Below are 144,179 nucleotides of genomic sequence, written 5' to 3' on the forward strand. Positions count from 1 at the left end.
ATGTGTCCATGAAAAGAAAGAGAGTGAAAATGTGAGAGCTAAAAGATTCAGGGTCAGATAGATTTTCTTTTATTGTTTGGATTAGAGAGACACAATAATGCCTATATGTTAAGGAGAAATTTAGAAGTATTTAGGAAGTTGACAATAAAGAATAGAAAATGAGCTATGGAATAAAATTCTAGAAGGACTGGGCTTCAGCACTGTACCAGAGGAAGGAAAACCTTTCAGACCAAAGGGAGAGAGTCAAATATGGTTGCTACTAGTATGAAAATATTTGTAGAGAGCACTGAGTATGTTATAGGGGGATCTTGCTAAATGGCTCTTCTTGGTGAAACAGAAGCTATGCTGATGTTAAAGATGATTTTAAAGGTCATAAATTCATAATGATATAACTATGCACTATAGTGTAACTTTGACCAGCATTGCTTAGTAACCATTTCAATGGAATCAGAGAATTTTTCTGTATGATTGTGGATTAAGGGTAAAAGGACAGAAGAGTTTAGCGGTAAAAAAAAAAATTACTTAATAGACAGACCATGAAGTATAATTTTGATTGGTAAGTTCAAGTAAAGATTAAATGAGGGAGTTGAATAGATTGGGAGAAATCTGTAAGGTTTAAGAATTGTAATGGTAAGATACAAGAAAATTACAAAGCTAAAGTCATAGAAAAGGACTCTGAAAACAAATGATAATGTGACCATATAGTATGCCTGGAACAATCCCAGTGTAATTCCCAACAGACCCCCTTCCTTTTTATTCTCAAAAGTGTTTGGTTTAGACAGTAAACTATGTGATCACTCATCATCTTAGATTTTAAGATTTGAGGGGACTGGGTATTTCTGGGTATGTCAGCAATGAGAATTTTCCTATTGAGTTTCATTTTATAATAGAACATACAATTGATCAAAGGCCTCAGCTTCTGCTTTGCCCCATCTAAACTTTGTGCCAAGGCCATGCCTCCAATACATGCTCCACACCAATGACTGAATGATACTGAGGTAAGTTCCTGGGAAACAAAGGACCACTTGATTGGTCTACTTTGGTTCAAGGGCTTGCAGATAGATTTGCCCACAGTCTAGATCTCATCCACCAACCATCTCTCCTTTTCTTCATCTCAGGCTGTTGATTTAATACCTCTCCCAGCCTCCCGAGCTCCATCATATTTCTTTTCACAGGCATTTCCCTGGCTAAAATCCTAGTACATTTAATCTTCTCTTAGTATCTGCTTTTTGGAGTACCTTGGCTAAAATAAATGGTATCCAGAATGGTCCAAAAGCAGTAGTAAGATAGGGATTTCTAACTGATTCATACACTGTTCCTTCTCCACCCCTTCCCAGCACACACTAGAGGACAAAATTGTAATTGGTACCATAGGTAGTCCTTGGCTTAGAAAAGTTATTCCGTTGTAACCTTGGAAATAACTCAGTAGAGGGAAATGCTGTAGTAGGTGCAGTGAAGCAGGCATCTGACTACATGACGAGAAGGGGGCCTACAAAGACAATAGAGTTGGCTGGGTAATGTTAAGTTGTGTTGACACACTGCATACAGATAATGAAAGACTTAGAGCTGTTAACAAGCAGTTAATAACCAAATGCAAGAAACAGAGAGCCTTAGTGGTAGCACATAAAAAGACCCTTATCACCTGAGCAGAAGGCCAGACACAATCAAACAGCAGTCTGAAGAACTAATTGCGAGAGTTGTAGAGCTCCAGAGACATCAAAGCAGGTCTGCTATGTGAAGGTCAGGGCCCTGGTAAAGAAAACCAAGTATCCTAAAAACTTGAAAGGACCCATCTGCATGGCCATCCTGAGTGTATAGCCCTCACACACTCCACACACACAGACATACTAAGCTGGTATGGGTGACCCGTCCTTCCCACGTAAGAGATATCACTTCTTCCATAATTCAAGAAGCTGCAGAAGCCTCTCTCCCTCAGTGAAATTGATGCCCTTTTAGGAGTTTCTCCCATTGGCTCACCTGGCCACCAGGCTTATACCTAGTTTCAAATTTCAGCATCATATGGCTGTGGAGCAGCTTGGCTGAGAAGGGAAATAAGATATTTAAAAATGAAAAGAGTTATCCAGCACATAGCAACAGGAACCAGGGAAGGACTCAGGGATTGGTTTCTGGAGGTTCCTCATGGGGTCAGAAGTAAGGCTGGGTAAGGAGGAATTTACTGACTTGGGTATATTTTCTTGGGGAATGTGATGTAACATCATAGCAAGGACTCCATGGAATAGGGCAAACTTGCTGTAAGGATGGGTCTTAGAAGCCTTGAAAAAATGATGGCCAGTGTTCAACAGAGGAGATGTGCATACATTTCCATGAAAGATGGCAAAAGAGGCTTAGGGAAGTAGACATCCTGAAATGTATATATTAAGGCCAAACCCCCACAACTGGTTTATATTCTATGGGAGGAGTCAGAGTATGCACAATTCACCAAGGTCATCAAGACTGTGGTAGTGGCAGGGGTACAAACATCAGTAAGTGTCTCAGTGGTGGCTTTTGTCATTAAGTTGGGGGTAATATTAAGAAAGGCACTTACAGAGCTAGACTCATTAATGGCCATGGTGATGATGGGACCATGATATAATAGAGGCTCAGTGACAATGCTTAAATACCAGAAGTCAAAAGGTCACATTTAGCACAATGATTAGCAAGATATGAGAAGTATCTGAAAGATATCAGTACAGATATCTGTAGAGATTGTAAATTGAGCATGGTGCAACTAGGACAAACTAGAGGGTGAACAACAACAGTGCTGCATAATATCTATAACCCCTGCCCCCCAACAAATAAAATGAGTAAGAATGAAGAAGCAGGAGGCTGAGAGAAGTAACCCTAATAAAAAAAATCACAATCTCTATGTCAGTTCCCAGATCTGAGAGAATTATCAGTTCTACAATACATTGACTGAAGAGATTTTTGAATCTCTAGGGGGAAGGACTCTGTAACACCACAGCAAATATATTCCATGAAATCTCCCTAGTCCTTGCCCCAAGGGATCTATGGCCATTTACTCAAGTGACTGATAAAATGAGAATGACCAGACATTTCAAGAACTATTAGACACAGGATGTAAGTCGATATTAATACCCAAGAGGCCCAAAGAATCATTGTAGCTCCTCTGTGTGGTAGGGCCTCAGAGAGACCAAGTAATAGGGTTCTGGCTAAAATCTGGGTCACAGTGGGCCCAGTGGTTGTTTACCCAGATGCTAAGAGTATAATTAGGATGGATATGCCTGGAATTTCAAGTAAACCCTACATTGGGTTCCTGGCTTGGGTAACAGAGTACGGAAGGCCAAGTAGGAACCACTTAAAATGTTCACCATCCACATCAGACAAGAAATTAAATTTTAATAGATATACACACACACAGTATTGGTGGTAGAGAGATTATAGCAATTATTAAGGCATAAAATATATTGAAGTAGTAATTCATATAATATATACACTTAATTCACTTAGTAGGTTCCTGTGGAAAATTAACAGATATTGCAGCATAACTGTAGATTACCAAAACCCTGAGGAAGTATAAGCTCTGATTATAGCTGCTGTGTCATTTATAGCATCTCTGTTAGAATATATTAATGATGTCTGAGATATAGTCATAAGTTTGGAGGCCTGGAAGAAGAAAGACAGCTATATAAGGCAAGGAGTTTAGTGGTGGAGGCATGTGGATGGGCATTTGTGAATGAGGACAAAATGTGAAGATATTTGTGTCACAATTTAACACCCACCAGAAATCATCTGACTTGGAAGAAGCACTGTACAACCAAGTGGACAAAATAACTCAGCCAGTTGATCTTAGTCAGACTTCATGATTGGACATTCACACATAGGCACAATTTGTACAGGGACAGAGTATCCATAGTGGCTGAAATGAAGGTACCTCTGTGCTCAGCAGGGTAGACTTAAACTTAAGGGGGGATACTGCTAGTTACTGCTGCTTCTCAATATCAAGATTGTTTGCAACAGAAACCAATACTGAGCCTTCAGTATAGCAGTATTCCTTGAGGATAGCTACTAGACAAGTTGATTACATTGAGGCCTCCCATCCTAGGAGGGCCAGAAGTTCATCCTCACAGGGATAGGCAGTTATCCAGGCAAGAGTCTGTCTTTCCTGCTTGCAAAGCCTCCGCCAGCACCACTCTCTGTGGGCTTATGGCATTCCTGGTCCACAGGCCTGATATCTCTCACAGCCCAGCATTGACCAGACTACCCCTCAGAGCAAAGGAGGTCAGAGTAGGCCAATGCCAGGGGGTCCACTGGTCATAGGACAGACCAAACCAGACAGGCCGCTGATCCCAAAGAAAACTGGGAAGGCTCTCAGAGAAACACGACAGAAGAGTCAGCTCTGGAGAAACACGCTGAACAGAGAGCAGACCTTGACGCTCCAGCGTGTTTGTTAAATCGCAGGCCTCTATCTACATGGTGTCACACCCCAACATTAAGGACACATGAGCCTGGGGACCACGGGCTAGAAGCAGGAGTGGCATACAAATACTTTGAGTTCGAATGACCTACCAGGGGACATACACTCTCTGTCGCCTCACCTCAGAGCTCTGCAAGGTTGGAGGTCCTGTTTCACAAAGGAGGGCACACTCTTTCCAGGGAACACCGCAAGGGTCCCAATGAACTACCAGTCAAGTTGATGCCAGGGCACTTTAGATTCCTTGTGCCCAGGGGCCGGAATGTGAGAGGTGTCGCTGTCCTGGGAAGGGTCGGGTATCCGTGTTCTGGAGGAGGAGGGGTAGGGGGGGGCCTTTTGACAAAAGTGGGTGGGGGTAGGACGGTGTGTGGCTCGCAGGTGAGCCACGTGGGGACTTCCTGGTGCTCCCTTCCTCCACTGTCATCGTGCCAGGAGAAAGGTGGCCATCCCAAACAGGTCTCCCAGCGCTGAGGAAGGAAGGCCGGGGCACATCGGCAGGGAAGGACCGAGGCCTTCTGAGGGGACAGCGGAGGGTGGGGCCAATCCCGAATGCAAGTCGGGGAGGCCGAGGCGAGCCGGGAGTGGCCCCAAGACCAACCGCCGTGGCTGGGGCTGGAGCCCCTCCCGTGCACCACTTTCTTCTGGGCTTTGCCTCAGAAGGAGATGTCCCTGGCAACTACACAGGGCCTCCCTGCAAACCCTGTGGAAAAGTGCATCTGCGTGGCCCAAGGGGTAGGTGGTGGCAACCATAAGAATGCATCATGGAGTTCCCATCCTGGCTCAGTGGACACAAATCCAACAAGGAACCATGAGGTTGCCTGTTTGATCCCTGGCCTCACTCAGTAGGTTAAGGATCCCGCATTGCTGTGAGCTGTGGTGTAGGTCACAGACACAGCTTGAATCTGATGTTGCTGTAGCTATGGTGTAGGCCAGCAGCTGTAGCTCTGATTGGACCCCTAGCATCGGAACCTCCATATGCCATGGGTATGGCCCTAAAAAGAAAACAAAACAAACAAAAAAAAATGAACCTTTCAGACCTCCCACCACTGCTGCACTCTGAATCCATCCTTGTGTGTGTGTATCAAGGCCCACTCCCAGTGGACTTCTCCAAGGGTTTGAATACTAAGGAAGATACTAAGGCAGGCATTTTCCTAGAAGATATGGGGCTTTTTCATTAGCTAATTTTTGTGCAAGGACCCCATGGCTCTGCCAAACCTTAGAATGCACTGTAGTCTAAGTCACTTTCACCCAACCTCATTTCTATCTATCCTTTAACTGAGGTCCAACTTGGCATAAAATTTGACAGCTTTCTTAAATTCCCCATCCCTTCCATATTTACTTTCATACAGGCATGTGCCCTAATAAAACTCTTGCACATTTATTCCATATTAGCATCTGCCTTTTTGATAATCTGGACCAACACAGTGGGTGACTAAAAAGAAATAAAGGTACATTATAAACTTGGGAGTGGTTGGCTGAAATGAAATGAGGTCATTGGAATTTAGGACATGAAGGAATGAAGTACTAGGTGTGGGTCATCCAATTTTGATATTAACAACTTTGTAAATGATGGAACTACAGAGAGTTGTAAAGTAAGTAATAAAGGTTTCAATGAATATAAAAAGGCTGTCCTAGAGAGTATCTGCAAATAGCTAAATCATAGAGGCTAAAGTGTAGTATAGTAGAGAAAATGAACTCCAATGAAAATGTTTTACACAAAGAGAATATTTGGACTGAAATTAGTAATGAGAAGTGAAAATATCGCTGACTCTTATAGCTGCAGGACCTTGTAAAATGGGTAACCTCTGAAGAACAGCAGGGAATTTTCAATCCCCAAGGGAGAGCCAAATGTCTGTTATGATAGAGAGGTGAAAGAAGCAATCTGTGTGTACGTGTATATGTGTACACATATACAAATCTACATACAGAATGTATATATTATATATGATATATGATATACATATTTACTCAAAATATATAATCATATACAAAATAAATATTTACAGAAATATATACAGAATATATTATATATACATATTGTTATATAAATACAGATTATAAATTACATGCATACAGAATATATAGAGAGAAGTTATATATTATAGAGAGATAGTATATATGAAGAATATTATAGAATATATACAGATGTATATATATAGAATATATTTATACATTTTGCATGTATATCTAATTCTATTCTATATATATATATCCACACACAAATATATATAGAATATATTTACTGGTATACACACACACACACACACACACACACACACACACTAGTATAGTTCAGTATAGTGTAAGGTATAGGGTAATTTGCCTACCACGGAACATGTATTCTAGTGATCCAGTTAGAAAAGTTTGACAGTGGTGTTAGCAGTGAGTATAAAATTTAGGAATAATGAAATGCAAAGCAATATATGGAGAAACTATGGAAAAATTAGGTGAGCAGAGATAGGTAAGTGATTTATGTAGCTTTATGGTTCTAAAGAAATTATAGTATTGTTCCTGGGTTAACAAAATTGATATTTTAGAATTGGTCCATGTTTCTGTTTGCTGCCTAGTTAGACATCCTTGACCTTTGCTTGGGGGTTTAAATTGAAAACTGTATTTTGCACTATGAAATATCCATGATGTTTTTATTTCTGTTAAAATTAATTCAGTTCTCCTAATTTCTTTGTATTTCTTCACACTCAACATAGCTTTATAGCTTTATGTTCTAACTCACAGGCCACAAACTTATCACATCAATCGTGCCTTACATCTTTACAGTGCTTTGTATAACAGTCACATTTGGTATCTCTTTCATGTTCACAAACAAGTAATTAATTGAAAGTATTATTTTTCCCATTCTAAGGAAGAGGGAACTAAGAGAGTTAGAACATACTCTGAATTCTGACTTGAAGTCCTGTGGTCATTTTCACTGAATTCATTTTCTTACACAAGCAAGTTAAGGTGTAAAGAAAAAAAGGTAGGAAATATTTTACAAATTAAATGATTTTGAATGATTTGGGAGATGATTCTTTGAAAATAAGGATTAATTCATGAATATATGCATGAAATAAGTCATTTAAAGCCTCAAGTTTCTGCTTCTGGCAGAAGTGCTTTTATCACACTAATCAGCAAAGAGTCAGTAATTATGAATAGTATAAAATATTGTTTAAAATATTAGGAATATATTTTTCTTATACTTTTAGAGATCAGGGTTGGGTTCCTTTCTGGAGGCTCTAGGAAAAATTTCCATTTCCTTGCCTATTTCAGCTTCTAGAGGCTGCCCAAATTCCATGGCTCATGATTTTCTTGCATTTTCAAAGCCAGCAGTGTTTGGGTGAATGTTTCTAAAGATGCTATCTCTCTGACTATGGTTCCTTTGCTTTCTTCTTCCACTTAAAGGGACCCTTGTGGATACACTAAGCCCACCAGGATAATCTCATCTCAAGGTCAGCTGACTAACAACCTTAAATCCATGTGTATCCTTAATTTTCCTTTCCTATGTTCCAGGTTCCAGTTATTAGAACATGGACATTTGGTAGGATTATTATGCCAAACACAAGGCCCATGAAAGCAAAAAGAGCAGGAAGAAAATGGAGAGGGTTCAGCCTTTGAATGGGAGGAACTAAAGGGAGGGAGGCTCATTCACATGGTTTTTAGTCTAAAGGCAAACCTCAGTCCATGCTACATAGGAAGGCGATATGATAAGCAGAGAGCTGTAGTTATATTGGTGTGACTGAACTGAGGTTAGAGGTTGGGGCTGCTGAGATGGCTGCAGATTTAGTGGGGAAATCACAGGGGAGGGAGCCACCGAGTGGAGAGTCCCAAAATCTTCATATAAACTTCATTCACATCTCTTTAATAGCTGAACTGCATTTGAGTGAGAGAGACTACAAAATAACAACTGCAAGTCTGAAATAACTAATCAGAGATTTTAGGTACTTTCCAATATAGGGGAGAGGTGGGAGAATTTCAACTTTACTATCTCCTAGAAGAAGCATCAGTATTCCTCAAATACAGAGGACAGAATCAACATTTTCTAAAATATATAATATATCAGCAACAATACCTAGTTATTAACTATATAAATTTGGAGTTCACGTTGTGGTGCAGTGGAAATGAATTTGACTATGAACCATGAGGTTGCAGGTTCGATCCCTAGCCTTGCTCAATGGGTTAAGGACCTGGCGTTGCCATGAGCTGTGGTTTAGATCACAAATGCGTCTCCAATCCTGCATTGCTATGGCTGTGGTATAGGCCAGCAGCTGTAGCTCCGACTGACCCCTAGCCTGAGAACTTCCATATGCCATGGGTGCAACCCTAAAAAGCAAAATACATAAAGAAATCCTCCACGTGTGAAGAAATGGTAAAGTAGCAAAGAAAAAGGCAGTTAAAACTAGTATCAAGATGACTGAAATGACAGCATAGAAGGGCTTTAAATTAAACTACTATGGATATATCCAGGGTGTTAAAATACTGCCATACTGAGTGAAGAGAAAATAAATACTAACTACAAAATTAAAACTATAAAAATAAGGAAAATACCTGAAAAAAATCATCAAATTTAGAAATTTACTGAATGAGCTTAATAGAAAACTGGTCACAGGAAAACAGAGGGTCAATTACTTGAGGTAAAAGAGTAGAACCTATACAATTTCCAGAATAGAGAGAAATTCATGTCTGAAAAGAAATAAACAGAGCTGTAGTGACCTGGGGGAAAATGTCAAATCAGGAACACATGTAATTGGAGTCCCAGGAGGAAAGAAAGGAGAGTGAGGTTAAAAAATTATTGAAATAAATAACAGTTTCCTAATTTGTTTAAAAATATCAACTTATAGACTCGAGAAACTAGGCAAACATTCAGCAGGATGAATTTTACAAAGTTATAAGAACGAAATAACTAAACTGACATCCAACTTCTCAAAATATTTTCAAAAATCTCAATGAAAGAAAGCGTGACCAAGGATTTTATGTTCATTCAAGCTGTCCTTCAATTATCAGAGTTTTAGAAAATCAGCTTTACACATGTGAGACCATGAGGGTATTCTTTAACCATATGTACTTCTTGAGAATAATCACTGGGAAAGCTTCAGGAAAAAAGACTGACGCTATGACTCAAAACAAAAGAGTGTAGAATACAAATGTATACATCTTATGTGCTATGATAAAGTAGCAGTCATAGATTGGCTGAACACAGGCTCTACCCCAGAAAATGGGAGAAGGATTATTAGATCCTGCAGCCTTCATGGAGTGCCTAAAGATCCCCAATGCTACTTGTTATCTGGGGGTTAGGGTGCCTGACTCTAAGATTGGTCCATCAAAGTGAAGAGGATCAGGATATACCTTCAGGAGTTCACCTGGTTATGGCCTCCTGTCTCTGGTTCATTCTTTGTATTGTAAGTTCTATGGGTTTAAAAGAGTGTATAATGACATGTGTCTATCATCATGGTATCATATGAATTAGTTTCATTGCCTAATAATTCCCTGTTCTCCATCTATTCATCCCTGCTTCTCCCTAAACCCCTGGACCTTTTTATCGTCTGTATAGTTTTGCCTTTTCCAGAATGTCAAATATGGAATCATGCAGTTTGTAGCCTTTTCACATTGTTATCTTTTATTCAGTAATATGCATTTAAATTTCCTCCATGTCTTTTAATGGATTTCTTTTTAACACTGAATAGTATTCCATTGTATGTATTTACCATTATCTATCCATTCACTTATTGAAGGATGTCTTGTTTGCCTCCAAATTTGAGCAATTATGAATGAAAAACTGCTACAATCATTGTGTGCAGTTTTTTTTGTGTAGGCATAAGTGTTCAACTCTTTGGGTAAATACCAGTGAGTGTGATGGCTGTATCATATGATAAGAGTATGTTTATTTTGTAAGAAACTACCAAACTTTTTTCCAAAGAGGCTGCACTGTTTTCCATTCCTGCTAGCAGTTAATGATAATTCTTTTGCTACACATCCCTGTCAACAATTGGTATTGTTACTGTTTTGGATTTTGACCATTCTAATAGATATTCAGGAGCATTTCATTGTTGTTTTAATTTGCATTTCCCTAAGACATATGTTGTGAAACATCTTTTCTTATGCCTATTTGCTATCTGCATTTCTTTGTGAGGTGTATGTTCAGATTCTTCAACACTATTTAACATTATACTAAAGGTATTAGTCAATGAAACTAGACAAAGGAGAAAAATCAATTTGAGGTGTAATAATGGGTAAAGAAGTAAAACTATTTTTATTTTAAAAAGCTATAATAGCATATCTAAAAATCTCTAAAGGATCAATGATAAAACTAATTGAAACAATAAAAGTATTCAGCAAGATAGCAGGATATAAAATTAATATACAGAAATTATTAGCTTTCATATATAAAAACAATCACTGGTTAGGGGAAATAATAGTAGAGAAAATACCATTTATAATAGCATCAGAGAAAATTACTTTTTTTAGGAATAAAATGAATATGAAAAGTATGAAACTTCTATGAAGAAAATGGTAAAACACTCTTGACAGACACACAAGTAGATCTGGGCACATTGAAAGATATGCCCTATTCTAGGATAAGAGGGAATAAACATCACAAGGATGTCTATTATCTCTGCTAATTTATAAATGTAATGTGATTCTAATAAAAATACTTATTTACATTTAAATGGAGCTTAGTAAGTTGATAATAAAGACAAGCCATAATCGAATTTATATAGGAAACAATCATGCAAGTAGAACTAGGATAACATTCAAAAAGGAAAACTACAAGAGGGGACTAAACCTATTAGACATTAAGACATACTGTAAAGTCTAATTAAATAAAACAGGATGGTACTGACATATAAAAGATGCAGTGTGATAGAATAGAGATGCCAGAGGTTGACATAAATACATATGAAAATTTAATATGTGATTAATGTGGCATCTGAAAACACTGGGCCAAAGATGAACATTAAAAAACATGGTGTTGGCAAACTGTGAACCAATCCATGCCAAGTACACGCACCAGCCCAAGTTGCTCTAGCACTACTCCATTCTGGGGCAAGAATCCTGGTGCTCAAAGGGCATAGAGATATATTTAAAGAGAATAGAGCTAGCTTAGAACTAAACTCATGGATTCTGCTTCAGCAATGTGAGATGTTGGCCACTGAGCAAATGGGAAGCACTGGCTCACACCTGAATCTGGCCCGACCCCTCCATATCCAGCCGAACCTTCTACCAAGTTGATGGCTGCTGGCAAACCCTGAGAAAAAACATGACTTGCGTTCACATCAAATTCAGCTCTCCCACCAAAACCACTGGGTACATGCAGACTGCATAGGGATGCTCCCACATAAGGGCACTGCTTATGATACAATAGGTAACTGTTTCACCCAATTTCACAGAGTAAAAGAAAGTTGAGAAAAATGAAAAGATAGAGGAATTAGTCTTAATTGAAAGAGTAAGAGAAAAGCCCTGGATAAAAAGACAAGTAATAAAACAGAAATAGATAATTTACTAGATAACAAATCAAAGCATTAGTAAAAACAATGCTAATTGAATTAAGGAAAAGACTAGATGAACACAGTGAAAATTTTAGCAATGAACTAGGAAATATAAGAAGAACCAGTCAGAACCAAAGAATATGATATCTGAAATGAAAACACACTAGAAGGAATTAATAACAGACTGGGTGATACAGAACACATACGTATCTGGAAGATAGAATAATGAAAATCACCCAATAAAAAGAGCAAAAAGAAAAAAGTGAAAATAGGAATTTCTGTCATGGCTCAGTGGTTAATGAACCTGACTAGTATCCATGAGGACACAGGTTTGATCCTTGGCCTTGCTCAGTGGGTTAAGGATCTGGCATTGCTGTGAGCTGTGGTATAGGTCACAGACGCAACTCAGATCTGATGTGGCTGTGGCATAGGCTGGTAACTACAGCTCCAATTTAACCCCTAGCCTGGGAATCCCCATATGCCACAGGTCTGGCCCTAAAAAGCCAAAAACAAACAAACAAACAAACAAAAAAAACACAAAACCCAAAAAACAAACAAACAAAAAAACAGTTTAAGGACTTTAGAGACATCAAGCATACCAAAATGGGCATTATAAGGAGCCAAGAGGGAGAAGCAAGAAAGAGGTTAAAAATGTATTTGATAAAATTATAGCTAAAAACTTCCCAAACCTGAAGAAAGAAACAGATATCCAAATAAATGAAGCACAGAGGGTCACAAACAAGATTAACCCAAACAGACCCACACTGATACATATCATAATTAAGATGACAAAAGGTAAAGAAAGAATTCTAAAGACAGCAATAGAAAAAGAGTCATAAACAAGGGAACCCCCATAAAGCTATCAGCTGTTTTTTCTGCAGAAACTTTGCAGGCCAGAAGGGTGTGGCATGATAAATTTAAAGTACTAAAAGGGAAACACCTGCCACCGAGGATAATCTACCAGCAAGACTGTCATATAGAATTGAGAGAAAATCAAATTCTCAGATATGCAAAAACTAAGAGTTCAACAATAATAAACTGACCCTAAAAGAAATGTTAAAAGGTTTTCCTGAAGTGGAAAAGAAAAGGCTATAACAAAAAGTAAGAATCTATAGGGGAAAAAAAATTCCACTATTATATGCAAATGTCTAGTAAAGGCTGAAGATCAACCACTTAAGCTAATACAAAGGTTAAAAGACAAAAAATTGTGAAATCAACTATAAATAAAATAATCAGTAAAGGGATAAACATGAAGATATAAAATAATGACATCAGAAACATGAAATGTTAGGGAAATGAGTAAAAAATGTAGATCTTTTATTCTGTGTTTGAACTTAAAGTCCTACTTGTTTAAAACAAGTAGATATAGTTATAGGTCAACATATATTAATTTCATGGTAACCACAAATCAAAAACCTATAATAGATATACAAAAACTAGAGACAAAGGAACAAAAGCATACCACTAAAGAAAACCATCGAATCACAAAGGAAAGTACAAAAAGAAGAAAAGTAGAGAGACCTACCAAAAAAAGGAAAGCAAGTCATAAAATGGCAATAAATACATACCTATCAATAATTATTTTAAATGTCAATGGACTAAATGTTTCAATCAAAATGCATAGGGTAGCTGAATGGATACAAAAACATACCCTGCATAAATGTTGCTTACAAGAGATTCACTTCAAAGATAAGACACACAGAGACAAAGTGAGGGAATGGGAAATGATATTTCATGCAGATGAAAATGACAAGAATACAGGGGTAACAATATTCAAATCATAGTTTCTAACAAAAGACAAAAACAGGCAAAGATCAATACAAGAAGAGGACATTAAACACATTACTATACACACACTAATATAGGAACACCCAAATATATAAAGCAAATATTTAGAGACATAAAGGAAGAAATTGAAAATAATACAGTAATAGTAAGGGATTTTAACACCCACTTACATCAATGGACAGACCATACAGACAGAAAATAAGAGAAAAGTGGTCTTAAAGGACACAATAGACCAGTTGGACCAGATAGATATCTACAGAATATTCTATACAAAAACATCAGAATTCATGTTCATTTCAAGTGCACATGGGATATTCTCCAGAATAAATGATATGCTAGGACACAAAAAAAGTCTCAACCAATTTAAGAGCATATAAATTATATTAAGCTTTTTTTCCAAGCACAATGGTATGAAATAGAAAACAATTATAGGAAGAAAAATGGAAAAATCACAAACATGGAGACTAAACAATATGCTACTAAAAAAACAATGGGTCAATGAAGAAATCAGGAAGAAAATCAGACAACAATTTGAGACAAAAATGGAAATACAACTTTCCAAAATCTATGGATGGCAGCAAAAGTAATTCTAAGAAGCAAGTTTATAGTGATACAGGCCTATCTCAACAAACAAGAAAAATTTCAAATAAAAACCTAATGTACCATCTGAAGGGGTTAGAAAAAAGAAGGAAAAACAAAGCCCAAAGTCAGCAGAAGGAAGGAAATAGTAAATATCAGAGAAATAGACAAATTTCTATACACATACATTTCAAGACTGAATCAGGAAGAAAGAGACAATCTTAGCAGACTGATTGTTGTTAGTGAAATTGAATTTGTAGTAGAAATACTCCCAGCAAAAAAAAGATCAGGACAGGATGGCTTCAGAGGGAAATTCTACCAAAGATATAAAGGAGAGCCAAGACATAGCCTTTTCAAGCTATTTCAAAAAATTGAAGAGGATGGAACACCCCCAAATTAACTCTGTGAGGCCACAATTGTGCTGATACCAAAACAAGACAAAGACACCAAAAAAAAAAAAAAGAGAGAGAAAATTACAGGTTGATATCTCTGATGAATATAGACGTAACAATTCTCAACAAAATATTAGCAATCCTAGTTCAAGAATATATAAGTAGGATCATACATCATGATCAAGTGGGATTTATTCCAGAGATGCAAGGGAGTTTCGGTATTCACAAATCAATCAGTGTGATACATCACATTAACACAAGGAAGGATTAAAAATCACATGATAATCTCAATAGATGCATAAAAAGCATTTGAAAAAATTCATCACCCATTCATGATAAAAACTCTTGTCAAAGTTGCTATAGAGGGAACATATCTCAACATAACAAAGGTCATTTTTGACAAACCCATAGATAACATTATGCGCAATGGTGAAAACCTGAAAGATATTCCTCTAAAGTTAGGAACAGGACAGGATGCCCACAGAATGAAATTAGGACATTTTCTCCCACCATACACAAAATAAACTCAAAATGGATTGAAGACCTTAATGTAAGACCTGAAACAATAAAACTCGTAGAAGAGAACATAGGCAGAAAACTCTCTGACATAAATCATAACAATGTTTTGTTGGATCTGTCTCCTAAAGCAAAGGAAACAAGAGCAAAAATAAATAAATGGGACCTAATTAAACCTAAAATCTTTTGCACAGTAAACTGTTGAGAAAACAAAAAGACAACCTACTGAATGGGAGATAATATTTGCAAATAAAATGACTGATAAGGGGTTAATATCCAAAATATATAAACAACTCATCAACTCATTATCAAAACAACAAAAACAACAACGGGGGCCATCCAGTTCCCCATGTCTTTACCAGCATCCTCTCCCCCAGGCTCTGCCTTGGGCCTCACTGTGTCCTCACTTTTTTGAGGATCTTCAGGAAGTAGATGCAGATCTTCATGATTGGCTTGGTTACAGCTGGCAAGACCAAATCCAGGGAAAAATTAGTTTAAAAAATGGGCAGGAGTTCCCGTTGTGGCCCAGTGGTTAACGAGCCTGACTAGGATCCATGAGGATATGGGTTTGATCCCTGGACTTGCTCAGTGGGTTAAGAATCCGGCATTGTTGTGAGCTGTGGTGTAGGTCGAAGACATGGCTCAGATCCCGAGTTGCTGTATCTGTGGAGTAGGCCGGCAGCTGCAGCTCTGATTCAACCCCTAGCCTGGGAGCTTCCATATGCCACAAGTGCGGCACTAAAAAGCCAAAAAAAAGAAAAAAAAAAGCCAAAAAGTATGGGCAGAAGACCTGAATAGACATTTTTCCAAAGAAGACAGACAGATGGCCAACAGACACATGAAAAGATGTTCAGCATCACTTATCATCATGAAAACGCAAATCAAAACCAAATAACACCTCACATCTGTTAGAATGTCCATTATCAAAAATAACACAAGTAACAAATATTGGCAAAAATGGAGAGAAAAGGGAACTCTCTTACACTGCTGGTGGGAATATAAATTGGTGTAGCCACCGTGGAAAATAGTATGGAGATTTCTCAAAAAACTTCCATATGATCCAGCAATTCCACTCCTGGGTATATATCTGAAAGAAAGAAAAATACTAATTAGAAAAGATATATGCACCCTGATCTTCATAGCAGTATTATTTACAATAGGCAGGATCTGGAAGCAACCTAAGTGTCCATCAACAGATGAATGGATAAAGACGTGACATACACATTCTGAAATGTTACTTAACCGTAAAAATGAATAAATGAATGAAATTCTGCCATTTGCAGCATGGATGGACCTAGAACTATGCTTGGAGAAATAAGTCAGAAAAAGACAAAAACACTCTATTTTATCACTTGCATGTGAAATCTAAAAAATAAGACAAAACAAATGAATGTATATTAATAAAACAGAAAATGTCTCATAGATATAGAGAACAAAATAATGGTTACCAGTGGGGAGGGGGAAGGGGTGAGTACAAGATAGAGGTAGGGGATTAAGAGGTAAAAACTACTATGTATAAAGTAAACAAATTAAAAGAATATACTGTATAGAACAAAGAAATGTAACATTATCTTATAATAACTTTAAATGGAGTACAAGCTATAAAAATTTATAATCACTGTGTTGTACACCTGAAACTAATATTAAAAATCATCTATATGTCAATAAAAATTAAAGAACAAAACAAGGAAAAATTACACAGCTACAGAGATTAGAGTAATGGTTACCATAGGGGAAGGAGTAGAGGGAGGACCAGCCAACTATATATGAAAGATAGAAACTAAACTTTTGCTAGTGACCACACTGTTGTGTATATAGAAATTGAAATACAATGTTGTACAAATGAAACATAATTAATTTTGTAAACCAATGCTACCTCAAAAAATTGATAGCCCTTAGCAATATTAGGGAATAAAAAGAGAGAAAACAAGAATTTTCCAAAATCCAGATTGAATGAGGGGATATCACCACATATCTTGCATATATTAAAAGTATGATAAAGAATATTATAAACAAGTTTATGTCAATTATTTTTACAATTTGGATGAAATACAGTTTTCTCATTAAATGTTCACAACGTTATAAAGTATTATTATCTCTATTTTATCTGAGGAATGTGAGAATCAGGGAAGTTCAATGACTTAAGATCAAGCAGCTATTATATCCATATTGTTTCAATCACACCACATTGCCTTGGTGTTGCCACTTCTTTCACCTCAATTCCTTCACCTACAAAATGATGAAAGCAACAATCTCATGTAAGTAGTATTGTACTGATTATCAAATGAAAAGGCAATGATTTAATGTGAAAATTGAATATATCTAGAATGTTACTGATCTGATCTTCTGCCTTATGTCTTCCCTCAGTCTAAGTGGATATGATAAATAAGTATGTTTTAGTAGAAAAGTATTTCCTTTTCCCAAATTTTGTTTTAAAATATTTGCTCTTATTATTACATGAAGTTTTTAAAAATTCTGTAATTGGTCAACAATTGTAGATTTTTCGTTCAGTTTGTCCAAGTGGGTGAAAAATGTAGTTTCTCTATGAAAGGACTACTCTGTACAATTTATCAATCTCAGTTTTTCTTTGGAAGAATGGATCATTAAGTGCCCATTCTATGAAACACCAACATGTAAGCCATTATGGAAACAATTCACAGTGTAAAATTGAACAAACATTTCAACTCAAGTTGGAAAATGAATGAGGTTCCAAAATCTATTTTAAATGAGAAATTAAAGTCAACATAGTAGCAAATGAGATTTGGAATGTTTCTCTCAAAATCAATAGAGATGTTCTACAGATAAGTATGCATTTAATATGATGGGACTAAAATAGGAATATTGGATTTAAGTGAAGAATTGTACTACAAGTATGTTGTAGTTCATATGTATTCTGTCCACCCTTCTATTGATATGTTGTGATAATACAGAGTAAAATATGAAGTTTACATTTGGCAGATAATATTTTCTTCCCATTCATTCCATGTCCATCTTCTGCCCTCTTCCCATAACAAAGTGATGACAGATGGACTAATTCTTTTTTTTTTTTTTGGTTAGTTAATTGGTTTATTTATTTTTTCCCCTTTTACATATTTTACTTTATTTTCAGAGCAGTTTAAATTCATAGCAAATTTGAGAAGAAAGTGCAGAGTTAACCATATACTCCCTGTCTCCCTTACAAAGAGCTTCTACTATTAACATCTCCCAATAGAGTGGTACATTTGTTATAATTGATCAATTGATGAGCCTATATTGACACATCATTATCACCCAAGTCCATAGATTACATTGTTTCACTCTTGGTATTGCACATTCTACAGGTTTTGAAAAATGTATAATGATATGTATCCACCATTATAGCAATATAGAGAGTGGTACTGTCCTAAACCTTTGTGCTTCACCTATTCATCCCTCCCCGCCCCCAACCCCTGACAACCACTGATGTTTTTACAGAGTCCAACATTTTACCCTCTTTACAATGTGGTATAGTTGGAATCATATAGCATATAGCCTTTTCAGATTGGCTTCTTCTACTTAATAATATGCATTTTAGGTCTTTTCATGGTTTGATAATTCATTTTTTTATGCCGAGTAATATTCCAGTGTCTGGACATACCACTATTTATTTATTCACCTGAACGACATTTTGGTTGATTACAAGTTTTGACAGTTCTGAATAAAGCTGCTATAGATATCCACAAGCAGGTTATTGTATGGACATGTTTTCAACTCCTCTGGATAAATACCAACAAGTGTGTTTGCTGGATCATATGGTAAAAGTATGCATAGTTTTGTAAGAAAGTACCAAACTATCTTAAAAAGTGGCTGCACCATCTTGCATTCTCACCAGCTATGAATGAGATCTCCTGTTGCTCCACATTCATATGTATGACTGATTCAATTTGTTGTACACCTGTGACTAACATTGTATATCACCTATAATCAAATAAAATTAAATGGTCTATATTCTTTAAGTACAAAAACTTTTGGTAAGCTATAGCATACATAACAAAAATTACACAATCATAATTATACAGATTGATAAAATTTTACCAAATGACCACACCTACACAGCCCCTGCCCATATTTAGAAACAGAACATTTCTTGGAGTTCCTGTTGTGGCTCAGCTGGTTAAGAATCTGATTAGTATCCATGAGAATGTGCATTCGATCCCTGGCCTTGCTCAGTGGATTAAAGGATTCGGCATTGCCATGAGCTGTGGTATAGGTCCCAGACATGGCTCTGATTCCTCGTTGCTGTGGCTATGGCATAGGCCAGCAGCTGTATCTCCAATTTGACCCCTAGCCTGGGCTTCCATGCTGTGGGTGTGGCCCTAAAAAGCGGGGGAAAAAAAGCCAAAAAAAAAAAAAAAAAACCCAGAACATTTCCAGAATCCCAAATGTCTCCTCTGTGCCCTCTTCCAGTCACTACACACTCCCATCCCTCCTCAAGGCAAAATAACATCCTGATCCCTAACATTATAAGTTTGCTTTGTATGTCTTTGATAAATAGTAGTATGTGCTATTATGTTGAGCTTCTCTTATTCATGTTTGTGAGGTCCACTCATACTGTTGTATATAATTATAGGTGGTACTCTCATTGTTGTGTAACATTCCATTGTGTGGTCACATCAAAATATAAAATATATAATATCCTTTCTACTCTTGATTTCATGTTGGGGAAATCTTGCAAATGGTGATGCTGTGAACATTCTTTCACATGCTTTTTGGTAATTATCAGGACATTTATTTTTGGACATATTCCTAGAAATGCAATTTTTGAGTTATAGAGTATACAACTATTTGGCTTTATTAGATACTTGTAAATAGTGTTTTCAAAAGTATTTCTACCAGTGTACATCACCATCAACTGTATATGAGAACTCTGGCTGCTCTACATTCTTACCAATACTCAATACTGTCTTTCTTCTTCTTTTAGACAATTTTCTGGATATGTAGTGGTGTGTACTTCATCTCACTGGAGTGCATGTTGTTATATCCACTTAGTCTGCATGTTATTTCATGCTCCTATGACTTAGAGAGAGATAAGCTGATTAAATCTAGGTAAAATTTGATCTTGAGTAATTCACTTAGACCAACTGAAACTCACCATCTTTGTGAAAACAAAATATTACCAGTTTGCCTATCTTTTCAGTTTCCTGTGTGAATTAAGTAAGATAAAGTATAGGAAATGATGAAGAGGCAAAGGAGTACTATGATTACTAGCATTTAGTACAGTGATTCTACTTGTTTCTTTGTAACAATCATCATATAAAGCTAGCTCATAACCTCTGAGTCAGAATTTCTACAGAAGCTGTTTGGGAATATTGTTTTTGGACCAGTATATTCAGGTGATTTCAAAAATCAGACATAGTTCAAAACCATTGATCTAGACAAATTTTTATGTTGCATCAAATGACTTAACTGTCCAAGTGTCATTATTTTCTATTATTTAGCCATGGCTATTATCTTCATATATTTCTGCATGGTTAATGATATATAATACATTAGTCTGAAGTCCACTATCAGTGCCCTCTGAAGAAGCCATTTAACAAAGACCATAAGCATTGAATTTATAGCAACACTAAACACATTCAATAATCTATGCTCTGAGTATAAATTCACCACTTCTAGGAAGTATAGCAATATTTTCATTGATTTGACATTAAATAACATAAACATTTGAATGAATATGATGGAACTTGTTCTCATTTCTTCTATATTGATATTAAACTTTTGTTAATGCAAATATAAATTGTTTCAAATTTCCTAGGAGTTACTTTGCAATATGTATCAAATACCTTAAATTTTTTTGTATATATTTACCCTTCCAATTCTACTTTTTGGAAATTTTCTTAAAATAATAACCCTGAAGGAGGACAATGCTTTCTACAGAAAAATATTTCCACTGCACCTTTATTTGTAATAGGATAAAATGGAAGCAGTCCAAACATCTAATAGTGCCAACTAGTTGTATAGTACTTGTATTAATAATAATATTATAAATCTACCATAACTTGGTGGTTTCCTCATATTTTAATCAGTATTAAGCATAACATACATGATTACATTTTATCCTCCAGTGCATATTTAAGAACTACAGATACAGATAATTTTAATTATTTTGGTTTTTTGCTATTGACTTGTTTGAGTTCCTTATATATTTTGGATATTAGTTCCTTGTCAAATATGTAGTTTGCAAATATTTTCTCCCATGTTTGTAGGTTGCATTTTCATGTTGATCTTCCCTTTGCTGTGTAGAAGCTTTTACTTTATTGTAGTTCTATTTGCTTATTTTTTTCTTCTTGCATGTGTTTTGATGTTATATCCAAAATATTGCCAAGACAATGTTAAGGAAATTTTCCCCTTGTTTTTTTCTAGGAGTTTCACAGTTTTAGTTAAGTTTATCTGTTTAATCAATTTTGAGTTAACTTTTGTGTATGGTATATGATGTGTCCAATTTAATTTTTTACTTCTCAATATCCTAGATTACTCAGCATCATTTGTTGAAGAAATTATTCTTCTTCATTTTTTATTCTTGGCACAGATTTATTTCTGGGCTCTCAATTCTGTACCATTAGTCTATATGTCTGTTTTAATGCCAGTTATCATAGTGTTTTGATTAACATAGCTTTGTAATATAGTTTTAAATCAAGCAATGTGGTGCCTTAGCTTCATTCTTTCTCAAAATTACTTTGACTTTATGGAGTCTGTGTTTCCTTATGAATATTAAGATTGTTTTTTCTATTTCTGTGAAAAATGCCTTTGCATTTTGATAAGTATTACATGGATTCTGTAGATCTCTTTAGGCACTCTGGAGATTTTGATAATATTAACTCTTACAATCCATAAAGACTGGGTATCTTTCCATTTATTTGTGTCTTCAATTTCTTTCAGCAATGCCATATAGTTTTTAATGTACAGATTTTTCACCTACTTGATAAAAGATTTTAGTTCCAGGATTTCAGTGTTTTTTTTTTAATGAAGTTTCTATTTATTTATTAAGTTCCTCATTTTGTTCAAGTACTGCTTTCTTAATTTAGTTATCTATTTGTGTTCTCTTGTATCTCACTGAGCTTCTTTAAGATAGTTATTTTAATTTATTTCCCAAGAAATATATTTCCCAAGAAATGTGTAGATATACATTTCTTTGGGGTTAGTTACTAGAGCAATATTACTTTTTTTTTCAAGGTATCACCTTTGCCTGACTCTTTATGATTCATGTAGCCTTGAGTGGGTATCTGCCTATTTTCAGGAGTAAACTTCTTTCAGTCGTTATGGACTAGTTTCAACAGGTGACATTTTGGGTCCCCAGTCTGATGGTATTAGCTCTGGTCTCAGTCATGTAGTTTAGAGTCATGTTACATGTTTGGTGCCAGGTACACAGTTGGGGTTACACTTGGTATGTCTTTTACCAGTGGCTCAGGTGTGCATGTATTCTGAGTGGTCATTAGGCAGACAGTACTGGCTCTAGGACCTTGGTCAGTGGGGCTCTGTCTGAGACAATGGTCCACCTTCAGGGACCATAGTTAAGTCTGCAGACAGCAGGCCTCTTTCCAAGTTTGTGAACAGCCATGGCTCCTGTTGGGCATCTGAGAGGGTTTCTGTCAGGTCACTGAGAGCCGGATACAAGATGAGTTCTTAAAAATCATATATATAAATATAGTTATATTTCTATAAATTAGCAATAAAAATTAGAAAGTTAACTTTTTTTTTGGTCATGTCCATGGCATGAAGAAGTTCCTAGGCCAGGGATCGAACATGAGCCACCAGGGAACTCCAGAAAATGAACACTTAAAATAACTATTTTTATTAGCAACAAATATGAAATACATAAAGGTTCATTTAACAAAATACATAAACACTTTTGCATTGTAAGCCACAAAATATTTCTGAGAAAAGTTAAAGCCATACTCATATAGAAAGCTGTATCAAATTGATGGATTGGACTCATAATTGTTAAAATGTGAGTTCTTCATATTTATCTATAGATTAAATAGAATTCCAACTGAGATAGTAAAAGGTTCATTTTTAGAATTTCAAACTCTAAAATTTATATCAAAATATAAGGAACTAGAATAGACAAAACAATTCTGAAAAGATCAAATCTCGTGGGCTATTACTGTGTTATTTCAAGATTAACTAAAAGCAATAAAAATAATGTGGTATAAGATTAAAGTCTAGATAAATAAAGCAGATAAAAGTCTAGAAATAGATCCACGCATGTATTGCCAATTTTTTTTTTTTTTTTTTTTGCTATTTTAGGGTTGCACCCATGGCATATGGAGGTTCCTAGGCTAGGGGTTGAATTGGAGCTGTAGCTGCTGGCCTACGCCATAGCCACAGCAATGTGGGATCTGATCCTCGTCTGCGACCTACACCACAGCTCACAGCAATGCAGGATTAAGAATTGAGGGTTTGATCGAGTCCAGGGATCAAACCCACATCCTCATGGATCCTAGTCGGGTTCGTTAACTGCTGAGCCACAAAGGGAACTCCTTGATAATTTTTTTTACAAAGGTAACAAAGTCATTCAGTGGGGAAAGGATAATCTTTTCAATAACTGATGCTAGAACAAATGAATATCCAAAAGGAAAAAGTAAATATCAATACTTCTTTAACCATTAACATAAGTTAACTTTAAATAGATCATACACTTAAAAATATCGAAGATAATACGATAAAATTTGTAGAAAAAAAACAGGAATTTTTTTTTAAATGACCACACCTTGGCATATGAAAGTTCCTGGGCCAGGGATAGAATCTGAGCTGCAGCTACAGCAATGCCAGATCCTTAACCCATTGCACCATAGCAGGAACTCCTGAGGAAATTCTTATGAACATAGTTTAGGCCAAATTTCTCAAGATCAAGAAACACTAACTTTTAAAATAAACAAACAAAAAATTTGGGAGGTTCCTGCTGTGGTGTAGCAGCTTAAGGATCTGGTGTTGTTCTACTGTAGCACAGGTTTGGTCCCGTGCCCTGTGCATTGGGTTAAGGATCCAGCCGTTGTTTCAGCTGTGGTATAAATCATAGCTGTGGCTCAGATTCAATCCCTGGCCCTGGACTTTTTATATGCCACAGATGCAACCAAAAAAAATGTAGTTGGGATTCATCAGATTTAAAATTTCTCTTGAAAATATACAGTTAAGTAAATGAAGAGGCAAGCCATAGAGTGGGAAAACATATTAGCAGTACTTAATATCTGACAAAGAATGTACATCTAAAATATAAAATAACTCTTAGATATCAATAATGAGAAAAACAGCCTCAAAATATTGGAAAGATTTGAACAGAATCTTTACCAAAAGAAACACATAACTGGTAAAAAAAATATCCATAGCTACTGATCAGGAAAATGTAGATTAAAATTATAATGATTTGCACTTACACACCTGCTAGAATCACTAAAATTAAAAAGAGGGAAAATAGGAGTTCCCATCATGGCTCAGCAATAATGAACCCGACTAGTATCCATGAGGATATGGGTTGGATCCCTGGCCTCGCTCAGTGGGTTAAGGATCCGGCATTGCCATGAGCTGCCTTATAGGTCACAGATGCAGCTCAGATCCTGCATTGCTGTGTCTGTGGCATAAGTCAGCTCTGATCTGACCCCTAGCCTGGAACTTGCATATGCATAAAAAGCAAAAAAAAAAAAAAAAAAAAAAAAAAGAAAGAAAGAGGTAAGAAAGGAAATATACCTCCATAAAATGTTTGTAAATATTTGTTTATAGCAGTTTTGTTCATATTAGCTGGTCCAATGTCTAAAAGCAAGTCCAATGTCTCCTAACAGATGAATACAGACAAAATACCGATATGCATAACTGCATGAGTGAATCTAAAACATGCTGTGTGAAGGAAGCCAGACACAAAAGAAGACATACTGTATGATCATATTTGTATGAAATTCTAGAGGACACAAAACCAATCTATAGTACCGTAAAGCAGATTCATGGTTGCCTACGGCTGAGGATCATGGAGATTGAATTCAATGGGGCATGAGGGAACTTTCTGGGGTGAAGGGAATTTTCTATATATTTGATAATGATGTGGTTTTATCACTGTATACAGTTGACTAAACATTGGAATATACAATTTAAGTGGGATCATTTTATTGTAAGTAAATGATTTTATAAAAATTAAGAGGGATACATAAGAGGCATGAAAATTAGTCTTTTGATGTCACTGTGCTCATATTACCTGAAAGAAGTTTACAGCTTCACCTTCTCCTCATCTATCTTTTCTGACAGCTGGTTTATTTAAAAAAAAAAAAAAAAAAAAAAAACCTCAAAGCAAAGCAAACAAACAAAAAAACCAATGGAAACAGCCATGCCCTTAGAGAATTTTTTTTTTTAATGTGCGGATGGATGCTCTGTTATAATATCAAATTAGATTGCATTGAAAAAACAAAGAACTGCAGTCATGTGTAACTCAAAGGCGATTTCCTAACACCAAAGGCTATTTCCTAACACCAGAGGCAGTTTTCAATGGTCTGCATGGTGAATTAGTTCCATAGCCCCTTTTCATAATAGGAGTTTTCCTTCTATTCTACAGCTGATGAAGCTGAAAATAGGCCTTGTGCTTTGGGGGTTAGTTTCTCATTTGGACTTCATAGAAGAAAGCTTATTTCACCATTTTTAAATTAAAAAATTAATTAAAGACACAAAGATATTCCAAGTTCTTGCTCAGTGGAATGCTCAGAACACGCCACTTTTATTTGAAACTGTCTCAGCAGACTCTTTGATTGTTTAAAAATATATGCTCGGAGAGACTCCTAGAAATCCTTTCGTAAGAGAGGCACAGTACTTATAAAGCACCATACTTCTCTCTTCAGTCTTACTAATAATCTTTTTTTTTTTCTTACTGAGTATAAATATTCCAGCAAGCAAATTACAGGGAGCGTGTTTGCTTTTGTTACCAGGATTCTAGCTATAAAATTATTTTCATTCTATCTAGTTTTCATTTCTCTCGATGCCGATGCCGGAAGAATGACAATGAATGTCAATCAACTTCATTCGTTGTTTTCTACATGTGCCCTCCTGGTTCAGATATTCAGAAATCTTACCGAAGGAAATAAAATAAGTGTTGCAGTCCTAGTAACTATACCAGAAAAAAATGATGACAATGTCTCTTATGAATTACCTTTACAAGGTAACCCTGTGTATTTGCTACCTTTTCCATTCGAAGCCTCAGATTTTCCTCTAAGACTACCAGAAATCTGTTATCATAAAGCAAAGACATGCTTATCAGGATATAGTACTTTTTCTGCTTGCTATAAAGTTTTCATACTGGTTATAGAGTCTGGCCTTCTGTCAATATGTGCACTGTGTGTGTGAAACCATGTACAAGCTCCTGAGTCCTTGTGTTGTGAAGTAAAAGGCTTTTCCTTTGGCCTCCCAGGCTTCCCCTTAGTCTCAAAAGGCTGACTCAGGGTAATGATTAGGAAATATTGTTACAGCTAAAAACTAGTTAAAAGAGTCTCCGAGATGCTATGTCCTGCCTTGGCCATCTAACTTATTAGTGTTGGTTACTTTCTAGTTAGGCTTATATTGCACATGGGTTTTTCTTTTCCTATGACTCACTCCCTAACACCCCCTTCCTTTTGTGAGCTATCTTCACTGCAGAGAGAAGGTCAAGGTGCAATAACCCCAAAAACCACCAGAAACCATCACCAGATCACCTGACTCTGGCCTTGATGACTTTGAAATGATCTATGGAGGGAGAAGAATGCAGGCACCCTAATCCTTATCAACAGCTCTGTTTTGTCAAGCTAAACCTATAAAGTCCCTTGCTATCCCCTCTCAAGGGAGGACACAATTTTGAGGGCATTAGCCTACTGCAGCCTCCTTTGCTTGGTCAAACAATAAAGCTGTTCTTTCTGCTTCACCCAAAACTCTGTCTCTGAGACTGAAGTGGTGCCAGTGTATAGAGCCTGCGGTATGGCTACATGTGTGTACACCCAGACATGTGCTGGCATGTGCTGTCCCAGTGTGTATTGGAGAAATAACATTCAATCTGAGTTTGCTGTTTTAGAATTTTTATTCAGTAGTGTTCTTTGGGTTTCTGTAGTTAGAGATGATTGCAAATAAGGAGTTTTAGTCAATTTTTGTTGAAATAATGTACTTTGGTGGAACCAACTCCTTCTGGATCAGCTTAAGCTCCCCTAAATGCACTAAATTTGCTCTTTAAAGAGTTAAAATAATGCTATGGTAGAATAGGTGGTCTAAAAATTTAATAGCCCTTTATTGGGCATCTGTTACTGTCAAGTAAAGATAAATGAGACATAATACCTGCTTTCAAAGGGCTAATCAATGAAAGATTTGTTTGGGAATATATGGGATTCAGGGTTTCCTAAAATATATATAATAGTAATAGTAATAATAATTTTTTTAGTTTGTCAGATTAAATGGGGGTCTTACTGAATATGTAGGGTGCTGTTCTGCAATGGCCCCCAGGACTATTTGTTTATACAGACACTTCTTTTTTTGTTGTTGTTGTTGACAATTTATTGACTATGAAATACAATTTTGAGAAAAATGATATACAACTTTATTTTTAAAATTAAAAAAATAAGACCATATTTTAAAAAACCACATTTTACAGAAAAGTTTATTGGCATAGTTTTAGAAAGAGATACAACTAAGAAACTGATTAAAATATGTGAGTAAATGCCAAGACTAATTTCACACAGGCACATCTCAAATACTTGTAGTGACTGAAAACTTGCTAAGTCTTAAAATAGCTCTTTCCATCATTGGCCAGCTACTGTTAGAAAGAATTTTTCTTATATTAAATAAAAATCTATTGCTCATGACTTCTGCACACTAGTCTTAGTTATTCCCTCAGGAGCCAGAGGAAATAAATGTAAGTAAACTTTTTCTTTAAAAATACCATTCCTTTTAAGCTTTCACTCATTGAAATGATAAGAGGCTAAAACAACCTTTATTCATATAGTCACTATCACTGAGAGAAATCTTCATTTTTATGCTGAAAAAGTATGTCATTTTCTTTCTAGATACTATGAAAGAGCCCATGTTTTGAACATTTAAAATGTCAAATATTGAGCAAACTTAGTACCTTAAGTATGTGAATGTGACTTTTATAAAAGGAAGGGAAAGAAGTCAAGGAAAATAGCATTTATTGACTGTCTCTTGGGCACTGAGAACTATGCTAACTACTTACACATATGTTAGTACTGACAAACACAGTTGGCAGGAGATCTTTTATTTCCAGTTTTTTCCCTTTTTTGTACTTTCTTATTTTTAAATTTTCCTTTTTTTTTTTTTTTTTTTTTTGTCTTTTTGCCATTTCTTGGGCCACTCCCCTGGCATATGGAGGTTCCCAGGCTAGGGGTCGAATTGGAGCCTTAGCCACCAGCCTACGCCAGAGCCACAGCAATGCAGGATCAGAGCCGCGTCTGCAACCTACACCTCAGCTCATGGCAACGCCGGATCGTTAACCCACTGAGCAAGGGCAGGGACCGAACCCGCAACCTCATGGTTCCTAGTCGGATTCGTTAACCACTGTGCCACGATGGGAACTCCATATTTTTAAATTTCCTAAGAAAATATGTATTATTTTAGAGAGAAGACACAAGATTAAACATTTTAGATTTATGAAGGTCTGGAGAAATCAAATTCCCGAATGGTAAAATGTAAGTTTTACAAGCTCAAAAACAATTTTGGGATGGAGTTTAAGTCAAAATTGGCCTGGGAATTTGCTCTTTGAAATAACTCCCCAACAGTCTGTTTCATTAGCTGTTTTTGTTTTGTTTGTTTTTTTACTCAATTAAATATCTTTTGCTCTAAGTGTTAGTTGATGTGAAGAGAAGAATGTATGATTTTTATAAAGTTCTCATTAGTATTTTCTAATTTCAGCAAACTATTTCTCTTGTGGTTTTTTGCCGTATAACCATATACTGTTTTATCCTTATCAACTGCCTGCAAATGAAATCTATTGCTTTCAAGACAGTGTTCCTTTTAAATGCTTTTAGTCTTAATTGCAATATTATCCATGTTGAATCTGCTTAAGCCACATATTTTGTATTCAAGCAGATGTTTATAAAATAAATATTCATATTGAGTTCATGTAGCTCATAATTCCATGCATTCCAGGTTGTTTCAGATTGACTCTGCAGACCTCATTTTCTTCTCACTTAAAAAAATGCACTCAGAATATTTAAATTACATTTACACATCTAATAAAGATATACAGTCATTTTAATACCTCTGCACTGTCAATCATTGATAGGAAAATATAACCTGACACACTCTGGATTTATCTACAGTGGGCAATGCATTTGAAAGTGCAATAAGTCTTGGTTACCACAGTCTTTTCCTGGGATGTCATCTGCCATCGATGTGCCTTTTTGTTGTTTGTCTCTTTGAGAGACTCTCCTTGACAGGTAAAAACACAGTTCAAATATGTACGTCTTTTCCTCATAGCAGTCTGGTGGATGCCACCATTAGGACTGGTAGTTTTATATCCAAATTAAATTATATGATAGTTTGAAAACTTCTGTTATGAGTATTATATAAATTTACAAGATTAAAATATAATATAGACCAAGGAATGTATTGCTTCTATGGCCTGAAATACAGCCTTCTCTGGGGCTGGCACATTCAGTTTTTAAAGACTATTTTTAGAGTAGTTTTATATTGAATTGAGAGGACGATATGAAGATTTCCATAGACCTCCTGCCTCCACACATGTATACCTTCTCTCATTAGCAACATCCCCCTGGAGTGGTACAATCGACCAGCCTACCTCACAACCATCAATGTCCACAGTGTATATCATGGTTCACTCTTAGTGTTTTTCATTCTGTGGGTTTGGATAAATGTATGATGACATGTATCCTTCCTTGCAGTATTGTTACAGAGTATTTTCACTATTTTAAAATTCCTGTGTGCTATGCCTACTTAATTATCCCTTCCTTCCCTATAAACTTTGGCAACCACTGATCCTTTTCCTGTCTTCATAGTTTTAGCTGGAATCCTAAACTATCTAGACTTTTTCAGATTGCTTCCTTCTTTACTTTTTTAATTAAAAATTATTGTTGGAAAATGGTCATCAACAACCCATGCCTTTAGCGAGTTGCAATCTTTTTGCAATAGCAACATCAAAGACCACTGATCATCATAGCAAATATGTCATAATGAAAAAGCTTGAAATACTGTGAGAATCACTGAAACATGACACACAGGAAGTTAGCAAATGCTGTTGGAAAATGGCACCCATGGACTTGCTTGATGCCAGTTTGCCACAAACATTCAATGATTAAAAAATGTAGTATCTGGAGTTCCTGTTGTGGTTAGTGGTCAATGAATCTGACTAGCATCCATGAGGATGCAGGTTCCATCCCTGGCCTTGCTCAGTGGGTTAAGGATCTTGTGTTGCCTTGAGCTGTGGTGTAGGTCACAGACTTAGCTCTGATCCCAGGCATTGCTGTGGCTGTGGTATAGGCCGGTAGCTATAGCTCTGATTCAACCCCTAGCCTGGGAACCTCCCTATGCATTGGGTGCGGCTCTAAAAAGACAAAAACAAAAAACATAGTATCACTGAAGCACCATAAAGCAAAGAGCAAGAAAACAAGGTGTGCCTGTAATTAAAGCTCCTACATGTTTGGGGGGTTTGTGCCTCACACTTGTGTTCATATTTAAAGCAAATATCTTTCTAAGTGTTTTTGTCAAACAGATCCCATTAGACCATCATGTTTGTTTTTCTCAAGTTTATTTTTCCCCTCTGAGAAGATCTTTTCACAAGCACAGGCACAAAACAGCACTTCTCTTCAGTGAGTTTCTTAAAAATACATCATCGAAGAATTTTCAAATCCATATTGTAAGTTGGGTCACCTCTTGGCTCTCATGACGTCTCTCACTATCAGCATCCAAACATTATCATCCTACATGTGGCTGGATGATTCCTCAACTCTGATAAAACTCTCTCACGGAATATCATTGTCCAGCTCTGTTGATCACTGAGGATGTTTCATGAATTATAGTTTTACACGATCCCCACTGGATCTTCCTGTAAACAGGCTTTAGTCTTCACTACCTCTTTAAAAGCGCCCTTATCAAGCCAGCTTATATTGAGTGTCCTTTGCCACACCTGGCCTTGTCTCTCCGCCAAGCTTTCAATAGACTCTACTGCAGTGAGCATGCATTGGAATCACCTGGAGGCTTGTAGGAACACGGGCTGCAGAGTGTCACCACCACAGTGTCTGGTTGGTAGGTCTTGAGCTGGGCGGAGAATTTACATTTTCTAACAGGTTCTCCGGTGATGCTGATACTGCTGATCTGGGACTTTCAGGCTCTACCAAGTTCCTCATGCCTTTACTGTTTGCCAATTTTCGCAGGTGAAGCTGCTTAATTCACAAGTGATTCTGCCCCAAGCAGGTAGGAGGAATACAGGCTTTTCATTGGTTCAGTGTGACTACGTCACTTTACGTCCGATTTGGCGTGGATAGCTTAGCTGAACCTTTGGTGAGTTCCAGCTTCCTTATTCATCCCTTTTGGATTCCTTGCTGGAGACGCTGTTTCCTCTGGGACCAGGACATTTGGATTTGCCTTGCTCAGTTCTTTCTGCAGGCTGAAGATGAGCAGGTAAGTTCACTTCCCACATCTGGGAGTCCACCTGGGTGCCTTCTAGACATTGTGAGCCTGTGCTCACTCTTCTTTTTTTCGGGTTTGCTTACTGATTTCTTTCGGTTGCTTATTGTAAGACTTTGAGGTTTGCCTTTTCTGTTCTAGTGAGCCTAATGTTCTGGGTCTGGCATTTCCGGGCCTGACTTCAAATACTGGGCTACCTTCTCTGCTTTTCAAACATGGATTGTTTATTCAGTCAAACAACTTTGCTGCTATTTCTATGCTTCCCATTCTCCTCCCCGCCCCCTTCATTTGCATTTGTGTTTCCAGATCCCTTAATCCCAGGCTCCATCTCCCTCACACTCTGAGTCTCAGTGCTGGCTTGGTCTTTTTTTCTCTGTAAATGATTACTTTTCTGGTAAGATCATGCACCTTGGCTGAAAGGTTCTAATGCCACCTACGTGTATAACTTAGATCCAGTAAGTCAACTGTATTTTTTTTTCCATTTTAAACCTATGTCAAGGAGGTCTATGGGCTTGCTCAGCAAAGTGTAGTGGCTTTCAGCATGTCAGGGCAGCTTGTTAGAAATGCAGAGAGCCTGGGGCTCCACTTCAGATGTGATGAGTTAGAATCTATGGGTAACAAGAGCCCCAGGTGACTTTCATGCACATTGTAAAGAATCAATGTTCGGTATAGAGCCTCTAGGATGGACTGCTCCCACCGGAGACTAATTGTGACTCTCACCCTAACTTTTCAAGTTTCTTATCACCACTGATGCGATTTTACAAACCTGTATTAGGTGAGTTTCCTGCCCACACTGTGAACTTTGACCAGCAACCTGTGATTCTGCAGGAACCCAGAGTCTCTCTGCGTACATCTCTCACACAAGATCTTTTCAACTGTGTCAATTTACCAAAAGGTCTATTGCTCTGGGGGCTCCTCTTGGCTTTGGAGCCTGCTCTAGGGCTCAGAACGCCTCTTCAGGAGAACTTTTATATAATTGTTCTCCACTTTGTGGGTTGCCCACTTGGGTGGTACGGGATTTGATTATATCACAAGTGCACCTTTTCTAGCCTCTCATTGTGGCTTATCCTTTGCCTTTGGATGTAAAACATCTTTTTTTTTTTTTTTTTGCTGGGCTCCAGTCTCTCTCTCTCTCTCTTTTTTTTAAATAAATGGTTGTTCAGCAGTTTTTTTGGTGTGCTCATGAGATAAGATGTACTCATGAGAGAAGATGTGCTTCTCCTCTGCCATCTTGTCCCTCCCAGATCTTAATTTCCATTTTTTTGATGATGAAAGTAAAGTTTAAATGAATGAAAATATTTTTCGACCTGAGTTTCTCTTCAGAAGTCTGCCTGAGATTTATTTGGTGCCACACTCGCCTCCATTAAATGCTTTTCTTCTTCTAGTCATGAAGCCTGGCCTACAACTTTAGCTCCACCAGTTTGCACAGGTCCTTGCCCTTTTTTAGAGTCACTAGATCCTTGAAACCCCAACAACAAGGGGTGTCTGAAATTATTTGTATTTTCATTGACCTGGCCAATATTCCCACCACGCTGCTGCTTTTTCTGTGATGACCTTAATTATGTTGGAAAAGTTGGGCTCCTCCCTAGAATCCTATTCTGAAATTTACACTGCTTTGCTGGAGGCCTAGATGGCTCTTATCGATCTCTTTTCCCTGGATAGCAGGCCTAATTCTCAGTATTGCCTGTTGCTTTCTAGGGGTCCTGCTCCAAATAGGTTGATCATCCAAAATCACAAAAGCCATTACGTATTTGAATATATTCATTTAATCATTAATTAAACATGTGACTGAATATCTACTATACCAGGATTAGGGATATATATATATATATGTTATGTTATAATTATATATAATTAACCATACATACACACACATATATATATGATAATCTATTGAGGTGAGAAAAGTAGCACCCATATTTTCTGTTTGCTGCAAAATAACAGAAGCAAGACAATTCACCAGCTAGCTGGGAGTTGTGTCAGGGGTGTTTTCCCAGAGTAGGTGACATTTACAACTAAGTCTAAAGATGAAATTTAGCTTATTTAGATGAAGAGGGTGTGAATGACATGTGAGATGAGGAGAACTGTACATGAACAGCCTCCAAGCAGGAAATTTGGAGAATGCTTGGAACATACAGTGTTGGGAGAAGAAATGTAATGAATGGGGAAGTAGGCAGGTGCCAAGTTACAAAGGACCTTGTGCCTATGCTCAAGAGTTTGAACTTGGCACATTAGCAAGACATGGAAACACTCTTGCACCTTATTATTGGCCTAGGAAGCCCTTGGACTTCAAATCTAGAATTCAAAGTCTTCCACAGGAGTGTTCTTTTCAGCCCTACTTCTCACTTTTATTCTCACTTTTATTTTGGAGTCCTAGCTCTTTTTTTCTTTATTCATCACTATTGCTGAACTACTGACATACCATTCAACAGATCAGGGTTGCCTTACACAGAAGATAACTTAGATTTGTCTTTGTTCTTATGATTGCTGTATGTATTCCACAATATTCACAGGGATGGAAAAGTTTAATTTTTAAGAGATTCACATGTTCCAAAAAATAATTTAAAAAAATAGCTTGACTTGCAGATGTCATTATGGTTTTCATTTTGAAGAAAACAAATCCCTTGAGCTCAGAGCAACAGCACAGGATAAAAGCTTTGTGTGTGTTTTAATTTTCTTGGACATGAAGGGGAAAAATCTGTATTTTATGGGTGAGAGCACAAAAAAGCTAGCAACCCTGCTAATTCTGCTTGGCTAGGTGAGTGGCATGATGAGAAGCTGGAATTCTATATATTTCAGTGAGAGCTCCATGTTACAGTGTATCCGTGGGACTTCACTGCATTATTACTGTGGGCTGAGTCCTACTCATAACTGCATTTAGGAAATAAGTAAGCCCGTACAAACTTCCCAAGCCATCCATTCAAAGGAGTGGTGGTGAGATAGATGTGAGTCATTTAAAATAATTTGAAATATTTTATAACATTTTATTCAGTTATCAAGTGATGGTTCCTCAGCATTCTGTAGAAGTAGGCACTGCTGAAAGCCATGCATTTGAGGAGTAATCTGTGACTCTGTTGGGATATGTATAGCCACACCACTTTTAAACCTGCTTTCTGCAACTCTTATTTACTGCATATTATGGCATTCACCAATCAAAGGAAAATATAGCACACTTGCAAAGCAGCTCCCATACACCACACCTGGTGGGCTGCCTCAGCTGGTAATATTGCCCCTCAAATGTGGCTCTTGCTCTGGGGGCTAGCCCTGCACACCAACATGCATATAATAGTTGTGGCCAGGCCTTACAGCCAGCCATGTCACAGGCCAGCCTCTCATATCTGCATACCTGAAACAGTCATGGCTGGACTTCTCAGAACCTAAATATATAACCAAATATTAAAAGACATAAAGGTAGAAATTGACAGTCATACTATAATAATAGGGGATTTAAACATGCTACTTATATCAATGGACAAATTATCCAGACAGAAAATCAGTAAGGAAACACTGGCTTTAAATGCCACATTAAACTAGGTGGACTTAGATATATACAAAAAATTTGATCAAAAGTCAACAGAATATGCAGTTTTTTTCAAGTGCACATGGAAGATTCTCTAGGACAGCTCACATGTTAAGCCACAAATAAAGTCTTAATAAATATAAGATGTCTGAAATAATATCAGGCATCATTTCCAACCACAGTGGTATGAAGCTAAAAATTAGTTACAAGAAGAAAACTAGAAAAAACGCAGTGGCCAAACAACATGCTTCTAAACAACTAATGCTCAACAAATCAAAGGGGAAATAAAAACAATACCTTGAGACAAATGAAAATGAAAGTACAACATTCCAAAATCTGTGGGACAAAGAGCAAAAGCAGTTTTAAGATGGAATTTTATTGGGATAAAAGCCTACCTCAGGAAACAAAAACCTCAATCTGACCTTACACTTAAAGGAACTAGGACAAGAACAGGCAAACCCAAAGTCAGTAGAAGGAAGGAAATAAGATTACAGCAGAAATAGGTGAAATAGAGATTTAAAAAAAAGAATAAAAAAATCAATGAAACTAAGATAGACAAAAGTGATAAATAGCCAGATTCATCAGGAAAAAAGGAGAGAGGGCTTAAATAAATAAGAAATGAGAAAAGAGAAATTTCAACTGATACTGGAGAAATAACAAAGAATTCTAAAAAACGATAGAAACAAATTCGTTGGTAGAACAGAAACAGACTGGTGGGAGGGAAGGGATGGACTGGCGGTTTGGGATTGGTATATGCACACTGTTGTATATAGAATAACTGGACAATGGGGACCTGCTGTGTAACATAGGGAACTCTACTCAATATTCTGTGATTACCTATATAGGAAAAGAATCTGAAAAAGAATTGATATGTGCATATGTATAACTGAATCACTTTTGCTGTACAGCAGAAATTATCACAATATTGTGAATCAACTATATTTCAGTAAAACTTTAAAAAATGAGAAGAAAAGATTAATAAGAACAATTATATGCCCACAAATTGGACAACCTAGAAGAAATGGGTAAATTCCTAGAAATATAACTATCTTCCAGGACTGAATCAAGAATATATAGAAATTCCCAACAGAGTAACCACTAGTAATGAAATTAAATCAGTACTTACTTAACCGCCAACACACAAAAGTGCAGGATGAGATGGATTCACAGGGGAATTTTATAATTTAAAGAAGATTTAATACCTATTGTCTCAATCTGTTCCAAAAAACTGAAGAGGGAGGAATGCTTCCAAACTCACTTGACAAGGTCAGCATTTCCCTCATACTAAAATCAGATACCCACCCCCCAAAAAAAAGAAAATTACAGGCCAATATCTCTGAAGATAGCTACAAAAGTCTTGAACAAAATAATAGCAAATGTAATTAAAAATACATTGAAAGGACTGTAAGCCATGATCAAATAGGATTTATTCCAGGATTGCAAAGATGGTTCAACATCTGCAAATCAATCAACATGATACACCTCATTGATAAAACAGATGATAAAAGTCACATGATAACCTCAATAGATGCAGAAAAAGTATTTGATAAAACATCCATTTATGATATAAACTCACAATTCATGTATAGAAAGCATAACTCAATAGAGGACACATGTGGCAAACTCACAGCTAACATAATTCTCATTGGCCAAAAGCCAAAACTTTTAAGATCAGGAACAAGATGAAGATAACCATTACTGCTGCTTTTACTCAACATAATACAGCAAGTCCTGGCCTCAGAAATCAGACAAGAAAATGAAATGTATCCAAATTGAAACAGAAGAAATAAAACTCTCTTTGCAAGATGACATACTATATACAAAAACCCCTAAAGATTCCATGAAAAGTCATTAGAACTAATAGATGAATTCAGTCAAGTTGCAGGTTACAAAATTAATATGTAGAAATTGATTTTGTCCCTATACACTAATAAGCTGTCACAAAGATAACAGTGCAACATCAGGAGTTCTCGTAGTGAACTGGTTTAAGGATTTGGTGGTGTCACTGCTGTGGTGTGGGTTCAGCCCCTTGCCTGGGAACTTCCACATGCAGCAGTCATGGCCAAAAATGCAACCCCAGTACGGTTACATCAAAAAATAAAATAAAAAATAGGTAGTAATAAATTTAACCAAGCAGATAAAAGACCTGTGCTCTGAAAACTGTAAAAATTGATGAAAGAAATTAAAGACAGCATAAGTAAATGGAAAGATATGCTCATGGATTGGAAGAGTTTATATTGTTAAAAATACAGTCTAAAGCAATCTGCAGATGCAATGCAATTCCTATCAAAATACCAATGACATTTTTCATAGAACTAGAACAACAACAACAAAAAATCCTAAGACTTGTATGGAACCACAAAAGACCCCAAATAACCAAAACAATCTTAAATAAGAACAAAGCTAGAGATACTGTATTCCCTGATTTCAAACTACAATTGGCCCTTGAACAACACTGGTTTGAACTGCATAGGTCCACTTAACATGCAAATTTGTTTCAATAAGCACATGCTATAGTACCACACAATCTGTGGTTTAATACACGGATACAAAACCACAGATTTGAAGGGCTGAACATAAATTATAGAGTTTTGACTGCACGGGGAGTCAATGACCCTAATCCCTGCATTGTTCAAGGGTCAACTATATACAACAAAGCTATGGTAATCAAAACAGTATGGTGCTGGCATAAAAAAGACACATAGATCAGTGGAACAGAATAGAGAGCCCAGAGAGAAACCCATACTCCTATGGTCAATTAATCTATGATAAGCCAAGAATATACATTTAGGCAAAGAAAGATTCTCCAGTAAATTGTGTTGGAAAAACTGGGCAGCTGCATGCAAAAGAACTAAATTAGACATCTTTCCTATACCATATAAAAAACTTAAAATAGATTAAATACTGAAATGTAAGACCTAAATCCATAAATCTAGAAGAAACATAGGCACTGTGCTCTTTGGTATTGGTCTTAGCAATAGATTTTTAAATCTGTCTCCCCAGGGAAGGGCAACAAAAACAAAATAAACACGAGACCACATCAAGCTAAAACGCTTTTGCACAGCAAAGGAAACTGTCAACAGAACAAAACAGCAGCCTACCAAAGAAAATATTTGCAGATGATATATCTGATAAGGAGTTAACATCCAAAATACCAAAGAACTCTCACAAATCATTATCAGAAACCAAAAAGAAAAAAAAAATCCTATTAAAAATGGGCAGAGGCCTTCAGTAGACTTTTTTTCTGGGGAAAACATACATATGGCCAAAAGACACATGAAAAGATGCTCAACACCATTAATCATCAGGGGAATGCAAATCAAAACCACAATGAAATAGCACCTCACACCTGCCAGAATGGCTTTTTGTCAAATGACAAGTGTTGGTGAGGATGTGGAGAGAAGGGAACGCTTGTGCACTGTTAATGGCAATGCAAATTGGTGCACTTGCTATAGAAAACAGTATGGAGATTCCCCCCAAAATTAAAAATAGAACTATCATATGGCCCAGGAATTCCACCAAGAAAGTGAAAACACTAATTTGAAAATATACATGTGCCCCAATTGTCATAGCGGCATTATTTACCATAGCCAAGATATGGAAGCAACCTAAATGTGCATCAATAGATGAATGGATTAAAAAAAGATGTGATACATTTACAAACACAATGGAATAACTCAGCCATAAAAAAATAATGAAATCGTGCCATTTTCAGCAACATGGATACAACTAGAGATTCTCATACTAAGTCAGAAAAAGACAAATACCATATGATTTTACTTATATGTGGAATATATAAAACAAATGAAACAGACTCAGATACAGAGAAGTAACAAGTAGCCGAAAAAGGTGAGGGAGTTGGGGTGTTGGGTGAAATAGATGAAGGGAATTAAGAGATACAAACTTTCAGTTATAAAATAAGTTACAAGGATGTAATATACAGCATAGGAAATATAGTCAGTAATATTGTAATGACTTTGTATGGTTGCAGATGGTTACTAGACTTGTGATCAACTTGTCTATTAAATGCTGAACCATAGCATTGTGCACCTGAAACTAACATAATATTGTATGTCAACTATACTTCAATTTTAAAAAATCAAAGAGGAAAAACAAAACCCAGGTCTTTGATGGTGTTAATGTTGGTGTTCAGGTTTTAAACAGAAAACTTCCAGTTTTCATGTGTTTAATCATGAGTACATGCAGAGGTGAAAAGGAAATAACCATCCTCACTTTTCTCTTCTGTTTCCATAACCCTAGGGTTGAGAGGACAGCTTCACCCAGAGGGAGAGTATATGGAAACATAAAAATAAAACAACACCATAGTTTTCTGTCTTTGAAAGTTAGGTGACCTCAAGATGTGGTGGATGGGCAGGTGGAGAGGAAAAACTATGTCCATGGCCAGTAATGTCACTCTGTCACCTATGACATCAGTTATGCTCCATCCTTGATCTGTTACTTAGCCGAGAAAATACAGCCCAGAAAATGGATCCCTCCAGTATCTCACTAACCCTGCAAGTTGAGCCTATTTCATACCCAGATTATAGTTTTAGGATCATGCACTGACCCTGGGCTTAGGTAGAAGCAATACAAAGAGTCTGGGGTTAGGAACTCAGTGCATAAGTGTCTAGTTCATATTGTGTCTGACCCACAGTAACTGATTTACCCCTATTTCCAGTGCTTATGTAGTTCTATTCCATCCTTGTTCCAAAAATGATTTATAGTATTTTACAAAAGTACATAGAAAACAAGTTAAACCCTACCAATTATGTTTTGTAGTGGATTCATACATCACAAACATGAAAAAAATCATATATACATACATTCATATATATTTAATCAAAGTTTTGCAAGGCAATACCCCTCATTAGAAGTTGTCATTAGAGCAGTTATGAGTTACTTTACACATTTTTTTTGTATTTTAGAATGAATGCAGTTAACAGGTATTATAATGAAAACACAACTGCTCTTTTAAAAAGGAAGTAGGAAATGAGTTAAAATGATAATTAGAGAAGGAAAATGAAAAATGAAGATTGAGGTTAATACACAAAATAAATTCCACAAGTCACTGTGAACCTGCCTTCATTTATTTGACAAATATTTTTCTTCATCTACATCTTGTTAGGAATTGTGCTATGAACGAGGCGGTATAGAGTCAAAGAAGATAAAATTTTCCTGTCTTCAAAGAACTTACTCTCTAGTGGGGAGGCAAGTATTCATCAAATAGTCATACAAATAAATGAAAATGTGCATCTGTGAAAATTAATATGGAGAAATGCGTAATTATACAAACATATAAAATAGCCTTTTTTGGTTTGGAGGTTATAGTCTTCACTGATTAATTGCATACTGCACTTTGCTATTTGTGAGCCATATATTTGCCTGTGAACTTCCTGGTAGCCAAAGCAAGTAAGAAATATGATTGCTTATATGATTGATTACTAAGAGAAGCATAACTTCCAAACAAAACTAGGGGTGAGACAAATTTTTCATGAGGGGCCTTGGAAAGGTAACATGCTTCAGCAGCATTAATGGAATCTCTGTAGTAAATATGCACCTATTGCTAATCACCAGGGATGGGATTCTTGTCTTCCATTGCTGGAGTTTTTGTTCTAAAATCTCAATAGCTCAAAGATTATGTAAGAAATCTGGGGATTTTTGCTCCACCAATTTCACTTCCACTTCTTGCATACTATCTGAACATTAGCCCATCACTTGATGCTTCCTCCCTAGGTAAGTGCTTTATTTAGACCTCCCTTTGGGATTTAAGTTTTAGCATTGTGGCAGAATCTTCTCACCCCTAGAATTGCTGGCCTCTAGTTAAATCTTCCTGCTGACCCCTATGTCCATCCTTCAAGCCATTTCTTTTTAAGTTTTATTGAAGTGTAGGTGAGAATTTCTGCTGTACAAGTGATTCAGTTATACATATATACACATCCATTCTTTTTTTCAGATTCTTTCCCCATATAGATTATCACTGAATATTGGGTAGAGTTTCATATACTATACAGCAGGCACCCACTGGCCAATCATTCCATATACATCAAACCATTTATTTTCTTTTTTATTTTTAAGAACAAAAGTCTTTATTTTTATTAGATATAGTGGATTTATAGTGTTGTGTCAATTTCTGCTGTACAGCAAAGTGACCCAGTCATACATACATTCCCTTTCTTGTATTACCCTCCATCATGGTCTATCTCAAGGGACTGGATATGTTTCTCTGTGCTATACAGTAGGACCCCATTGCCTATCCTAAATATAGTAGTCCTCAAGCCATTTCTTAATGAAACTTCATATAACAACGATGAGAACAATAGTCATTCTCATTAATGAGCCCTTACTAAGGAATAGGTACTATGCTAAGCACTTTATATGTACTATTTAATTTAATCCTACCATAACCCTATGAGGTAGAAAATACTCCAGTCCCAATTTTAGGATGAAGAAATTGAGGCTTGGAAGAGTAACTTTTCACAGTCACATATCTCTTACATGGTCAGTCTGAGCTGTGAACCAAAGTCATGCACTGAACCACCAAACTCTCTAGTACCTGTCATTGCTAGTCAGTGACATTAGTGAGTCTTCCCATGCAAGACTCCTTGGACTGGCCTAGCCCTTGATTATATCATTATTCATATACTAATTCCTTCATCCAACTACCACTTAGGAAGGATGTCTTAAGAGCAAGCAGGATGCTAAACTTAGGGACATGAAGGTGAGCAACCCAGATACAGGCATACAGATTGACCTAGACTCAGTCAAGCACATCATTACAAACTGTAACAGATGCTATGTAAGAAAGTCTAAACAGGAGAATCCAAGATAATCTGTGATGTTAAGGACTTGAGGCCTGAAGAATGAATAGTCGCAAACTCTGGCATATTTGTGGGTGGAGGCAGTTGCAGAGTGTCTTATGCAGAAGGGATAATTTGTGAGAAAGCTTTGAGATGGTAAGGAATGTATCTAGCTGAGTAAATGAAATAAAATCACAGTTGGAGTAAGATGGCATTGAATAGAAAGGTATAACATGAAATAGGTGAGTTTCGTAGGAGCCATACTCTGCTCACATAAGACTTATGAAAAGATAGATTGGGGTAGAAATTGTTTTTTCAATTCAAAGAGTAAAGAGTAAAGCTATGGATGGGTTTTAAGCAGGTGAATGCCATGGAAAGACATTTGTTTCTAAACTTGCAAACAGCTGTGAAAAACATTAGAAAATTTAGGTCAGGAACTGGTTAGGACATTACTATAGGCAGCTGAATGGCTGCAGAGACCCCTCCTCCTGCCTCTATTAATTCTTTTAAATTTTATTTTATTTTATTATTTTTTGTCCATACCTGCAACTTGTGGAAATTCCCAGGCCAGGGACTGAACCCATACCACAGTCTCAATTTGTGCCACAGCTGCAGCAAAACCAGATCCTTAACCTGCTGTGCCACAAGGGAATTTTTCTAATTTTTTAAAATTGATACATAATTGGCATATAACATTGTGGAAAATTAAGGTATGTGTGCTGATTTCACACATTTATATATTGCCATATGACTACTACAATAGCATTAGCTAATATTTATCAAATCACATAATTATCACTTCATTTTTGTGATGAGAATATTTAAGGTCTAGTCTCTTCTCAGCTTTGAAGTCTATAATACGGTATTGTTGACTATGATCACAATGCTGTGCATTATGTCTCCGGAACTTATTCATCCTCTAGTTGCAAGTTTGTGCCCTTAAACAACATCTCCCCCACTTCATGGTGATGACTGGATTTTCAGCATAACATGACAATTGGGCAGGATTCTATTTGCATGCCTCCCAAACTAATTTAGATACATCCTGTTAGAAAGAAATTGATTAAATTGGCAAATAACTGATATTTTGGAAGCAATTTGGCTGGCAATAAATTGAATAGTCAAAACCCAGAGCACGTAAAATGTAATATACACATATAGCACAACTCAGTTTGGCTTTCAAGCTCCACATCTGCATAGAGCAAATGGACAGATCTATTCTTTTCTTTCCCATTCAATATAATTCAGTAATTTGAAAGCCAGGATCAAGTAATATAACCTTGCCACTGTCTATTTCATAGCTTAATCATTTTTGGGTAAATCCTCATCCCCTAATGGTTTACTTCCTTCTCTTTGACTGTCCTTCTTCCTCCTGTGATCTGTATTGTTAATTAGTGGTGGTAGGGGGTGCTTATGTATTATTCCACAATGTGGAAGTGTTCTCTGGTCTTAGCTACAGATTGAGTTTCCTCATGTGTCTCAATATCTAGGCATCAGTAAATCCTCAAACATAATGTAATGCTCCATGCACTCTAGGGGTTTATTGAGATCCTGCTGTGTAGCACTGAGAACTATGTCTAGTCACTTATGACGGAGCATGATAATGGAGAAAAAAGAATGTATACATGTATGTGTAACTGGGTCACCATGCTGTACAGTAGAACAAAAAATAATGTATTGGGGATATAACAATAAAAAAAAAGGAAGGCAGACACAGAGACACCACTTTGGGAAAGATCCCTGGTGTTCTCCTTGCTTGCTGCAAGTTATAAATCCTTGCTTCTCCTGGAAAAAAAAAAAAAGTATATTGTTTGGTTATATCAGAAGCACATTTTTTGAGACCTCACTTTTAAATCTAAAACTCATTCACATGAATTCTTTGCAGACTGGACAATTTCATAATCATTCTGTGGCATCTTTGTAGAATGAGGTCTTATAAACAATAGCTTATTCCACAAATATGTGATGAACAGATTCTAATTATTTTCTGAAACTCCCATGAAGTACTGCACTGCTATTGCTTCATTTGGAAGTTAGATGGTGGAAGTTAGGGGTAGAGAGGTTTCAGTCAACACATTATCTCCTGTACATGCACCAGATTTGTTTTATGTCTACAATTTGCATGTCTAAGCTTCACTAGGCCATGAGTATAAAATGAGATCACACTGGATTTCTTATTAAAATTTAGTGCTTAATTTACAAAAGCTCAATCCTCTACTGACTCCAGTGTAGGAATCCCCCAATAAAATACACGCAATTGTTTTCGGTGAACTACAAAGAATTATCATGCATATATCCGCAACCTATCTGCGGTGTTATCATGCCTTCTAGACAGTGGCCACTATTTTAGGACATGACCTAAAGAAGCTAGTATCAAAGTGTCTTTCTAGAGACATCATCTGTAGCAAGAGTGTTTTATCCCAGAATTCACAAGAAGCCTGAGTGGTGCTTGATTCTCTGCAGAGCTGGGAAGATTTACCTTTGCCATCTTTGCCATGGATTGTCAACTTATTTTGTCACCTGGGCCCAGGAGTGACATTCTTCAGTCCAGAGTATCACAGGTTATCTCAGGAATGTTATCCCTTTCAACTCCTTCAAATTTATTTATCACAACAATTTTATGTAACCAAACAAGAACACTTTATATGTTCATTTCCTATCTCTATCAACATATATATTGAGTTAAAACCATAAAGGACATACTTAACAATAGGCATTTGCAAGATGAATGTATACTGTGTCTAGATATATTCATGAGAAATACAAAAGAGTTTACTTCTAGAATCCAAGTTGTATTCAATCTAAGTTGAATACAGAAAATTTCGTTAAAATTCTTTTTTCTTTTCCTTGAAAGATTTAGGTAACCATTTCAAATTCTCCATAAATTGTTTAGAAATAGAGAGTATTTTTAAAATTATATAAGTATATCAAAGATATTCAACAATAAGAGCACACCAATATATAAGGCAAAGGAGAAAATATGTATTTTATATAGTGATATTTAGATTTGTTAGAGGAAAACAAACATAAAAGAACATAATGCAACTCCATTAACTGTCAAATGGAAAAGAAATAGGTTATTAAAGACATGGTTTTTTGGGGGGACTATATATAATTAATTCCCTTAGTAATTCTTCTCTTTCAATTATTTGTAAGTTATAATTATTTTTTCTTCTTAAAAGACTATAGAAAAACATGGTCATAATTGAATATGCAATCTATTTCTTCATCAGAGGAATGTGTTTATAGAGATAAGCAAAAAAGAAACACTTTCATTAATAATTAGAACTTCTGTACAATAACATTGATGTCATTAACTTCTAGTTTCTATATCATGTGCTTAGCTTGCCTAACCATGTCCTTTCCCACTGGCATTTTATAAAATTATGCAGTAATTATTTTCTGGAGCATGGATTCTTATAACTTGGTGGCACATTGGAATTGCTTGGAAAAGCTTTAAAGAAATATCTGTTGTCCTGTTTTCACACCTAGAGGTTCTGATTGAATTGGTATGTGATGTAGCTTCAGGCAATTCCAGTGCACAAGCAAGTTTGAAAATCTGTGTTCTACAGTTAGAGGATTTCTTAGATTATTCTGCCACTCCCATGTTAAGCCTTGTTAACTCTATGGAGACAGCATTGTATAAGAGTACATGTTCTGAATTTTGACTGTCCAAGTTGAAGCTTCCATTCTACCAGTCATTAATGTGTCACTTTATACAGATTCCTGAAACTTACTGAGCCTCAGTTTCCTCATCTGTAAAACAAGGAGGGTGATGTTACCTATCTCAAATTTCTGAGGAAAATCAAATTAAATACATTTTATACAGGATTTAGCAGAGTCTGATGCACAGGGTATGTTCAATATCTATTAACAATTCATAAGTTTGATTATTATTAGTAAATTAAATAATACATATAATTTATCAAAGCACTGGGCACACTAAATATTTGATATTATGTTATTGCTATCATTATTTAAGCTCCATAGGTCATGAGTGCTTTCTATGGTCATAAGTCCTCTGCAGGAGTCAATTTTTATGAGAAATACCTATTGCTGTACTTAAAATATAGATTAGAAATAAAACATTTCACTGTTTTAAAGATGAATTTATCCATCTTCATTTCCAAAATATATCTGATAATCAAGCTAAGAATTAAGTAATTCTGTGATGTTATATACTGTATAGTTAGAAGAGTTTAACATTCTCCTCTTTTAGATAAGCTGTCTCTTGTATTTAATATTTTGTAAAAAGTGAAAGTTTTTCCCATATGTACTTGAAAAGTGATACACAAACAAGTGAAAAGAGAAACAAGAGAAAGGAAAAGAAATAAAACAACAGTGGAATGAAGAGTGTATCAAATTATTATTGGAAAAATACCAGGTTCCAACAGATGTGATGTTGGATCCAATGGTATGTTTATTTTTATAATTTTTTTGTTTTAAAATAACTTTAGAATTACAGAAAATTTGTGAAAATATACACAGCCCCTCCCACATACTGGTACTTATGTCAGTTTCCCCTAATGTTAGCATCTTACATAAATATAAAAGTACAGTTATCAAAACTAAGAAATTAACATTAAGACATTGCTGTTACCTAACCTACAGAATTAATTTGGATTTCATCAGTTTTTCACTTGATGGCCTTTTTTGTTCCAGGATGCATTGTAGGATACCACATTGTATTCAGTTGTATGTCTCCTTATTCTCCTCTAATCTATGACAATTCCTAAGTCCTTTTTTGTCTTCTTGACCTTAACAGTTTTGAAAAATAATTATCAGTTATTTTGTAGAATATCTTTCAATTTGGATGTATCTCATGTTTTCTTGTGATTGGACTATGGTTATGGATTTAGGAAGAGTAATACAGAGATGAGGTATCCTTCTCAGTGTGACAAATCAGGGAATAGAGGAGGTAGATATGTCTTGCCTTATTTATCTGCATGTTAGCCTTGATCACTTTGTTAAGGTGGTGTCTAATGGATTTCTCCAGTACAACATTACAACCATTCCCTTTGTAATTAACAAATATCTCAGGGGTGATTATTTGAAACTATGCACATATCCTGTTTCTTCTCAAACTTTGCTCACTAATTAGCATCCACTGGTGGCTCTTGCTTGCAATAATGATTAGTTAGTGTTATAATGGCAATTTTCTACTTCCTTCATTTCTTCCATGTTTGTTGTTTGGAATTCTTCAGTAAGAAAGAGCTATTCCTTCTCCTGCATTTATTTATTTATTCAACTATTTATCTCAGTATGGAAGCCTCAAATATATATATATATATTTTTTTTTTTCCTATTTAAAGGATTCAAATTATTCCTGTTTTATCCATTTGGAATTCTCAGGTTGTTGCCTCTACCCTTTCAATGATCCTCTTCCTCTTTTGAGCACTTTCCTAATATTGGCACTATAAAATGTTCCAGAATCATTTTGTATTTTCTCTGTCTCAGTTCTAGAGTCACCTATTTTTCCAAGCAATTCTGGTTCCTTCCACTGGACAACTGTATTTAGAAACCGTATCTGTATAGAATATGTGGTCACAGTGACCAGGGTGTCACCACATCTAGGCCTTCTCGGTGAGCAGAGTTTGGAAACAAATGTATGTATAATAACCCATACCTACACACACATCAATGTTTATCTACATGTCTATCTATTTCTAAACATCTAGTATCTATGTATCTGTTATCTAAAAATCACATTCATACCAATACCTTCAATTCTAGTTCAACACTATGCTTTCATTATAGAATTTGCCCTTTCCTTGTTTGTAGATTCTTTTTCTGACATTGAGAACCTGCTTTTCGTTTTTCCTACAATATATATACTGATTGCTTCAATTCTGGTGATGGCATACAGTAGTTTCAACATTGCTAATCCACTCCCCATGGGCTATTGTTAACCAGTATATTCCTGTTATTAACTAGTTAGTTATTTTTGTCTTATATAGTGTTTAATTAGAATATTCTTCCAAAGTAACTTTAGCCACAGCACATAATTATCCACATATTTGCTAATGCTTGAACATCTTTAGTAGGTATTGAAGAATTTCTCTTTCCATACTCAAGATGAGATTTATCAAATACTCAATGCCTTCATTGCATCCAATAGTATAGTATGAAGTAATGTATTACCTTGAGGCAGGCCATTATATATTTTGACAGTTTTGATCATTAAACATTTCTTAAATTGAAACCAAAACTTCTCTCTCCAGATTCTACACATTAGACTACATGTTTATAAATTCCATATTTAAATGTTACAGAAATTGACTTATAAAAGCATCAACTAGTTCTTATTATTTAATTCTTTATGGGTACATACTGGGGCCATTATATATGTTCATTGGTATATATAAAGAATCTAGCAGGAAAAAAAGTTTTACTCCAGTTGGCTAATCTCATACCATGAACTTTTTTTTCTCATTGCTAGTGAACTGTGGCTTTCCAAGTAATTACATACAAACATATATAATGATATGAATATACCTATTTAGAAAAAAATATGAATACACGCTTTGTGACCTCCCTTTTTGTAAAATAATTCTAGATGGTTTACCTATTGTTATAAAAAACTTCTCTGACATTACTGGTATAATTTTTTTCACAAAAGCAGATATTAAGCAAAAGATGTGTATCTTATGTGGGTAACTGGACTGTGACCCATAATCTGTTCAGTGTTAAGAAAAAAAAAAGAAAACCAATCTTTTAAAGTAAAATTACTTTATGAATAAGAGGGAGAAGAACATTTATCATTATTAGCACCACCGTCTCCATTGTAGATTTTCTCAGCTGCAAGAGAGCTAGTTCATATTTATAGATTTTGCTTTCTGCATGATGGCATGGGGCCAAGACAGTAGGCAGATGAGGAAGACATGCACAAAACCAGAAATGCCTCTGATTCTGGGCAAGCAGTGACAGAGTGATATGCAGACTTAGGAAGGCTGCCAATACCCTTAGGCTATGGTGTTCACTGAGCCCCAGAACACAGTGGGTGTGGCTTGAATTAGGAGGAGTTGTTGTCTTCCTTAGTGTTTTTCTTTTTTTAAAAATTTCTGATGAGATTCTCTCACCTGTTGTTTAACTCATAGTACATGCTCAGAAGGCATTTCTTGAATGAATGGATGAATGGGCGGCTGGCTGGCTGGCCCTTAAGGGCACTGGGGAACAGAACCACAGCCTGCAGCTCAACAGTGAGTGACAGGCACACCCACACTTTCCCAGCTGTTTTCAGGGTCAAATTTAGTAGTGAGTAGGGCAGATGTTTCTAGGGAATCTTTAATCCACATTCAGGGGGTAAAAGCCTCATGGCTCAAAGACAACAATGAAGCTGAAACTCTTGAGTTTTTTCAGGATTTTGTCTTCAGTAATCGATCATTCCTTCAACCCATTGATTTTTTTCCTTTAAAGAAAAATTACTTTATTTCTCTTTTCTAGTTACTATGAATGAACAGCAGCATTAATCATTGCAAGCAATTCTTATTCCAATTTAATTTAGCTGTCATCCATAAAGTATCCCAGTCTTAGGAATAAAGTAGGATTATTGGTTGAAATCATTTCCTTGTTTTTTCTCTCTCTTTATTTGATCAAAATCAATATAAACTAAATGATTTCAGAGTTTCTGATGGGACAGCTATGTTCTCAAAGGAATATAAACTTGCTGCTTAACACTAAGTAATTCTGTGACAGCAAAAGGGTACTTTGGAATTAAAAAAGAAAAAGCAAATTTCTGCCCATGCATCTCTCTTTATTAGCAGCATCTATATGCCTTGAAGTCCTACATAAACTATCTTATAGCAGTCTATTTTAAGTTGGTAACAATTTCAATTGCATATAAAAATTCTACACTTTTTCTCACCCTCTGCACACATTTTGGTTTTATGTCACAATTTACATATTTTTATATTGTGTATCTATTAATAAATTCTTGTAGTTGTATTCACTTCAATAATTGTCTTTTCACCTAACACTAAAAGTTAAATGTGATTTATACACCACCACCACATTCTAGCATCAGAGTATTCTGAATTTGAGTATGTACTTAGCTTTACCAGTTCTGACTTCCCAGATGGATGGGACCATCTCCAGGATCTCAGTCAAGTGGAGCTGGAGCTGAGTTAAATGGCTGTTGTTGAGTTTATGACTGGCAGGCCTATCACCAGGGGCACGAGCCTATGTGGTTTCTGCCTGATCCCTGTGTGGATGGGATAACTCTGGGACCATGCTGGAGCTGAACTGGAGGCAGTTCATGGGGCCACTTTCAAGCATGTAGTTGAGCCCGCAGAGAGTGGGCCTCTTAGAAAGCGCACAGACAAGGTTTTGCTCCTACTAGGTCTCTGAGAGAACTCCTACATGGTTCCTCAGTGGGTCCCAGGATGGACAGAACTGCCTCTAGGACTGTGGTAGGGTGGGGCTGGATCCAGGTCCAAGGCTGCTTTCAGGGTATGTACTCAGGAATGAGGTCAGCAGGCTGCTGTTGGGGGCTTGGACAGGTGTGTCTCTTGCTAGTTTCCTGGGTGAGTGGATATCCAGTTTTCCTAGTACCATTGGTTGAAAAGATTGTCTTTCCCCCATTTGAATGGTCTTGGCTCCCTTGTTGAAAATGTCTTTGTTTTTTAATGAATATTGAATCTTTCTTAAATTTTTAAATTAGTTGATTTACAGTATTGTGTCAATTGCTGTATAGCATAATGACCCAGTTATATATATATATATACACACACACACACATTCTTTTTCTCATATTATTCTTCCATCATGTTCTATCCCAAGAAATTGGACCTAGTTCCCTGTGCTCTACAGCAGGACTTCATTGCTTAACCATTCTAAATGTAATAGTTTGCTTCTACTAAACCCAAACTCCCAGTCCATCCCACTTCCTCCCCTCTTCCCCCCAGGAACCACAAGTCTGTTCTCTATGCCTGTGAGTCTGTCTCTATTTGGTAGATTGGTTCATTTATGCTGCTATTTTAGACTCCGCAAGTAAGTGATATTGTATTTGTCTTTCTCTTTCTGACTTACTTTACTCAGTATGAGAGTCTCAGTTCCATCCATGTTGCTGCAAATGGCATTATTTTGTTCTTTTTTATGGCTGAATAGTAGTGAATGTTGAATTTTTTATTTTTAGCAGATGAAAAGTGTTGGTTATCATACCTCAAATATGAATGTTTAATTTACATCTCATACATCTGTGACTCTTTTGGCTGACATCAAATACAATTGATTTCAATAAACATTTAGTATTTTGGAGGCAGTCATATAAAATGATGTCACAGTGTGTACTGCTCTATTCCCATTATCTTAAGACCACTCTTAAGACAATTCAGATTTTTGGAGGCTGATTAGGTCAAGAAGAAACAAAGTAGGGTCATTTACATATATCTGTGTGATCTTAGTCCATAAACTCAAAATAATATTGTTAACATTTTAAGTTGATTTGTCATTTTTCATTAAGAGTCAAAGATCATCTTGCCAAACTAATAAATGCTTTATATCGTCAGCCATTTGGGTCTGCAATCCCATTGTCAGTAGCAAGGACAATAGTGATGAAACAAGGGAAAAAAAATCACATCAACTTTTCCATTGAGCCATCATAAACAGTGTGTTAAAGAGGAAAAAAAAAAAAAAACGCACTTTTGATCATTAACTTAAGAACAAAAGAACAAGTCTCTGGGAAAAGCATGTCTCTGTTTGCAGCCTCACCACAGGGAAATCTAAATCATGTTTGCTTCAATTTGCTGTAAGAAAAGACCTTTAAAATGAGACTGTCTTTGTTCTAATATTCTCATTTAAACCGTACATGAGTGAACTGTGATCACAACTGCACCTAAGCGGTTTGTAGAATTCCTTCCCCGTTCCATCTCCTTTTAAAGACAATTCGTTCTGTGTAGTGGGAATATTCACGTGAATAATAAATATCCATGTGAATAATGAAAAGTTATGTAACTTTTGGGAAATGCAGAAAATCCCATGGGATTTTCTTTTCAATTTTCTTACATAAGCTGTATTTATTAGAGTGTAATGTTTATTTAGAAATAAATAACTTAAAACCTTGGAAACTTTACCATCTCCAAAAACAATATATTTAGTGACATTAAGTAGCTTGGATTTTTTAAATAGAATTCTCAACTGAAGAGGAAGAAAATAAGTTTGAGGGCACCCTCTCCAATACTGCAGTGAATGATCAAGAGAAACAAATGCAAGTAAGGCCAGTTTTCTAAATCACAAGGAAACTATTGAGAGAGGGATAAAGTTTCCAAATTTTGAGACTTGAAAGAAATGCTTTTCTTTTTTCAAACAAATGAAATCTAGGCTAGCAAAGGAGGGTTAAAGATAGGAAGAGCTTTCATGACTGTCAAGAGCACCCTACTGGTTTTTATGAGAGTGAATGTTTGCAAACCATGTGCTAATTCTATTAATTTTTATTGCTAAATATATGAAATGAATAAACTTCACCTGGACCTGCATTCAATTTTTAAATATTCCTCAATTAGTTAGTTAAGTCCTAGTTAAAGTAGATTTTACCATCCATCTGAATGTGAGAGGATCAAAATCAAGCTTCCGACACATTTTTTTTTTTGTCATTTAGGGCCAAGATCATCTAAATATCTCCATTTTTTTGGTAGATATTTCAAGAGGCCCTAAATCAATTTTGCAAGTTTAGCTTAGGTTAGCTGTATTGATTTTGGAATTTTATGTATTTGGTTCAAAGAAGAAGAAAAAGAAGAGAAGAAGAGAGGGGAAGGAAGAGGGGAAAGGGGGAGGGGGGTGGCAGAGGAGAATTATAATAATAGCAGTAGCAATGACATAAGAAACCAACTGTTTCCAGGATAGCGTCCCTTTCTTAACCTGGGTTTTGGTTTAAACAGAAAATGCACTGATTGTATAAATATTTTTAAAACACTGTTTGAGGCCAACAGAAATATCTACAGTTGTGACTAAAAAAAATCTGGAAGTGGAGATAAGGTCAGATAGCAGGAGAAAAACACACGCATCTTAAAAGGAAAATAACTTTTTCCCCTTTTTTCTTCCTCTTTTTTGTCTCTTTGATGACAGAAGTATTGGAATTCTTTCAGATCACAGTATTTTGGAACTATAGGCCCAATCTTTAAGCTTTTCAAGGTAATAATTTGACCCAGTTGGTTGTTTTGCCTTTTTCCATTTCAATTTCCTGGGTAGTTATAAAGTATTTTATCTCCAGCACAGAATGGGCTAGTCTGTTATTCCAAAACCCAAGGTATGTGGAATCTCATCTTCAACTTGATGTGGGTTTGACTTTTCCTGTAAAACTTGTTTCTTGGAGTGCCCGTCGTGGCGCAGTGGTTAACAAATCTGACTAGGAACCATGAGGTTGCGGGTTTGATCCCTGGCCTTGCTCAGTGGGTTAGGCATCTGGCATTGCCATGAGCTGTGGTGTAGGTTGCAGATGCGGCTTGGATCCCTCTTTGTTGTGGCTCTGGCGTAGGCCAGTGGCTACAGCTCCGATTGGACCCCTATCCTGGGAACCTCCATATGCCGTGGGAGTGGCTCAAGAAATGGCAAAAAGACAAAAAACAAACAAAACAAAAAACTTGTTTCTTTTTGGTTCCTCTACACAGAATATATATATATATTTGATAATGCACACATAGCAATTAATATTTCACCCTTGGTTAAATACGGGGGAGCATCTACTATTATAAAAGTCATCAGATGACATAACAGATCATCCACAAATAATCAAACAACATCCAACATCAATTCAATTCAATGAAATTATGAAGTATTTCTAGTTTGTCAAGCATAGTGCAAGGAGCTGAGGGTGCAATAGTGAGCCAAACAAACTTGGGCTGATACAGGTTCATCTACTGAAGTCATCATCAATGAGTCACAGTCAAGACTCGGGGTCTTATGATAAAGCAATGCTTTTGTCCATTATATCCATGTGTCAGTATCATATATCTATGCTTTTTTACTTCAAGAGGGATCATCATTGGGACTGTCCAGTAGCATTGGTCACATATGTATGAAATATTCATAGCATATATATGGATATCAAATATATATTCACTTTATTGATATACTATTAAAGGAATTCATGCTATTCCTCAAACATCCTTAAAATGATTCATTTTCTGTATATGGCACAGTGTAGTGGTTGAGGGTGTGGAGTTTCTAGCCAAAAGGTCAAATTTTGATCTGACTCTGCTGCTTAGTAGCTGTGCAACCTTGGGCAATGTAGTTAACATTTTTGTGCCTTGGTTTCCTCAATTTTAAAATTAATACAGAGCATTTACTCTATCTGGTTTCCAAAAAAACTTAATGAGTTACTATTTACAGCATCTTTAGAATAGTGTAAGGTACCAAGAAAATATGTGTTGAATGAGTATAATAAATGTTTTGAAGGCCTCCTTTTATGGAATACTCAGAAGCATCTAACTGTGCCCCACTTCCCTTCCCACCTTCATATTTAAAGAAAGAGCTTTCAGTTGTTAAATATCCTAGAGCAGTCTGTATTCTCCAGGCTGTAGTGAAGAAATTTCAGGCTGAATAAATTCTCCCCATGATGGAATAGATAAGGAACACAAACAATCTGTGTTTAATACAGAATAACTGTATGAAGGAATATATATTTTTGTATAGAGTACACTAATTTTTGCTGCACATTGCCAAGATAGTCATAGATTCAATATATCAATGTGGAGAAGCAGAATATATTTTCTTGGCTTTGATTTCAATTTTGTAGGCTCAATGAAGAGAGATGCCATCATGAATACTCATTATATATGAGAAGAGAAATGTGATGAGAACCAAATTTTATGAATGGTTTCATAGGTGAAAGCAATATTAAATCATGTCTTTCCAAAGGACTATGTAGGATAGGAATTGAATAAGTGTGACAATTTAAGAAGGTGAAAATGTTGGTTTAGTATCTGATTTTTCCCTCTATACTTCATCATAATTTGCAGAAATTATTGCACTCTGTGTTAGTTCTTCATAATGAAGCAGTCAAGAAAGTCCAAAGTCAACTTGTATCATTGTTATACTCTTACCTCATATTACACTAACTGAATCTTTTTCACTTAGTATACAATTTTTCATATACAGAAACTTGCATGCCAGATTTAAACAGCAAGGTTGATTTTGTCTTCTTTTTGAATATTGGCTCAAACTTTTTCTTACTGATGGTGAAATGTAATAAAGAGAAATGAAGGTTGGTGATTGATACCTGGTTATGTGATCTTTGGCTTTCATCTTCTCAATTACAGAATGGGTATTAGAACAACTATCTCCTGGAATGGTAGTGTAAAATCAAACAGTAAGTTTGAAATACTAACCATCTTTCTCTCATAATTTATAAGCTCCCAAGTTTCTTCCTCTCACTTCAAGAACTGTGATATACTTTGCCTTAGTAAAAAGATGTGACAGGGCAAGAGTCATTTCCCAAAAGGAGGAATTCCCAGATTTGGTTGCCAAATAAAGGAAAAGACAGATTTTAATGCATTTCTCTTGTATCGTGTTACCTATCACTGCATAACAAGTTTTCCCGAAACTCAGCAGCTTCAAACAATAAACATTCCTCCCCAATATCTTTGAGTCAAATCTGCTGTGATCGATCTGCTGGATCGATCCTCTGGCTCAGGGTTTCTTGTGAGGCTGTGGTTAAGATGTCAGCTGTGGTCTCATCTCAGTGCTCAACGAAGGATAAAGGTACTAAGACATCAAGGAAATCTTTGCTCTGATTACTGTGTGGGAGACACAGGAAGACAGCAAGATCCCATAGAAGGAATGGCTCTCTGTGGTGTCTCAGTAGACGGGGCATACATAGACCAGCAGGGATCACACAGTCCCAGCCTGGAATGACAGCACAGCCTGGAATGACAGCAAAAGGGTTCCCAGATCCATGACTATGGCACTGAAGTAGTGATAAGCATCACTTGAAGGGGTCTGTGAGGAGAGATGAGGGAGCTTCGGTAGTTTCTTGCAAGTATCAGATTGCCTGAGTAGATGGATGACACTGGGAAACGTATCCCAGTACCATTGCACCCACCTAGTTCGCAGCTGACTCTGCATGTTGTAAGCCCTGAGTGACTCAGACACAAGGCTGAGGAAAGAAGCAGGAGAAAATCCTCCATGAGAGTGAGTCAATTTCTGCCACCCTGGTAAGTGTGGGCCACAAACATAAATTAAGCCAAGTCATGAAAAAACAAATTTCTACCTCTTTCACATTGGATGTGCAGATTATCTTTACATCTCATGCATAATAAAGGGCCTAGTTCATATCCTGAAACATTGTGGATGCTTATTAAATCGTACCTATTATTATTTTGATTGCTTCCCAAGCTGATGCTCAGAACACCTCATAGAAATCAATTATTTCCATGTATAGAACATAAACACTATTGCAACTAGGGGTCTATATTATGCTGAGGGGATTAGGGAGTGATAGATGAATGTGTTTTCAGAATTATCTGTCTAGTAAGTACTAGTGCTCCTGTACTGGGACTGGAGTCTAGCCCACTGAGAGTCCTCTTCTAATACATATTTTTAAAATGGCGTTAGATCTGTGGGTATCTCATTCTCCCCACGCATAAAATGGGTACCTTAACCCCATCACCAAAATGTTGTTTGGAGGTAGATGGTAGTGCTGGGTTTCTGTATTATAATTCTCTTAATAAAATGATGTAGATTTTTTAAAGTTATTTTTCCCATTAATCCCAGAACAGAGTCTATTAAAAGAGCAATGGGTTATAATGGTTAAATAATTATATAGGAAATTCCTAATCATCTGCATCAGAAAGTAAATATTTACCAAGTGACCAATACATGTCCAGCACTGTTCTAATTGCTTTATATGTGTTATCTCATTTAATCTCATCACATCCGTATGAAGTAAGTACCATTATAATCTCCCTTTTAAAGATGAAGCAACTGTGGCCTGTGTTAACACAGCTGGTAAGTAAATGAGCCAGAATTTGGACCCAAGCACACTGGCTGTAGTGCCCATATGCTTCACTGTTTTCTCAAGAATAAAGCTATCACATGATCAGTGATTGAGCAATGACTGAAAGTGCATTTGACTGAGAGTTCTGCTACAGACTTAGCTGAATACCTTTGAGCAAGTTACTTAATAATATTGGTCAACCTCATTTTCTCATCTGTATACCAGCACATACCTGTCAATTTTCTAGTAAGAATTAAAAGAAGCCACATAGAGCCTGGGACATATTAATTTTCTTAGAAGATCAAATTTTCTGTTTTTAAGTCTTATGTCCAGGTTTCTTAGATGATCAATTGAGATAATTTCAGTGAAAACACTTTGAAAATTATAAGTCACAAGATAAATGAAAGAAGCTCTCTCTGTTAATTAACACTATTAATATAAATAGCTAACAATTTTAATGTACCAGGATCTGAGCCAAAAACTTTTATATATTAGCTTAAAGAAACCCAACTCTAAAGATATTTTTAAAAACTCAAACTGGGAAGTAGGTGCTAGTCCACAGATGAGAAAACTGAGTCCCAGAAACACCAAGTAGCATATTTATGATTATAGCCAGGAAGTGCTGGAGTTTGGAGTTTTCCTTAAACATAGTTAACTCCCAAACTGTATACTTTATATCATAAATATTATAAAGTACTGCTTCAAGCACTTTAGAGGAAGTCATTGCACTGTGAACAAAATATTGTAATCAAACATCTACTTACTTTAGCTGGTGAAATGATATATTTAAGACTAGTGATTTCAATTGTAATGGTTGACACATTTTAAGTAGGACTTGATGTATTGTGAGAAGTAGAAGGGAGTTACAGGAAATTTGTATTTTAAAGGATGTTATACAATGCTCAGATTATTTGATTCATGCATTCTTACATCCATCTATCCATGCCTGCCTTCCTTCTTTCAATAAATATCTGTACATCACACTAGTCTTTGCCCTGGTAGTTGCATTATACAATGTTGGAGCAAAATATATCAGTTCACAGTGCAGCCTCAAAACCTCCCATTTTTGTGGCTTGTAAAAGTTACATGATCTCAAAATGGAAATGATAAGATAGGTACTAGTAAGTGTTGTTATGATAATGCATTCAGAACACTTAGCTTGGTGTCTCGTATACCACAGACCCTCAGTAATGCTTAGTTATCATCATCTTTCTCATCACAAATATTGACTGGTTTATGAAAAATTATTTAAAAAGTTCACTGTATTTTAATTGGTTCTCTGGAAGCAAAAGATCTCTTTCTCTGGACAGAATTGTTTATCTGGAAACAGAAGCAGTATTTCCTAGAAGCAATCCTGTAAACATTTCTTAGATCCCTAAGTTATGCTGTCCAATTCCATTAATGATATCATGTAATTTTATAAATACCATCTATTAAATTTCAGCCAAAAGAAAAGCCAAAGGTGTTCAAAGCCTCAGCTAAAAGGCGAGGAAACTTAGTGGTGGAGATAGGAGTCAAAATGAAGGGTTGTAGCTATGTTGAAATGAACTAACTATGAAGGGGAATGAGACTTTTGAAAGTAAAGATTCTGGGTTTGAATAAATAGATTGAGTTAATAGTAGTAAGTTATTTAAGATGCGAGACAACTGCAAAAGAGGAGCCAAAAGATAGGTTGGGTAGATAGTGGAAGAAGGTCAGTGCAGATACAGGACCCGCCTCCAGGAATAGGGCTAGAAAGACAAATATAGGAGATGTTGGGTTGAGAGAGACACGAGGGAATGGCAAAATGATCAGCCCTTCCCTGAGATGAGATGGGAGAGAGGTCCTGCATCTACTTCTACTTCTCTACTCCACCTACTTGTGCACTTCTAAAGCTTGATAGCTAAGCATTGATTAGATCAAATCAGGCTGTGAATGTCCTGCCAAGACATTTGGACAATATGCTAAATGTCATGAAGAGTAATTCTGAAGAGATGTAATTCAGAGAGTCAAAGCTTTCTCCCAAAACATTTGAGTTTTGCAGACTATTTTTTGTGTGGACTTAAAATATTAGCTCTTGCTTCCAGGCTCTTGAACAAAATACCATAACTCTGATTATTTGCTTGCAATCATTTAGTATTTTTCACTTCTAATAAAGCAGTCACAAAAAAATGATAAGCATCCAGTACATTAACATAAAAATCTTTGGGGATATATTATAAAGCTTAGTATTTATTAAGAACACAACTATGTTATTTTTAACAAGCTGGGATGCAATATTCATTTACTCCTGTTGCCATTTTCAGAGGTCACCAGCTACAGAGGTCCCTGGCAGCATTACTAGCGGGCAAAACTCTTTAATATATAACATGAAGGCTTTTTATAGAGGAATAGAGTGTCCACTCAGCACAAAGGTATGCAGACGCACCCATATATTGAATCAAATTTGTTGACATGTCTCTCCGTAGAGTCCTAACAGCCTGACAGCTCCCCAGATTTGTTGGACACTCTGAGCAGGGGATCCTGAAGCCCACACAGCTCTATCTGCCATGGTACTCTGTCTCCTAAAGGGGATGCTCAATAACTTCACCTGCTTTCAAGAAGTTGGCACTCGAAATGAGACCACTTTCCTTGACCAATTATAGGGCAATGAAAGATGTTTAGATAGTCTAGAATGCATAGATCACTTATTTCAACATTTTCTTTCCCTGCCTCTCTGGAGAATCTAAAAGTTAGAGGCAAGACAGAAGTAGTTTGCAATGCAATGTTGTTTACAGACTGATGGGTACCCTTTCTGGTCAGATAATCCAAGGAAGTAAAATTTTCTGAATACTTAAATTTCACAAAGTTGATTTTGTTCATAATGTTAAGCTATATTTAAGCTGGTATATATCCTAAGCATCTCTGTCTTCTCAGAAGAAAAATGTGTGTTAAAATTTTTCTGATGCCTTGGAGTTATTATCAGTGGAACTAAATACAGCCTGTACTACTTTTGTATTGTGATTGCAACAAATTAGCACAAATGTGGAGTTTTAACCAGTACAAATTTACTAGCTTCCAGTTAGATAGATCAGAAATCCCACATATGTTTCACTGAGTTAAAATCATGACATCATTGGGGCTGTCTTCCTTTCTTGAGAATCTAGGGGAAATTCTGTTTCCTTGCTCTGTCAGTTTCTAGAAGCTTCTCACACTACTTAGCTCATGCCTCTCTCCCTACATCCTCAAATCCAGCAGCATAGAATCTTCAAATATCCCTCTCTTCTGACTTCTGTTTCTCTCACTTCTCTTTCTCTTGCTTCTCTCTTTAAGGATTGGGCCCTCCTGGACAGGGCAAAATCATCTCTCCATCTCAAGATTCTTCACCCTATCTGTTCTCAATAGCCTGTAGGAACTTCTCGCTCAATGGCCAGTTGTGGTGTGTACAGGTTTCCCCCAACGAGTTTTCTCCTCCAAAGTTTCTATGGAAAGTGAGAAGATGGTTAAAGTTGATAGAATCCAAGAAGAGAGAAAAAAGGAAAGAGTGAGGAGAGAGATGGAAACCAGACTATGAGTGAAATCCAAGGTGGTCTTCTGTGAGTGAATCTCATGATATCCACATTGTCCATTTAAAGGACCATATTGATTGCTTCTAGTTTTCATATACATCAGGAGAGTTGAGTCTGCTATTTTAAGTTCACTCAACTATTCAAAATCTCTTTCTTGAATTTCATTCTCATTCTTTCCTCTGTTCCTGTACTCAGACTGCCCCCACCCCTGCTCCCTGGAATGCCTATTCCCTTACCTTTCTCTTTTCCCGAGTCCTTTTCATACATAAATTCTTCTTGAAAACTTACCCTTTCTTTTCAAATTAATCACCCCCGCCACTGTGCTCTTACTGAATTATGTTCCCGTTAAAACAGTTCTCACTCTGTCTGATGTAGTGGTTCATATGTATATCTTCCCTTGCTAATCTGTGAATTCCTCAGTGTTAGGGTGATGGCTGCATGCTCCTTGGTTTTGCATTTTAACATGTATCATAGTCCATCGTGCAGAGCAGATTGCTGGGGAGACAAACACATAGTTTGCTGAATGTGTAGCCAACATGGAGGGTTAAGAGCATGTGCTGGCTAGTGGAATGGACACGCACTGGTTCTGGGCTCTGGTTACTACCACTTTATTGCTTTTCACTTGTTGAAAGACTGTGAGAAATATCTGATGAATGGCTGAATAAATGAAAGTATAATAGTGCTGTGTATTATCACTTTAGTGCCTATTTTCCTTGTCATCCAAAAAGGGAACCTCAGCAAAATTAATAGCTACCTCTTAATATTAAAGCACTTAGTGCTGAACTGGCCTTATCTTGTTTACAATTCCAAATAGTTCTATAAAGTAGTCATTTTTATCCACATTTGACAGTCAGGGAACAAGTGCTGAAAAAGTCTTTTGCTCAAGGTGATACAATTTTTAAGTGTCAGAACTGGTATATGAACCCAGATCTAAATTTTCTCTTAACCTCTATTCTGTACAACTCTTCATGTTTACTTTTTATGCTGCCATGTGGTTTCAGAACCTTGTCCCATTTATGAGCTGAAAAGGACAGAGTAACAGGATGGTTCATTGCGCAGGCTCTGGGGTCAGACAGATAGTTTACAATATCTGACTCCTCCTCTGAGAATCTGAAATCCTTGCAAAACTTACTTAACTTTCTTAAACCTCAGATTCCTTATTTCTAAGAATGTGAATAATAATATTTTCTAACTTGAAAGGTAATTGTGGCACATAAATAAATGATATATATAACACGTTTATTACAGTACAGACTGTATGCTTCCTAGTGTTGCTGTGAAGAATAAATTAGGTAACATATCTAGCAAATTATGAAAATTAATAATGACAATTGATATTAAATAATAGTATGTGATATTTAATGTTATATTTGTTAAGTATTTAATATACACATATATGTAATATACATGTATGTATAACATATATAATTCATAATTAGGTATGATACAATGATGTCATATATGATGCGTCACAATAAACAGTGATAAATGTGATCTTTCCCATGTGCTGAAAATGACTTATTAAACTTTCCCTGAGAGGGAAGCTTCCACTTTGTGTAACCATCAGAGATTCTGAGATAGCATAATCTATAAAAACAGTATTTTATGATTGAAAAGTAGCTTCTTTGTTTTCACCTTAAAAAGAACAAGATCACAAGACTCATGTTCTTACTTAACTCAAGACCCTCAGAGTGTCCCACTCTAAAGAAATGACAAGCATGATAGACAAGACCCTCCCCATAGATCATAGTGCAGAGATGAAACCAGATGATAAAGCACATCAGCAGGATATTTACTATCAAGAGCAGCTTGGCTAAGGTATTCAAATAGTGGTCTCTGGTATATGGTTTGCCTCAAAAATGTTCTTGAGAATCAGCTCCCTTTTGTCTTTTCTAGGATATCTTTATACCATGATGTAGTGAGGCACAGTTTAATCTTTTTGAGAATCTGAGCCAGCTAATTCATGTGAATAAACTTAGAAAATTATAAGAAGGATAGATCAGGACAAAGGGAAACAGAGTATCAAAGAAAATAATGTATTTCCAGACAAAGTTAGAAGTAAGAAAATATCATAGCATACCAGAAAGTTCTACTCAATTGCTAAAGATAGGTTATAAACGTTATCTGGAGTAAGGAGGAAAAAAATGCTGATTTACATGATTAAAAAAATAAAATAACCTATGGAAGTTGCTGAGGGGTACCACAACTTCTTTTGGCACTGAGGTCTGAGAGAAACCTCTGTGAGTCCATGTGATTAGGCCACTGTGTGTTTCAGTAGAAATGAACCTTTGCAGCATCTGTTCACAGAATTTTGTGAATTTCATGTCACTGAATTGAATTTCCAGTTTCAAAGTGTTACAAGTGCACAGTTTAAGACAATAAACTTTGGAGTTCGCTTCATGGCTCAGTGGTTAACAAACCCAACTAGCATCCATGAGGACGCTGATTCCATCCCTGGCTTCACTCAGTGGGTTAAGGATCCAGCATTGCTGTTAGCTGTGGTATAGGTCACAGATGCAGCTCAGATCCCTCGTTGCTGTGGCTGTGGAATAGGCCAGTGACTACAGCTCTGATTCAACCCCTAGTCTGGGAACCTCCATATGCCCGGGTGTGAGCCTAAAAAGACAAAAGACCCCCCCACACACACCAATCAATTTCATAGAAGTCAAAATAAGTCTATTCAACTTATTTGCCTTTCAATGGCTGTTTGATTCAGGGAATGGCTTTAGAGAAGCTGGCATAGTTACATTAGACCCCAAACTTGACTGAATCCCACCATTCCTCTGGCAACAATGGGAAAAGAAGACAATCAAGGTGAGGTAACATTTAAAGTATCACAAGTTCAAAATGAACACGTGGCAGTTCTAGTAAGTGTTGCTGGCTTAGTTGGATTTAATATTAAGTAATTTTTATTTTATTACAAAAGATAAATGTGTCCATTATAGAAAATGTATAAAATATGGGAAAGCATAAAAATGAAAACCAAAGCTAATTAAAAATACCACCACCTAAGGATTGTCGCTGTTTCCACTTGAACATCCAGGCAGAGTTTTTGGATTTTGGCTTCCAAGCTTTTGGTGTGACAGACATGGTAATGGGTTGGAGATGCATAATGTGAGAAGCCGAGGGAAGAGGTAAACTAGTTCTGCCTGGAGCTTCTTGGAGGAGAAAGCAAAGAAATACTAGGAGTGTGGAATGGACCTAAAGGAACCTGACCTAAGAGTGAAGGGAGTTGTGAGGAGACAATCCAAGGAGACTGGCAGTTTCTGGAAAAAGTGGAAGGGGATTAGGAAACCTTGAGAGAGATCAGAGCAGTTATGAAAAATGAAAAATTGGGAGTGGGAAGGATATCTCTATTGTGTTTTGAAATTTTCTCCTGTCTCTTCAAAAAGCCTCTGGAAAACCCAGGCTACTTTCCAATGTTGTTTGGAATCAGATTTGTGTTTCTTTTAAATGGGACACCATGCTGAGCCTAGACTCAGGGTAGCCCAGGACATTCCTGTTACCATCAGGAAGAGAAACATTTTTTCCATCTCTTTACGGAGGTATTAAAAGATGGTGCTCCCATTCTGCTCTATTTTCTCAGTTCATTCCCTGAAACTGCAGCTAACTGAATGAGGAAGGAAAGAGCTCTGCCTTCTCATATCTTTTTGAGCATGGTTTATCCAGCTTTCGTTGTGTTGAATCTTTGTGCAATTCACATCAATGTACAGTAGTTCTCAGAGAAAGGAAATGCAGCTGAAATATTTTAAAAAAATACGTTTTGTTGGACTGCTATAAAAATAAGATTGGTAGTGTTTCCTTTTTATTTATGTATCAAATATTATATTGAGTTTTTAAATATGTTCCTGTTTGATGTTTCCTTTATTTAAAAAGGGTTTATCATGTATTAAGTTCTAGAATCTATTTTTTTCCTTCAAGTCATTCACTTCCACCTAACAATTATCTTCAGAAAGAAGATATCTCACTCCCCTGAGACATACTCTATGAGCACCTACTATGTGCTGTTCAGAGCCCTGAAAAGTATTTGCAGTGATGGGTTGCTTTAAGTCAATAGGAAACAACCAGGTTTCAAGAAATTTAGAGTGTGCATAGTAAAGAAAGAAAGATCTATAATGTTTAGGGTTCTAATCATGGAGCCAGACTCTTTATCTCATATTTCAAACAATATTTATAGTAGAGGGAACTTGTTTTTTGAACAAAGACTCTGTCTCCTAGTTCAAATATACGTTCTATTCTTTTATACTTTAAACTGTCAAGGAAAGAGGATTTTAACTCTAGCTGCTCCTAGGATTAGGCAATATACAGATTAGGCATTATATAGAGAAGGCAATAATTTAACTTCATTTCAGGGATATTAAAGAGTCAATCCATAGTAAGAGATTTTAAATATGGCCAAATATATACTACATAGTCTAGTTTTACTAAGTATGTTGGTTTAGCCAAGGCCCAGGGTTAAATATGACTTCTCTTTCTTGGATGTGCATTGTGCATATGTAACATATTCAGGTATTCTGACTCCTATTTGAATTGCGTCTTTTTGCTCTAGCACATTGGAATACAATTCAGCCACCATGATGGGGAAGAGAGAATAGATTTCGAGAGAGGGCGTTTTTATTTTAACTTAATTTTTTTTATTCTACCAAACTCATATATCTAAAGTGTAAAGTTCCAAGTGGCCCATCACTCCCTCCCTTTCTTCCTCCCTCCCTCCCTCCCCCACCACATACTCTCTCACACACAAACACACAGCTCTCTCCTCTCCTACTCCCATCTTCTTATTAATTTTGTCCAAAAACAAACACTCACCATACACTTAGATTTTTTATTTCTCCAGGTGATTAGATCTATATTTCCATGCTTTTGAGATGTTCTGGTTTGGATATTCCTCCCTGAAACTCCTCAGTACAATTATTCAGTAATTTTTGTTTTGATCCATTTTCATTGATTCTGTAGATTGCTTTGGATAGTATGGCCATTTTTACAATATTGATTTTTCCAATCCAGGAACATGGAATATCTTTCCATTTCTTTACATCTTCTTTACTTTCCTTGATTAATCTTTTTATAGTTCTCAGCATATAGGTCCTTTGCCTCCTTGGTCAGGTGTATTCCCAGGTATTGGATCTTTTGGGGTGCAATTTAAAAGGTATTGTGTTTTTGTATTCCTTTTCTAAAGTTCATTGTTAGTATACAGAAATGCGACTGATTTCTGAATATTAATATTATATCCTGCTATTTTGCTGAATTTGTTGACCGGTTCAAGTAGTTTTTGGGTTGAGTCCTTAGGGTTTTCTATGTATAGTATCATGTTGTCTGCCTACAGTGACAGTTTTATCTCTTTGCTTCCTATTTGGATGTCTTTTATTTCTTTTGTTTGTCTAATTGCTGTGGCTAGGACTTCTAGTACTATGTTGAATAGCAGTGGTGAGAGTGGGCATCCTGTCTTGTTCCAGATTTTAGTGGGAAGGCTTTCAGTTTTTCCCCATTGAGTATTATATTTGCTGTGGGTTTATCATAAATGGCTTTGATTATGTTCAGGAATGTTCCCTCTATACCCACTTTGGCGAGGGTCTTGATCATGAATGGATGTTGGATTTTGTCAAATGCTTTTTCTGCGTCTATTGAGATGATCATATGATTTTTGACTTTTTTTTGTTAATGTGGTGTATGATGCTGATTGATTTGCGTATGTTGAACCATCCTTGTGAACCTGGGATGAACCCCACCTGGTCATGGTGTACGATCTTTTGATACATTGTTGGATTCAGTTGGCTAAAATTTTGTTGAGAATTTTTGCATCTATATTCATCAAAGATATTGGCCTATACTTTTCTTTTTTGGTGGTATCTTTGTCTGGTTTTGGAATTAGGGCGATGCTGGCTTCATAGAATGTCTTTGGGAGTGTTGCTTCTTCTTCAACCTTTTGAAAAAGTTTAAGGAGGATGGGCACCAGTTCCTCTTTGTATGTTTGGTAAAATTCGCCTATGAAGCCATCTGATCCTGGACTTTTATTTGTATGGAGTTTTTATGACATCTTCAATTTCATTTCTAGTGATCGGTCTGTTCAGTTGACCTATTTCTTCTTAATTCAGTTTCGGCAGTCTGTAAGACTCTAGAATGTTGTCTATTTCTTCCAGATTGTCAAATTTGTTGGTATGTAATTGTTCATAGTATTCTCACATGGTTTTTTGTATTTTCGCAATGTCTGCTGTGATTTCTCCTTTTTCATTTCTTATTTTGTTTATTTGGGTTCTTTCTCTCCTCTTCTTAGTGAGTTAGCCAGAGGTTTGTCAATTTTATTTACCTTTTCAAAGAACCAGCTCTTGGTTTGATTGATTTTGTCTATTGTTTTTTGAATCCCTATTTTATTGATTTCCTCTTTGGTCTTTATGATTTCCTTCCTTCTGCTGACTGTAGGTTTTGTTTGTTATTTTTCTAAATCATTTAGGTGGTGGGTTAAGTTGTTGATTGGAGATTTTTCTTCTTTTTTGAGGAAGGCCTGTATTGCTATGAACTTCCCTCTGAGCACTGCTTTTGCAGTGTTCCATAGATTTTGAGTGGTTATGTCTTCATTATCATTTGTCTTGAGGTATTTTTTAATTTCTTTCTTGATTTCCTCATTGACCCGTTGGTTTTTTAGTAGCATGTTGTTTAGTCTTCATGTTCAATACTTTTATTATTTGCAATATGCAGTTATTTATTGCAGATGAACCACACAATAATGTACAAGGAGAACACTGTCCTTTTTGCATAATTTTTTCTTTCCCTTCTGAGCTAATAAATTATCTCCTTACTTGTTTGCTTGGTATTCCTTCTATGTATATACCAGGAACTCATTCCTAAACTCTCTGTTATAATGGTAACTTCCCTTACCATAAATTTAAACATATCAAGTAATTTATTGTTTTATTTTGGTTCCTCCTTAGAGAGATCCTTCTTGGAGCCCTTGGTCATTCTGTTCTAATCTAAAGTATTTGCTCTCTAGGTATGCTGCATAGTTGTCATCCTGATATATCTTCATGATTTATTATCCTGGATATTATCTTTACTTATATATTGCTTCTCTTTTTGTGTGATGTACATTTGATGCACCACTCAGATTCTCTTTCAGTGAAGGATGTGTTAGCTGCTGCAAGTGCTGTCTGTAGATAGCCTTCTCCGTCAGTCCCTGTCAGGAATGCTTCAGCTTTGGAAGGTTACCTTATCCAAGGCCAGATCCCTTTCTGGAGCCAACCACAACCATGTATGATTAATACAGGAGTTAAAAGGCCTGGCATCTTGTTTCAATTCAGGACAATTCCAAATGGCCATTTGAGCCCCCTCACTCCCCATGGTGTCACTGAAGGTTTTCTTTGTTCTGCCTTCCAACTTAACCTCTTTTTCAGGACAGCCCATCCTTTCTCTCCCTTCTACAGGTGTTTATTCCAGTGTCATTCCTGAGTAGATATCTCTGCATCTCAAATTCTTTTTTTTCTTGGGGACCCAACATATAATGATTTGTCATCTTTCTTCTTTTACACCCTCTTTTTGGTGGAGCAAACATTCTAGTAGTTTCCTGAAAATGGCTAATTCCTAGAATTGCCATACTTTTCCATATTTTATTGCCTTTGGTGTAATAGTTGAAACTTAGACTGGAATTCTGATATCTTCTAGAAAATTCAAAAAGCAGGGTGAGTTCAGAATAGCTTTTAAAATAGCCATGTAAGTATATCCCAATTTGTAAATCCCAGTGTAGTAAAAAGAAAAAAAAAAAAAGCCAAACAAACTAAAGTGATAAATCAAGGGCTATTGAGTTTCATGACAAGACTTGTAGACTAAAGAGAATGACAGTGTTGCTTTAAGTGTATTTGCTATATTAACCTAGATGTAAGGGTGAAGGGAGTGTAATGAGTAGAGAATATAAAATTAAAGTACCCAATAAGATGTTAATAAGAAATAGGTATGTACAATGATAAATTCTCAACTGTGATTTGTAGAAAAATTAAATTTATATACTATCTACAGAGTGCCTACTATGTATGAGACACCATGCTAAACACTTAAATGCTTTATGTAGATTAATTTTCAAGGTAACCCACTGAGGCAAGTACTATAAATATTCCTATTTTTCCAGTAAGAGACTGAGGATCAGTAAAGTTTATTATCTAAAATTGCATAGTTATTAAATAGTTGAACAGGTTTTTAAACTTAGTTGTTAGTTGATCTGGGTCATGCTCTTAACATCTGCATCACACAGCCTCCCTTATGAGAAATTTTATTTGTTTATAGTTTATTGATATATAGTTGACATATAACATTGTGTCAGGTTTAAGGCATAAAACATGATTATTTGATAAACATGTATTACAGTATGATTATCACAATAAGATTAATCAATGCATTTGTCACTCAACAGAATTATCTTTTCTTTTGTGATGATAATGTTTAAGATCTACTCTCTTAGCAACTTTTAATATACAATACAATATTGTTAACTATAATTCAAGCTAGGGGTCAAATCAGAGCTGTAGCCACCAACCTATGCCACAACCACAGCAACTTGGTATCTGAGCCATGTCCGTAACCTACACCTCAGTTCACAGCAACACTGGATCCTTAACCCACTGAGCGAGGTCAGGGATCAAACCTGTGTCCTCATGGATACTAGTCTGGTTCATTAACCACTGAGCCATGATGGGAACTTTCTGAGTTCAGTCTTTTTTTGATTCCACATCTAATTGAGACCATGCAGTGTTTGTCTTTCTCTAACCTATTTTACTTATCATAATGTCTTTGAGGTTCATAAATGTTGTTGCAAATGCCAATATTTCCTTTTTTTATGGATGAATTTTTTATGCATATAAAATTCAATGTGTATATATATATATATATAGTCTTCTGTCTTTTTGCCTTTTCTAGAGCCACTCCTGGGGCATATGGAGGTTCCCAGGCTAGGGGTCTAACTGGAGCTGTAGCTGCTGGTCTACGCCAGAGCCACAGCAATGCAGGATCCAAGCCACGCCTGCAACCTATACCACAGCTCAAGACAATGCTGAATTCTTAACCCACTGAGCAAGGCCAGGGATCAAACCCACAACCTCATGGTTCCTAGTTGGATTCATTAACCACTGAGCCACGATGGGAACTCTACCACTGAGCTTTCTTAATGTACTTCTATACACCTATAAATAAGCCATGAGAAAATTACAGCACAGTGGAGTCTCAACTTTGGAAAATAACCCTTACATAAGGTAAGTTTAGGGCTTAAATCAAGTATGTCATTATTGCCTTTCAAATACTTTATTCATAATGTATTTATATCATTCTTAGTTACAATTGAAAACAATACTATTTTAATGTTGATTATGAATTGAAAACATTGTCTTGATGGTGAGGTTATTTTATATGAGATATGTACATAGTTAATTGTGGGACTAACACCAAATCCTGAACACAAACAGTTAAGTCATGTGAGGTTTTTTTTTTTTTTTTTTTTTTTTTTTTGGTCTTTTGTCTTTTTGTCTTTTGTTGTTGCTATTTCTTTGGGCTGCTTCCGTGGCATATGGAGGTTCCCAGGCTAGGGGTCTAATTGGAGCTGTAGCTGCCCGCCTACGCCAGAGCCACAGCAACGCGGGATCCGAGCTGCGTCTGCAACCTACACCACAGCTCATGGCAACGCCGGATCGTTAACCCACTGAGCAAGGGCAGGGATCGAACCTGCAACCTCATGGTTCCTAGTCGGATTGGTTAACCACTGCGCCACGACGGGAACTCCAAGTCATGTGAGTTAATTGTGCATAAAGATGTAAAATCCTCTGATACAAATTGAAAAGCCCTTATATTGAGGTTATCAAAAGAGGGGTTGTAATCTGGAAATTGGAATAATGCTCAGCCACAAAAAGAACAAAATAATGCCATTTGCAGCAACATGGATAGAATTAACTAGAGACTCTTATACTAAGTGAAGTAAGTCAAAAGGAGAAAGACAAACACCATATGATATCACTTGTATCTGGAATTGAATATATGGCACAAATGAACCTATCTACAGAGTAGAAACAAACTCATGGACATAGGGAACAAGGTTGTGGTTGCAAAGAGGGAGGAGGAGGAGTGGGAGGGCCTGGGAGTTTGGGGTTAGTAGATGCAAGCTATTGCATTTGGAAAGGATAAGCAATGAGATTCTGCTGTATAGCCCAAGGAACTATATCTGATCACTTGTGATGGAACATGATGGAGGATAATGTGAGAAAAGGAATGTGTGTGTGTGTATATATATATATATATATATGTATATAAACACACACACACATATGTATGTATGTATAACTGGATCACTTTGCTGTACAGCAGAAATTGACAGAACTTGGTAAATCAAGTATAATAAATTTTTTTAAAAAAAGATGGCAGAAGACAGATGGGGTATTTCACAGTGCTGATTTGGGAGAAAAGTAAACCAGAATCTTAAGATTTCACTAACATGTCTCTCAGCAAAGATGGAATAGAGTTTTCTGTATTAATGCAAACTGTTAGTATGCTCTTTAGCATAAAATAATCATGATTGGAGTTAAGATAAATTTTAAAACTTCATTTTTGTTTTTTTGTGTCTTTCTTTTTCAGGCATCCTGCTACTCTGGATTTCTGGAAGTCAAGATGATCCCATGGGGGCAAAAATGAACTCCAAACTGCAAAATTGGAAAGACACCATATCTTTGAACAGTGAAGCAAGCAGGGTAAAGATGATGTTGTATTTCTTGTAATATACAATAAGGTCAATGGAATTCATTTCTTTAAACTTCATAGTTTAAACTCAGCAAAAGGCATAGCTGAGTGTTGAGGAAGCAAGTGGTGATAAATGGAAGTTTTTAATACTATTCTTACTTTGTTATGTAAATAGATTTTATGTTCTCTTTAATATAACATCTTTATTAATTTTATTGTAGAAAAAGATAATGGGTTTCACAGTTATAGTCATGACCACAGTCCCTTTAGCTGAATATTTCCTGTGTAGTAGTCTGAAGGTCTTTAGCTTTAGCCTCCAGGTTACTGCATTGGATGTGTTCAGGCAACTGGGCCTCACTGGTGGAGAAGAGTTATTATATTTGGAAATTAGAGTGTTGTTTAATGGGAAAACACTATTCAATCACAGAGATACATTTGTAAAGTTGATAGGAGTGGGGCATATGAATCATACATGTACTTTTGACCTCTTGTTCAGGATTTTCTGGTGCAAAATAATCCAGAATTTTATGAGTCAGTAATTGTGTATAAAACATTTTATATAGAATAACATTTGTATATAAGGACAGAGCTGTGAGTCATACAGTTGGTTTCTAATTTTTTATTCTTTTGGAACAATTTGGTGATTAAAAAGCTACCTCTCTCACCTTGGTGGTTCCCCATCTTTACCATGTAGCTAATTTCATTTCCAATGCATCTGAGGTCTTTGTTGGTGAGTGGCAAGAATGGCATGCAATAGAGGAAAGCGTTTAAAGTACTTCATGTTGCTTTGAGGTTCTTGTGTTTATTACTAATTCATGTGTCCAAAACAGCTTAGACACATTTCTGGCTTATGATGATGTGTTTGGTAGGCTATGCCTCTGTGACAGATCCAATTTTATAGTGATTTAAAGACCAAAAATGTTTATTTCTGTATTAGTAAAGAGTCCAGAATGGATGGGCAGGCTACCCTGCTCCATTTGAAGATGACTTTGGCTACTTTTCTTCCTACTTCTCTACTATTGTCTCTGCTCATTATCCTCATTGACATAGTTGGAGTTGGATGGCAGCCATGTCCATGTTCTAGATCATAGGAAGAGGAGTGAGCACAGAAAAATTCACATGCAGTGTTTTAATGTCCAGACCTTAGCAGTGTCATGCTATTCACTCTCACTCCCTTGCAACACTAATCCTACAAAAGAAGGGCAGGATGACTGACTTGGTACAAGATGGACAAGGGTGATTGACTGTGGATGAGAAAAAATGTTAGGGAGCAGTGAGAACAGCCTTGTGTTTGTTCAGAAAACTGCTAAGGGCCTAGCTCAGTCTTTCTGCTGTGCCTTGGTCTCCATCTTCCTTCTCTGAAATGGTAATAGATAATTTTTCCCCAAGTGCAGATATTCTGAATTTTCTTCTCAGAACTTTAAAACTGCTTTCAATGTATCTGCGATATGTTTTTTAAAATCTAGAGGGAAAACATGTTTTTCTTGTCTCACCAAATGAGTCATTTTCTCACTCTGGTTCTTGCAAGTTTTCTCAGTTCCCCTGTACACTTTCTGAGCGAGCACATTTACAAAATGTTAAAGACTCTCATTGCCTTGATTGGTCATCCTAAGTTAAAGTCAGTAAATGGAAGGTGTTGTTTAAATAATGCTCCCAATTTGGGGTGATGAATTTATTTCTCAACTATCATTCTGTGTCTTTGATCATACGTGGAATACATTATTTACATTAATTTAAGCTTTAACTTTGAGGGGTTGCTGAAATTTTTGAAAGCATATATTATATACACACACATATATATCTATATATACACACAACATATATATGTATATAGTTGATTAACAGTGTGTTTCAGGTATACAGAAGAGTGATTCAGATATATATATATATATGCACACACATATATTATTTTTCAGATTATTTTCCATTTTAGGTTATCACAGGATATTGAATACATTTCCTTGGGCTATAAAGTGTTGTTTATCTATATTACATATAGTGGTGTGTATATGTTAATTCTGAACTCTTCATTTATCCCTCCCCAACCTTTCCCCTCTGGTAACCATAAGTTTGTTTTCTCTGTCTGTGGGTCTATTTCTGCTTTGTATATAAGTTCATATGTATCATTTTAAAAGATTCCATATATAAGTGATATCATGTGTTTTTGAAGACTTCATTTTTAAAATGATTATGCTCTTAAAAAAATGGCTGACTTATAATAAGAGCTTAAATTATTCAGGTACATCAATTTCAATTCAATCCCATGTTATAACGTTAGTTCAGCTTGACACTATCATGTGAAATCAATAATAATGTGTTGCTGATTTAGCAATATGGTGTAATGTCTGAGAGAGCATTGACAGTTTTCCAAAACCTGCCGGATCACACATTTATTTTACTTTTTTAATAGGCCTCTGCTCTTTGAATCTGAAAGGATTCTTCTGGCAAGCTATTACTTTTCGAATCTTTGCATAGACTGTTTTTTCCTGCATTTCTTCTAGTGCCTTGGTTCACATGGGGAGTTAGTATATAGTGCCCATATGTGACTTCAGCATTTGTATGATTATGTATTTTATCAACTAGATTGTGAGCTCTTAGAAATCAAAGGTTTATTATTCTTGTCTTTGTTTTTTCCTGTAGCAGGTAATATATTACTGAATATAGATCAGTAAATAAATACATCTTACATACATGGGCAAGATCGAATGGATCAATAACCATGATCCAAGAGTATGCTTGGATACAGCAGACTGAGCCAGTGAAGATAGGCTTCCTTTCCTTCTGCCTCCAAAAATATAATCAAAGTGAAATTTAAATATGTAACTGAGCATCAAGGAAAGGGAAATCCGTAAGAGAGACAGAGATTGAGAGAGAATCAAAGCACAACAGAGCAGGGGAAGGGTAGTGATGCTGTAGTGGCTGTTGTGATAAACAGACCTGCTGACAGCTTTAGACTTTAGAAGGTGGGGCCAGACATTGCTGCAGCTAAGGCACAGGTCGCAACCCTGGCATGGATTTGATCTCTGGCTAGGGAACTTCCACATGCCATAGGTGCAGCAAAAGAAAAGCATTAAAAAAAAAAAAGAAGATGATGAGGCCAGAGACTCAAATGACCCATAGTGAAAAGAGATCCATGCCTATTTCTCTGTGAAAAGAAATGGGTCTTGTGAGTTACACCTTGGTCAGGGGATCCATCCCTTCTATGTTCATTTCTATAGCAGGTGTCACAGAACTCCTCTTTCAATTTGTGGGTTATACATGCGTGGAGAACTTTTTTTTTCTTTGATTTTTATTATTTTTATTTTATTTACTCAGTGAATTTATTACATTTATAGTTGTACAGTTTTATAGGATTTCCATCCCGCACCCCCAGCACATCCCCAAACTATCTCCTTTGGAAACCATAAGTTTTTTAAAGTCTATGAGTCAGTATCTGTTCTACAAAGAAGTTCATTCTGTCCTTTTTTCAGATTCCACGTGTCAATGAAAACATTTGATGTTGGTGTCTCATTGTATGGCTGACTTCGCTTAGCATGATAATTTCTAGGTCCATCCATGTTGCTGCAAATGCCATTATTTCTTTCATTTTAATGGCTGAGTAATATTCCATTGTGTATATGTACCACCTCTTCTGGATCCACTCCTCTGTCGATGGACATTTAGGTTGTTTCCATGTCTTGGCTATTGTAAATAGTGCTGCAGTGTCTTTGCGAGGCGTGGTTTTCTCTGGATAGATGTCCAGGAGTGGGCTTGCTGGATCCAATGGTAGTTCTATGTTTAGTTTTCTGAGGCATCTCCATACTGCTTTCCACAGTGGTTGCACCAATTGACAATCCCACCAACAGTGTGCTAGGGTTCCTTTTTCTCCACACCCTCTCCAGCACTTATTGTTTGTAGACTTTTTGGTGATGGCCAATCTGGCTGGTGTAAGGTGGTACCTCAGGGTGGTTTTGATGTGCATTTCTCTCAGAATGAGTGATGTTGAACACCTTTTCATGTGTTTTTTGGCCAGCTGTATGTCTTCTTTGGAGAACTGTCTGCTTAGATCTTCTGCCCATTGTTTGATGGGGTTCTTTGTTTTTTTGGTATGGAGCAGAAAGAGGTGTTTGTAAATTTTGGAGATTAATCCCTTGTCAGTTGATTCATTTGCAAAGATTTTCTCGCATTCTGTGGGTTGTCTTTTCATTTTGTTTAGGGTTTCCTTTGCTGTGCAGAAACTTTGAAGTTTGAGTAGGTCCCATTTGTTCATTTTTCTTTTTACTGTCATGATTCTAAGAGGTGGATCTGAGAAGATGTTGCTGTCGTTTATGTCAGAGAGTATTTGGCCTATGTTTTTCTCTAAGAGTTTTGTAGTATCTGGTCTTACATCTTTAATCCATTTTGAGTATTTTTGTGAATGGTGTTAGGGAGTGTTCTAATTTCATTCTTTTCCATGTGGCTGTCCAGTTTTCACAACACCACTTATTGAACAGGCTGTCTTGCCTCCATTGTATATCCTTGCTCCTTTGTCATAGATGAGTTGGCTGTAGGTGCATGGGTTGAATTCTGGGCTTTCTATCCTGTTCCACTGATCTATATGTCTGTCTTTGTGCCAGTACCATATGATTTTGAAGACTGTTGCTTTGTAGTATAGTCTGAAGTCGGGAGCCTGATTCCTCCAGCTCCATTTTTCTTTTTCAGGATGTCTTTGGCTATTCTGGGTCTTTTGTGCTTCCAAACAAACTTTAAATTCTTCGTTTGAGTTCTGTGAAAAATGTCCTTGGTAATTTAATAGGGATTGCACTGAATCTGTAGATTGCCTTGGGTAGTATAGTCATTTTGATAATAATGACTCTTCCAACCCAAGAGCATGGTATGTCTTTCCATCTATTTGTGTCATCTTTGATTTCTTTCATCAGGGTCTTATAGTTTTCAGAGTACAGGTCTTTTATCTCTTTAGGTAGGTTTACTCCTAGGTATTTTATTCTTTTGGATATGATGGTAAACAGGATTGCTTCCCTAATTTCCTTTTCTGCTCTTTCATTGTTAGTATGTGGAAATGCTGTCAATTTCTGTGTATTGATTTTGTATCCTGCGACTTCACCAAATTCGTGGATGAGCTCTAACAGTTTTCTAGTAGAGTCTTTAGGATTCTCTAGGTATAGTATCATGTCTTCTGCGAATAGTGATAGTTTCACTTCTTCCTTTCCAATTTGGATTCTTTTTATTTCTTTTACTTCTCTGATTGATGTGGCTAGGACTTCCTAAACTATGTTGAAGAGTAGTGGTGAGAGTGGACATCCTTGTCTTGTTCCTGATCTCAGTGGGAATTCTTTCAGCTTTTCACCATTGAGAATGATGTTCACTGTGGGTTTGTCATATATGGCCTTTATGATGTTGAGGTAGGTTCCCTCTATGCCCACCTTCTGAAGGGTTTTTATCAGGAATGGGTGTTGGATTTTGTCAAAGGCTTTTTCCATGTCTATTGAGAGGATCATATGGTTTTTACTCTTCAGTTTGTTAATGTGGTGTATCACACTGATTGATTTACAGATATTAAGAACCCTTGCATCCCTGGGATAAATCCCACTTGATCATGATGTACAATCCTTTTAATGTATTGTTAGATGTGGTTTGCTAGTATTTTGTTGAGGATTTTTGCATTGATGTTCATCAGTGAAATTGGCCTGTAGTTTTCTTTTTTGTGGTGTCTTTGTTTGGTTTTGGTATCAGGGTGATGGTCACCTCATAGAACTAGTTTGGGAGTGCCCCTTCCTCTGTGATTTTTTTGAAATAGTTTCATAAGAATAGGTGTTAGCTCTTCTCTAAATGTTTACTAGAATTCACCTGTGAAGACATCTGGTCCTGGACCTTTGTTTGTTGGAAATTTTTTTAGTCATGGTTTCCATTTCATTACTTGTGGTTGGTCTGTTCATCTTTTCTATTTCATCTAGGTTTAGTCTTGGAAGATTGTACTTTTCTAAGAATTTGTCCATTTCTTCTAGGTTTTCCATTTTACTGGCATATAGTTGCATATAGTAGTCTCTTATGATCCTTCATATTTCTGTGATGTCCATTGTTACTTCTCCTTTTTCATTTCTAATTTTATTGATTTGAGTCCTCTCCCTTTTTTGCTTGATAAGTCTGGCTAAGGGTTTATCAATTTTGTTGATCTTTTCAATGAACCAGCTTTTTGTTTCATTGTTCTTTTTTATGGTTTTCTTTGTTTCATTTCATTGATTTCTGCTCTGATCTTTATGATCTCTTTCCTTCTGCTAACTTTAGGTCTTGTCTGTTCTCTCTCAAGCTGCTTTAGATGTAAAATTAGCTTGTTTATTTGAGTTTTTTCTTGTTTCCTGAGGTGGGCTTGTATTACTATAAACTTTCCTGTTAGAAAGGCTTTTGCTGCATCCCATAGGTTTTGGAGTATTGTATCTTTGTCGTCATTTGCATCTAGGTATTTTTTAAATTTCCTCTTTGATTTCTTCAGTGATCCATTAGTTGTTTAGTAGCATGTTGTTTAGTCTCCACGTGTTTGTGTTTTTTTGGAGTTTTTTTCTTGTTGTGATTTCCAGTCATATAGCATTGTGGTTGGAAAAGATGCTTGATATGATTTCAATTTTCTTAAAGTTACCGAGGTTTGATTTGTAGCCCAGGACGTGATCAATCTTAGAGAGTGTTCCATGTGCACTTGAAAAGAGTGTGTATTCTGTTGCTTTTGGATGGCATGTCCTATAAATATCTATTAAGTCCATCTGGTCTAATGCTTCATTCAGGGCCTGTGTTTCCTTATTGGTTTTCTGTCTGGATGATCTGTCCATTGCTGTAAGTGGTGTGTTAAAGTCCCTCACTATTATTGTGTTACTGTCAATCTGTCCTTTTAAGGTTGTTAGCAGTTGCCTTATATATTGCGGTGAACCTATGTTGGGTGTGTATATATTTAAAATTGTTATATCTTTTTCTCGGATTGATCCTTTGATCATTAGGTAGTGACCTTCCTTGTCCCTTAAAATATTCTTCATTTTAAACTCTATTTTGTCTGTTATGAGTATTGCTACTCCAGCTTTCTTTTGATTCCCATTTGCATGGAATATTTTCTTCCATCCTCTCTCTTTCGATTTGTATGTGTCCCTAGAAGTGAAGTGGTCTCTTGAAGACAGCATATATATGGATCCTGTTTTGTATCCATTCAGCCAGTCTGTGTCTTTTGGTTGGGGCGTTTAGTCCATTAACATTTAAGGTAATTATTGATATGTATGTTCTTATTGCCATTTTATTAATTGCTTTGGAATTGTTTTTGTAGCTCTTTTTTCTTCCCTTCTTCTCTTGTTCTCTCCTCTTGTGGTTTGATGACTATCTTTAGTGTTGTATTTGAGTTGATTTTTCTTATTTGTTTATCAATTGTAGATTTTGGGTTTGCAGTTATTCTGAAGTTTTGATATGAGTCTGTATATATACAAGAGATTGTTTTAAGTTGTTGGTCTCTTAATTGCAAGTTCATCTCCAGTGTCCTGCATTTGTACCCTCCTCACGATTTCTGATTTTGGCGGCATAATTGTGTGTGGATAATTTCATATCTTTTCTGTATATATACCTTTACTGGTGAGCCTTGTCATTTGTGATATTTTTGTTTCTGATTGCAGCCTTTTCTTTTCTGCCTAAAGAATATCCTTTAGTATTTGTTCTAAAGCTGGTCTAGTGTTGCTGCATTCTCTTAGCTTTTGCTTATCTGTGAAGGTTTTGATTTCTCCTTCAAATCTGAATGAGAGCCTTGCTGGGTAAAGTAATCTTGGTTGGAGGTTTTTTACTTTCATCATGTTGAGTATATCATGCCACTCCCTTCTGGCCTGCAGAGTTTCTGCTGAAAAATCTGCCAATAACCTTACTGGGGTTCCCTTGTATGTTATTTGTTTGTATTCCCTAGCTGCTTTCAATATTTTCTCTTTGTCTTTAATTTTGATCAGTTTGATTAATATGTGTCTCGGGGTGTTGCTCCTTGGGTTTATTTTATGTGGTACTCATTGCTCTTCCTGGATTTGAGTGTGTAGTTCCTTTTCCATGTTAGGGAGATATTTGGCTATTATCTCTTCGAATATTTTTTCTGCCCCCTTCTCTCTCTCTTCACCTCAGATACAATAATACAGATGTTGGTGTGTTTAATGCTGTCCCAGAATACTCTGAGACTCTCTTCATTTGTTTTCATTCTTTTTAATTTTTTCTGTTTCACATCTGTGATTTCCATTATCTGTCCTCCACCTCACTTATTTGTTCTTCTGCCTCCTGTATTCTGCTGTTGGCTGCTTCTAATGAATTTTTTATTTCAGCTATTGTATTTTGCATCTCTTTATATCTTGTATCTCTTTGGTCAGTGTTTCCTGTAAATTATCCATCTTTTCTTCCAGTTTATTCCCAATGTGTTGCATCATCTTCAGCATCAACAATCTAAAGTCTTTTTCCTGGAGGCTGAGAATCTACTGATATCTTAGCTGTTGTTCTGGGGTTTTTTCTTTCTCCCTCATCTGAGTTATAGTCCTCTATCTTTTCATTTTTATAGGTTTTTGGTGTGGTGATCTTTTTAGAAATAATAGAGTTGTAGCCTCTCTTACTTCTGGTGCCTGACCCCCTTGTGGCTGAAGTTGGTACTGGGGCTTGCTGTAGGCTTCCTGATGGGAGGGACTGATGCCTGCCCACTGGTAGGTGGAGCTGATTCTAATCCCTCTGGTGGGTGGGGTTTTGTCTCTGGGTGAGATTAGGGGTGGCTGTGTGCCTGAGGGGTCTTTAGGTAGCCTGTTTACTGAGAGGTGGGGCTGTGACCCCACCAGAATTGTTTTTTGGCCTGGGGCTTCTCAGCGTGGATGGGTGGGGCCAGATTTTCCCAAAATGGCCACCTCCAGAGAAAGGCATGCTGCTGAATATTCCCAAGAGCTTTGTTTCCAATGTCCTTCCCCCACAGGAAGCCACATTCACCCCTGTTTTCCCAGGATGCCCTCCAAGAACTGCCATCAGGTTTGACCCACATTCCTACAAGAGACTTAGTTTTGCTCTGGGACCCAGTGCACGTGAAAGTCAGTGTGTGCCTTTTAAGAATGGGGCCTCCGTTTCCCCCAGTCTCATGGAGCTCCTGCACACAAGCCACACTGGCCTTCAATGCCAGATGCTCCAGGGGCTTTTTCTCCCAGTTCCAGATCCCCACCTGTGGGAGTTTCATGTGAGGCTCAGAACTTTCACTCCTATAGGTGAGTCTCTGTGAACCAGTTAGTTTTCAGTCTGTGGAGCTTCCCACCCAGGAGGTATGGGGTCGTTTATATTGTGAAATCACCCCTCCTTACTCTTGTTGTGGCCTCCTCTTTGTCTTCTGGAGTAGGATGTCTTTTTTAAGGTTTCCAGCCCATTTGGTTGAATATTGCTCAGTATTTGGTTGTAAATTTTGTTGTTTTTAGGCGAGATTTTGAGTTCCAGTCTTTCTATTCCACCATTTTGATGCATGGAGAACTATTGCATGGAACTGTCTATATGTGATGGCCTGGTGGAGTACCCACACTCAAGTTTGGCTTAATGCTGAATCCTTGATACAATATGAAATGACTTATTCCATGAGTGTATGGGGCCATTTAATGATTATCTCCATTATTGCAATGTGAGATTCTTGAGATCATCTATACAAAACTTTGCATATAATTGCAGGTAGCACAGGCACTTTCTGAAGGCTGTCCATTCATTGAACAGATATTGAGTGGGCACTGTGTGGCAGGAACTAAACTAGGCAGTGGGGTACTGGAGTAAACAAGTCAGGCCTAGTTCCTGTACCTATACCTTTTTCCTTATTCATATTTATTATATATAATTTACATACCATCATATGCCCATCTGTGATATAGATTGTGCTTGAGAGTTTTAATCTGGACCTAACAGAGTTTGGGATGTGGTTTGAGGGAGAGGGGGAATTGAACTTTGTTTTTTTTTTTTTAAACTGATTTAGTATACTAATAAAACACTGACATTTCAAGTATATTAGCTATTTTTCATTTCTTGTAAGTGTCACATAACCTCGTCATCCCTCCCAGTTGAGAAATGGTTGGTGTAATTTAATGCCCAAATAATTTCATAAATGAGTGATGATGAACAATCCTTCTAAGAAGGTAGAAACCTATTTTCATATCAACCCAGAAAAAAGAGACTATACAATCACATAACCTCATGGTGGCTTTCATGACAGTACAAGCAAGGAAAACGTTAGGATTTGTTGTTCACTGCAGAATCAGAGATTATAAGAAATGTGTAAGGAAGAAAAATAGGTAAAACAGCAGAAAAAAATTAATTTTTATGAATTAGTAAAGAGTCACACAATTTAGCTGATACACTGACAGCAAATGAGCAAGCAACAAAAGAAGAGAAACTGATCCTTAAAGAGAGAATGTGCCTTCTGGGCAAGCACATCTGGACCGTAGTACACACTAAGCAAACATCAGGCCACCTAGGAAGGTCAACGATTTCCAGAGAATTTACATCAGATAGAGGACATATTTTCTTTTTTTAGCACAATGTGATAATAGTAGATGTGACTAATAATAAGATAGCAGGAAGAAAATAGGAATTATAAAATACTTCACAACCATAGTGATGATAAAATCATCCCATATTAAAAATGTGTGAGATGCAGTACAAGTTGCACTTAGTGGGAATTTTTATGTTAGAAAAAAGAATTGGAAACTACTGAGAAAAGAACTTCTCTCAGAAGGTTAGAAAGATAACAGATTAAATACAAATAAAGTGGAAGGAATAAGTATACATAAGATTGAATAAAATAATAAATAATATAAATAAAAATTTTAAATTATAAAAAATAAAGAACATTAGCAAAACTCAAAGCTCATAACATTTAAGAGAAAAACTCTGATTAGATTTTTCTAGGAAAAATAAAGTTAAACATTAATAAATATGTGGAAACAAATACAGATATGCTAGAAATATTGTGTCATAAGAATACTATAAAAATCAATAAATTTGAAAAGTTACATATGAAAGATATATTTTTAGAAAATATACATAACTAAACATAAGAAAAAGTAGAACATCTTAATCAATGTTGTATATATTTATCTGTAGTTAAAAATAGTCCACTAAGCAGTACCACAGCTCCTTGCAAAATATGTACAAGACCCAAGGATTTTTTTTTTACCTCTTTTATTTTTTACTTTTTTAAATTGTTATTTCCCCAATACAATTTTTTTGTACTGCACAGCATGGTGACCCAGTTACATATACATATATACATTTTTTTCTCAAATTATCATGCACCATCTAAGCAAGTAGATATAGTTCCCAGTGCTATACAGCAGGATCTCATTGCTAATCCATTCCAAAGGCAATAGTTTGGATCTATTAACCCCAAATTCTCAGTCCCTCCCACTCCCTCCCCCTCCCCCTTGGCAACCACAAATCTATTCTCCAAGGTCCATGATTTTCTTTTCTGTGAAAATGTTCATTTGTGCCTTATATTACATTCCACATATAAGCGATATCATATGGTATTTGTCTTTCTCTTTCTGACTTATTTCACTCAGTATGAGAGTCTCTAGTTCCACCCATGTTGCTATAAAGGGTATTATGTTGTTCTTTTTTATGGCTGAGTAGTATTCCATTGCGTATATATATCACATCTTACTAATCCATTCATCTGTCGATGGACGTTTGGGTTGTTTCCATGGCTTGGCTATTGTGAATAGAGTTATAGTGAACATACAGGTGCACGTGTCTTTTTTAAGGAATGTTTGTCCAGATATATGCGCAAGAGTGGGATTGCTGGGTAATATGGTAGTTCTATGGATAGATTCTAAGGTACCTCCATACTGATCTCCATAGTGGTTGTACCAGCTTACATTCCCACCAACAGTGCAGGAGGGTTCCCTTTTCTCCACAATCCCTCGAGCACTTGTTATTTGTGGACTTATTAATGATGGCCATTCTGACTGGTGTGAGGTGGTATCTCATGGTAGTTTTGATTTGCATTTCTCTAATAATCAGGGATGTTGAGCATTTTTTCATGTGTTTGCTGGCCATCTGTATATCTTCCTTGGAGAAATGTCTATTCAGGTCTTTTGCCCATTTTTCCATCTGGTTGTTGGCTATTTTGCTGTTGAGTTGTATAAGTTGCTTGTATATTCTAGAGAGTAAGCCCTTGTCAGTTGCATCATTTGAAAATATTTTCTCCCATTCTGTAAGTTGTCTTTTTGTTTCCTTTTTGGTTTCCTACATATAGAAAACCCTAAGGACTCAACCCCAAACTACTTGAACTGATCAACAAATTCAGCAAAGTAGCAGGATATAAGATTAGCATTCAGAAATCAGTCACATTTCTGTACACTAGAAATGAAATATTAAAAGAGGAATACAAAAATACAGTAACTTTTAAACTTGGATCCCCAAAAATCAAATACCTGGAACACACCTGATCAAGGAGGTAAAGGACTTATATGCTGAGAAGTATAAAACATTAATCAAGGAAATTAAAGAAGATACAAAGAAATGGAAAATATTCCATGCTCCTGGGTTGGAAAAATTAATATTGTAAAAGTGGCCATACTACCCAAAGCAATCTACAGATTCAATGCAATCCCTATCAAATTACCCAGGACATTTTTCACAGAACTAGAACAAACAACCCAGAAATTTACATGGAACCACAAAAGACTCAGAATTGCCAAAGCAATTCTGAGGAACAAAAACCAAGCAGGAGGCATAACTCTCCCAGACTTCAGGCAACATTACAAAGCCACAGTCATCAAGACAGTGTGGTATTGGTACCAAAACGGACATGCAGACAATTGCAGCAGAATAGAGAACCCAGAAATAACCCCAGACACCTATGGTCAATTAATCTTTGACAAAGGAGGCAAGAATATAAAATGGGAGAAAGATAGTCTTTTCAGCAAGTTTTGCTGAGAAACCTGGCCAACTACATGCAAATCAATGAAACAGAACACACCCTCATACCATGCGCAAAAATGAACTCAAAACGGCTGAAAGACTTAAATATAAGACACCATCAAACTCCTGGAAGAGAACATAGGCAAAATGTTTTCTCAGGTCAGTCTCCCAAAGCATAAGAAATAAAAGTAAAAATAAACCAATGGGACCTAACCAAGGATTTCTAAAGTTCTGTTTTTACATATGTTCAAGGAACACACAGTTCTTATCTAACAAAACTCTTTCAGAGAAGCTAAAGAAAAGCTGTTCTTTTCATTATGAATAACCTTGACATCCACATTTGACAGGAACAGTGCAATAAATAAAAATTATAGGCCTATCTCATTAATTAGAATACATATAATTAACCTCTATAAAATATTGATAAATCAAATCTATCAATGACTAAAATATATGATGCATCATAATCAAGTCATGTTTAACCAAGCATTGTGAAGATGATTTCATATTAGAAAATCAATGATTGTGATTCAAAAGCCAATGCCCATTTATGATGAAGCTATTATTTTTGTCCTTTTTTTTTTTTGGCATTTCTTCGGCGCTCCCACGGCATATGGAGGTTCCCAGGCTAGGGGTCAAATCGGAGCTGTAGCCACCAGCCTACGCCAGAGCCACAGCAACGCAGGATCCGAGCCGCGTCTGCAACCTACACCACAGCTCACAGCAACGCCGGATCGTTAACCCACTGAGCAAGGGCAGGGATCGAACCCGCAACCTCATGGTTCCTAGTCGGATTCGTTAACCACTGCGCCACAACGGAACTCCATTTATGATAAAGCTATTAAAGAACTAGGAATATAAGAAAGTTTCTTTGATGCCTAATGTGCCTCTTTTCAAAATCTATAACAAGCAGCATATTTAGTGCTATCACTTTAAAAGCTATCATTTATAGGTGAGGATCAAGTCAAAATGCCTTTTATTTTTTTACTTTTAAATTTTTTTTATAATTTTTATTTTTTCCATTATAGCTGATTTACAGTATTCTGTCAAATTTCTACTGTACAGCAAGGTGACCTAGTCATACATACATGTATACATTCTTTTTTCTCACATTATCATGCTCCATCACAAGTGCCTAGATATAGGTCCCAGTGTTATACAGTAGGATCTGATTGCTTATCCATTCCAAATGCAATAGTTTGCATCTGTTAAACCCAAATTCCCAATCCATCCCACTCCCCTCTCCCCCTCCCCCTTGGCAACCACAAGTCTGTTCTCCATATCCATGATTTTCTTTTCTGTGGAAAGGTTCATTTGTGCCATATATTAGATTCCAGATATAAGTGGTATCATATGATATTTGTCTTTCTCTGACTTACTTCACTTAGTATAAGAGTGAAGTTCCATCCATGTTACTGCAAATGGCATTATTTTGTTCTTTTTAATGTCTGAGTAGTATTCCACTGTGTATATATATACACCAGATCTTCTTAATCCAATCATCTGTTGATGGACATTTAGGTTGTTTCCATGTCTTGGCTATTGTGAATAGTCAAGATGCCTTTTATTATAGCTACAATTCATTATAGTACTGTAAATCCTAGTCCATAAAATAGGGCATGAAAAAAATGAAACAATAATTGTCAATGATGTAAGAAAATAGTAGGAATTTATAAATGACTCAATTATCTACATAAGAAAACTTAAGAATATATGTAAAAATGATCAGAGTTAATAAAGTCATTACATATGCTCTATGCAAGAAACTAATCATATGGTTAATAATATTTCCATATACTTTAACTTCCAGTTAGAAATTATCATTAAAACTCTCCATTCACAAGCAGCAACAATAACAAAAAATACAGTACTTGAACTTAAACATAGAAAAATATGTATAGTAACTTGATAAAATCGCACAACTTTTTTTGAAAGACATAAAATTTGACATTCCAAACTCCATAGAATGTAAAACACTAAAAGTGAATCCTAGAAGTAAATTATAGATTTTGTGATTATGCTGTATCAGTGTAGGTTCATCCCTGGTTAAGATAAAATACCATTCTGGTGGGTGACTTTGATAAAGGTAGAGGCTATGCAGATGTAGGGGCAGGAGGTAGATGGGGCATCTCTGTACCTCCTCTCTCAGTTGTGTTTTAGATCTAAAACTGCTCTAAAAAATAAAGTCTTGGGGCAGAGGTACTCCAAAAATTTTAAATTGACCTTCAGGGCTTCCCGTCGTGGCTCAGTGGTTAATGAAACCTACTAGGAACCATGAGGTTGCAGGTTCGATCCCTGGCCTCACTCAGTGGGTTAAGGATACAGCGTTGCCGTGAACTGTGGTGTAGGTTGCAGACGTGGCTTGCATCCCGCGTTGCTGTGGCCCTGGCATAGGCCGGTGGCCATAACTCTGATTCGACCCCTAGCCTGGAAACCTCCATATGCCGCGGGTGCGGCCCTAGAAAAGACTAAAATAAAATAAAGTTGACCTTCAAAATAAGGATCTTAGCATGTTTGTGTATAAACAGTCTAAAGATCACACTGATGTCAGTTCCTTCGGATATGATTTTCAGTATAATGTTATTACAACAAGATTCCAGACAGGATTAAATGGAATTTAAGAAGCTGACTTTAAATACAATGAGGGTATTAAGAATAATTTATATAATTATGACTAAAATACATAGCATAGGAAATCTTAACCTACCAACATGAAGACATTAAAGGGAGTTCCCAGCCTGGCTCGGTAGAAACAAATCTGCATGGTATCCATGAATATGAAGGTTCCATTCCTGGCCTTGCTCAGTGGGTTAAGGATCTGGCGTTGCCATGAGCTGTGGTGTAGGTCACAGATGCAGCTTGGATCTGGCATTGCTGTGGCTGTGGTGTAGGCTGGCAGCTGCAGCTCCAATTCAACCCCTAGCCTGGGAACCTCCATATGCCATGGGTGAGGCACTAAAAAGACAAAAAAAATGAAGACATTAAAGAGGAGAAAACATTACAAGTGTGTGATTTGTCACATGCATAATCAAACGAACCAGTAGAAAAATATAAACTTCAGAAACTATTATATAGTATATATCTATATATACATATATATACACATACACACACACACACTCCATATATATATATATGGAGTGTCATTAAATGGTAGTAATCAAACTCCTTGGGTTCCATTCCTGGCTCCTCCACTTGCTGCTTTTGTGATACTAGAGAATGGATTTGACTTCTTAAACATCAGTTTCCTTAATTGTAGAATGGAAGTAATAATACCTTCTTCATGCAAGTGTTGTGAAGATTATATGATATAATGCAAACACAATGACTAACAAATAACATATGTAGAACAGTTGTTAACTGTTATATGAGCATTTGGTGTATGGCAGAAGTGGCATTGAAATTAGTTGTAAAAAGATGGATTACGAAACAAATTATGCTGAAGGAATTTACAATGTAGAAATAGAAAATGAGACATTTAAAATAACATCATAACCCCTTCATTCTAGATAAATCTAAGAAGAAAAAACATTTTAAGAAATATAGAAAAAATATAGAATATTTTAATCATATCTGCACAGGGACAGACTCGTAAATCAGATACAAAAGGTACAAATAAAAATGAAAACACTAATAACTTGCTATTGAAATTGAAACTTTCTATAAGGCAAAAGCCACCATAAACTGAACTGAATTATAAACACTGACTTGGAGAAGATATTTGTAACTTATATAATTGAAAACAAGTAACATCCATTATACACAAAGAATAAGAAATAAAACAAATGAACAGACATAACAAAACATGGAGGTGCAGACACAGAGAACAAACAGGTGATTGCCAGAGGGGAAGGGATTTGGGAGGAGGAAAGAAATAGGTGAGGGAGATTAAGAAATATAAACTCCAGGTTGCAAAATAAATGAGTCATGGGTATAAAATGTACAGTATGGGGAATATTATCAAAAACAAATATCTTTGGTGACATACTGTAACTAGACTTATTATGGTGATCATTTTGAAATGTACAGAAATGTTGAATTACTCTTTTCTGTAGCAGGGACTAACATAATGTCATACAGCAATTATATTTCAAAAACAAAAAAGAAAAATACGAATTCACAGAAAATCAGATTTGTGGTACCAGATGTAGGGGCAGAAGGAGGGGAATTGGAGGAAGGCATTCAAAAGCTACAAGCTTACAGTTATAAGATAAATAAGTACTAGGTATGTAATATACAACATAATAAAGATAATTAACACTGTTGTATGCTATATATGAAAGTTGTTAAAAGAACAAATTCTGAGTTCTCATGACAAGGGAAAAATTCTATTTTTGTATCTATAGGAGATGATAGATGTACACTAAGCTTACTGTGGTTGTCATTTCATGATTTTTAAATCAAATCAGTATGCTGTACACCTTAAACTCATATGTTGCAGTATGTCAATTAAATCTCAATAAAACTGGAAGAAAACAAAGAATTAAGCAGTAAGAACAAGTCAAATAAGCAAATAGAAGTATAGCCAAAGACTAAGAAGAGGTAATTCAGAGGAGAAGGAATAGGAAGGGCTAAAAACCTATGAAAGAGACACAAATTTGTTAATATAGAGAGAACTACAAAATTAAGAAATGATATATCTCAGACACATCTATGTGGCAAAAATTAAAAATATGACTGCCAAGTTTGGGGAAGGAAATGGACAAAAATCACTCACTCATACATTGCTGGTAGACATACAAATTGGTAGAAGGAATGTGAAGAGGAATTTTCTAATATCTGATAAAGGTGAAGATACATATTCCATAAGAGTCATCAGTCTTATCCCATTCCCTGATACATTCCTTAAAACGAACAAGCCACCAAAACCACTGTATCCCAACTATTATGGGCTGAATTGTGATCTCCCAAAATGAGTATGTTGAAGTAGTAAGCTCCATAACTTCAGAATGTGATTGTATTTGGAGACAGGGCCTTTAAAGAGGTGGTTATGCTAAAATGAGATCATTAGAGTGGGCCCTAATCCAATCCAACCTATTGTTCTTAAAAGAAGATGAAAATTGAACACCAGGATGCATGCACAGAGAAAAGTCCATGTGAGGACACAGAAGGTGGCCATCTACAAGCCAAGCAGAGAGGTCACAGGAGAGACCAAACCTGGTCACACCTAAATCTTAGACCTTTATCCTCCAGAACTATGAGAAATAAATTTCTTTGGTTTAATCCACAGTCTATGGCATTTTGTTATTGCAGCTCCAGCAAACTAATACACCATGTATGGCATGTGCACATAGACATGTATGTATGTGATATTATTAAAAATAATTAATTTTGTAACAAGCAAGAGGAAATAATCTATTGATCAATAGATGGATATATGAAAGAGTAATTCTGAGAGGCAGTGATGCATACTGGTTAAGAATTCAGTCTTTAGAGTTCAGTACAAATCTGAACTCTGCCACTTGCTAGCTGTACAAACTTGGTTAGTTACTTGTTTTCCCTTTCCCTTAGATTCCACATTTGTACAATGGGAATAATAGCATCTTCCTTATGGGGAGGATTTGAGGATTAAATGAGTAAAGCACTTAGCCTTCTGCCTGACATCTCATAAGCCCAATTAAATGTTAATATTATTAGTAAACTATTATATTCATATGAATAAAATACAATGTTTCCTATATAACAATCACAATGAGTATAATTAGATTTAATCTTTCTACAATGATTACAAAAACATTCTGACTCAAATTTGCAAAATCTTTACATTTGGATGATAGTTAAATGGGTGTTTGTAATGGTACTCGCTGAATGCTTCTGCATGTTTAAAATATAACTGTAAAAAGACAATACAAAGTCAATTCAAAGATTTAAGGTGCTTATAGGTAATGGCCTTAGGGTTATATTGAAATGGTAAAGCTACTGAAATGATCAAATATCCATTTTTTAATGTGGAGCTCAGCTCAGTTCTGCAATGCTCCACCAAGAGTCACAGAAACCATCTGAGGCACTTGAGAAGCCTAAATTGGGCTTAGAAAAAGAACCAAAGCATTATCTATTTGGCCAGAAATTGACAGTGGATTCAAAGTTTATAAACTCAGCAGTTTAATCCCTATGAGGAAAAAGGAAAAAGAAAAAAAAAATCATTTTGCTCTGTTTCTATAAAGAGTGGATGAGCATTGGGGAAGCACCACGATGTCTTTCTCTGGGTTGCATGTTAGAAATAGGTATGTCTGCTTTTAATGAAAATATTCTAATACATGCTTTACAATGCAACATATTTTCAAGAATGGTCCAAGTGGTCCAAGCACAATATTGTTGTGGTTGTTGAGGCTGTTGTTGCTGTTTTTGTTACATTCATTTACTGTTTTGGGAGGAAGACATTGAGCCTGCAGAGAGGTAAACTGACCCCATTACAGGGAAATAACCTAGTATGTGTGTGTAGGGGGGGTAAAATCGAGGAGAAAAATATATTCCTCTGGAAAAAGTGTGACTTGAGGAGAAAGAGTATATTTGTAGTCCGGCCAGGTACTTGGCTATATTTGTTTCATCTTCCAGTTAACTGGACAGTTCTCCCACTTAGCACCTTTGGCATTACCCATTTTAAAAATAGCCTGCATTATTTTGAGTAGCACTGTCATAATATTATTCTTATGTCTGAGATGCATGGCCTCAGTTTTGCAATCACTCTGAAGAAAGACTTTGTAGTTCATCACCACTATTAAATATTTTATATTTCATGCACTTCTCTAGACCCTTGACGCCAATAGTTTAACTAGTGCTTTCTGATAGAATATGTTATAAAGAAAGCTTGTGAATTTATGAAGGACCATGCACATCTCATTTTGGCAATTGTGGAAAATCAGGAGGAAGGATGGTGAAAACAAATGAATCATATTATGTTCACACTGAAGGAACCATTTGGATCAAGCTCTTTGATGTTGGCAAGGCCTCAGGGCCAAGTGAATTTCATTCTTCAAAGAAATAGTTATGTCAACCATAAAATCCCTTTAGCGTCCTCAAGATTAGAACAGGGGTGAATCATAGCTAACTTCGACTTTAGCAATGATACTTGGAGATACAATTATATAATCTTCATTCCAGAATATGTGTGATGGCACATAATGGCATCCGTGATTGATGTTTCACAATTTATACATTTTTCCAAAAGTAGAGGCCAGCAAAATCTGGTTGATCATTTCCCTTTGCTCTGACCTCTGTTCCTGGCAGGTAGGAGACTTTCTTTCTCAGAAAGTGAACTGATGGGGGAATGGAGTTTGCTTTAAAGTAACTTGTTTTGTTCTCCTGAATTCCTCAGTTAAGACTCAAAGGAGAACACACATGCCTCCAGCAAACCTCCTCTCCCGCAAAACACACAGAGGAAACAGCACCCCTGAAGTGATATTTGGGTTTTATAGATGGCATTCACACTGCATTTCTGAGCAAATTTTGAGTTGGTCACTCCAGGCATTTTTGCATAATGCTGCTTCTGCCTGGAATATCTTTACGTACAAGGTTCATGTATTCAAATTCTATATAATTTTGAAAACCACCTTCTTGCAAAAGTTATCCCTGATCCCTCCCTATTTCCCCTCTCTAGTCTCCTTGTTTTTCATCTGCTACTGCAGAAGAAGAGGAGGATGATGGAGGGAGGGGTAGAAGAAAGAAGAAACAACCACAGCAGCAACAGCAGCAGCAGCAAATAGCTCTTATTTACTGAGCACTTATTTATTGTATAGGAGCGTTAGGCTTCGTAGCCATGATGTAATTTAATTTTCACAATAACTCTGTGAGGTGGGAAATAATACTATTCCTACTTTACAGAGGAGCAGGCAGGCTCATCGTAGATGTTAACTATCCAAGGTCATTCATCTAATAGTTAACGTGATCTAAATTCCAACTCCAGATCTGTTTGAATTCAGTGCAGGATGCTGCTTCCCTATGAGCTTCTTCAGAGCAGGGCCTATGTATAATTAATCTGTTTTATCTACAATACCCTGCAAAGAATAGGAATTAACCACTTTTTTTGGATAACTATATTGCACACATGCCAGGGAACAAAAGGAAATAAGTATTATTTTCAGGATTAAAAAATATCAAGCTGAAAAAGGCTATATTCCATATGAATATGCTTTGGTTAATAGAAATAATAGTATTCATAACTATCATCTTTGCAACACTTTCCCATTTCTAAAAATGTTCCACAGGGCATAAAAGATATTAAAGGTTCACCAGGTAGGCCATTAGTATAATTTTAATTATTAGTACAATAGTAGGAGAGTAGAAATACAGACATACTATACTTAAAAATAATTTGTTAAAATAATTTGCCCTGACATAGAAAAAAATAAGTTTTGTAAGTCAGGCTTTCAGATACTCAAATGGATATTAAGAACTGTCTAAATCTCTTAAAACCTTAGGCTCTAGAAGGTAACCCAATTAAAAAGGTTAGGTACCAGCATTAATAATATCTACAATTATGTCATTACTATTAAACATTAAGAAAGCATGCCAAGAAGAAAATGAAAGTTGTCAGATAGAAAACCACCATTTTCTTTCTCATTCGATTCTTGTGGTTTTTGCTTTTTTTTTTTTTTTTTTTTTTTGGTCCAATTTTGCCTTTGAAGAGAAAAATAGCTAATTCAGTACACACTAGCGAAAAAGAAGAAAAAGTACTATTGCGGCAGCAGCTGCTGTTGCTGCTGATTTCATAACCCTGCATTTCCTTGGCAAATACACAGCTGATCTGATTTGCTGATAAAATGTGAGGCATCCTGAGCTGTTAATTTATTGAATACTGTTCTTTAGTATCTACGGAAGACTTACTCATAGTATGTTAAATTTTGAAAATAGTCAAAAATGGATGAATCACATTTAATGTTAAATAATGCCGGTATTTTAATTGCTAACCTAATAAAATCATCTCTGATATGATGTGAAGGATTTTACTTTTTAAACTGAATGAAGAAAAAAATGAATGTGCGAGTTCTCTTCTGGCTTCTGGCTCAGCGGGTTATGGATCCGAGGTTGTCACCATAGGGGCTCAGGTCCCTGCTGTGACTTGGGTTCCATCTTTAGCCCGGAACTTCCATAGGCGGCGGGCACAGCTAAAGAAAAAAAAAAAAAAAGAGAGAGAGAGAGAGATGCGAGACAATTTAAATTAGAAAAACACTTGGCACACAAGATCACCAATATAAGCAAAGACAATTTAGATAAGAGGTGCTGAAATGGGATAAAATTTTAGGAACATTTTTAAGAGCTACTACAAAGACTTTCGCTGAGGGTTTTAGAACAGGGAAACAGATGTGGGAAATAATTGTCTAATGTTTATGTTAATGTACCATAAAACCCCAATTATCTAGGCTGCATGGGGAATCAGGTATTTGGCTTAATTTTTTTTTGGTTAGCTGAAAGTTACTCTAAAACCTAATCATATCTCAGCCATTGTCGTTGAAAACTGTTCCAAAGTTGCTGAACAGTGCCTAGGGATTATAATTGCATTTTTCTCCATGGATCGTGAAATGCTTCAATGTCATCATTCTTTGTGGACCTTGCAACATTCTTCAAAGTCATAAATTCTTCTTGTGCACAACTATGATGATAGACATGGACTCATGGGTGAACCTAGGATACTCTGGAAAAAAAAATTTAAATATATAATATGAATTTCCTTACATTGAGTTTCCTTTCTTTTAAAGAACTGCCCTCCTGTGCCAGCAGTAAAGGCAGTTGTCTTCTGGGCATGATTTGGGGGTTCTTAGGGAGTCTCCTGACTTCCAGAATGTTCCTAGCCACACCTATAACCATTAGAAATATAGTAATTTGAAAGTATAAATAGTCATTTTAAAATATTCCTATCTCTAGAAGGGCTGACAGCTGATGTGTTTATACCATAGTTCAAATTAATCTGATCAAATTGCTTTCCATCAAAGAGCTACCTGAGTTCTCTAAACAGATGGAGTGGGACTTTTAATTGGGAAAGGGATTTTAGAGCATAAGGGATTTCCAGAATATTATGCAATGACTACATATTAATCAATGAAAGGAAAAAAATGCCCTCATTTGGAAGTATTTTTAAACCTTACATTATTAAAGCAGCCAATGGTAAATCATCACACTATTTTGTGACTGCTCTTTTTATTCAACATCATTCTTTAAAACTGCATATTGGAGTTACCGTTGTGGCTCAGTAGTTAATGAATCCAACAAGTATCCATAAAGACATGGGTTCGATCCCTGGCCTTGCTCAGTGGGTTAAGGATCTGGTGTTGCCATGAACTGTGGTATAGGTGGCAGATGCAGGTCAGATCCCATGTTGCTGTGGCTGTGGTGTAGGCCTGCGACTATAGCTCCGATTTGATCCCTAACCTGGGAACTTCCATATGCCGCAGCTGTGGCCCTAAAAAAAAAAAAAAAAAAAAAAAAAAAAAAGACCAAATAAAATAAAACTGCATATTTTATTGGTAGGAGCTGTCTTCTTATAGTACTTAGCATACTTGTATTATTAACTAATAGGTAAAGTTAGGTTTTACCATTATATTCACTGTGCTTAGGCTAGTCTCTGGTACAGAGTAGACCTTTAATAAATGTTTGTTGCAAGAATAAATGTATGAATGATGTGAAAATACTTGTGAACAGTAAACAGAGGTACAAGGGGTTTTTATAAATAGCAATTGGCATTATCATTATGTCAAAAGTACTCTGAATTTTTATAAATAAGAAAATTGAGGTTCAGAGTTGATACATATATTCATAATACCCTGGACTTCTTCATAAAAATTTTTTAAATTGTTGAATAATGTACATTTGTTTATTGTTACTCTACACTCGGGATTATAGACTCTAAGAAGGAAGAGACCATTGTGGTTTTATTTATGTTATATCACAAAACCTAGGTGCCATGTAGTAATTGAAAAATACTGGTTGAATAAATCAATGATTATAGTTTTATTGACAACATTTATCATCATGTTCAATTTTTTTATTTATAGTGATTTTTATTGTTTCCATTATATCTGGTTTACAATGTTCTGTCAGTTTTCTACTGTACAGCAAGGTGACCCAGTTACACATACATGTATACATTCTTTTTTTCTTATATCATGCTCCATCATAAGAGAAAAGGGCAGAAATATCTCAGGATATGGAATGTGCTCATGATTAAAATGTACATTTACAAATGAAACTTTTATTCCATCCAGTGTCATTAGGCAATCACATAACTGGTTTTCTGAAGGTACTTTGTCTACAAAATATGATCTAAAAGAGATGAGACAACTTACATGACATTATTAATCATAAATTTTGAGCTATATTGGAAGATATAGCCTATACTTAGGAATATTTCAGCATTAATTTTACTCCATTTCAGCAAGATAGATTTTTCACAGGAAAAACCTATATCTATGGTATACATTTATGTGTCCCATAATCTCAACACATCATAGTATACATTGCTGAATAGTTTAGGTGCACATAACATGCCACAAATTCTGATTGTCACATAGGTACCAAACTTGGCTCTAAAGACAAAAATGAGTAAGACACAGCCCTTGTTCTCAAGTAGATTACAGTCTCCTGAGAAAGACCAGTGCAGGTGCATACACAAATACAGTGATGGTATAATGGATATGTATATAAATGATTCATTCTTTCTGAGGGGTGAAGAGAATGGAGATGGTAAGAGAATGTGAGAGAGAGGAGGAAGTATTTATATTGGACTTTGAAGGATGAGTAAGCTTTTACCATTGAAGTTAAGAGTTACAAATATTCCAGGGAGAGAGAATTGCATGGGTACTAGTAAGGGCTATTAAAGAACTTATGTTTTTAGAGGAGTTACAGAAGATTATGGCATATATACTATGGCCAAGTTTTGAAGGGCTTTTTATATCAAGCTGAGAAGTTTGAACTTCATCCAGAGGCTAGTGGAGAGCTACTAAGTATGTGAAAGCTGGAGACTGACATAATCCACAAGTTGTTTTGATGCAATCACTCTGATATTGTGGAGGATGGTTTAGGGGAGGAGTGGAAAAATTGGATGGAGGAGATCAGTATCCAAGTTACTTCAATAACCCAAGTGAAAAATGACGCAAATTTCAATTAGGAAAATGGCAGTGATGATAAAGAGGAAAAGAGAAGTCAAAGGTATGAGAGTGTTTCAGTAAATTCTGGGGATGAATTTTAGTGGTTTCTGTAGGGTAAGCTCATATTTTTTCTAAGTTCTGTGTTTCACTACCCTTTTATTTAAACTCAATGAGTATTACTAATGATTAACTGATGTACAAAGTTCCATGCTTGAGTCTAGGTAAATAGGCCAATAAGATATACTTTTCCCTGAAGGAACTCACAGCACACTAGAGATAAACTCTACAGAAGATACACTGGAGGTCATAGTTCATTCGACATAATTAAATAAATGGTATTCAATAGAGTTTTACTATAATAGTTTACTATAAGTTACGTGATAAACAAAAAATACCAAGTGGTCAGTTCAATTTGGGGATATCTGGGAGTACTTTAAAAAAAAAAGAAAGAAAATGCTTAAACTCTAGGAGTCTCTCAGGGAGAAAAAAAGTGGAGGATGGCATTCTATATAGTTGTTACAAGGAAGAAATGAAATAGATGAAGATTCAGGGACATATTTTAAAAACTTAGTATGCCATATTCAGGAATTTGGGGATGTTTTTAATGAACTTGTTATGAAAACTTGATGGCTATTAAGCAGAAGACAGATCAGGTCTGGTTTTAAAAATGTCTTCAGGTTAGAGTATGGAGTTCAGATTGGACAGGTACAGTCCTGGAAACCTAGAGACCATTTAGGTAGGTGTTTTGGCAGTAGAGGAGAGACCATAGCCTAGGATGGGGTGACAACAGTCAGGATGTAGAGGAGAGGATGAATTGCAGAGGGATCTAGTAAGTAAAAACTGCTAGACTTGATACAGCAAGTGAAGGAGAAGGAGCATTCTAGAATGGCACAGATTTATTTATTTTTTTAAGTTTATGCATCCTGGAGGCACCATCATGGAAGGAAGCCAAACTTGGTTGAGAATATCTTATAATCTGTGTATGCTTATGGCTACAGTTTCTAGGAAATGATGCCCTTCTGTGGAAAATGACAGTGACACATGTGGCAAAATACCCTCAAATACTATTTCTAAGTAGCACCATAGTATGACACCCAAACTAGACTTTCAAACTAAATCAGGCTATAAGTAGCACTGTGAACAATTTGTTGTAGTTAAAAGACACATACTAAGAAAAAAATATTTTACACAGATTCATTTGCTGAAATCAGTTCCTTTGTTATCTCCTTTTTTTTTTTTTTGCCTTTTTAGGGCCACACCCACAGCATATGGAGGTTCCCAGGCTAAGGATCAAGTCAGAGCTGTAGCTGCTGGCCTATACCACAGCCTCAGCATTGCCAGATCCGAGCTACCTCTGTGACCTACACCACAGCTCATAGCTATGCCGGATCTTTAACCCACTGAGCAAGGCCAGGGACCCAACCTGCATCCTCGTGGATACTAGTCAGATGCTTTTCCACTGAGCCACGACAGGAATTCCTCCTTTGTTATTTTTCAGGTGAGTGTGAGACACCTAAAATAACAGGTCCATCTGTAGGAAATCTTATAGACACTAAATAGAAAATGCAGTTGACATGCTAATATAAAAGATGTCTACCACAAGTTGAGTCTTAAAGTACTGCCTGCAAGACAAAGAGCATGTGGTAGAAGAGAGATTCAGAGATCAGAAGTAGATATTTCAGCATTGCACTCGCGGATTTTGTAGTTGCATATGTCCAGGTTTGGTGACAAGTTTGGGTCTTTGGCAAGTTACATGGTTTGATTTTGACCTTCTAAGTTTGATTGCTCATATATTCAAGCTAGGATTGATGATGATGGTGATATTTTCTTTCCAGAATTCTTTTCATGATGAATTTATACTGTTTCTGTAAAGTTTGGCTAGTATGGTTGCTGACACAACTAAAGAAGCAGTAAATGCTAACCTTTTTAGTGTTTATTATTCTGAAGAAAATAGATATAAGGAACAAAGTAAAAGAGACAAAAACAGAGAGAAGAAGGAAATGGAGAGGGGAGAGAGAAGGAAAGAGAGAGAGAAAAAATTAATAAATTAATAGAAGAAACAAAAGAAGAGAAAGAGGCACAATAAGCATGTCATTGTATGCTTATACAAAGCATTTGAATGGTTTCCCTTAACATGACAGCCTCATAAAGCCATTCGTACAAATGCAAACATTTTTTCTAGTATTATAAGAAAATATTGTGGTGCGTTCCCATTGAGGCTCATCTGGTTACGAACCCAACTAGTCTCCACGAGGACGTGGGTTTGATCCCTGGGTCTACTTAGTGGGTTAAGGATCCTGTGTTGCTGCAGGCTGCGGTGCAGGTCACAGACACAGCTTGGATCTGGTGTGGCTGTGGCATAGGCCAGCAGCTGCAGCTCTGATTCAAGCCCTAGCCTGGGAACTTCCATATGCCATGGGTGCGGCCCTGGAAAAAAAAAAGGGGGGGGGAAGAAAACATTGTAGAAGACTTGTCCTGATGTCACACAGAAGGGAGCACTGAGGCCCAGGGAAAATGGGAGAGGGTACTCCTCCGAACATGCAAAATGGGGGCACCCCTTAGGTAATGGGGTGTGGTGAGCAGTCCCCCAGAGCGCAGTCTGTTGCTTTGGCAGTTGCCTCCCTGCTGGGCTGTGGGGAGCCTGAGTGTTCATCCAGACCATGCCTATGGCTGCTCTCAACAAAAGATACTGAAGGTGAGGCAGGTTGGAAATCAATCTTTCAGGGCTCAGAAAGTGCTTTTTGTAGCTGAATATGACTTATTTATCCTAATCTTTCTGTGGCATGGATATGAAGCAAGCACTATCAATTAAAGACTAAAGATGTAAAAATCCAAGAGAGAGGGAGGGAGAGAGAGAAAGAGAAGGAGTCCAAATCTCAGTCTGGATTTCCTGAGGATTTGCTAAGTTAACTTTCCCCATTTCCTTTAACCTCACATCAAAATCTTCTCAAGGGGAGCTTTCCTGGACTCTCCTGATACTATCTAATCCAGACTTCCCAAAATTTCTCTAAGAAAATTCAGCTGGATTTCATTACATGAGCCAAGCACATGGATTATATTCCTTAGTAGGTGGGTTTCTCCCCCTCTGCCATGTTAGATGGGCTGTGTCTGTAATCAAGATCTGCTTTTGCCACATTTGGAGTCTTTGACCATTTGCTATCCAATACACTATGGTCAGAAAGCTGGCCATTGTGCCAGGAGGATAGGGATTTTGAGGACGGGTTTGCTGGCTGGGTGTCTTTGGAGGGAGGGGGGAGGATGAGAGGAGGGTGGGTGAGAGGGGATCCCCAGCCCAGATAAGTGCTAAAAATTTAGAAGCTAGGAGTCGATTTTGTTGCTGTCTCATTGCTGATAGATCAGAGTTTAAAAACATTGCTGTGATTATTAGTTAACTTTCCCCTTCTTTCTTGTGTCTAATGTGAAGCTACATCTACACATTGCTTGGAACATTCCCGATTTTGTTGGCCACACTACCAGTGTTAAATTGACAGGTAATAATAGAAATATAGTGACAAGCTCAGTGCCCCAGCCACTATATTGCTCTTCTTCTGATGTTATTTTTATGTCTTTTAAGTTTTCTCTTCAAAAAGCGTAGCTGAAAACAAGCACAAAGTCAGGACAGACACGAAATGTTTTGAGATAAGTTTTAAATAAACATAAAACAAGGTTATAATTCTGAGAATGTCACTTATCAGTTCACTACAAGTCTTATTTCCTCAGCCACTTGTTTCAAAATAAGTACAAGAATGAGTGACTAATCACTAGTCCTAGACCCATATATGGCTTTTGTTACTAATGAAGGATCAATAATGCCAGAGGCTCCCGGGTCAGTTCATAAGAGGTCACTGAAAAGGAAGAAAGCATAGGGTTGATGATCATATAAAGGCTTTGAATATCCAGAGAGTAGCTCCAAGGCTTCTGGGAGATAGAAGAAAGTGTACACCATTCCTGGATTCATTCAAACATGTTGGGTTATTCAAGGTCTTCTGAAAACCAGACACTACAAGGATTTTACACATAAAAGAAAATATTTAGGCATATTGCTTATGAGGGAAAGTGGGGAGAGGATGCCAGAAGAACCATCAGACAACACACAGGTCTAACTCTGATGAGGGAGAGAAGGAAGAAAGGAAGGTTGTGCAGATATGTCTTAGACTTACAGAGCAGTCCTAAGAGTTCATCAAGGCCAATGGAGAGTCCTTGGGATAGAGTTAGTCATCAGAGGAGTCTCAAATGTCCCAGAGTCCGACCTGCCTTAGTATTCCTGTTGCACTTCATTACTGGCTGAGAGCAGCCTAGAGGAAAGGAAGGCTTTCTACATAAATGTGTTAGAGTCAAGTTTTAGTAGCAGGAACTGCTGGTCAACCACAGTCACAAATCTGAGAGCAGTGGGATATCTGAAAGATTGATTTTCAAGCTTCCAAAACTGTTATGTATTCAACACTGTCCAACACCATACTAGACACTGAAGTGGGTGAGGACAAGTAGGTAGGTGTTAAGTGTGGAATGCTTGTGCCCTCCCCAGATTTATAGGGTGAAGCCCTCACCCTCAAAGTGACAGAATTATGAATTGGGGCCACAGTGAGAAGGTGGCATCTGCATCCAGGAAGTGGACTCTCACAAGAAACCAAATACACTAGCACCTTGATCTTACATGTCTAAGAATCCCAAAATGGAAGAAATAAATGTTTGCTGTTTAAGCCACCTAGTTTAAGTATTTTGTTTTAGCAGCCTGAGCAGACTTATACAGTAGGGATACCAAGGAAAGGAAAGTACAAAGGTGGGAAAGATGCCCTAAAGGTGCTAAAAATATAATTTTGGAAACATACATACTCAAACAATAAAAGAGACAATAGAAAAGTGCACAATAGTATTATAAGATTTGCAGTGTGGAAATGGAAGGAATTAAAAATTTCAAGTCTGTCAATCAAAGAAAATTTCACAGAGCAAGTGGTTTTTTACTGTGGTCTTGATGGAAAATGTTTAATGGGTAAATTGTGGAAAGACACTCCAGGATGCAGGAACAGCAAAAGCAGATAAAAGGAATGCTTGGCACAAGTTTGAATTGGCAAATGTTAAGGCAGTCATTATGGGAGTGGAGGTTATTTGGGGGTATTTTCTAGAAGGAGATGGACATGAGAGTTGAGGCTGATTATAAAGGCTGATTGGTTATCTTGCTGAAAAGCATGTGTGTGTGTGCAGGCACATATGTGTGTATTTTGTTTCTTCCTGCAGTGCAGTAGAGTCATTGAACATTTTGTTCAAGAGGGATAGTGTGGCATGATATAATCACACTGGATTACCAGAGTGATTCTTTAGACCATAGTGTGCAGAGTGGATTAAAAAGAATGAGACTAAAGATAGCAAAGAGACTGAAGATAGAGAAAGCAGTTAGAATGGCATTGCTCCAGCTGAGGGAAAAACATGATAAATTAAGGAAGTGAAATAGGAAAAGAATGAAATAAAAAAAATGAAGATACATTTCAGATGGAGTTCCCACTGAGACACAGTAGGTTAAGAACCTCACTGCAGCAGTTCAGGTTGCTGAGGAGGTACAGATTTGATTCCTGGCCAACATAGTAGTTAAAGGACCCAGCATTGCTGCAGTTGTGGCATAGGGCACAGATTTGATCCCTGGCTGGGAACTTCCATACCTAGCCAGAAAAGGAAAAAATAAATAAAAGATACATTTCAGAGATGGAATTGACAGGAGCTCATGAGTAATTAGGTAGAAATAGGAACAAAACAAATGTTACTGTTATAGAAAGTGTTCCCTACCCATCCGTCACATTGTGATTATAGCTATAAATGTATCTCCTTGTGTAGAAGCAGGGAAGCCTCTGTACAGATAACTGGTCCCATGTCTTGGGCCAAATATATACTTCTCTTATAAACCCTAAATTGGCACTCCATTTTATCATGGTTTTATAAGTTTGGTAAATCTTTCAGCCCCATATAAATTGAACAATTCCAGCTAAATGAATACCATTGAGTTCCTAGACTGTGATCATTCCTCCAATGTTCTGCTCTCTTTTAAGACCTTGCCTGAAGCCAATATTGACATCTCCTTGACATCTTCTCTTAACTGAAATGGACAGTTAGTAACGAATGTGTGAAATGTTTTTGATCCTGTGTTCTGTGTGGGAGGTCAAGTCTATGTACAAAAAATTGGTATCTATCTCTTGGAAAAGAGTTGGAACAGATGAGCTCCATGACTCATCTCAGAGTATATGCTGGTGTCATAATCATTGTACATCTAACTTGGGAAATTTGGGAAGACTGGAAAGTTTGTTTTTGTGCTGAAGATATCTCAGAATAAGGACAGCAAATCTAAACATGACAGGCCATTCATTCATTTTCCAATTATTTTTGGTGCCTGCCATATGCCAGACACTACCACTACTAAAACTACTACTGTTACTACCACTAACAATACTAATACTAAACTGATATAAATGTAACAATAATGATTAGATTATACCTCATTCCATTTAAATTGTGTCTCAATGCCTGGATATGTCAATCTCATGTAGTTAGCTCTCAGCCATAAAGACTAAGATTATACAACATTCTCTAGAAATCCTCAATCCCCACAAATATTTAAGATTCATAAGCAGGTATCAGATCTTTATAGTTTGTGACTTTCATATCCTGGCCTCACACACTGAGCAGATGCTAATGTTCTTCTAGAGGGTCTGTCTCACCATACCAAAAATCAGATTTTTCATACCTTTCTGTTTTTTTCCTTACAGTTTTATGTATATAGTAGGTTCATATTAAAATATTCCATTTCATTATATATATAGGGTCTACTATATTCTAGACATTATTCGAGGTGCCCAGAACATATGTCTGTACAAGATAGATATAATAGTTTTCCTCATAGCATTTATAATCTAGTAGAGGAGAAAAATAATATACAATAAGTAAATAAACAAGATACTGATTTGGAATGATATAGCACAGATATAAGAAAACAGGGAATGTGATAGTGTTGACAAATACAAGTGCTAGATTCAACAGACCTACTCTTCCATAAATACTTACTTTCCTTTATAGACATATGGACAAGCTCATGACAAGATTAATTCATTGTGCTTAAATGAACAACTGTTTATTGAATATCTATTCTATTGAACTATTCTAGGCAATAAGGATAGAAAAAAAATAGAGAAGGTCCTCGCCATCATGGAATTTATATTCCAGTGGACATGGCATTATTTGTCATTGGTTCCTTTAATACTTGCTGTCAACGTGTCCAAAGTTCTTCCCAAATAATGTGGCCTCTGTATCATATCAACCAACTTTAACAGAGAAATTCAAAGGTGACAGCTCTCAGCAACAAATGTGCTAAAATGAATCCTGAATTAATTTAAATATCAAAAAACGTTAGAATACTGAAGTCGAATATTTCTGCTTTGTAAGTTTTATATTTGTGTACTCATTATAGCTTTTTACTACATACAACACAAAAGACGGATCACAAGAAAAAATTTCTTCCAAATTACAGTTAGTATAGAGCAGATTATCACTTGGAAAATGGTTTAATTATAGGGTAAAGTTGAACAAGAGGTTAATAAAGTCATGAGGCTATTACTTTGCTGAATATTGATTTTCTAAATAGTAAAGTTCTACCCAGAAAAAAAGACATCATAAACATAAAAATAGAGCAGTGTTCTAACAAATGGCTTTTGAATTTCATGGGGATGGTTTAAAGCAATATCACAGAAGCACCCACACTGAGAAATATGTTTGCTGTTATTTTTAAAAAAGGAAGTCAACCATCTTTTTTTCTAGAAGCAATGGAAGTTCAAACTATTGCACCATATCTTTGTCCCATTTCCGAGCCCCTACTATATACAGAATGCTGAGAAGCAAAAAGATATACAACCCAGCTTCTGCCAAGATTTCTGAACAGTCACTAGGAACACAGTAGTCTAGGTAGTGTTACAATGAACACATTAACCACAAAGTTATCCAGAAGAAATATTTTAACATTGAATTAAGCAAGAGTGAGAAAATAATTATTTACAATCATACCACCAGTAAATATCAGTCATTATTAGCTTTTCTAGTTAGCATGTTCAGTAGTAAATTTATTCTCTACAAATTGTGACAGAATTTAAATTTATTGGTTTGTACACAAAATTATGTTTTATCTGAAATGGCTTCCTTTTTGAAAGGTTGCTTTCGATCATATCACTACATTTTATTAACATGACATCAGATTACTTACTTAATGGAATTTCAATTTTAATTAGTTATTTAATTGGCATTATGCACACATTTGCAAGTCAGTGCCTATAACCAATGCATGTCACTTCCCAAGCAGCTTACCACCTAATGATATACCATGACACTATCTTATATGAAGAATTTACATTTATTTATTTATTTCCTTACCTTTATTATTCATGCAAGTGTTTGATAGTCTAACACTTAGCCTGTACTAGGCTACATCTAACAGGTTGCTAATATTTTTAACTGACTTTTCATTCACCACTGTCCTGGTCTGCTGATTTGTACAGATTTTTAATTTCTGATACCCTACTGCTGTTAGAACATTGACTTGAGTTGTTTTAATTTTTTTGTTTTGTTTTGTTTGGGGCATGCCCATGGCATGTGGAGATTCCCTGGCAAGGAATTGAACCTACTTCACAGCAGCAACCTGAACCACAGCAGTGACAATGCCAGATCCTTAACCCACTGAGCCACCAGGGAACTCACTGAGTTTTTTTTTTTTTAATAAGGTGTTAAGAACTATGAGGTGTCTGAATTTTCATCATGCATGCAAGATAAAAGTTAGCTGGCCACAGTTTCATATATGCTAACAGAAGACACCTGAGGTCCGAATTGAAGAACTTCTTACAAATTGTTACATTCCTCTTGCCCACCCACAAAGTCTCATGAAGGATGATACAGAGTGGACCTGGTGGATGGTGTTCAAACAGCAGGTCTAAGTCATAACTGAGGAACTCTGGGCTTAAATTCTCTAATAAAAAGGGCTGCTGGCAAATCTACTTAATATTTACCCCAGAGAACAACATTATTTTCATTATTCTGCTAAAAAAGCATACCTGTTCTCTGCCCTGGAGGGAGACATTTTCTCTGTCCTCCAAAGCAGTTTGCTATATAAACATCCTTGAGAAGGGTCTGGAACAAAGATGTTAATTAATGCTGCTTGATCAAAGACTTGGTGAGACCCATGGAGACATGTCTTCCATTATTTGATTGTGGATTATTGTAATTTATCTGTATATAGTTGGTTCACGTCAACAATTAGTCTTGTGAACAGCTTGATAAAAGACTGCCAGTCCTCTGAGATTCTCCGTGGCCTGCTCATCTAAAGGTCAATGACCACAGGACTGCGTTCACTTACTTCCATTTCTGAATGCAGATTTCATGTGCATTTTGTCAGGGTCCGTGTGTTTGGTAGACTGAAATGAAGTGGATTTAGTGGAGATGCAAAAATAGATGTAGGTGTGTATAGTACCTTCATTCAGATAGTAGAAACTTAATTTATAGACATCCTTTGGCTTTCATTTCCTTGGCTAATAGTAGGAGAGTGACAATACTATTTGAGGAATGCAATATTATACACATGCAGTGCTTTATACCCTTGCCATATTTATTACTAAAGCATTCCATTTAAGGAGAAAAAAACTGAACATAGATACATTGAAAAGCCTTTTTCAATTATACTGTCCTAAGGTTTAACTGTCAACCAGGAATATTTCCTAAGAATTCTGAAGGGGAGGAGATGATCAACTAACTTACCACATTTACTCACAATCAAAAGGTTACTAATGGTCTTTTTTTTTTTGACTGAGGCTTTTGATATTTTTGTCAATAGATAGAACTGACTCTTGGAATTGTGATTATTCAAATATGACTATAGTTGGTAATGGGTGAACAAGTACAAATCCATCTATAACATGTTTAAGATCCTAATCAGCATGAGGGCTAAGAAAACCAGTTTCTATATTAATAGCAGTTATCCAAAAGTTACAACCTGAGAAAATCTTCCCAAAGCAGATAGGCAAATTCACTCAGATTCCTTTGAACCACCAGAGGATAAAAATAATGCATAGTCAAAGAAAATATACTATGGTGGTAATTTAGAATGAGGAGACTTCAGATAGAAGAGATACTGCAAGTTTTATAAAGAATACAACATGGATGTAAATGATTTGTACCAAATATTACCTCTAATAGATACCCACATGAGTCTAGTGTTGTTCTTTAAAATGTGTAATATTCCATGATCAAAGTCAATGGTTCTAAACAGTCTTGAGCCCTAAGTTTTGTGGGATCTTAAGAAGCATGTAGAAGGCAGGGAATATATATATATATATATATATATATATATATATATATATTTACTATTTGATGACTTCATACAGTGACATAAATTTGAAAGTGCTTTAGAGAGTTCCCTGCTGGCTCAGCAGGTTAAGAATCTGGTGTTGTCACTGCTGTGACATGGGTTGAATCCCTGGTTCCAGAACTTCTGCATGCTTTAGGCATGGCTGAAAAAAGTGCCTTAGAAAAAGAATTTTTAGGAAATTATAAGCATTTTGCACATACAGATATATATTTTGATTTTAATACTACATTTAAAATGAATGTTAACCATCCCAAATTATGTTAGGAAGCAAGTGAGATATAAATTGATAGATGTGAATAAAATACCCTTGGCATCATGGATTGTGTAAGCTTGGTCCCTATTTTATACAGTTTTTAAAAAGGTCAAATCTTTTCCATATCTCCATGAATTTGAACATCCCTTGGCATTGAATATCCTGTTCTCATCTCATCTGTTGAATTCCACTTCATTCTTCAAGGCACCATGAATATCTTATTTCTTATAAAACCATCTCTGGCACAATCCCCACCACCATTCTTCTCTTCTGTTTCCAACCTAATTTCTCCCAAGAAAAAGTTGTACATGCCCTTCTTATAACACTTGTTATATTGCTTTATGTATTTCAGTGTAACCTGCTTTTCTCACTTGTCTGTGAAATTCCCACAGCTGAGAACCATGTTTTATTTTTTGTTGGGTCGCCAAACACATGTTGAGTGCTCAATTAATGTTAAATAGAGAAAACGAATTTCTCAGCCCTCATCCTAGCTGAAATTTGACCACTCCATATTTAGAGAAACACTCTCTTCCTTTGACTTCATCATTTACTTCTTATATTTTCCTCCATCTTGCTAGAAGGTAGTCCTCAGTCTCTTTGTATACTCATTTCCAGGTTCACCCATCAAATACCATTCTCAAGAGTCTGGCTCATTCCTATGCTCATCTCAATGTTGAGTATCCCTGCATAGTCACTTCTACTCCCAGGAGTTTACTATCATTCATATCCTGATGAATCCCAAAAGAATATTTCCAGCTCAGACTTTTCTCTCCTAAGCAGGTACCCATGCGCAACTCCAGTGGCATACTAAGAAAGGAGTGGGGCAGGTGATGGGAACAGTGAGCTCCAGTAGCAAAAAGTATTTTATCTATGGAATTGCCTACTGTTGCTAGCATACGGCAATCATAAAAAGCCAGGGGCAGTTTTAGTCAATTTTATTATGGCTCACAAATTCCCTAGAGACCATGCACCAGTTTATTGCCTACACTCAGGGAGGACAGCTCACGGTATTCCACTTTTGATATGTGTAATTGTTGTATTGACATTTTTGGTTGTCGGTTTCCTTGATATCTCACACCTGGAATGTCTGCAGCTAATCATAGTGATGTCCCAAACCTGCTCCTCCTCATGTGTCCCTGATCTTAGTAAATCATACCACCATCCACCAAGCTCACAATACAAAAATACAGAGGTCACTCCAGACTTCGACCTTACTCACCTTCCTTCCCCACATCTGATAGCTATAAACCCTTCCTGATTCTACCTCAAAAATAAATATCTAACCATCTACTTCTCTGTTCTGACTGTACCTTAGTCTGGGGTACTGTGCATTCCTACCTGATAATTAAGTCTCCTCTCTTGTCTCCTATCTCCACCTTTGATCCCTCCAAACCATTCATCCCTATCACACTTTAGCCAATGTGATTATACAATTGAAATTAAATAATCAATCTAGTAGTTTCACTGCTTGATATCTTATAATGTCTTCTCACTGCCCTCAGGATTAATTACATGCAAAATCACATGACTCTATATTATCTGTCCAAGATTTCCCATAAGTACTCTTTAAACTTTTTTTGTCTTCACTAGAATTTTAGCTCCATGAAGGCAGGATTCTTTGTCTTATTCACTGCTGAATCCTCAGTGCCGAGAAGGGCAGTTAGCCTATAGGAGGCACTCAATAAATATTTTCCAAATAAGTAAATGAATTCTTTATCTTACCTCCTGTTTCTTTTTATTGTGTCTAACCATATGGAATGTCCATTCCATCCACTAGACACTTGAGTTCCCCTAAAGCCTTTTGATCTTGCTATCTTAGAGTCTTGACAAATCTTCCTATCATCTTCAACTCTGTTTTAGCCTTGAACAGCCTCCATGCTCTTCTCTGGGCCAGATCTTACACATCCTATTGGTCTCACCTAAATATCACTTTCTCCAGGTTTTCATGACTCCTCTGTCTAGATTAGTTGTTCCTATTATAATTTTCTTTGACTATCTAATAACTTTCCTTATGTGACATACATATTATCTGTTCATTGATTGTAGGAAACACTATAAAGACAGGACTCTTGCTGATCTTATTTACCACTTTGTGTCCAGTAACCTTCAGAGTGTTTCATGTGTGCTTAATAACTAGTAATTGAATGAATGACTTAATGATGGGATACAGGTATATATGGGGTGAGATATGAGGACTGGAGATGTGCTTCCTTTTGGTTTTTAAGTGTGTGAAATATGGTTAACACTGAAGATAAAGACAAATGTAGACAAAGACCTTAAAACACAGTAGAGCGGATAAACAATAGATTAAGGCCCTTGTGAAAGGAAGGATGAGATTCACTGAGGTTAAACAGACACAGGTCTGGAGTCTCCTGGTGGCTCAGAGGGTTAAGGATCTGGCATTGTCACTGCTGTCGCGTGGGTTTGATCCCTAGCCTGGGAACATCCACATGCCTTGGGCACAACCAACCAACCAACCAAACACATAGATACAGGCCTGTATGTCCAGCTAGTGACTAGATATTTCCCTTGGATGGCCCAGAAGCCCCTCATGGTGAACACACCTAAACTGTAATTTATCACTCAACTTTCCCCTTGTCAAGCCAGAAGACTACAAAAACCAGTAACAACGAAGATATGCCCTCCCTCCAGTATCCTTGCTCTCAGTGAATAGGACCATCATCCATCTAGTTGCTCAAGTCAGAAACCTGGGAGTCACCCCTGATTCCTCACTCTTGCATAGCTCCCACATCTAATTTATCAGCAAGGCCTTTCAGATTGACTGTAAATGATATGCCTCCCCCACCAGACTTTGTTCTCAGCAAGGAAAAGAGGCACATTGGTCTTTTCACTACTGCATCCCCAGGACAGTACTTAATATACAGGAAGCACTGAATAAAAAAATTTTTTTTGGTTGCGCCCACAGCATGTGGAAATTCCCTGGCCAGGGATGGAGCCTGTGCCACAGCAGTGACCCAGCTACTGCAGTGACAATGCCAGATCCTTAATTCACTGCACCATGGGAGAACTCTAATATTTGTTGAATAAATAAATGAATAGAAGATGTAACCTCATTAAGTAAGGAGGAAATGGTTAAAAGAGGCAGAACAGAGCTGGCTTCTACAAAGAACAAGGCCTAACACATCAGATCCTGCCGTTAAATCAGTGAATAGTATCAACAAAACCAGCCCTTTGCATAATCATGCTGGTCGTCTGAATGGGCAGTGTATATTGATTGTATTGATATAGTACAAAACTCCCAAATATTTCTGTATAAACCATGTTATGGCAGATCTAAAGATACCGTTTAGAAGTGGCCCTTCTTGATACCAACCTAATCAATTTATGTTAACTCTAAATCCAAATATGGGATTACTGACATCATGATCTTCAGTTATTGAATTTTTAGTCCCATTGAACAGGGAAATGTGTCTCATGTTACCTTTCTGGGCAAACAGGTCTCATCTTATGGAATACTAGGTTATTTCTCTGTAATGGGGTCAGTTTACCTCTCTGCAGGCTCAATGTCTTCCTCCCAAAACAGTAAATGAATGTAACAAAAACAGCAACATCAACCTCAACAACCACAACAATATTGTGCTTGGACCACTTGGACCATTCTTGAAAATATATTGCATTGTAAAGCATGTATTAGAATATTTTCATTAAAAGCAGACACACCTATTTCTAACATGCAACCCAGAGAAAGACATTGTTCTCCCCTGGTGCTTTGGTGACAAATAATTTAAAAATGTTAATTGAAGATTCCACCACGCTGTATGTATTCTTCATATCTTTTGTTTGTAGAAGTATAAATCGTTTTTCTTTACTTTTTTTTTCCTAATAAGAAAATCAATCAAACTTAGAAATATTGCCAGCTTTAAGGTGTCTTTTTTTTCCTGCTGAATCTAATAGGTGAATGTTAGTTAATAGGTTTGTTAATATTTTTTAAGAGAATGTGCCTAAGACTTGAACTTCAAGCAGTCAAGATTTCTAGAATACTTTTCAGTATACTTGTCATAGATTTCAAATGGTTCACTTTATCCTCCTGCAAAAGGCTGCATGTGGAACCACCCAGCTCCTTTAAAAAGCCCTGCATATTCATCCACTGGTAAATGGATGCCTCTGTCCTCCCACACACCTTACCCAACCCTCACCAACCCTCAGCCTCAGGAGCTCTAGATTTTCAGAAGTATTATTAGAGTTTTTCAAGCCATAGTCACCAAACCATTGTATCTACCAGGGACTCATTTCTAAACTCTGTTATAATGGTAACTTCCCTTACCATAAATTTAAAACTGAGTAAAGTCAAAAAGAGAAAGACAAATACCACATAGTATCACTTGTTTCTGGAATTTAATATACGGCACAAATGAACCTTTCCACAGAAAAGAAAATGATGGACTTGGAGAACAGACTTGTGGTTGCCAAGGGGGAGGGGCAGGTAGTGGGATAGATTGGGAGTTTAGGGTTAAGAGATGCAGATGATTGCCTTTGGAACGGATTAGCAGTGAGATCCTGCTGTGTAGCACTGAGAACTATATCTAGTCACTTATGATGGAGAATGATAATGTGAGAAAAAAGAATGTATACATGTATGTATAACTGGGTCACCACGCTGTACAGTAGAAAAAAAAAATAATGTATTGGGGGAAAAAAATCCAAGAGAGAACCTGAAAAAAAAAACTCTTGAGTGCATTCTATTATGAATGATCCTATTCATTTATATCTAGACTCTCTACTTGGTTTCTCTAAAAATATATAATGCCTTTCCTCCCCCTCTCCTCCTTTATTTCTTTTATTTTTCCTGCCACAAATACTCATTAACCCTTCCTAAAACACTTGCCAGGACCCAAGACCATTAGGCCGCCATTCTACCTGCCTGTGTTATGTCAGTAAGCATCCAAGTCTGACAGTGGGAGCCAGCTACCATGTTTCCTGGTGCTGTTAGTAGTGTACATGAATATGGACAGTGAAAGACTCTTCATGCTGCTCAAGAGAGTCAGGAAGGACATAGCCATGTGCCAGGCTGCACTGACGGCCTAACTGGTCCCTGTCACTGTGGTCTTGATTTGAGGAAGCCAAATGTCTGGAGCCCTCAGGTGAAAATAATATGTTCCTTGTTTGAAAATAGTGTGTTGCTGCTAGAGTTAATTACCTAAAGGGCTCTGCACTGAATCCATGTAGCTGTGTCATGCTTCTCTTCTAAACTAGAACAATATAATTGTAACACATAAAAATAAGTCTTTGTATTTACTCTAATGAGCTTGCTTCTCAGTTTAGCTAGTGACATGAAAAACTAATCGCAGGGTCGATATAATGTCTCTATGGTAATTATCACGCCACTTCTCCTCTCTTCCTATATTCTTCTCATGTTACATTTTAATGCTTTTCTGCTCAAGTCAATTCAATTTATCAGTAGGCAAGAGGCATGAAACAGGGCTGATTTGCTCTGGATCTACTTACAAGGAAACTGTAAAACTCAATTTTCAAGTTTGGTTTTCAATCAGATACACATGAGAAGAATAGTAACTGATTTGGGGGCTACCATTATTTAGAGAGGTTTTATCTGATGTAAATACCAAAGACAAATATTGAAGGGCGATGCAGATTTTGCATTTGTGAAATCTGCATGTTTCCTTCTGCCTTTCCGTTGCAAAGGGATTTAAGTTTTCTAATGGATAATATGATAACCTCCAAGCACAGTGTCCTTTCTCCTGTCTCATGTCAGTCACAATCCTCCTGCTTCCCCATTCCAAAAGAAAGGTCATGCTCTCAAGCTGTCCCTAACATCCCAGCCCAGGCTCTTTTGGGAGTAAAACCTCTGAGGCACCAGAAACATGCTCAACCTGAAACACTCCTGTGACACTTGAGAATATAAATCAAACTACCATTTGGTGACACATTCTTTGTCATTCACATGGCTTCCAATTCTCTCAAGCACATTGAAGGAAAACCTATACCAGACCTTTAACAGCCAATAAATCTTTGACATATAAGAGTTCAAATCAGTATGAGACAATCCTAAAATAAAACTCCTTTCCATCTTGCAATTTTTCACAAATAAGTTTCGATGCACACATGCACACAAAACAAAAAGTTCTCAGTGGTCAAACTGCATTCTATCACAAAGTAATATTTATCTAGTGGCAAATAAACTCATTGCAAACATTTTTATCCAATACATTTAAGAAATAAATTTCTAATACATATTTAATCTTTTTAATTTTTTATTCAAATGTGTAATATATTTTGATCACTTGGTTACTACAAAATAGTGATAGCTCACTGAGATTTTTTTTTTTTGTCCATAGGAAGGCCTAGTCAGGAAATGTTTAAATGAAAACTTTTATCCGTATACATATTTTTGTGCCAAAGAAATATGATCTGATGTATAAAATATTATGGAAATGACTATACAAGTTACAAGACAAAAAATAAAAATGTTAATTTTTTTTTTTCTTTTTTGGCCACACTCATGGCATATGGGGAGTTCCCAGGCCAGCGACCAAATCCAAACTGTAGCTTTGACCTATGCCATAGCTGCGGCAATGCCAGATCCTTAACTTACTGCCCTGGGCTGGGAATTGAACCAGCGCTACCTCAGAGACAGCACCAGATCCTTAACCTACTGCACCACAGCAGGAACTCAAAAAAAATGTTAAATTTCTGACAGTTGTAATATAGATTGTTCCAGTCTGTTTTAATGGATAATGATAATCCACTTGTTTGATGTATAGATACTTTTGGGTGCATTTAAAAGGATGATGAAGTGTTTTTATTTTTAAAATTTAATATTTGTAATATGCTCTAAAAGTATACTCTTTCTGACCACTTAAACATATGGTGAAAAACTTTGGCTTTTCATTTATAAGTTTTTGAGGGAGTAAGGATATAAAATTTTTTTTATGGTCTAGGAAGACAAAAAAAATTTGGATGAACACTTTTCCAGTACAACAACTGTCAAATAATTTTCACACTGGAAAGCTCCTTCAAATGAAATCTTAGAAGGAATGTCAATATATATAACATATGTGCTTGGAACAGCCATGTACCCGCTGTTCATCCCACCCCATCCTAACCCCAGAGGCAGACCTTAAAGTATTTTTGCATCTCCTAGAAAACAGTTTTCAAATAATTGTACCAGTATAGCCTCTTATTTTACAGTTGGGAAGTACTGGCTCAGAGCAGTGAATAACTGAACTGTAACCAAACCAACTTATCTAACTTCAAGGCAAAGACATAACATAGACGATCACAAGATACTATTCTGTCCCCATGGTTCAACCTAGCCATTAATAAATCACTGAGAAGCCAGTACTTAATAATATAATTTCGTCATTCTGTTTTTAAACACGATAATTTAAATACCTCACTGTGAAAGCTTGCACTACAGTTCTCTTTTCATTAATTGGTTTAGGCAACCCAAAGGGTAGAGAAACTTTAATGTTGTGTAATGCAAAGGAAAGACAAATTGGATTAAGTCAATGTGTTAATTTTATAAAATGGTTAAAGAATTGAAGTTTTATTTTAAATTTTTTTTAGGGCGGCACTCACGGCATATGGAGGTCCCCAGGCTAGGGGATCGAATCGGAGCTGTAGCCACTGGTTTATGCCACAGCAACACCAGATCCAAGCTGCATATGCAACCTATGCCACAGCTCATGGCAATGTTGGATCCTTAACCCACTGAGTGAGGCCAGGGATCGAGCCTGCCTACTCATGGATACTAGTAAGATTTGTTTCCACTGAGCCATGACGGGAACTCCAAGAAATTAAGTTTTATTACTGTTTAATCTGAGATCTGATATAAACCAGAGCAAAATGAGTAAATTAAGTGTAAACAGTATTTGGGTCCAGTTTCAGGGTTCTGTAACATAACTCCAAATATTTTTGAAGTATACAAGATTTAATTCTTACACCCAGAAGGAATAGGGACATTGAATATGGCCCTAATTTCTTGAGACTAATGTTTGCAAAGCTCAATCATCTAAAAATATATCTACATAGATATATATTGCTTAACACAATTCATTTTTAATAACTGAATTTCAAGACAAGACGTATGTTTCATCTATAAGAAGATGTGACAGTTTAACACAGTTTCATTTCTTCATTTTCCAACAAGTCATTTTCATGTCTTGTTTAAAATTCTTTTATTCTTTTCTGGTGTAATTTGAAAAAAAGTAGAAGTCCCTCTTCTGCACACCCTTTTATACAGTGTCATCCTTAGCCTAACTCTGCAAACAAAAAATTATACCATGGCATATGTTTCTGATTTATTATACGAGTACTAACTTAAAATCTTCAGCTCTATCTGTAGAATTAAGTAACAATTACTTCAATCAATAGTGACAGTCAGATTAGCTAATCCCATTGCCTGCACAAATTGCCCATGGTTAACTAGATGCATACATAGCAACTGTTTTCCAGCCTTGATGTCAATAGTTCCTGCCTCTTTCTTTCTTTGATATCTGCACTCTGCTACTACGTTCCTCCTTGCACACTCCTAGGCTCAGTGGCCTCATTGCACTTCAATACTTCCCACCCACCAGGCGGCGCACTCCTGCTTCACAGCACTGGTTGTCCCCTTTGCCTAGAATACATTTGCCCTAGATAAGGACATGGCTCACTCTCTAACTTTTTTCAGGTCTCTTTTCCAAAAGCCCCTTTGCCAATGAGATTCCACTTTTACTTTTACCCTTTGTTTTCCTTCTCTTGGACTTATTACCATACTATATAATTTCTTTGTTTTATATTGTGTTCCCCTCTATCCTCCAAGTATAACTTCCACAAAAGCAGTATATATATATATATATATATGTATATATACATATATATATACATATATATATATAATATATACATATATATATATACATATATATACATATATATATACATATATATATACATATATATATATATATATATATATATATACTGCCTTAATATATATATATTTCTGTCTGAAGGAATAAATCTTGATTTCAAATATGATAAAATGTAAAAAACAATTTCGGTATTAAAGGATACGGTAGTATATGACCACGGGAACTCCTACTTATGGAGGTTTCTCATTTAGGAAATGATGCTCTAGAAAGAGGATAATAGTAACTGTATACAGAGGAATATTTTATAACGATGACTTCATATTAACAAGGAGAACAAGAGAAAAGGAGAACTTGAATGAGTGCAGACAGTTCAGCACAGCTGGACTCGTTTTGCAAAATAATAGTCAAAAGGGAATGCTACCTCCACAATCCTTACTGTGACAAACTGGATTTTCTCATCGGTGGCGCTTTCTGACCCTCAGAACCGGAAATAAGTCTAGTGCTAATAGAAATACTCTATCTCCCTTACAAGTGAAACTGGAATGATACAGACAATAGAGAACTTGTGTTTTAAAATGTATTGTGTATTATCAGCCTAGTAGCAGCATTTAAATTCAATTCACAAAACCACTTTAGATTAAGGCAGCATAAAAAAAGGAACCTGTCAAAGCCAATGCTGAGAAGCAGCCCAAATTAAATTTTACTGCAGGCTCCAAATTTTAAGGTAGCTGCATGCAGTTTAGTAAGATAACTATTATTTGCTACATAATGTCTTATGTGATGTTAATTACTTGTAAATATGCTAATCTTCCCCTTTAGAATGCTCTCTCATCCCATTTTCACTTCCCAATCCTGACCTAAATTTTGGGGCACTGATGATACATACCAGTAAGGGAGAAACAACAAACTACCTTTACCCTCAAATTAGGTTCGCATATTCTTTTCCTGCAGAGCGCTCTGACCAGCACATTGAAGTGTACAGAACTTGCTTTGAAAATGTTCCTCTGCCTTAAATATGATCCTGCAAAAATTCAAAAGACTGTTTCCAAATAAAGATGCGGTCAGCAGCAGCAGATAGAAAATGAAAACCCAGAGTCAAGTAGGAAAATTGGAAAATTCAGATAAAGAGGTTTCTCTCAATGAAGACAAGCCGCTGCTCTCGGGAACAGATTGTATTTCCAGTTGGCAGAAGGGCTACTGTTCTAATGATGCTAACACACGGCCAACCAATCCTTGGATAAAAACTATTACCTCAGAGAAGGAGCTGTCAAATTAACCAAACTTTACCTGTTTGAAAAGACCCATCACAGAATGTGTACAAATGGACCCAGATCCAAACAGCTTAGCTCCAGCTGGCTGAGAAGGAAAAAAGGTAGAATGAAGCCAAAAGCCCATTCGCATCAGTAATCATTCAATGCTCTACCCTGTGCCTGGTCTTGTGCTCACTTGTGGTAAGTGGCTAGCCTTCCTTTCCTGTCACTGTCACACTTCTCCTTCCTATATGGTTATTTTCTACATTTTTTATTAGCTTACGATTTCCCAGAATTAGATTCCAGTTCTCCCTGCCTCCACGCGCTCCTCTTTTAATCTTTCTTTCTAAAATCCAAATATGACCTCAGGAATACCTGCTTTAAACATTCACCAACTCTCACATACAAATAGAAATTTCTGAAGCCAGGGTTTTTTTTTGTTGTTGTTTTGTTTTGTTTTTTTTTCTCTCAGCTGTATCTCCAGTGACTAGAAAAATGTTTGCAATTAATAGTCATTGAACAACTATTTATCGAATGAGTTAACTACTTTGTTGTCATGGCAACAAATTAGCCTTCACATGGTGGGATAATGTCTTTCGCAATCTAGCCCTAAACCACCTTTCCAGGCTCTTCCCTTATATTTTCTAATACTCTATGTGCTGTAACTTAGTCTCACTGTGTCAATGATCCACTATATCCCTAGAGGCTGCCCACAGTTCCTTGCCACATGGGCTTTCCCAACATGGCCACTTACTTCATCTAGAAAGTGAGGAGAGTTTTTATAGTGAGTTGACTACCAAGACAGAGTCATACAACATGGTGTTATCACAGGAGTGACATCTATCACTTTTGCCATGTTCTATTGGTTAGAAGCAAGTCACAAGTCCTGCCCATACTCAGGAATCCTTAAAAGGCATGAATACCAGGAAGTAGGAATTAGGCTGCATTGGAGTCTGATTGAAATGGTGGCATTTATTAAGTTCCAGAACAACTGAGGACAGAGCAAGTTTATAGTAGGGCTAGAGAAGGGGATTGGTTTAAAGATCATGAGTTCTCCAATGAATATCTTGAATTTGAAGAGCCCCTGAGGCATCCATTTACAGATGTAGAGAGTAGGATATACAGATCTGAGATTTGGAACAGAATTTCAGGCAGGGGAAGTAAATTGACAAGGTTGTCAGCATACATTGGCAACTGAAATATGGGAGTAGAAGAGATCACAGAGTGAGAGAAGGTCTGTTCAAAAGAATTTCAACAGTTAAGGCCCCTGAAAAAGAGAAGTATTCATAAAATAAATATATATTCAGTGTCTATTATGTGTCAGGTACTATGGTAGGTGTTGTCCGGTGTATGTATCTTGGGCTCAGAAGAGATGTCTGAGCTGGACAGTAAACAGACTGAACTCTTTTTGAAGCAGGACCATGTCTTAGTCATCTTTGTATCAAAAAAATATAATTATTTGCAGTAAATCTGCTATGAACTAATTTCATCTCTCTGTTATAAATACACATACACACATTCATAAACTAGTCCTGGGAATAGGAAGCTACCAAGTTCTAAACTGTGGCTCTTCCTCTTTAAAATATTTAAACTGACTTTTTCCAGATTACATAGTTAACCTTTCTGATTTAACCAAATGACAGAGTTCATATTATAAGGAATAAAACAAACAGTGCTGTAAAATCAATAAAATAACTCACTACAGCAAACATAAAAAATATCACTTCCAATAGAAGCTTTGTGCAAACATTCTTTCTGGTTTTCTGTAACTTGTATGGTAGCAAAATTCAATGGGTAATTAGAGGTCAACAGTTTCTCTTAAAGTTCTGCAGTCCAGAGGACATTTTTTTTTGTTACTTACTGGAAAAGAAATGTAGGTTACTGAAAGTGACTGCCTAGAAGTTAAAGAATGAAGAACTTTTTTTTTTTTTTTTTTTTTTTTTTTTTTTTAGGGCCACACCCGCGGCATATGGAGGGTCCCTGGCTAGAGGTCGAATCAGAGCTACAGCTGCTGGCCTACACCACAGCCACAGCAATGCAGGATCCGAGCTGCATCTGCAACCTACACCACAGCTCATGGAAATGCCAGATCCTTAACCCACTGAGTGAGGCCAGGGATCCAACCTGCATCCTTATGGATACTAGTGGGATGTGTTAACCACTGAGCCAGGACTGGAACTCCAAGAATGAAGAACTTTAAAAGTTACTTGCTTCAGTTTTTCATTGATGATATGCCTGCAGTTCCCTACTGTGGCTCTGGTTGCTGCTGTGGCTTGAGTTTGATACCTGGCCTGGGAACTTCTGCATGCCATGGACACAGCCAAAAACTTTAAAAACAAAATAAATTTTAAAAAAGAAATATGCTTGAAGTCAATACATACATCCTCAAGAAAATTCACCTCAAAGTGATTCCAGATAAGTCAAAAAAATAGAAGAGACAGCTAAGCTAGAATAGTGCCTCAGTTCATCGTATTTTTTTTTTTACATGGTTGAAAAAAATATGTTCAACAGTTGGAGTATCTCAAATTGTGAATGAAAAGTGATCACAGCATACGAAAATATTAATCCCTAATGTACAAAGAATTGAGCAAATAAAAATTGAAGCTCAGTAAATCACAAGGAAGTGAAAGAATAATCCTCAAATAGTCAAATAAACTGAACATTTTCTGCACTGAAATATTGAGATCTCATGGAATCCAGACCTTGTAACTTTACCCTGCCTAAGTGCAGTTTGATGATATGTAAATAAATGGATGTGGTCTAATAATGAAAGATTAGGTTTGACAACTTTGAGGAGTAAGAGCTCAATCTTAAGACCTTCATGAAATGCTTAGTTGACACTGCCCACTGTATGTTTCTCCCCCATGCAGGGCAATGCAATTTATCTTTAAAACATAGATAAAACTTTCGACTCATCATCTTTTATCTAGCACTTCATGAACAGTATTTTTCTTCAAATTAAATTGAGAAGTTATATTTCTCTGGTTTCTATATGAGCAAATGGTTGGTTGGCTTGTTGATGCCAAAAATGTGAGTTCCTGTGAAATTCATTCTTCCTCTCTCTAACTTAGGCACAATTTGCTTGCTATTTTGACTCTTTCTAAGGACTGTCCCTTTGTTAGACTACGCTGTTTGCTCCTTCCCTCCTTTTATCAAGAGAAATGTCAGCGAACTTTGTTTTGGAGTCATTTTTTTTTTTTGGCCACAAATAAATAACAGTTTAACTGGTTTATGGGAAGTATAGCATAGGTGTCAAAACAAGGAGGAGAGAATAGTAAAGCCAGCAGAAATGCCTCAGTTGCCCAAGTTCACCAGCCGTAATTTATGTCAATCATGACCTATTGTGGACTTTGTAGATACCAAATAACTAACCTTTAAATTAACATATAAGTTAGTGTTCCAGAAGGTCACATCTGATTGAAATTCTGAGAAAGAAGTAGTGAACTGATAGGTACAAATAGATGGGGACAGATAATTTTTGTTGAATTTAGAATAGTCATAACTCTATAGGAAAGGATATATTCTATGATAAATTAAGCAAAAAACATCAAAATATTTTAGTTTAAAAAATTACACTCTCATATTAGGCACTAGAAATGAATTCACAGTTACCAGCCACTAGGAGAATTTACCTTTAAGGGAAAAGGAATGTGTGATGTATCTTTGATGCACTAACAGTATTATTATTCTTTGATGGTTGTGAGGCTAAGCCAGGGACATAGATAACATACAACAGGCACATCATAATCAGGCATTATGAGAAAGCTTCACAAGACAGGAAAATGAGACAGTTCTATGATTAAGGATGTTGAAAAAACCTTTGGGAAAGACAACTATGTGAGTGGGACCTCATATGATGTGTAGAATTGTGAGTAACAGCATCCCAGAGAGAACTCTGAGCAAAGGTAGCAAGGTAGAAACGTATATACCTCAGCTCTTCAATGTGGTGAGAGCAGACAGTGTAGATAGCAGGAAGTAATTGAAGACAATGGCTACACAGGCAATATGAATTTGAATTATAATTTAAATTTAAATCGGGTGAACTTGGATAATTAATTTGGATAATTTAATTAATTAGAGCCTCAGTTTCCCTATCTTTAAAATAGGGATAATAGAATTTTTTTAATGTATATTGATTTACAATATTGTGTTATGTTCAGATGTACAACAAAATGATTCACTTGGGGCTTTTTTGCATATTCTGTTATAGGTTATAAAATATTGGGTATATTTTCTATGCTATACAGCAAATTTGTGTTGCTTATCTGTTTTATGTATATATATGTTTGTATCTGTTAATTCCATACCCCTAACTTATCCTTCCACCCTCTCCCTTTTGGTAGTATTACTTTAGTGTTGGCACAAAGAACATATAAGACGTTCCTAGCATATTTCTTCCACAAAATAGACAGTGAGTAAAGTACTACCCATTTCTTTAGTTTTCTCACCTGAAGTGTCTAGTTATAATTCAGTAGGTACAAGATTCTATGCAAAACATACGTAATTCTGAAACTTTTTATTTTTATTTTTATTTTGTCTTTTTTAGGGCTGCACCCAAGGCATATGGAGGTTCCCAGGCTAGGGATTGAATTGGAGCTGTAGCTGCTGGCCTACACCACAGCCACAGCAACATGGGATACGAGCTGTGTCTGCAATCTACACCACAGCTCAGGGCGATGCCAGATACCCAGTGCACTGAGTGAGGCTAGGGATCAAACTCTGTGTCCTCATTGATACTCGTCAGATTCTTTTCCACTGAGCCACAACCAGAACTCCAAAAGCAAATCTTTTTTTTTTTTTTTTTTTTCCCACTTTTGGCTACCCCAAGGCATATGGAGCTCCCGGGCCAGGGCTCAGATACAAGCCACAGGTACGGCAACACCAGATCCTAACCCACCGTGCCAGGCAGGGGATCGAACCCATTTCCCAGTGCTCCCAAGGGGCCGCTGATCTCATTGCACCATAGCAGGAGCTCCTGAAAATTTTTATGAGTGTAGAGACACTTTCTAACAAATGTTGCATTTAAATATGCCCCTGTGGATCAGTATTTAAATAAATAATATAAGCAAAATTTCAGAAAGGAGAATAGTTTCTCCCTACTTCCTCAATTTTTCCCATTCTATAAATCCAGATTTTTAATAGTTTGCTTTTTCATAGTTTTATTGAAGTATAGATTTGCAATATTAAAATAATTTCTGTTGTACAGCAAAGTGACTCAAGCATACATATACACCAACTCATTCTTTTTCAGATTCTTTTCCCATTTAACTTATCACAGAATATTTGATAGAGTTCCCTGTGTTATACAATGGGTTCCTTTTGGACCATCCATTGCATATATGATAGTGTGCATATGCCAATCTCAAAACCCTAATCTGTCCCTTCCCTCAACTATCTCCTTGGGTAACCATAAGTTTGTTTTCGAAGACTCTTGAGTCTGTTTCTGTTTTATAAATAAGTTCATTTATTTATAGGATCTGGTGGGGTTTTTTTTTTTTTTTTTGATTCCATATATAAGTGATATCATATGTTTGTTTTTGTCTCACTTAGTATGACAATCTCTAGGTCCTATGATAACCTCTAGGTCCATCCATGTTGCAACAAATGGCATTATTTCATTCTATTTTAATGGAGGAATAATACTCCATTGTATATATGTACCACATCTTCTTTATTCATTCCTCTGTTTATGGACATTTTGGTTGCTTCCATGTCTTGACTGTTGTAAATAGTGCTGCAATGAATATTGGGATGCCTGTATCTTTTTGAATTATGGTTTCTCCAGATAGATGCCCAAGAGATGGATTGTTGGATCATATGGTAATTCTATTTTTAGTTTTTTGAGGAACGTCCATACTCTTCCAGAATGGTTGCACCAGCTTGCATTCCCACTAACCGTGTAGGAGGCTTCCCTTTTCTCCACACCCTCTCCAGCATTTATTATTTGTAGACTTTTGATGGTGGCCATTCTGACTGGTGTGAGGTGATACCTCATTGTAGTTTTCACTGACATTTCTCTAATAATTAGTAGGGTTGAGCATCTTTTCATTTTTTTTTTTTTTTGGTCCATCTATGTATCTTTGGAGAAATGTATATTTAGATCTTTTGCCCATTTTCTGATTGGGTCAGTTGGTTGTTTTTGATACTAAGCTGCATGAGTCATTTGTTTATTTTGGAGATTTATCCCTTGTTGGTCTCTGTTTGTAAATATTTTCTCCCATTCTGTGGGTTGTCTTTTTCATTTTGTTTATTTTTCTTTTTCTTTTTTTGGCCGACCTGCAGCATATGGAGTTCCGCAGCCCGGGATCAGATACAAACCACAGTTGTGACCTACACTGCAAATGCAGCAATGCTGGATCCTTTAACCCCCCTGTATGGAGCCGGGAAGTGAACCTGCATCCTGGTGCTGCAGAAATGCCACTGATCCTATTTTACCACAGCAGGAACTTGTTGCTTATGGTTTTCTTTGCTATGTAAAAACTTTTAAGTTAATTAGGTTCCAGTTGTTTAGTTTTGTTTTTATTTTCATTACTCTAAAGGTGAATCTGAAAAGATATTGCTGGGGTTTATGTCAAAGATTGTTCTGGCTATGTTTTCCTCTAAGAGTTTTATATTATCCAGTCTTATATTGAGGTCCTTAATCCATTCTGAGTTTATTTTTTTATATGATGTTAGGTAATGTTCTAATTTCGTTATTTTACATGTGGCTGCCCAGTTTTCTCAGCACCACTTGTTAGACTATCTTTTCTCCTTTGTATATTCTTGCCTCCTTTGTCGTAGATTAGTTGACCATAGGTATGTGGGCCTACTTCTAGGCTTTCTCTGCTGTTCTACCAATCTATAGCTCTGTTTTTTTTTGCCAGTACCATACTGTTTGAATTACTGTAGCAGTCATGTTTTCTTGATGAAGAGTATACATAGAGGAACTTGCCTTCCAAACCAACTGACCTCAGAGATGTATATGCAAATAAGTCTCACAGCCTAGAATTTGCTTCCTTATCAGAGTGATCAAAGGGTCAGTTTGTGGCTACCACACTGCTGTCTCTTTGACTATCAGAGAGATAAAAGACATGGGATGGTGTGAATTTCTTTATGTCTGTGTCTTTTGCAAGAGAAAGAACAGGTGAGCGGATGTGGCATAGTATGGGTTCAGTTTTTCTTGACACGGAAAAGTGAATTTTAACATTTGTACACTAGAACTCAGGCAGAAGAACCCAGTAACCTGTCTGGGCTGGTTTGGAAAGTCACTTTGATAACACATCTAATATGTCCCTTAGAGTCACTGTGGAAAGAAGGCTTAAGAAAATATCCAAAATGAAGTTACTGAAACTCTGGAAGATTGAAACCTAGAGGCAGTACGGCCCAGGCTATATTAGGCCACCAATTAGCTCTGAGAATTAAACATGGTAGCACTACACAGCCCTTGTTTGCAACTTCAGTTTCATGACCCAAAAAGTATTGGGTTGAAGGAGGGGTAAAGAAATAACACTGACTTGTTAGTCCATTTGCTGAGAGAATGAAAGAGACAGACCTGTGGTCTTGGGGAAAATAGGTGCTAAAATGACATCACTAATTATACTTTGTTGGAAACAAATAAAGGAGATTTCAGTGCTCATTCCATGTGACTCAGAGAAACCAGAAGCACTTGAGCTATGGAGATAATATATTTGTTCAGAAGAAGGAGAGTTGCAAAATGTAGCCTCCAATTAGAACTGAGGTTGTATCTCATACAACCCAGTGCATACCTTAAAACCACCTGACCATCTCCATATAATGTAGAGGCTTATAGTGTTTTGAATTTTAGAAACACCATACTGACTTTTAAATAAGATTGATGGATAATAGATAATGGACTTCCACAGCTGTTCTCCTCTGTGACCTCTTGTTGGATCGGTAGGACCTATATTAGTATTGTCATTTTAAAATGAGAAGAATAAAGTTCAGAGAAAGTGGGTAACTTTTCAACAGTTACATAGCTATTAAGTTGCACATCTATCTGTTACTATTGTCATAAAGCAAACTACCTTAAAATTGGGTGGCTTAAAACCACCACTGTTTTACTACATTTTACATAGTCTATAGTTAAGGTAGTTCTCAGCTAGATGATTCTTCTTCTCTTCATGGCATTGACTGAAATCAATTAGTGGTACTCAACCGGTGGAAGCCATGGTCTATGGGATCCAGGACTGCTTTACTCACATGCCTTACATTTTAGAAGGGATGACTGATAGAAGCCTGGGACCAAATGGGACTTTTGACCTAAGTGTCTGCATGTAGCCCCTCCAGCATGTTAGTCTCAAGAAAAATCACACTTCCTATATCGTGCTTGGCTTCCCCTAGAGAGATAGTTCAAAGAAAACCAGGCAGAAGATGTCTGACCTTTTCTGACCTAGCCTTGGAAGTCACAGAGCATCCATTCTGCTATATTGTTAGCAATTACAAGGGTGTAGAGTGGGATTGAGGAGTTGAGGGATGCAGGCAAGATTTGAGTGTTGTGGACAGAATATCTCCCCAATTTCATCTAGAGGCAGAAGAGTGGGCAGGAAGTCAGAGGGTGGGTGTGCGGGAGCCTGGAGACCCGGGATACAGTTTGTGCCAGAGCAGTGAGTCATCGGGAGCCATGAGAGGCTTCACAGGGTTCAGCATGACATGGCCGCTGTGCTTGGTAGCTCTTCTCTTGCCTTCTAACAATTCTGGAAGCTGCAGTGGGGACACTGGAAATATTAGCTTCCAGCTCCCCACCTAGTTATTACCTATTTTTTTAAATTGTATTTTTTTTCTGTTCTGGCCTCATTGGCTCTACCATATCTTATGGACCTACCCAGTTTGAAAAAGAAGGAAATTAGACTCTGCCTTTTGATTGAATTGTGTCAAAGTCAAATTGTAAAAGAAACATTTTATGGTCCTTCTTTAGGAAATACAGTGTATATAAATGCCAAGACTAAAACTAGGGTCTCATGACTCTGACAGTTTATAGTCCTGAAATCTCTGTGCTGCATATAAGTGCAAGCGTGTAACCACAGACATATACATATACAGTGACAAAAACAATGTCCACATTTCACTGTGTTTGTGAAATAAGATAAGTGGATATTGAATACAGGGAAAGTATATGCAGTACATAATTTCCATTTTCTATATAAAAGATCATAGAAATGTGTATTCTAATCAGTTTAATTATGGCTACTTTTAGTTGCATTTTAGAAATTGGTTTGGCTAGTCCTGATTGATACTTCCATGCAATAATAAACAGAAATCAATTGTAATCCTAGAAAGTAGAAGATTGAGTGCCTCTGCATACAAATAGTCCAAGTGTTAAATTTAGCCTGGCATTCATTTACAAGGTAGGATTTTAATAGATAACTTGTGTGACATTGTATAAGTTGTTGTGTCACAGTTTTCTTCAAAGATACATTGTGTCAATCTGTACTATGAAGTGTTCTTTAGTTTCCTGGAATTGTCACAACCCACTTTTTCCTTTATCCTTGTTTGTGTGTTATGATTTAACAATAAGTAGCAATTCACTTTGTATAGATTTTAAAGTTGTCTCCTAAAGTAAATGAGAAATACCTGGAAGATAGCCCTGCTTAATTCATGGTGAGAAGAGAAATATATATCCTGTCTTTACTTCTAAGTATTTATTTTCCCTGAATAAAAAATATTCCATTTTTGAACTAAAAGTAAATGATGGACTGGGGACAGTACTGAGATAATTTACAATAAACAGGTGTGTGAATACAGTGATTTGTTTTAAGGAAGAATTTGTCATTTGTGGTGAAAGGGGAGTTTTCTAGGAGGAATAATTAAACTTGGCCTATATCCAAAAATGCATATACTTATTCCAAGAACAAATATGTTAGTTTCCCACATGAACAATGGTCATGTCTTCCAAGTGCACTAGAGAATCTCAGTTTCAAAAAGGCATGCGTAGATGGTGAATATGCTTCTTGATTGATTTGCTACAATTAGGTTCTTTCAGACTTATAATTCATCTAGATGAAGCACCACTGAGTCAAACTCTCTGTTCGTAACTCATTTTGGCCCTTGATATACAGTACGCAGTCAGTCTGTTTTTAAGAGGAATGAAAACTTTAGTTTATGAAACTTCGATGACGCTGAAAACACTGGATTCCACAAGCTCAAATTTGTGAGCCCTGAATTTCTAATATCCAGGGGGAACTTGGCTTGGAAAGAGAGGTGATTTAGCATTCATGGTCCCCAACCCCTATTTGTTCAGATAGGCAAGGGCAACTCAAAGAGAAGTGACAGTCTAAGAATATAAAGCTAGTCTGAACCACAAATGGAACCTATGTTTCCAAATTTATCTGGTGTTACCTCAAGTCTGCCTAAACTGTAACAACCTTTTGAAACCTGTTAATTTCTTTCATTCTAGTAGACTTATCTCAGCCACAATAATACTGATTGCTAAAAATACAATAATATGTTTAAAATAAGAAGACACTGCAGTGTTACGTATGCACATCTTTTGTCATATTTTGTTGGTTTATTTGAGGTTTGGGTTAAAACCGTGACCCAGGCATGTAGTATCCTCTTCTGTTTATGCTGTACCATTAGAGGCATGAATGTCAGTGACCGAGGTGGCTTGAGGGAGATGAGAAGCTGGCAAATAGGACACATGACAAGAATTATTGAACTGCACCAGACTAAGGAGGATTCATCAAGGGGAGAATGATTATTTATGAGGTAGCTTCCAAGCACTCCAACTCCTTACCTACTAGCAGTAGAGAACTCTACTTAAGACACTGCAGTGTGGTAAAGGATAACAAGGGCTCTTTCCGTTTCAACTGGACTTCCTTGAATGTTTATTCAGCAAAATGTATTCTAAGGTTGTGTCTCACCATACACTTTTAAATGGGGATATTACAGGAGAGCTTCATGACTATATTTTATAAATAATTTTGTGTTTTTCTGATAACAAAGGAACAGCTGCTTATTGTAAACTTAAAAAATATACCCATACTCACGATAATAAATAAAATTTAGTTGTTAAGCTAATTGGGTACTTCAACTGAAATAGCAGTTTACACATAGAACATTAAATTTAGAAAACCAAGAACTCCTAAGAAAGATTAGTGTTTTTAATTATAAAAATAAATGAATTAAATCACTTATTAGATATAAATAAATGAAAAACAAGTAGAATAAAGTCATTTAATTCAATTGAGTAAACATTTATTATCTCCTATGGAAAAAACCCTATCGGAAATATCAAGATTAAAAAGGCATGGACTCTTGTGTCCTGGAACTTGCAGTCTAACTGGGGAGTCAGATATATAAATGATTCCAGTAATAAGACCAGCGATTGTAAATTCTGTAATAGAGGAGAAAACATGCTGTGGGATTTGGAGGAATAGAGACATTAGGTCTCCATAGGGACAACTGAGTTCTACATTTTGAAAGGCATTGATTTTAAAGAAAATGAATATTGCTTGAATAAACTGGGGGAAGGCACTAAGTAGAGGGTGAATGGTTTGAGCAAAGGTTGATCACAGTGGTTTTCAAACTACTTTGGTTCAATGTCACCAATCCAAAGATGGTTAGAATGACAGAATGATCAAACCACCTTTATCTCATTTCCCACATAGGACCACATTAAAATGATAATGAACACTTAAACCCATTAGTAGGCAAGAGATATTAACACATTCCTTGCAGATGAAAAGCTTTGGGGGATGGAGCCTGGGGAAGCAGAGATGGAGAAACTGAAGCATAGAACCCATGTACACAAGGATCTCATCCGGTAGAATGCCAGAGAAGCTCATAACTCTGATATTGAGGGTTAGATGACTGTGAAATTAATAGTAAACTTGCCACTTGATCAGTCAAACATCCTTTTACCTTTTCCTTAAATTATGATAATCACAGTAGCCAAGCACATACTGCTAGGGGAAAAGCAAAGGTTCTCTTCAAATAAATTAAATGGCCCCAGAAAAACTTCTCTTTCTTCTGGCAGTAATGCATCATCTAGTTTAATAAAGTAGTATTTATTAACTCTGCCCATTTACAGAAAGAAAGAAATGGCACAGGGCTAAAAGCAGCAGCATTAGGGTTGGTCTCCTAATGTTACTCACATATATGGGTCCCAGAGAGTGCCTACAGCCAAGTGTATAAGCCATAGGCAAATTAACAATTTGGTGTGACTTGGACATGCCACTAAACCTCCCCAAGCTTTATATTTCTGATCTTTAAACAACAAAAAAAGAACATAATATCTGCTTATTTATTAAATTCAGTATGATAAATATTTATTGAGAATGTATCACATTCTGCTATAATATGGAGAAATGGGGGCAGAGGACAAGGATATATAGATTCTGAGTCTCTGATCATTAGAAGCCTTATGTAGTATTTCAAGAAAGTGATGTTATACATATCAAAATACAGCATATGAATAATTAAGAACTATTTTAAACAAGTTTCCCAACAGTCCAGAGGAAATTGTATCAAAAGCAGGATTTGAGTTCAGCCTTGGTGCTTGGTATAAGCTTTAATGTAGATGACCCATTGTATGAAAAAAAAAAAAATCATAGAGATAGAAATATGCCAAGTGAATTGAGAAATTAGAGTGAACAAAGCAGAGGCTTCACAAGTAAGAAAATCATGGGAAATCAGTTTTACAAGATAGGTTGGCAAAGGTGAGCCCATTATGTATTAAATTCGGACTGAAACACAAAATTTTACCCAGAGTTACTAGAAGATTTATTGCACCAGAGTAGGGTTTCATATGATAAGGAAGCTTTTCATAAGTAGGTCTGATCTGACTTTGAGTATTGGATGGGTCAATCCATATCAGTAAACTAGTCCCTTATATTTGAGCAAATTCTCCTACACAAATGTCTACCCATTTCTACTAATATGAAGAACCATTTTCAAAGTGTTAATAATAGCATCGATAGAGTGTGTCAGCAAACTTGGCTCTCAAAAGAGGTTTTCCCCAACCACTGCTGTGGTACAGAGGCCCTGTAAAATGTCCCTTCTACTGTGGGTACCAGCGATCCACAGTCTCACTAGGCTCTAACCTCTTACTTATTCAAACTATGTGTTTCATCTTGCCTGTCCTCATTTACAGGATCTTTATTGAGAGAGCTTTTCTAGCCTCTTGGCTCTTTGATTTGATGTCATAATTTGATTCCTAGGTTTCCAACTTGGCTTCACTGAGTGTATTACAGGATATCTTTCCTTTGGCACATGCTTAGTTCCTACTCAGCCCAGAAAAGCCCTCTTTCCTCCCTTTACTCATGGACACTCAGACACTGACTACTTGCTTACTTAATGCTTGGCTCTCGGCTCGTTGCTTTATGCAAGTGATTGGGATGCGTCTTCCCACACTCAGGTGGCATTGATTTCAAAACTTCCATTTGCCAGATGAGGAAAATAAGGTGCAGAGGGATGAGTTAACCATTTGCCCATTCACAGAATGAGTAAGAAACAGTACTCTAAGTGGAGGCTGCCACACTCTAGACCTGGACTCTTTCCAATCCACCACACTGATTTTACCTTTGGGGTGTTCTTCAATATGCAAGCTCTTCAGATTTTAAACCTACTGATCATAGTTGCCTCCTTAGCACAATAGGGACATGTCAGTCTCTTAAATATACAGATCAGGTTTTCCCATCCTCAGGTTAAGCCACTTCACTCACTTCAACTACCTATCTTGGAATATGATTTCCGGTAGGCTCCCTATTTAGTTGCCCTCCTCTGGCAATGATCCATTCTATTTTATCTATATGCAGATATAGATGTATTTGGCTCTGTATATTGTGATTTCTGTGAAACATAATATTGATTTTTGCTAAAATAACAGTACTAGGCAATTCCACTTGGTAACACCAGTGTGCTTTATCTAGGACATAGAATGGTAATTTGGGACTATGAGTAAATAGAGAATATTCAAATGTAAGCATCATTCCTTTTAAAGTGACCTTGGTTGCTGTGCTTTGGAATCAATGGAAAGAAACAAACAAATAACATACATGGTACTACATGGCATTAAAGACAAAATGTGCTTATAAACAGACTGCGTATTTTAAAGCAGGGTGAAGGGGGCAATTTTCTTTAAAAACTAATAATTTGCTACTAACTACTAAGGGAGGAAGTTGTTCCTTTGTTGGCCCATCTTCCTTGCCAATCTATTTATCTAAAATTGCAAGTACTTAAATACGAAAGAATTCAGGGACATCTTTGGATTTCAAATCCAAAATGTAGCTCTGAATATAGATAATAATTTTGTCCTGCAAGGTCACTTTCTATTTTTTTTTTTTAAGTTTTAATTGAAGAGAGTCAGACTGCTAGGGGCCTCCACCAGGTGAAATCTCTTTGGAAATTTTTCCATAACTCAGAGCACAGCCTGTTTCAGACTGTCATTGTCAAGGCAAGAGACCAAGTGAAAAAATGCAGATTGAATAGCCATTTAGGAATATTCCTAAGGTAAAAGGAGCAAAAACAAGAAAGAAAAATAGAAGGAAAAGGAAGTCAAATTGCCTAACCATTTACAGTCTAAAAGCTAGATTTCCTCTTGCTTGTAAAAGGAGAATCAAGGGTTTTGCACTTTGTTTTGCTTGATAATAATATTTTATGAGAGAAATATAAATCAAAACAATCTGATGTAGTTAAGAGAAAGAAAATAGCATTGCAGGTCATCTAGTCTATTATAGACAACGTGAAACAAGGTTCCTCTCTGAAGAAGGCATTTTATGAGGAGCATAGTTATTTAAAAGTGCTCTTGATAGTAAAGGCTGGCTAGATCTAGCTTTGTTTGCAAAGCAGAGAACTGGAGTGAAATCTAATTTAAAGCCACCGGATTTGGTTTGATATTATTAAAGGTTACAAAATGTGATTTATAAATATTTCATATGATTCTTGTCCTTGGGTTAGTGGTAAATTTGTTTATTTTTTACTACTTTTGAACAGTATACTGTATTGTGTCTTAAATTGTGTTTTTCTTCAAATGCTATAAAATAAATTTGCATAATAGTTTATGAATTCTCATGGGGAAAAATATGTCTTTCCCTAACATATTCAGTATTGCTCCAACAAAGTACAGTGTACCAATTAATGCCATGGTGGCTTTTGGCTTTTCATTATGTATTTTTTTAACTTTTAAAGTTCAGAATATTTCTTTTCATAATATAAACCTTCCTCATCTTAAACAAAGGTCTAATTTGAAAATATCATCCATTGCAGATATGAAACCTGTTAATATAAATATATTCTGAATAAGACTATTAAAAATTAATGTTTAGAGTACTAAGTGAGAGCATTTGATTTTTTTATTACCATTGCTTTAATTGAAAGTAAGCCTTACAGGAAAGCAATTCATTTGTAATTCACTGAAATCTTTGGACTTGAAGTGAGGAAACTTACTAACTTGCTGTGTGACCTTGCATAAGTCACTTAAACTCTCTGGGTTTCTGTTTTCTTACTTGCAATGTAGGGAAAATCTTTACTATGTAAAAGTTGATGGCCCTTGCAGCTCTAATATTTTATGAATTCCTTTAATCTTGGGTGTGAAATATTGGCTCAGAACTTCCTTAGATATTGTGAGTCTGTTTTCTTATATTCACTAGTTTGTTGTACTTTTCAGATTCCACATATAAGTGGTATATGAAATATAAAGCCTCAATAACAACACTAAATCAATCACTGAAATCCTATCTGTGCTAGGTCAAGCCCTAAAGAAAACAACATGCTTCCTGTCATCAAGGAGCTTATCTTCTAAGGAAAGGCAGAGGGACTTATCTGCAGAACTGAAAACAGAATTTTTTATTCTAACATCTTTACTAGATATTTACCAGTCAAAATTTTACCATGTTTAAGATGAAGACAAAGTAAAAGTAAAAACTTATACCAGGGAGTTCCTATTGTGGCTCAGTGGGTTAAGGACCTGAGGTAGTACCCCTGAGGATGTGGGTTTGATCCCTGGCCTCAATCAGTGGGTTAAGGATTTGGCATTTTGGCCATACTACCCAAAGCAATCTACAGATTCAATGCAATCCCTATCAAATTACCCATGACATTTTTCACAGAACTAGAACAAACAATCCAAACATTTATATGGAACAACAAAAGACCCAGAATCACCAAAGCAATCCTGAGAAACAAAAACCAAGCAGGAGGCATAACTCTCCCAGACATCAGGCAATATTATGAAGTCACAGTTATCAAGACAGTGTGGTATTGGTACCAAAACAGACAGACAGACCAATGGAACAGAACAGAGAACCCAGAAACAAACCCAGACACCTATGGTCAATTAATCTTTGACAAAGGAGGCAAGAATATAAAATGGGAAAAAGACAGTCTTTTCAGCAAGCATTGCTGGGAAACCTGGACAACTGCATGCAAAGCAATGAAACTAGAACACACCCTCACACCATGCATGAAAATAAACTCCAAATGGCTGAAAGACTTAAATATAAGACAAGACACCATCAAAATCCTGGAAGAGAACACTGGCAAAACATTCTCTGACATCAACATCATGAATATTTTCTCAGGTCAGTCTCCCAAGCACCAGAAATAAGAGCAAAAATAAACCATGGGACCTAATCAAACTGACAAGCTTTTGCACAGCAAAGGAAACCCAAAAGAAAACAAAAAGACAACTTACAGAATGGGAGAAAATAGTTTCAAACGATGCAATGGACAAGGGCTTAATCTCTAGAATATATAAGCAACTTATACAACTCAACAGCAAAAAAGCCAATTGACCAACGGAAAAATGGGCAAAAGACCTGAATAGACTGTTCTCCAAGGAATATGTATAGATGGCCAACAAACACATGAAAAAATGCTCAACATCACTGATTATAAGAGAAATGCAAATCAAAACAACCATGAGATACCACCTCACACCAGTCAGAATGGCCATCATTAATCAGTACACAAATAACAAATGTTGGAGGGGCTGTGGAGAAAAGGGAACCCTCCTGCACTGTTGGTGGGAATGTAAACTGGTACAGCCACTATGGAGAACAGTGTGGAGATACCTTAGAAATCTATACATAGAACTTCCATATGACCCTAGAATCCCACTCTTGGGCATATATCCAGACAAAACTCTCCTTAAAAGAGACACATGCACCCGCATGTTCATTGCAGCCCTATTCACAATAGCCAGGACATGGAAACAACCCAAATGTCCATCGACAGATGACTGGATTCAGAAGAGGTGGTATATATACACACAATGGAATACTACTCAGCCATAAAAAAGGATGACATCATGCCATTTGCAGCAACATGGATGGAACTAGAGACTCATACTGAGTGAAATGAGCCAGAGAGACAAAGACAAATACCATATGATATCACTTATAACTGGAATCTAATATCCAGCACAAATGAACATCTCCACAGAAAAGAAAATCATGGACTTGAAAAATAGACTTGTGGCTGCCTGATGGGAGGGGGAGGGAGTGGGAGGGATGGGGAGCTTGGACTTATCAGACACAACTTAGAATAGATTTACAAGGAGATCCTGCTGAGTAGCATTGAGAACTATGTCTAGATACTCATGTTGCAACAGAACAAAGGGTGGGGGAAAAAATGTAATGTATACATGTAAGGATAACTTGACCCCCTTGCTGTACAGTGGGACAATAAAATAAAAAAAAAAAAGGATTTGGCATTTCCACAGATAGAGGTGGAAGGTCACAGATGCAGCTCGGATCCAGTGATGCTGTGGTGTAGGCCTGCAGCTGCAGATCCAATTTGACCCCTAGCCCAGGAACTTCTATATGCTGTAGGTATGACCATTTAAGTGAGAAAAAAAAACTTGAAACAGGAATTATATCTTCAGATATTTTGAATGTAACTAGACATGTTCAGAGAAAGCGGATTAAGAAAATTGGATCTTCCTCTAATGAACTGTGGGGTTAAAATTTCAGGAAAGGAGTTCTTATTGTGTCTTAGCAGGTAATGAACCTGGCTAGTACCCATGAGGATGCAGGTTGGATCCCTGGCTTCACTTAGTGGGTTATGGATCCTGCATTGCCATGAGCTGTGGTGTAGGTCGCAGATACAGCTCACATCCCATGTGGCTATGGTGTAGGCTGGCAGCTATAGCTCTGATTCAACCCCTAGCCTGGAAACTTCAATATGCCCTAAGTGCAGCCCTAAAAAAAGCAAAAAAAAAAAAAAAGTATGGGGAAAAGGTGGAAGAGTGCATATAGATTCATTTGTATTATTTGATTCCAGACATAAATTATGTCATATAGTAGAAAATAGATAAGCAACAAGGATGACTGAATAACACAGGGAATTAATACCCAATATGTTGGGGTTTTTTTTGGGTCTTTTTAGGGTGGCATCCACAGAATATGGAAGGCTAGGGATTCCCAGGCTAGGGGTTAAATTGGAGCTTCAGATGCTGGCCTATGCACAGCCACACAGGATTCAATCCTTATCTGTGAACCACACCACAGCTCACCAATGCCAGATCCATCACCCACGGAGCAAGGACAGAGATTGAACCTATGTCCTCATGGATACTAGTTGGGTTCGTTACCACTGAGCCATGATGGGAACTCCCCCAATATCTTTTTTTTAAAGGTCATATTGATATTTAATTGGTTTACAATGTTGTGAAAATTTCTGCTGTAAAACAAAGTGATTCAGTTATACATATACACACATCCATTCTTTTTCAGGTTATTTTCCCATGTAAATAATAACAGAATATTAGGTAGAGGTCCCTGTGCTATTGAGCAGGTCCCTGTTGGCCAACCATTCCATACATCACAGTGTGCAACTCCCAATCTGTCACTCCCCTCACATGTCCCTTTGATAACCATAAGTTTGTTTTCAAATTTTATGAGTCTGTTCTGCAAATAACTTCATTTGTATCCTTTTCTTTAGATTCCACATTGTAAGTGATATCATATGATGTTTGTCTTTCTCTGTCTGACTTATTTCACTTAGTATGATAATCCATAGGTATATCCATGTTGCTGCAGATGGCATTATTTCATTCTTTTTATGGCCGAGTAATACTCCATTCTTCTTTATCCATTCCTCTGTCAGTGGACATTTAGGTTGCTTTGCTGTCTTGGCTATTCTAAATAGTGCTGAAATGAATATCGGGACACATGCATCTTTTCAAATTGAGAGAGATGCCTAGTAGTGGGATTGCTAGATCATATGTTAGTTCTATTTTTAGTTTTTTGAAGAACCTCTATACTGTTTTCCATAGCAGTTGTACCAATGTACATTCGAACAAATGGTGTAGGAAGGTTCCCTTTTCTCTACACTATCTCCAGCATTTAATGTTTATAGACTTCTTTAAAACTTAGAAAAATTGTTATAGTTGATTTACATTGTTCTGTTTATAGACTTTTTGATGATGGCCATTCTGACTGGTGTGAAGTGACACCTCACTATAGTTTTGATATGCATTTCTCTAATAATTACTGATGTTGAGCATCTTTTCATCTTTTCTTCCTTTTTTTTTTTTTTTTGCCATCTGTGTTCTTTGGGGAAATGTCTGTTTTGGTCTTCTGCCCAGTTTTTGACTTTTTTTTTTTTTGATACTAAACTGCATTACTTGTTTGTGTATTTTGGAGTTTAATCCCTTGTCAGTTGCTTCATTTGCAAAGATTTTCTCCCATTCTATGGCTTGGTTATCTTTTTGTTTTGTTTATGATTTCTTTTGCTGTGCAAAACTTTTAAGTTTAATTAGGTCCCATTTATTTTTATTTTCATTATTCTAGGAGGTAGATCTGAAGAGATATTTTTGTGGTTTATATCAGAGAGTATTCTGGCTGTTTTTTTCTAAGAGTTTCATATTATCCAGTCTTATATTTAAGTCTTTAATCCATTTTATTTTTATGTATGATGTTAGTGGTCTAATTTAATTCTTTTACATGTAGCCATCCAGTTTTCCTAGCATCACTTTATTGAACAGACTGTCTTTTCTCCATTGTATATTTTTGCCTCCTTTGTTATCATAGATTAGGTGACCATAGGTGTATGAGTTTATTTCTGGGTTTCCTATCGTGTTCCATTGATCTATATTTCTGTTTTTGTGCCAGTACCATACTTTTGATGACTATAGATTTGTAGTATAGTCTAAAGTCAGGGAGCCTGCTTCCTCCAGCTCCATTTTTCTTTCTCAGTATTTCTTAGAGTATTCAGGGTCTTTTGTGTTTCCATACAAGTTTAAAAAGTTTTGTTCTAGTTCTGTGAAAAATGCCATTGGTAATTTGATAGGGTTTGCATTGAATCTGTAGATTTCCTTGGGTATTATGGTCATTTTGACAATATTGATTCTTTCAATCTAAGAACATTGTCTATGTTTGTATCTGTTTCTGTCCTCTTCAAATTCTTTCATCAATGTCTAATAGTTTTCAGAGAACAGGTATTTTGCTTCCTTAGAAGGGTTTATTCCTAGATATTTTATTATTTTTGTTGTGACAGAAAATCAAATTGATTCCTTCATTTATGTTTCTGATCTTTCATTGTTAGTGTATGGGAATGCAAGAGATTTCTGTGTATTGATTTTTTTTTTTTGTATCCTGTGACTTGGCTGAATTCATTGATGAGCTTTAATAGTTTTCTGGTAGCATCTTTAGTATTTTCTATATATAGTGTCACGTCATCTATAAACAGTGACCGTTTTACTTCTTTTCTAATTTTGATTCCTTTTATTTCTTTTTCTTCTCTGATTTCTGTGACCAGGACTTCCAAAAACCATGTTGAATAAAAGTCATGAGAGTGGATATCCTTGTCTTGTTGCTGATCTTAGTGGAAATTCTTTCTGCTTTTCACTGTTCAGAATGATGCTAGCTGTGAGTTTGTCATATATGGTCTTTATTATGTTGATGTATGTTCCTTCTATATCCACTTTCTGGAGTGTTTTTTTTTTATCATACATGGGTGTTGGATTTTGTCAAAAGCTTTTTCTGCATCTATTGATATGATCATATGGTTTTTATTCTTCAGTTTATTAATGTGGTGTATCACACTGGTTGATTTTCCAATATTGAAGAATCTTTGCATCCCTGGGATAAATACAGGATTAATCACATTCTAGGCCACATATCAAGCCTCAGTAAATTTAAGAAAATTGAAATCATATCAAGCATCTTTTCCAACCACAACACTAGAAATAAACTACAAGAAAACAACTGCAAAAAATAGAAAAACCTGGAGACTAAATAATATGCTACTAAACAACAAATGAAGTACTGAAGAAATCAAAATGAGAAATTTAAAAAAATACCCAGAGAAAAATGAAAATGAAAACACAATGATCCAAAACCTATGGGATACAGCAAAAGCAGTTCTAAGAGGTAAGTCTATAGCAATACAACCTTACCTCAGAGAACAAGAAAAATCTCAAACAACCCAACCTTACACCTAAAGAAACAAGAGAAAGAAGGATAAAAAAACCTAAAGTGAGTAGAAGGAAAGAAATCATAAAGATCAGAGCAGAAATAAATGAAATAGAGATGAAAAACACAATAGAAAATATCAAACTAAAAGCTGGTTCTTTGAAAAATTAACAAAATTAATAATCCCAATATCTTATAATGACCTATAATAAAATATAATGTGGAAGAAAACCCAAATCACTATGCTGTACACCTGAAACTATTGTAAATCAACTACTTCAGTTAAAAACAGTAAATTTGAAAAAAAAAAAGTGAAAGTGTGCATTTTTGTGGGTCTTTATATTCAAAGAAACTGTATAATTCAAACCATATACATTAAACATCCCATAATAATTCTTACAGATCTAAGCACTAAATTTATTGATACTATTTTATTATAGAAAATGTACCCACAGATTCCATATTGCATTCTTATTAGAAACAAAGCAAAAGTAGCTTAAAAAGTATTATCTTGGTTGAGAAAGCAGAAAATAATTAAACATTAGAGATTTCAGCCAGCGAACCAGGTAGGTGCATAAAAATATCCCCAGGAAATTAATGTTGCTTTCAAAGAATTTTAAAATATTAAATCCATCCCAACCTCTGGAAGATAACTTCTCTTTATGCATTTTTTTAAAATGAGGACAGACTATATTTTCATCTGTACAAGAAGTAAAACATTTGATCGAGTTCTCCAGCCCCAAAAGCAAATAAGACAAATCATTTTCTGCAATTTTTCTCATTTTAGCAATAAAACAACATAGATGCTTTTCCCTTAAAAAACAGTCTTATTAAATCCCACACTTGGGACTTGAACTGTATGAATACAAAACTGTTACTTTATATTCAAATCTAGTCCAATTATAAGACTGTGCAATCTTGCTGTAAATCTTGCTCACTGTGTTAAAGATAAACATTAAAGAATATAGTAGAGAATTTAATAAGAAATGATCCATGCAAGTTTCCCATAACTTTTATATTTATCTAAGGATAGCTATAGAATAAGCCACTTTAGTAATCCCCAATTCTCCATAGTTATTTAAAGTCTCTCCTTTATTTTGATGACTATATGTCCAAAAGTTTGTTAGAAAGGAATAAAAGAAAAGGTGGAATTATGGGAATTTGACTTCAGTATTGAAGTTTCCAAATTAACAGTGTTGATTTTGTTTACTCATTTTATCAATTAATAACTAGGATGTGCTATAGGTTGAATATTTGTACTCCCCTTGTGTTGCTGATATCAGCCTCTTTATTCAAGACAACCATTATTTTTTGTAAAAAAAAAAAAAGTTACTTGCTGCTCAACTCTGCATACTGAGCTCAACTCATATTATTTGGTAGGAAAGAGACCTAGAATTCCCTCACGTAAGAACGGCAGTGTGTCCTGAAAACAGTTTCACATAGGTTTATAGTAAATATCTGCTTAATATATAGCCTCAAAATTCATGTTCTTCAATTCTTCTGAACAGAATATATGATGAAAACTAAGAATTTGAATTAGCTGTTAGATGCTCTGAAAAGTAAAAGTTAAAAATCATCAGATGTGAACTTATATATCTATTTATAAATATGTAAAGCTAATGTTCCTCTTTTTTTGAAATTCTGAGTCTCTAATGTTCTATGCCTTTTCCCCCAACTCTTTCACTTGGCCTTTGCAGCAGATCCCTAGACAGTAAGAAGATCAAAAGCATCAATACTATCTTATGACATACCCTGCAAAATAAAACAGGTTTAAAAAAAAAAACAAAACAGATGAAGTACTAACTTCTTTTGAACATGGGATTTAAAAGGCTATGTTTAGTGAAACAGTATCACATTTACTAATAACATCATCATATATAATAGGACTTTAAATAGGGATAAAGAACAATTCTCCCATGATTATTATTTGGTGATACAAAAATATAAAATTATAAGAAAGTTCTGAAATAAAAGTGTTAATTAAAAGATCAGAGAAAATGCATGGTCGATACTTAATTAGCTTAAGACCAGTAATTCAGATTGGGTGCTCCCTCGTTCTCCATGGCTGCCTTTTGACTACTTAGAGGACTTATTATGGTCCTCACTAGTGAGTAGGAAGAGAAAATTGAAGAGCAGAAAGTCTATCCATTCAGAGAAATTTTAACCATCCTGATAAGAAACGTAGGAAGAGAAAATTGAACCTTTTGTTTCAAAGGAAGTCTGTACACCATGTTATACTTGTTTTCTTTGTTAATTTACCTAATTTCCATAAATAATAAAAAATTACTAGGATATACAGTACCTGTACTTGTGTTGATCTATATATGTTATGTCTAAGAGTCAAAAATGGAAGAATAAAGGATCACTGGTCAGGAACTTCACATTATTCACCTCTCTTAGACAAAGCCCTGAAATGAATCTTCATTTTGAAGCTATAAATTCAAATATTGCCTAAATCATTCTGAACTGTCAACAGGCCCTGTCCAAAGAATAGCAAAGACTGGCAGTAATAAAGGATATAATTTTCAGGTTCTGCCCCCAAATTTTCTGCCACTAGCCTTCCATAGCAACTGAAATTAGTAAAATGATGCTTGAATGAGGACTGCCTTTATCCATTAGGATGCAAGTGCCACTGACCCAGACAAAGCAAGTAGTTAGTTAGATTACTTAGTTGTCATGTTAGAAAGCAGAAGATAACTAAGGATTTTAGGGAAGTAGATATAGTGAATATGAAGAGTCTCAAACCTACAAGAATATAGATGCACTTAGTTCAGTAGGGCATATTTTCTAGGATATACTTCCCCTGTTTTAGTTTCTCACAGTCTATCAGTGTGCTGCAAAGATAGACTTTCTATAAATATAAGACAAGAGACCATAAAACTCCTAGAAGAGAACATAGGCAAAACATTATCTGACAAAAACTGTACCAATGTTTTCTTAGGTCAGTCTCCCAAGGCAGTAGAAATTAAAGCAAAAATAAACAAATGGGACCTAATCAAACTTACAAGTTTTGCACAGCAAAGGAAACCAAAAACAAAATGAAAAGGCAACCTATGGACTGGGAGAAAATATTTGCAAATGATGTGATCAATAAGAGCTTATTTTGCAAAATATACAAACACCTCATACAACTCAACAACAACAACAAAATCCAATTAAAAAATGGGCAGAAGACCTAAGTAGACATTTCTCCAAAGAAGATATACAAATGGCCAACAAGCACATGAAAAGATGTTCAACATCACGAATTACTGGAGAAATGTAAATTGAACCTATTATGAAGTACCACCTCATACTCATCAGAATGGCCATCATTAAAAAGTCTACAAATAAAAAATGCTGGAGAGAGTTTGGAGAAAAGGAAATACTCCTACACTGTTGGTAGGAATGGAAATTTGCACAACCAATAAGAAAAAAGCATGCAGGTTCCTCAGAAAACTAAATATAGAACTACCATATGATCTAGTAATCCCACTCTGGCCATATATCTGGAGAAAACCATAATTTGAAAAGATACATGTGCCCCAGTGTTCATTGCAGCATTATTTATATTAGCCAAGACATGGAAACAGCCTAAATGTCCATCAACAGATGAATAGATTAAGAAGAGGTAGTACATATATACAATGAAATACTACTCAGCCATAAAAAAGAAAATAATACCATTTGCAGCAACATGGATGGACATAGGAATTATACTAAGTGAAGTCAGAAAGAGACAAGTATCATATGATGTCACTTGTATGTGGGATTTGAAATATGACACAAATGAACATAGCTACCACAGACTCAGATATAGAGAACGGATTTGTGGTTTTCAAGGGGGAGGGGAGAATGGAGAAGGGAAGGATTAGGAGTTTGGAATTAACAGATGCAAACTATCATATATAGGATGGATAAACAACAAGGCCCTACTGTACAGCACAGGGAAATCTATCCACTATCCTGTTATAAACCATAATGGAAAAAAATATGAAAAAGTGTATATATGTATAACTAAGTCACTTTGCTGTACAACAGCAATTCATACAGTGTTGTAAATCAACTACAATTTTTTTTAAAAAAAGAATGACTTACTAATACTATAGCACTAGGCACCAGTCCAATGCACACAGTGCTTCAAATTCTTGAACACTAAATTATTAATTTAGAATACCTGCAAAATTAATTTACATGGTCATTTAAAAAAGGTACTATATATCTTGTAACTAGTGAGAAAATATGCTGTCATGCTCTTCCTACTACTGCTTACATTCTCTTGCTGCTTTGGTATCAGCACAGTCCTGAAGACGTTGTGACTGAGGCAAAGCAAATAACAATGTACTCAGGCTGATGAGAGGTGGTACAATATATACTTGAATAGCAAGGGCTTAGAAGTTAAGTTAGATGGACTTTGTATTGAATCCTGGGTAGGTCCTTTACTATCTAGATAAGTTCTTACATCATACTTATTCTGAGTATGAGTTTCTTTAATTTGGGATGGGATTTAATAATAGTATTCACATCATAGAGTTCATATGAGGATTAAATAAAATAATCCATGTAACACATTTTTCACAGTACCTTAACATTTATTGTAATTATGGTTCAGGAGTTCCTGTTGTAGCTTAGCAGGTTGGGAACCTGACTAGTATCCATGAGGATGCAGGTTCAGTTCCTGGCCTTGCTCAGTGGATTTAGGATCTGGTATTGCCGTGAGCTGTGATATAGGTCGAAGATGTGGCCGAGATCTGGTGTTGCTGTGAAAGCTGCAGATCTAATTCAACCCACAGCCTGGGAACTTCTATATGCTGCAGGTGTGGCATGCATAAATAAGTAAATTAAATAAATAAATAAATAAATAAATAAAAAGTTCATATCCCCGTAGGGCAGGAGAGAGTGAACCTGGGAATTTGTTAACTGGTCCTCCAACTGGTAAGATTAGGCCACTTTCAGGACCATTTATCATGATAAGTCAAAGCTCCATTTTATCTTGCTCCATCATTCTGAACATAATTTTTCAGTTCTGTAGAGTGTGTTCCTTGTGACTCACAAAAATCAACAGACCTGTTTTTCATAGTTTGACAAAATAGGCCATACTTGTTCAATCTGAATTGACGTCCACTTTTAAGTATTTGATGAAAATGTTTTCAAGCTTAAGGAATGTTAATGTGTTAATTCATACTGATTGAATTCCCATTCTGAAGTAAGTTCAAGTAAAATACTGAAAGTATAATAGAGAGAAAATGAAAGATACTGGTGCTAGAAACAATTGTAACAGTGAACATATGTTGAGACTGACATAGTATCAGTGGAGGAATATGCAGCTGCTGAAGAATCATGGCAACCTGAGCCTGAAAATTCCTGTCATTAGCTGCCATAGCAGTATCCAGAAGGGTAATTAGGGATTTGAGAAGCATCACACAGGGTAATAGAGGGGGCTAGGAAGAACTGCAGCCTGGCACAATAGCATATGCCGGTCGGAGGAAGGCTCTGCATTCAGTTTGAAAAATCAATGAAAGGAAGAAGACGTTATTAGTGCCTGTGATTGTTGAAGGGCTGACCTCAAGGTGATGGGTGAAGCTGAATTGAGTTGCTGCAAACCAAGAATAGGCTCACAAATCTTTACTTCCAAAAGTACCATTTCAGGTCTGCCCTGATTTGCAGATCTACAAAATTTCAAAGGGACTCTGAACTGCATAGACATCCAGTTTTAAATAGGCAGTACTTTCCATAGTGGGGCCACTTGGGTGCCCTGGTAATAGCTTCCAAACCACATGTAATGATCAGGCTATGTGTAAGCTATAAAAGTAAAGTTTTACCAATAATACTGAACAAAATGATCTATAAAATTAATGAAAACT

At 36.4% G+C, this 144,179-nt stretch overlaps 1 long non-coding RNA gene across 1 annotated transcript; it reads left to right on the plus strand.

The window, feature by feature from the left end:
- Positions 31,415 to 89,389, plus strand: LOC110257811. The gene is made up of 3 exons (XR_002340808.1): positions 31,415 to 31,790; positions 71,172 to 71,284; positions 89,230 to 89,389. It is a non-coding gene; the product is annotated as an uncharacterized LOC110257811 (long non-coding RNA).

Source organism: Sus scrofa, chromosome X (genome assembly GCF_000003025.6).
Source record: "Sus scrofa isolate TJ Tabasco breed Duroc chromosome X, Sscrofa11.1, whole genome shotgun sequence".
NCBI lineage: Eukaryota > Metazoa > Chordata > Mammalia > Artiodactyla > Suidae > Sus > Sus scrofa.